At 33.1% G+C, this 105,575-nt stretch overlaps 11 protein-coding genes, 1 long non-coding RNA gene and 2 other non-coding genes across 16 annotated transcripts; 5 read left to right on the top strand and 9 right to left on the bottom strand.

Annotated features, from left to right (window-relative positions):
* Window positions 1–10,619: 10,619 nt before the first annotated feature.
* LOC106713702 (WW domain-binding protein 11) lies at window positions 10,620–16,575 on the bottom strand. The gene is made up of 10 exons (XM_045680248.1): window positions 16,316–16,575; window positions 16,104–16,229; window positions 15,673–15,770; window positions 15,165–15,311; window positions 14,660–14,770; window positions 13,588–13,743; window positions 12,927–13,171; window positions 12,314–12,465; window positions 11,308–11,637; window positions 10,620–10,867 (listed from the first exon to the last, which is right to left on the bottom strand). Exons 1-10 carry the CDS (start codon window positions 16,377–16,379, stop codon window positions 10,656–10,658), a joined length of 1,641 nt encoding a protein of 546 aa, XP_045536204.1. The 5' UTR covers window positions 16,380–16,575; the 3' UTR covers window positions 10,620–10,655.
* A 1,220-nt stretch (window positions 16,576–17,795) lies between these two features.
* LOC106713741 (arf-GAP with dual PH domain-containing protein 1) lies at window positions 17,796–30,856 on the top strand. Its single transcript, XM_014506589.2, has 7 exons — window positions 17,796–18,012; window positions 24,576–24,801; window positions 25,788–25,961; window positions 28,652–28,828; window positions 29,383–29,618; window positions 30,203–30,397; window positions 30,688–30,856. Exons 1-7 carry the CDS (start codon window positions 17,931–17,933, stop codon window positions 30,750–30,752), a joined length of 1,155 nt encoding a protein of 384 aa, XP_014362075.1. The 5' UTR covers window positions 17,796–17,930; the 3' UTR covers window positions 30,753–30,856.
* A 6,910-nt stretch (window positions 30,857–37,766) lies between these two features.
* LOC106713701 lies at window positions 37,767–42,143 on the bottom strand. Its single transcript, XM_045680290.1, has 4 exons — window positions 41,926–42,143; window positions 41,495–41,582; window positions 40,503–40,647; window positions 37,767–38,179 (listed from the first exon to the last, which is right to left on the bottom strand). The coding sequence occupies exons 1-4, from the start codon at window positions 42,023–42,025 to the stop codon at window positions 37,847–37,849; spliced, it is 666 nt and encodes a 221-aa protein (XP_045536246.1). The 5' UTR covers window positions 42,026–42,143; the 3' UTR covers window positions 37,767–37,846.
* Window positions 42,144–45,176: 3,033 nt separating this feature from the next.
* Window positions 45,177–46,678, top strand: LOC106713755 (glucose-fructose oxidoreductase domain-containing protein 1). Its single transcript, XM_014506605.2, has one exon. The coding sequence runs from the start codon at window positions 45,369–45,371 to the stop codon at window positions 46,569–46,571; it is 1,203 nt and encodes a 400-aa protein (XP_014362091.2). The 5' UTR covers window positions 45,177–45,368; the 3' UTR covers window positions 46,572–46,678.
* A 1,604-nt stretch (window positions 46,679–48,282) lies between these two features.
* On the bottom strand, window positions 48,283–48,899 carry LOC106713771 (10 kDa heat shock protein, mitochondrial). Its single transcript, XM_014506630.2, has one exon. It carries the CDS (start codon window positions 48,737–48,739, stop codon window positions 48,428–48,430), a length of 312 nt encoding a protein of 103 aa, XP_014362116.1. The 5' UTR covers window positions 48,740–48,899; the 3' UTR covers window positions 48,283–48,427.
* Window positions 48,900–51,301: 2,402 nt separating this feature from the next.
* LOC106713700 (juvenile hormone esterase) lies at window positions 51,302–54,097 on the bottom strand. Its single transcript, XM_045680340.1, has 4 exons — window positions 53,659–54,097; window positions 51,767–52,867; window positions 51,570–51,700; window positions 51,302–51,470 (listed from the first exon to the last, which is right to left on the bottom strand). Exons 1-4 carry the CDS (start codon window positions 53,785–53,787, stop codon window positions 51,302–51,304), a joined length of 1,530 nt encoding a protein of 509 aa, XP_045536296.1. The 5' UTR covers window positions 53,788–54,097.
* Window positions 54,098–54,996: 899 nt separating this feature from the next.
* On the top strand, window positions 54,997–57,638 carry LOC106713813 (esterase FE4). Of its 2 annotated transcripts, none has more exons than XM_014506686.2 (4): window positions 54,997–55,064; window positions 55,297–55,446; window positions 55,715–57,003; window positions 57,447–57,638. In XM_014506686.2, exons 2-4 carry the CDS (start codon window positions 55,312–55,314, stop codon window positions 57,604–57,606), a joined length of 1,584 nt encoding a protein of 527 aa, XP_014362172.2. In that variant the 5' UTR covers window positions 54,997–55,064; window positions 55,297–55,311; the 3' UTR covers window positions 57,607–57,638. The 2 variants fall into 2 exon arrangements, with proteins under 2 accessions (XP_014362172.2, XP_014362171.2); XM_014506685.2 differs by lacking the exon at window positions 54,997–55,064 and adding an exon at window positions 55,184–55,215 and having other exon boundaries at window positions 57,447–57,637.
* Window positions 57,639–59,605: 1,967 nt separating this feature from the next.
* On the bottom strand, window positions 59,606–65,199 carry LOC106713812 (esterase FE4). Its single transcript, XM_045680137.1, has 4 exons — window positions 65,025–65,199; window positions 60,994–62,300; window positions 60,474–60,654; window positions 59,606–59,937 (listed from the first exon to the last, which is right to left on the bottom strand). Exons 1-3 carry the CDS (start codon window positions 65,151–65,153, stop codon window positions 60,489–60,491), a joined length of 1,602 nt encoding a protein of 533 aa, XP_045536093.1. The 5' UTR covers window positions 65,154–65,199; the 3' UTR covers window positions 59,606–59,937; window positions 60,474–60,488.
* Window positions 65,200–65,882: 683 nt separating this feature from the next.
* LOC106713699 (esterase E4) lies at window positions 65,883–68,411 on the bottom strand. The gene is made up of 3 exons (XM_014506544.2): window positions 68,231–68,411; window positions 66,628–67,931; window positions 65,883–66,048 (listed from the first exon to the last, which is right to left on the bottom strand). Exons 1-3 carry the CDS (start codon window positions 68,357–68,359, stop codon window positions 65,883–65,885), a joined length of 1,599 nt encoding a protein of 532 aa, XP_014362030.2. The 5' UTR covers window positions 68,360–68,411.
* A 5,013-nt stretch (window positions 68,412–73,424) lies between these two features.
* LOC106713822 (cysteine synthase) lies at window positions 73,425–74,797 on the top strand. Its single transcript, XM_014506698.2, has one exon. It carries the CDS (start codon window positions 73,730–73,732, stop codon window positions 74,735–74,737), a length of 1,008 nt encoding a protein of 335 aa, XP_014362184.2. The 5' UTR covers window positions 73,425–73,729; the 3' UTR covers window positions 74,738–74,797.
* A 5,387-nt stretch (window positions 74,798–80,184) lies between these two features.
* Window positions 80,185–81,021, bottom strand: LOC106713698 (histidine-rich glycoprotein-like). The gene has a single exon (XM_014506543.2). It carries the CDS (start codon window positions 80,957–80,959, stop codon window positions 80,240–80,242), a length of 720 nt encoding a protein of 239 aa, XP_014362029.2. The 5' UTR covers window positions 80,960–81,021; the 3' UTR covers window positions 80,185–80,239.
* An 8,155-nt stretch (window positions 81,022–89,176) lies between these two features.
* Window positions 89,177–101,423, bottom strand: LOC123721486. 2 transcript variants are annotated; one of them, XR_006756251.1, is made up of 3 exons: window positions 101,312–101,423; window positions 100,580–100,661; window positions 89,177–89,238 (listed from the first exon to the last, which is right to left on the bottom strand). It is a non-coding gene; the product is annotated as an uncharacterized LOC123721486 (long non-coding RNA). The 2 variants fall into 2 exon arrangements; XR_006756252.1 differs by lacking the exon at window positions 89,177–89,238 and adding an exon at window positions 97,169–97,472.
* Trnat-ugu lies at window positions 92,736–92,808 on the bottom strand. The gene has a single exon. It is a non-coding gene; the product is annotated as a tRNA-Thr (tRNA).
* Trnat-ugu lies at window positions 95,314–95,386 on the top strand. The gene has a single exon. It is a non-coding gene; the product is annotated as a tRNA-Thr (tRNA).
* Window positions 101,424–105,575: the final 4,152 nt, after the last annotated feature.

Below are 105,575 nucleotides of genomic sequence, written 5' to 3' on the forward strand. Positions count from 1 at the left end.
GTGTTTTTTCTTATTCCTTTACCAACTCCATCGTATTACCGTTAGACCTTTTGTATGAAATTGTCGTGCTAAAGCGATCAAGTTGGTAAACAGTATGAGTAAAAACCCCCACTGGTTACTCAATTCTTATTTTACCTCAGCTATCTCGCCATCCGTCATTTATATACATATACTTACTCGTAAGTACTGTATTCTATCGTATTTCTTATGCGACTATAATCTTAGTGTTCGAGGGCTCCATCGCAACTAGACAACTCGCACTTACGAGTATTTATAGTTTGTAGACTAGGACTTGATATTCAAACCAGTAACCTCACAAAAGTCAATAATCCAAGCTATTGGCATTCATCTACTGTTCCTGGGAACCAAGACATCTCTGTAAATGATTCTGTTGGATAACATAGAATTCAAATATTTTAGCTCTCAGCACCTTTTAGCGTCTTTTTTACTACGGAGGGTGGGTATAGTATGTTTTATTCTTTCTTAAATCTCTATCAGTTGTCATCTGAATTCACTCCTTTCTTACGCATATCCATATTCACAAAATCCATTCATCCTCTACCTTTGTAGCCATCAACATACAATCTCATTTCTTTCTTATTCATGTGATCATCATCTCTACCAACGTTATTATATTTTTCTTGTCTACTACCGTCATTTCAGCTTAATACTCACCCTCTTCCGATCAACTGGATATATTAATTTTGCTTATCTTCATTCTTCAAATTTCAATATACTAAGATTTATTAAATCTGTAAGAATTCGTGTAAAAATACAATAATATATTTGATTTCTGACCGTGGCACACATGATCATATCAAAGATGTTGTAAACAATGGCCTTCGATTGATTACAATTATTTATCATATCAATCCCTTTTTGTTTGTATTATTTGCATTTCAATAAAAGCATTCAATTTACTTCGTCCCGCAATTTATATATAACTAGCTTTTACCCGCGACTCCGTCCGCGCGGATTAAAAAAAATGCACAAAAAATAAAAAAGTTCCTATGTCCGTCTCCTAGTTCTAAGCTACCTCCCCATCAATTTTCAGCTAAATCAGTTCGACCGATCTTGAGTTATACCTAAATAGTGTAACTAACACTACTTTATTTTATATATACAGATTTGTATATTGGAGACGTTTTCTTATCTCTATATAACCTCCACGCTACGACCACTCTACATTATTTTCGCAACATTACATATGCACATAACGGTACAATCTTACCATTTCAATGTTAGATAGCTTTTCAACAAATTAAACAGTGTTTTTTTTAGTTAATTTTATCTTAACCTTAATAAAAAACTGATTCGCTATTTAAATATACTGGTCTCTACCTACCTCAGAAATGTACATAATCTTGTTTCACTATCGTTTTTCGTGATAAACTATAAAACTACCAAATCAATCATGATAAAATATAATCAATGTGTATAATTTAATTCAGCTTAAGACATATGATAATTAATATCTCGAATAGTCCGCTGGAAGTCGCGTCGCCATGGTAACTGTAAAAGTAAATAACACATTTTAAAAGTCGTTTTATTTCAAACTCTATCAGCTAATAGTAAATCTTCAAGGTATCGATTTTGTAACCGATAATACCCAGGCTTTCACAAGCCACAAGCATGGTCAATAGAAACATTCGTCATCATTCAAAAACAAATAAGCGATAACATTGATTTTACACACTCATTGTATAATGATAGCTATTGATTGTTAATGAACACTATATTATACATATTCATCGTGTCACTTCAGTAGTGGAATAAAGTCAAAATATAATAATAATAATAATGGGATAGTCGTATCGGTGAATGGACTGATAGCGAAGAGCTTCGACCAACATCTTAAGAAGCTCTCGCTAAACAGTTGGATTAAGGGCCTGATACAAAAGGCAGTTATTTTAGAAACCGCACGCATAGTTAGGAGGTTCCTGTCTCTGTAGCCCTCACCACTGGTTGTTTGAGTAATGGGATTCCGCAGCCGGTGGTATACTATTTTTTATATAATATATTTTGTTAATTTTTTTTTATAAAATGTATTATATAAATAATAAGAGAATAAATGAATATGTATAATAATGGAATAAAAATGAAAAATGTTACGATCATTTTTATTCCAGTTCTTGCTCTATTATTTAAAATCTACTACGATTGAAATACAGTGTAAACTCTTTATAACGTTATCCTTTATAACAATAAACTCCCTGTAACGTTGAAGTGAGCCCAACTTGGTTGGTTTGCGTTAAAACCCACATATTGAAACACTCTGAATAGCGATACTCCATTCTCTATTACGAAGAAATGTGTTCATATTTGTAGATAGTAAATATTTATTATCGGTATTATTGTTTATGTTGTGTTATCTTGTTAATTTGGTTGTTTTTTTGTTCACTCCATATGACGATAACTCTCTATAACGACAAAAATGCTCGGACCCTTGAGTTTCGTTATAAAGAGTTTACATTGTATGGTAAAATGACGCATAACTCAAATAAGATACGTTTTAACATTGAAACACGTTATTATTTATGTAATTATTTCACTTGTATGTTCCCATTAAATAGTTTATTTAGTGTTGCATTAATTAAAGAAATCTGAATTGGTACCGAAGTTTTAAATCTTATTTTTGTTATATTTTATTTTAAAATTCTATACAAATAAACAGCCAACTAAAAGGTTAAAGACCAAAGAGGTGAGGAAACTGGGCTTCATTATAATGCACATACCTAATAACTTAGAAAAGGCGAAATTAAAAGCATTTTCCTTATTTATAAAATTCTTTCTATCTATATATTATTTAACCTCTACTTATAAGTGGTCAATCGCTTAGTTTGTTATAATAAATAAACCTGTACTTAACACTGATAGTGTTAAATCATAACAGTTTAGCCTAAACGAGGTCACAAATCACAATAAAACGACAAAAACTGGCATTGTCCGAAATGTACATCAACGAGTGTCCATTTAAAAAATCTTGAAAGCAAACAAAACAGGTGTGATTCAGATAACGACTGTTGAATAGATAATGTACGTTAAATTACGAACATAAATACGTACACCAAAATTACTGTTTTTGAATTCAAATAATCCGTTTTCCAAAAATCCACTAAATAAATACAGGTAAATGACAAAATAATACTCATTTATTTTCAGCCAACTGACAATATGGGACATATTTTTGGCGTGATTATTTCTTTCTTTCTGAGGTGAGGTTATTGTTCCGCGGGTATGCAAGCTTGTCTTTATGTATATGTGGGTTTGTATGTGTGTCTATTCCTTCGTGACCTTCTCAAAATCTCTTAGTCAAAATCTTCTACGGCCTGCGATTAGGAACATAGTCTGGAAGAACACATAGGCTACTCATTAAGTTTTTTAACCTCCGCAATCCACTTTTCGCCATTTCGGGAAACGGAACGTGACTGGTGGCGAGCCGCGTTGCGGCCTTTTTCTCCCGGAATTCACACAAATGTGAGGGTTACATCACGGTGCTTCCTTCAACGTAAGAACGTCGGATAAATGTATGTAAATTGAAAATAGAAAAACACATTGGTACATGGCAGGATTCGAACCCAGGACCTGCAGAATACAAGTCAAGTGCTTAACTCCTAAGCCACCGACGCTAGTTAAATAATTTAAATACATTTTGTATTTCTTCAATTTTTTCTTCTTGCGTAGATAATTTTTAAATTACAACAACATCTAAGTCAAGTTCTATCCTCCTTTTTTTAAACCAGTTTATAATTATGATTTATTACATTTCAGGATAGAGTTAATCTAATTTCCGTTTAAAAAAACATATCTATTTTTAGAGAATACTTGTTTCGCACTGTTAAAACTTATTTTGAGATCTACTAATTTATATGCAAAGACAACTTTAATATTTTGTACAGAAAAACTGTGTTATGTTATGTGACCTATGAGCAATCTCTATGAATAATTTATTTCTTAGTAAATCGATTAATACAGGAAATAATTTAAGGGATTTTCAGACAAGGAGCGACATTTCATTTTGACCCCAAACAGTCAATTGTCGCGTTACTTACTCATTACTCTACCAGGCCACCAGGGCTGCTAGCTATTCGGCTTTGACCCGAATTATATTTGACTGAGCCACGGATGTCTAATCAATGTTTTTCAGGTCATAGCGTTTGGTGTAAAAATAATCACTGGCTGTGTTTTTCTCCTCTTCTAAGGATAAAGGTAGGATGAGTGGTCAATGATCCACGTTTGTCGAAAGTTGACAACCCTAAATGTCAACTCAGGGCTTCAATGTTGAACTTCACGCGTAAGGTAGCGAATAAAAAAGTCAATTAGCGAAACTGCACTTTAAATTTGACTGTAATTGCTACGGAAAATGCACTTCGCTATAAAGGGTAGTACACACCACATTCTTTTTTAATTCTTGACATTAATACGCATTCTCTACAGGTCTGCTATATATAAATAATTTTTTTTATCATGAATTCTCAAAGCACTATGAGCGTTTCGATGAAGTTTGGATGAAATTTTACTAAACAATTGTTTTCAAGACAGAAAATAAATTGTGTTGTCAGATTTTCGATTAACTGAAACATTACTATTAGTCCAGTCATTTTAGTAAGTTCACCTCGGAATTCGAGATACCCAGCTGTAAGTCTGTAAATAGTTGTATATTGACACCCTAAAAGTTGTCTCAAAACCTACATATGGTAGGGTGTAAGCAACCATTAAATTTCAAGGTCAAAGTTCACAAAAATCGGTTTTTTGCGCTTTTTTTGGAAATATCTCATTTCCTATGAGTTTTTTGCTATTCGTATTTCGTATCAATATTGTAGAATACAAAATTCTCTACAAATTTTGTTTGAAATTTTTTTTTATACGGTTGACCGTTTTCGAGATAGAGGGCGGAGAGCGCGCGGTCACAGCATCACTTCAGCCTCCGGTCGAAAACGCGCCATATAGTTGATGAACTATCAATAAATCAATTATTATAAATATTTGTCAATTTTTTATTAACTATTATATTCTACTTTATCATTTTTTCCTAACTTATCCACTTTTTATTTAGTATTAATTTATTTAACAACACTTACCTGCCCATGTAATTGCAGAATTGTTAATGAAAATATAGGAATTATATGTCGCTCTGATATGGTAGAGCATTGAGACAAGCTTGCCCATTACATTGGCCACAAGTTACAGAGCATTGCAAGCCCGCTTTCCTGCATCCGCATCGCGAACCACAGCCACTCTTGCAGTTGCAGAAAATTGTATTTAGCAAATCTTCTGGAGCAGGTGGTAAAATTGTCATGATAGGCTCCAGAAAATCGTTTCGCATTGCTCAACCCCATACCTGGGGTTCCAAATCATGTCCTAACCAAGTTTGAACTTGATAATATACACGGTTGAAATGTTGATGAGTAGCTTGTTGGTGGAATATTTGAAAGATGCACAGGATTATTAAGTTTTGTAGACTTGACGTAATGCATGTAACGAAGATGATCGAGACTTTTCACAGATTTCGGAGCATTATAGACTGCCAATAAGGTTTGAGTTCCACTCTCTAATAATTTCTGGGCCGAACAATTTTCTTCCTCAAATGCTGCAGCTAGTTCATCCAAATTTGTCAGTAATTAATTAATTTGACAAATATTTATAATAATTGATTTATTGATAGTTCATCAACTATATGGCGCGTTTCGACCGGAGGCTGAAGTGATGCTGTGACCGCGCGCTCTCCGCCCTCTATCTCGAAAACGGTTCACCGTATAAAAAAAATTCTTCAACAAAATTTGTAGAGAATTTTGTATTCTACAATATTCATAAGAAATACAAATAGCAAAAAACCCATAGGAAATTAGATATTTCCAAAAAAAGCGCGAAAAACCGATTTTTGTGACCTTTGACCTTGAAATTTAATAGTTGCTTACACCGTACCATATGTAGGTTTTGAGACAACTTTTAGGGTGTCAATATACAGGTATTTACAGACTTACAGCTGGGTATCTCGAATTCCGAGATTCTTACCTAATTTAAGCTTAAATGACTGGACTATATTAACATGAATGGAACATTTTAATATCAACATTCTTTATGTGAATTCTGCTTTGATAATATTAAAAGGCATACAAAGAATTGTTTGTTGGAACTTGTTCATGATTCATTGGTCTGATTGTCCTTGATCTTTTAACGCTTTTAGGATGTAAATCGATACTTGTTAAAGGACTTTGGATTGAATTCCATAAACTAGTGATACCAGTATGCCAAAAAGGTAACTTTTTTTTAAAACAAACAGAGTTGCTGAATACGAAACACATTGCAATAGTAGTTTAATATCATATTGCTCACAAAAACGTTAGTTAAACACGAAACATTCTTATTTTCATTTGAATTTTTAAGAGCCCAAACCGCTAAAGCTACTGGAACAACCTACCTAAAGTTTTATTTTCTTTTTTTTTATATGAAAAGGTGGCAAACGAGCAAACGGTCATCTGAGTTCGCCGAAATAGCGGGGCTACCGTTGCCCATGGACATCCCCAAATGCAGATGCGTTGCCTACCTTTAATCAACGGAGGAGGGGACGCACAGAAAGAGGAAATTTCCCCTTCCCATGCGTCCCTCTTCCGTCAAATCCACTTCCCCTTCTTATCCTTTCCTAATAAGAAAAGATTGTGAAGGGAAGAGGACAAAAATTAGGCCGCCGGCACCACACTCATCAGACGAAACGCGGAATTGCTTCCACTTTACGCCTGTCTTCTGTGTAGTCGTGGTATTTCACCGGGCGAGCCGGCCAATTCGTGCAACTGATGTTGTTGTTGCTGGCGTCTACCACTGTAAAATTATTTACCATAGTTTTATGAAAATCTGTCCCGTGATTTAGGCGGTTTCATATTAAGATACAAACATGTTAACATCAATTTATTTTAGAGAAACGACTACCGACGTTACTATCCAGCTTGTTTTAGACCAGAAACTTAGGCTTAGTTGAACCCCTGCATTTCTTCTTCAACTTGTGAACTCGTAATTCCATTTCCCAACATTGTCTTCTGTGAGCTCCAGAGGATGTTGCCTACTTTAGTAATGACTGACTTACTGAGGGGTTTTAAGATCAAAATCCCCGTTTAAAAACATATTTTCATCTGTATTTTGTTAAAGATTACAGGGATTTAAATATGTTTTATATTAAGATTTTGCTCTAATTAAATAAAAAAAATAAAATTAATTAAATTTTACAACCTGGGTTACAACGCGAATCCAGAAGAGGGAATCAAGCAAAATCTAAGGTATAATTTAATTTTAAGTTATTTTTTGTAAGCAAGATCTAAGCAACATTATTTGTTAATTATGTTTAAAAGCCATTTAAAGTCACAAACAACTGATTGTATGTAAATATAGTAATTTTATAATGGAAATAAATTAAAGTTTTCGGTCAATTAAACAACCTTAATGGTAAGGTTTTTCTGATGCTTCCGGTAATGTCACTTGACTTCGACAAAAGTAAAGAAACATTGTTTACTGTGAAGTCGTTAACTGGCACATTTAAATAAACTATTTAAAATTTTGTAAAAACGCTTATAACCATTTTCGTATTGATTGAATGCTATATTGGGTTTAAAAAAAATTGTCCATTCTGCATACAGGTTTGGTTTCTTCGTAGTCAATATACCTATGTATATTATGTTAAAAAATAAGCCTATGCTACTCTAGGATACATTAACTATCTTCCATCAAAATTCTCCTCATGATCGGTCCAGCCGTTTCAGAGATTACTCGGAAAAAAACAGGAACTGTCATACCGACATGCTTCGTAGTAGTTATGAACATGTGGATGTGTCGCTGTCACATTGTATAATCCGCCGTATTACATTACGGCTAACTGTTATCAAAAACAGAGCTGTTTTGAAATGCGGCGGATCAACGAGTAGCCGGATTGAATACGGCTAAATAAAATAGTTTCGGAATGTGTTCAGCGCCACGAGACATTCAACACTAGGCTAGCCACCATGTAATAAATGTTAAGAAGACTGTCTAAGATCTCCATAAATTACCCTGTTTTTGATAACATCTAGCCGTAATGTCATACGGCGGACTATAAAATGTAACTGCGACAGATATACAAGACTACGCTTTGTTTACTCAGTAACTCTAAATTTATTGGAATAATTTACATAATGTGTGACAAAGTTTCCTAATATAATTTTAAAGAATTAACCCTTCAACCGCTTGCTATGGCTACTGCGACCGACAAATATATTTTATAAATATGTGAGGTGAACAAATGTGATGCCAATAAAAATTGAGGTCCTTATCTCGGATCAGTAATCACAGATAATATTCATTTCCGAATAATTTGAAAAAAATTAAATCATTGTAGATAATAGAACCCGAAACTGTTCTGAATTTTGATAATTACATTATTAACTTAACTTTCTTTATGTAACATATTTCGTGATTTTTTAAATAAAATGATTATAAAATTATATAGATAACTAACTGTCGCCCGCGACTCCGCGGGCGACAGTTAGTATCGCGCGGAATTAAAAGAAAACGTAATAAGTAGCCTATGTGTTCCTTTAGACTGTGATCTACAGCTGTGCTTTGAGATCCGTTGAGCCGTTCCGGAGATACCTTCAAACAAACATCCACCCATCAAAACAATCGCATTTATAATATTAGTAAGATAAGTTAATACATAAATAAAATAATATCAATTCTAACTTAATAAAAATAAATATATGGTAAAAAAATCGATGTACATGTTTGTCATCTAAATATGTATGTATTCAAGAGTAGTTTTCCTAAACGTCGTCAAAACTGAAATCACTATCGCCGCTGTTAACGCGGAAGATTTAATACCTTCTATGAACGACACATTTTAATCGAGTGTCGCTACTCGCGTGCCATTTGTATTATTTGTTTCTGTTAAAAGCGGCAGTTAAAAGGTACAACTTTTGGACATAATGTCAAAAATGTGGGATATACTTGTTTTATTAATGTATGTTTAATATAATAACCAGATAACTAAAAAAAAACAACTGGATACACCTGAATGTAAAGGTCACAGAAGGAATTTTTTTTTTGCGTTTTTTTATGTAAATGAAATTTTAACGGTAAAGGAAGTTTTAGTTATTGCATCATTTGGCTGATTTCCATTTAATGTACTATAGTGGAATATATAACTCGAATCTCCTTTAGACGAAATTATCGGACCACGATGATGATAATGATGATTGTGATAATGATGGTTTCCGCAGTGGAGTGAATACTGCCGAAACACGTTGAGAAGTAAAAAAAAATAAGTTTGCATATTTTGTCCCTTATGCGTTCACAAGCCATCTTACTGATATTAAAAATACGAATGTTTATATGGATGGGTGGATTGGTGGATTGATGAATGAATTAATGTTTGTTAGAAGGTATCTCTAGAACGGTGCAACAGATCTCACTGAAACTTGGCATAGACTAGACTACTAATTAAGTATTCTTTAATTCCGCGCGGACGGATTCGCGGGCGATAGCTAGTTTATCATAATCTTAACATTGAACCTTCGGTATTATATTCTAAGGACATAAAGGTTACTGACCTAATGTTTGCGGGTGAATTAAAAATAAAAGTGTTTTCAATAATAATTCATCTTTCTATAACCCGACTAACGTAGAGAGTAATGTTTTTCGAACAATGTTACTTTGTTTTATGTATGTGGGTTAGTATGTATGTAAACTAATTCCATTGTGACGGGCTAGAGCCTTAACGACTGAACCGATTTTGATGAGTGAGTTGTCATTCGATTTGTCTTTTTTTCCCGGAGTGTCATAGTGTTATTACATCGACGTAACACATTTATACTGGACGTGAGATGAAATACTAAAAAAAAAAAATTACGCAAATATTTTTTCTCACTCACTATAACTTTTTTTTTGCTTAATAGTTTTGCGATGTTTTCGAATATATACATTAAGTTTTAAATAAATATAACAACAGTTTATTAAACTAAAATTTTTACAATCTTTGTTTTATTTTTATTGTTGAGTTTTTTGGTTTATTTATACTAAGAGTAGGTTATTGACCTTAGTTTTAATCATAATTTATTTTATATTTTCTTCATTTTATGTACTCCTTGAATATATATGGTTAATTAGATATATACTGAGTACAATAACAATGTAAAATATGTATGCTGTATTTTACAGTACATTACTTTATAAGGTAATAGAAACGGCCGACCTCACGCAATGAAAGTCTGATGTAGGCTAACCAGTGAACGATGAAGCCAAGAAACATTTTTAATTAATTAGTGGCCAAGAAATCTTACTAATATTATAAATGCGTGTGTTTAGATGGATGGATGTTTGTTTGAAGGTATCTCCGGAACGGCTCAACGGATCTCAGTGAAATTTGGCACAGATGTAGATCATAGTCTGGAAGAACACATAGGCTACTTATTATGTTTTTTAACTCCGCGCGGACGGTGTCGCGGGCGACAGCTAGTTATTAATAATTTACACTGCAAGTCACTTAATTACCTTTACGAGTGATGTATATTTAGATTCTTTGGAAATAGATAACCCGATTTAGTTTACGTGTACGGCGAAACTGTTGAATAAAAATGGAAGTAAAAAAAACACATTGCGACTTATTCTAATATTTATTAAAACATATAAAAGAACTATAAAAGGCCCTCCATTTCTTTCATGAACTGCATATAGGCGTCGTCCTTGCTGGGGGCCTTGGGTACGTCGAGTTGTCGCTGCAGGGCCCCCGTCTTAGCATTGGGCCGGCTCTTCTTGTCCTCGCGCTTCACTCGCAACGCGGAGGGCACGAAGCGAGTTACGTCCGCTGATAAGTTGCGGATCTGAGGCTTCGCGCTTATCGTCGCACCTAAATACATAGTGATTATACATAATCTATTATCTTCATCGTGAGTTTCCACTGCTGAATAGCTATATAAAAATATAATTTCATCCCTTCACAATTTAAAAAATAATACAAAAATAAATTACGGCAATGGAATATCGTTGTTACACGAATGAAAATCCTAATAAAAAAAAAGTAAAAAGCAACATAATATTTTAAATGATGCCTTCTGAGAAAAGTGATAATTAGAAAATTGATATGAGTTTTTAAACTTAATCATGTAATAACATCAGAAAACGTCAATTTCAGCTAATCTTACTAAAATTATAAATGCAAAAGTTTAGATGGATGGATGTTTGTTTGAAGATAATTACGGAACGACTCAATGGATCTTGATGAAATTTGGTAAAGATATAGAGCGTTTGCGACAACTAGTAAGAAAATATTGTAAACAAAATTGTTACCTTGTGGTGCATCTTTCTTCTGTATGAGTTGTGGGGCCGCAGTGAGCACCGAGACTTGTGGTGGGGGCGGCACCAGCGGGCGCAGCAGGCGGGGCGGAGCGCCGGGCGGCGGGCCGGGCGGCCGCAGCGCAACACGCGGCGGCATGCCGGGCGGCGGGCCGGGCGGTGGTCCGGGCGGAGCGCCGGGCGGTGGTCCGGGCGGAGCGCCGGGCGGAGGTCCGGGCGGAGCGCCGGGCGGAGGGCCGGGCGGAGCACCCGCCAAGCCCAGCACCTGAACCCCGGCCGGTATCCCGGGCGGTGCACTCGACATTCTTATCGGCGCTCGTAAACCTATTACGGAGACACAAAATCTATAGAACTAATTAGCAGGCCTAATTTTAGTCCTACACCCTTTTCTTATTAGGAAAGGATGGGAATGGGAAGTGGATTTGGCGGAATAGGGGACGCAAAGGAAGGGCAAATATCCACTTTCTGTGCGTCCCCTTCTCTGTTGATTGAAGATAGGCAACGCATCTGTTTTTTTGGATGATATCTATGAGCAACGGTCGCCTCGCATTTCGGCGAATTCAGTGGCCGTTTAATCGTTTGACACTTTTTCATACAAAAAATTACTAAAAATGTTCTTTCTTGAACACTATGTATATGCTTAACTTATAAAGAAGAAAGAAAATGTTTATCTGTCTGTCCGAAAGTTCACGATTGGCCGAAGTTAACTAATCTATACAAGAAATTATAGATTTTTTGATTCCGAGCTAACAAAGTTGCAGAAGAGCGCTAGTTATTGCAACACAAAGTTAAAAGAAGCAAACTGCCTCACACAGATTGTAGGTTTCCCATACTAAAGTACACTACTAAATTCCGAGTGCAACACTAAGTGGTGATTAAGAACAATATGCTTATTAAAAAACTAGAAAAGCAAAAAAAACACAGAACTCTTAAAAATATTTCGATAACAGTTAAAATGAGAACTTTTCATTGACCAGTAGAATATTGTTTAACATATTACCAGGAGGCAGTAATGGCGGCGGCATCTGTCGTATCTCAGCGCCGGGCGGCTCGAGGGCGAAGTCCGCGTGATGCATCATGTGATGGTGGTTCTCTGTGTCGCTGTCGGAGTCGCTGTCCCTTCCCCCGCCGGTGCGCTTCAAAGCATTCAATCTGAAATTATATCCAATTACAAATTTAAACCCTGCCTCCTACCTACTTTACGAGGATGTGAATGCTAAATGATTGCATTTTTTTATTTCTATAGTACAGTACTATAACAAAAAGTAGATCATTATCGGACCCACATTATTGTTATAACCAGAAATCAAATAAGCTTTATTAAAAAAACAACTTTATTGGACAAATATTATTTTTGAAAACTGAAACCATCATAGTAAGTTTTTAAAAAAGACGGTGTTTTGTTGCAGTTCAATGTAAACATGACGGCTTACATCAAATTTAACAATTTTAAATGTTTTCGCGCCTCAGAAACCTTAAAAAACCTAAAAAAAAACACATCGATATATATGAACTTACTGAACAACAAAAAACAAAAACAATTTTTGTACAAAAAGTAAAGATCTTCATTTGCATTATTAAATTTGTTAAATCTACCGTCTACTATAAAATACCTCGTATTTAGATCAGCAGCTCTATCCCTTTCCCTCTTCTTATGGACCTCTTCCATTTCTTTCATGAAGTCGTCAATATTCTGTCCGGAGAGTGCCAACATCCTTTGCTGCAATGAAGTGGGTTTGTGCGCGTGCGCAGACGCGGGCGGCGACGCAGAGTGCTCCTCATCCATCGCCTCGCCGTCAAAGTCCTCGTGTGCAACTTTACTTGGCGCAGTTTTAGCTTCTAAAGTAACACCCATGAGCTAAAGAAAAAACTTTAATAAACTTTTAAGCTTGTAAAAAACACAGGAGTTCTGAAAAAATAAACTATTAAGATTTCAGTTTTGTAGACGCCTGCAGATAATGCAGCAGCAATTATACATGAAAATTATTTGCAATTAGTAATTAGTAAGTAAACAATGAAAAACTTTTTAATAGCAATAAGAGTCAGTAAATAAATAAACAAAAACCTGTGAAACAAAAAAAAACAATTGTCTTAAAATATGCCACTTTTAAAAGTTTTGAGAGGTTCGGCTGTGCATAATAAGTAACGAAACAAACAAAATAACTGACTCAAGTGTCTAAAAATACATCAATCATTTTTTTTGTAAAAAAAAAAAGGTAAAGGTATACACATTAAATTAAATCAAACAAACATAAAAAAATAATTTATACGTACAGATTCCCCAGGCGGTCCTTCATCGGGGAAATCAGAGAAACGTAAACTCTTCTTTTCCTTGTGTGATTCATGTTTCATTGCTTCGAATATTAAGACCGAGTAGTTAGGCGGAGGACCTGGCGGTACTCCTGGAGGTTCAATGCCCACTGGCCTTTCCTGAAAACATCTAATTACTCAACCCCAAAATAAAACCAAAAAAAAAAGTTGGTGACTACGTAATTGAAGGTGGAACTAATAAAAATAACGAATTCAAAATGCTTGAGTCTGTATTTAAAAAGATGGCGGTTTGTTCTGTAATTTGGGTAAACAACCATTTCAGTTATTTAATAAATGTAATTCCCTTCACACAACAAAGACAAACTTCGATACTAACTACTAGTTTCACTTTTGTACTCAAATTGTATTGACATCTTAACATAAGACAAATTTATATGAATGTAATTTATTATTAAAACTATGTGTATATGTACCAATACTACCAAAACTAATACCAAAAGTTGATGAAATAATAAAAAAATGTTCACATTTACCGATATTAATCAATAATCTAACCTTAAATAATAAAAACAAAAAACAAACTGTATAGGTTAGGTTAGGTTTAGAATATTACAATAAAATCGAAAAACTAGGTTAGGTTAGTTTTGGAACATTTTAAATCAAAAACAAATTACCAAGCGAAATTATCTATTTCCCTACTGTTATATTTTCTACTAATATAAAAATGTAATAATGACAAAAATGGTGAGTATTATCAAGTTTGTTAATAGGTAAAAGTACGAAAAAAATAAATACTATTAGTCTTACCAACGAGAATAATGAATTATTAATAGAAATGGCAAAAAGTGGTGAATTTCAATATTATATTCACATATGACAATTAATAATAATTATTCATTTATCAATTTACCATAACATATATTTAGAATGAAAATATATTTATTTCTGTCATTAGCATTTGGCCAGTCCAGTTTGTAAATGTACTAAATATACTAAATGGGGTAATAAAACTATTGTACGCAGTCTATGCCACTATATAAAAAGTATTAGTTACCAAATAAACAATAAAACTTACTCTGTAAACGGAATCCTTCTTCAAAATGGGCTTCGGCAATATTGGATGTACAGTATCCAATGGTAAAGGAATTTGTGATGGTACATTACCATATATTAAATTGTCAGGAACCTATGAAAAACAGATTACTACAGTTATATAGGTAAAGTATACTTAAAATTGAATTATAACAGACAACTTCTAAAAGCGAGAAACTCGCTAAGCGAGACAAATATCACAGTTTCTTAAACTCTCGCTTAATCAGCTTCAACTGTTTCCAATTCAAACTCTTAACCAACATAAGATAAATATCTTAAGTATTTTTGGTGAAACACTTTTCCTCACATAACTATATAAGATTAGATATATTACAATATAACACCATTTATTTCAGATTTTTCACAAAATAATAAAAAAACATATATTGTAATAGCCGAAATGTATGGAATTTGACAATCCTCTACTTAATTTTAGCTTTGTTTCAAACAGAAATATAGTAATAGTTATGATAGCTTAATTTGATTACTTGTAGTGTAGGTAATGGAATATCATCCACTTGCACAGACTGAGCGTGTTTCACAGATTCATAATAAGATATTAAATGTGCCCGTCTCTTTTCATACTCCATCTCTTGTCTTTTAAGTTCAACCCATTTTTCTGGATCATCTTTGTCCTGAAATAAAAAACAATTTTTATGAGTTCCAGTTTCACAAAAAAACAATGATGAAAATTCTACTGAACATTTCTATAGTTTGATGTAAGGCTGTTTTTGGTATCTCTTGTGTTAATGGCAGAGGTTTATAAGGTCTAAAATGTTTTTTTTTAAATGATTTTATATATTGTAGATGGCACTGGAAATCAACTACAGGCTAACCTTAAGTAATGTTTTTAATTATTAATACAATGGAACCTGAATAAGTGAAAGTCCAAGGGACCACAATATTTTTCTATCTTATCTTGATTTCTGCCTTTTCCAGTTCTTGCTTAGCCAGGTTCAACTGTATATGAATTAGATGAAAAGTTTTATTACTTACATACATCTTGAGAACTCTATCAAATGTTTCCTTTAATTTTTTTCTTTTCTCCTTTAAAACTTTTTCATTTAGAGGCGAAGGCTGCAGCACATTGTACTCTTAAAAATAATGGTAAATCAGTTAACAAACTATCTGTTATTTATTATTCATAAAACCTTGCTATTAGAAACAGACAAATCTCCAGACATCTTACAATTTAATTGAAGTAAGTTTTCCCCTTGCTTTATATTTTATTCATAGTTGAAAATTAACTACTGCATTTTTAACATAAAGAATCTTACTAGCAAGTAGCTACATAACTAACTTTATCATCTTCATAGATGTGGAAATTACAAGCACTGCCGCAATAGCTAAAGGTGATACAGGAAAGATTTTGCATCTTTTAAATATGGGATCAAAGAAGTGAAATGTAATAAATATTTTAAAATTACCCATTTCATCAATTTTCTGCAACTCTTCAAGAATTTGTGTTGGATCTTTCATTTTAAGCACAGCCGCTCTAACCAATTGCCTTTGCTTCTTATTTTTCTTTAACTCTTTCTTCCTGGCTTCCTTTCCTAGTTTTATAAATTCAAAGATTGTTATAAATAAATACAATAGATATTATTCAATTATAAAATAAATTTTTGTAACCAATACTTACGTGCTTGATCCGTAGGATTCATATATTTACCACTTTTAGTGGTATTTATTGACCGACGCCCCATTTTTACTTCTTTACTTTCTTAGTCTTACAATAAAAGTTTTTTTTGTAGTATTAATATAGTTTACATTCAAGTATTCTTAAATATCTTTAAAAAAGCATAGCATTTCATTGCTGCTACTTGTTTTATAATTGACAACTGACAACTTCTGACAGTGACAGATAAAACGGGTTTCAAACTTTCAAAGAGTAGGTAGGTATTTTGAAAGCCTATCATTTTGAGTACAGATTATATTTACGGTAGAACAGTAGGTATAGGTAGATATATATATATATATTTTTTTTTCGTAGTCTTTAGAGAATTCTACAATGCCATTAAATTAAAATAAAGACTGAGGGCGTTATGAATTACATTTTTCCTAAAGTACGCACTCTTGTAAGATTCCTCATCACAAACAAATAGAGCTGCAAAATGTGATTCTTTTGTGTATTATATTTTACTGCATATTAATCTGTCTACATGTAAAGTAGTAAAACAAAACGAATGTTACTATCACATTACAGATGAATCCGTTTATAATGACATCGAAAGGAATTAACAAGCAAAAGCAACACGTCAAATTAAAATCTTTGCTGTGTAATTACTACATAACAAGCGGAGTTATAAAACACGGAATCTACTGTACAAACAAAAGTAGTTTATGTTATTTAAATACTAGAAATAATCTTCTTATATATATAAAAGAAAGTAGTGTTAGTTACACTATTTATAACTCAAGATCGGTCGAACTGATTTAGCTGAAAATTGATGGGGAGGTAGCATAGAACTAGGAGACCGACTTTAGGAACGACGATAGGAACTTTTTTATCTTGTGTGCATTTTTTTTATTCCGCGCGGACGGAGTCGCGGGTAAAAGCTAATTAACAATATATATTCTATAATTACTACTTCTATAAATACTTCTTATAAAACTATTTTTTTAATTTAAACGTAGTAGTAACGTAATATTGCAATTGAAATACAAAAGTCTCAAATATATTATAACTAGAGATACATTAACGCACAATAAAGTTTAAGTTGCCTCTATCAGAATGTCCAGACAGTATCATTTATGTGTAGGTATGTATTCTTGAGATTTCATACATACATAAGTCTACTTAGTATTTACGCGAGACGGCGAAGTCCGACGCGACGACCGGGCGGCGGGTGGCGGGCGTTTGCATTACGTCGCTGCACGTACTACGCCATGCGCACACAAATAAAAGTTTTACGAGGCACCACTATACACTGCACAAATACTTATATCGTATATTTTACTACTCACAGATTTCATTCATGTACCGAAACTAGACCTCTCTTTCTATCTCATTCATCCTAATCGTTTTTGTGTACGAGTGGGTGAAACAGCGAAGTTGTCACGTATGGTCGGCGCTCGTCGAGTCGTCGGCTCGTTGTACCGAGAGTGCTTCGGGCGTCAGGTCGAAGTCGAAGTCTCGCTCGCTCCCTCGCCCGTACGCAGTAGAGATCGCTCGTCGCGTTCAAAGCGTGCGTTCGACTTTCGGGCGGCGACGTACGTTAGTAGCGTGTGTTCATTATTGATGCAAAAGTTCCACGATGGTAGATCATAACGAGAAATTGTTACAGGAGTTGCTTAAGAAAAGTGGAAATAATGTTTGTGCCGATTGTGGAAGCGAAGGTATGTTACAGTGTTTTTAACTAGTCATTAATCTTAACTCGTAAAACGTGGTATTTCTATGGGGTAGTGAACAGGCGGGGGGCGTAAGTGCGTCCATGCTCTGGAGTTCAGTGACCTCGACGTAAAATGCATTCAATCAAAACAAATAATCAAAATAGAGCGTAATAACATTGACATACAATTTCGTCATGTAGAGTCGTAGTTATCTTATAAATAAAATGCTTAAGGTCTCTGTTTACAGAGCCTAAATAGGTAGCAGCTAATTGAGGATTGATTTTCTTTGACCGAAAGCATGCCTCGAAGTTTATATTGAATCATCAGTGTTATTTTTTATATTATTTAATTTTGAAGTAAAGCTAACGTCCCTGAAACGTTGAAATTAAAAATGTTTTGTTCTTTGTTTTTATTACGATAATTGTTATTGATAACTAAAACTACTATATTTATGTATGTATGTTTTTATCGACATGCGTATTTTGGAGTAACATGTGAGTGTATCCAGTTATATCTAGATAACATAATATGATGTCTAAATGGTAACGGTACAATCAATTTCTGTACAACAGATGAGTCATATACGGCAAGTTCCTTCTCTTGCGTCCTTTAGCAATTCCAGGCGTTTGTAAACACTGCCATACATATTATGTAGCAGCTTCAAAGCTATAACCCTATGGGTTTTCTTATATCTTAAAATGACATGATGTAGGACCTACTAATACATTTAAGAAAAAATAAATGTATTTATAAAAACGCGCGAAAAAAAAATTGCTCTACAATTTATTGCGGAATAGTTTTTTAGTTTTACTCAAAATAGAAAATTGTTTTTTTATCCTAGAGTCATGGAAAATATGGTCGTAGTGTGGAATATTACGTTTAACATTTTTTTATTGAAAAGAAAAAAACTCTGTTCAACTGTTTTTTCCACTTTTAAAATTACCATTGCGTGATTAGTTTTCGTTTGGTTTAGTAAATTATAGTGTAACTATTTCAAAAATCCTTTCGCAAAGATAAAAAAATTTAAAGTATGCTACAATGCCTTTGTTTTTTCTTAAGGTATTTCAGTGGCTTTTAGTTAAGCGTCGGTGTTTACATAGAAATTACTACATTTTGACATTAATTTCACAATGCTGTTGGAGAAGTTTTTGTACGTAATTATTATGGGCGATTAAAAAAAAATAATAGATATCTATCAGAATAAATACTTTCAATAAGTAACAATCGCTTACAAAGCCACGTGTAACAGCTAGTTTTTATGTATGTATGTTACGATTTAACCCTGGATTTCTGAGACCAAAATCCCTACTTAATACATATTGTTATCTCTGTTTTGTCAAAGATATTGAGAACGGTGAAGATATGTTTTATACAGAGATTTTGAAACCCTCAGAAACCCACGATAAATCAGATTATGTCCACTTGTAACTTATTTCTCATTACATCGTTATAAAAAAGATGCTTTCCCGGAAAAGTGCCCATTTATGTCTTTCTAACGAAAAGTTACCGGCTTTGTTCGGTCGTTGACCTGGTAAGAAAAAAACCTCAAGTCTATTATTTATTATTATGATATTCGTTACGTATATTATAATACAAGCTGTCGCCCGCGACTCCTTCTGCGCAGAATTAAAAAAATATAATATAATAAATAGCCTATGTGTCCTTCCAGACTATGTTCTACATCTGTGCTAAATTTCATCAAGATCCGTTGAGCCGTTCCGGAGATACCTTCAAACAAACATCCATCCACCTAAACATTCGCATTTATAATATAAGATTATCATTTTCATTTAATTGCTATTTCAACGTGTACACTATACTGTGATAAACGGGATTAATTTTTGCTCTGTTGCTTCCGAAATACGATTTTTTTTATGATTGACGTTATATCTTGCGATCATCCGAACTGACTGACATTAATTATAATTTCACTTGTTTTTTTAACCGGCAATTATAAAATCCAATTAATAAAATATTTCAAAATTATAATTTCAAAACTTAACCGATATATTTGTTACTTAAATCGAACACCACCGTGTAAAAACCGCTTTACAGTTGAACCTGGTTAAGCAAAAGTCCAAAGAGCCGCAATTTTTTCTTACATATAGATATGGAATTTGACGTTTGCATGTTTGCAAGTCTATGAAGAAAATCGGTATTAACTATTTCGTTAGTATTTATAAATCTTACTAATATTATAAACGCGAAAGTTTAGATCATCAGCTCGCCAAATTAGGAATAACTAGGCCATAGTCAATCACGATGGCCCAGTGCGGGTTGCTTGACTTCACATCTTTGAATTTCTTTTCAGATATGTGCAGGTTGTATCACAATGTTTTCCTCCACCGTAAGAACGTCGGATAAATGTACATATGTTAATCGAAAAACACATTGGTACATGGCGGGTATCGAACCCAGGACTATGACATTGCAAGTCAAATGCTTAACCCCTGAGCAAGATAGTACGCTCTGTAATACCTATGTATTACATTGTGAATAATATGAACATTGTAGGCTCTTATTTTCGTTATATTCTCCGACGATATTTTAAACACATATTTATCGATAATACTTATCTAGTAATTTCTACTATGTTATGATATTTGTTATGCAATAAATTCTATGTTTATTTTATTACGATAATCGCGCGTAAAAGTTCAATGACCTTAAACACATTGGCCCTGCTATCATTGAATGTCGTCAATATACCATACATTGATAATTACTGCTTTTTATGTTAATTAGACATTATCACTAGTTTCAAGTTCCGATATACCTCTACATAAATATATAGTTATCTCTACTGTTCTCAATGAAAATAAGAGGGATGACATGTGTTTGTACAGCGCAAAATCACAATTAAGACAGAGTAAAAAGTATTAAGACAATGTTCGTATAATAATCATTCATTTATTAGTCCAGTGTTATATGTTTATTTATATTTATTACCGTGCATTTCTGAAACCAAAATCTCTATATAAAACATAACGTCGTCTCTTTTATTATTATTGACAAAACACTTATAAACAACATGTTTTAAACGGAGTTTGAGAAACCCACGATTAGAGATTCAAAATATTAATTTCTTATATTTATAATCTCAAAAGAGTCACAAGCGTGAATATGTATGTATTTATTTTAAAAAGACAACTATTACCTTATTAAGTAATTAGGTATTTCTGTTAAATTAAAAAATCATCTTATCTTATTAGGTAAAGTTAATTATTGACGTACCTACAATGAAGGTCGTTTGCAGAAGTATAATGACTGATAACAAAACGTCCAATGAATATTACGACAATTTATAGAACATACTTTGATAAATGTGTAAAATGCACTGAATCCAAATTAAAAACCAAAGGCTATGAAGATGAGGTGACGTCAACCAATCTTCACTGGACCTAATTGCTTGGCGAAGTCCAAGTTACCTTTGATTTAAGGTTCTTCTTCTTCTGTTTGGACGTACTGGTATTTTATGAGCTGACGACAATTTGCAATTCGGAAGCTCATCGTGAAGATGAATGCGATTTTTGTCATATAAAGGTTTATAATTTAATTTATTATACATAAATAGACTATTAGTAATTGTATTATTCATTTATTATGATGTGAAACCTCAGTAATGCCTAGCGCTTCTCAAACTTTCAATAAAAATCCATAGTTTTATCATTTTTATTTAACTTATTTTGTGTAGTTAACTAATTTTGTATCGAATATTCAGTGTCGGTGGCTCAGGGGTTAAGCACTTGACTTGCAATCTGCAGGTTCTGGGTTCGAATCCCGCCATGTGTACCAATGTGTTTTTCGATTTACATATGTACATTTATCTGACGTTGCAACCTGTACATGTCTGAGAAGAAATTCAATGATATGTGTGAAGTCAACCAACCCGCTTTGGGCCAGCGTGGTTGACTATGGCCTAGTCATCCCTAACTTAGGGTAGGCTCGGAGACCCTCAGTGGGAACGTACAGTGAGCTGATGATGATGTGTAGACATCGTTATAGGTTTGTTATTTATTCTCACTTATCCTTTTATGTCTTGTACTTATATTTATAACAATTGTTTACTACAATTTCTGTAGTTATCTTTAACAGAACAGAGCTGCACATTACATATGTAGGTACACACATTAGTTTATTGTCGATAACTCAAGCGATATTTCCAAGCCGATACGACTTAGCTTGTAAATTGTATTAGAAAATCCTCTGTTAAACGACGTCATCTGGGCACTTACAGCTTACTCTGGTATTTATTCTTGAGGTTAAAACATCAGCTGATCGGAAACTGGGCCCGTTTGCATCGTTAATACACAACAATAACCATCCGCCACGACAATCAAGTGGTTCAATAAATATGACGTTCAATGTATGAAAGCAGCTCACCGCAGCTATCAAAAGTGAGAATAGCTCACGGGTCATTTAGTTGTCCGGTCCTAACTAAGATTTGTTGCTTAAATGGATTTGATTGAAACGTTTCTCACCGAAACCTGTTTAGGAACATATGCGAAGATCCACCCGCAACTATTATGTCCGAAAACATACCGTGTGTGTTATTTACGAACGTCGAGAGGCCTCAGCGTGCATGTTGTCTCGTGACGTCGTGTCGGTGTGCACCCACACATACAAATGCTTGTAAACATGAAACGAAGTGATGCAAGCGCCTATATTTTGTTCAGGTATATTAAATGATCTTCAATCGACTTTTGACAGTGTAGTTTTTTTTTCTCTAAAATAATAGACAAACTATAGACCATTTGGTTAAGATGGTTAGCCAATACTGTTATGACTTATTTAATATTACTTTCGCGATATTTGTTATTCGGAACTTAGATATCATAAGAAATAAAGTAACATAGGTTGTTTTGATAAGATATGTTGTACTTGCGTCACGAGGTAGAGTGTGTACGCTTTGCTTTACCTTTCACAAGACGTTTGTGTGAATTCGACGATGAAATGTTAAAAGATTTTTTACGCAATTAAAAACTAAAGTATTTAAATGGTTTCCGTTTCTAATTAAAAACCTGATACATTATTATCCGGTACTGCGATACCCCGTATATTATTTTGTATACTATATTCAAAGTGGATTTACTCTGCAATTGGCAGACATATTCATTATACAAAGATTTTAATTTTTTTGTATCTTTCCAAAATCTTTTACACGCACAATTTTTTTGTTGCATTAATTAACGTAATGAACTTCTTCTCAGAATTATTTTTTTAACATCTTTAGGTTTCCTTATAGAAACTTCGCGGGAGCTAAGAGCTGCTTCTATTTTGATTCGGACCATCGCAACGAGTAGTTTTTATCTTTTCTTGCTCTAAGTTGGGCGTGTATATTTGATTCATATTTTACATATACGTACCCATATGAATATAAGTCGATTTGAGTGTTTTTTTCCTATATTGTTTATTTTAGACGCGTCATCTATTTGCGGAGTGACGTCATCAAAATTTCCTGCTCTGTTGACAAAATGCGACGCCGTTATCGCACTTAGATAAGCGTAGATAGATACACGTTCACAAACAAACTACTTGTTATCGTCAATTACTTTATGACTCTCAAATACTTAGCATATATTAACATTTAAAATAACAAATCTAATTAACATTAACACTGATACAATTATTTGGCTTATAACTAAATATTTATTTTTTTAATTTATTAAAAAAACTAATACCATATTTTAATATATCCGTCGAATTTGAATTGGCGACAGGCGGCCGGTCGTAAAAAATTAGGCCAAAACTTTAAGGTTTATAAAACTTTGTGCGCCGACCCCACGTGAGTAGGATAAGACCAGGGAGATGATGACAAAAATTACACTGATAAACCTGTCTTTGCCTAGTGCATAATGAACGACACATCCTTCGTTAGATTCAAAATAAAAAATAAAACCATGAAATTAATTTTCTCTTATCATTTTGAGTGTGAAATGATGTCATCGTTGCTTTAATAATTAGACTGGAATGTCACCGTAAATCATTAACCACTTTAATATACCTACACAAATAACTCACATTTTGATAAATAAGCGCTTGCAACTTTGGTTCTAAAGTTATTATTTTAATTTAGTACATTTTATTGTTAAATTACTAAAATTCATAGGTAATTTATAAATCAATATTTATTAGTCTGTGTGTCTGTCGTCAAATCTGTATTTGTTCCGGTTCATCTCCAAAACGGCTCGACGTATTTTGAAGGGACTTTTACTGTAATGTAGCTGATGTATGCAGGATTAACTTAGCATACCTACTTTTTTTTATTCTGCGTTGACGAAGTCGCGAGCAACAGCTGGTGTATAAATAAGATGAAATAAAATTCACTTTATTTTATTGTTCCTGTTAAGTATATAAGTTTTTAATATGTTCTCAAATCGTAACTTCGTTCAATCGTTAGGTTATTTAACAATTTCAGCATAGTTTAGTCACTATTTAGATTATTATGTAATATTTTTATGTAACAGATGAAAGATCCGTTAATTTGTCCTTTAATGTACTTTTCTCATCCTAAATCTCAAAAGTAGACCACATAACAACTCCGAATTATAATTTTTTTCTTCTTCCAGACCCGGACTGGGCGTCGTACAACTTGGGCATTTTCATCTGCATGCGATGTGCCAGTATCCACCGCAGTATGGGGGCGCACATCAGTAAAGTAAAGCATCTTGAACTCGACCGTTGGGAAGATTCACAGGTGCAGCGTATGAAGGAAGTAGGAAACACAGCCGCAAAGAACAAATACGAAGAGAGAGTCCCACCCTGTTATCGACGACCTACGAAGAATGACCCACAGTAAGTATAAAAACTCAAAATGGTCAGCATGTATTACACTTGGTCTTAATAATTTTTAAACAATAATTTGACACCAATCGAAATATGAATTTGTGTAATTTTAAGCGATTTCTTGTTATTATTAAGCTTTCTGACTTCCCTTTTTATATTAAACTGACAGTTGACAAAACTATTTAAGGCAATACGAATTAGCGACTTTAAAGAAAATTAATTGAACACAAACATTTACAATTGTCAAACAAATCATTAACGACTACTAGGAAATAATTATACTATTTATTACTACGATATGTATGTCCGTAACATGGATCGAAATGATATTAGAACCGGTTCGTCTGTCTTCAATTCTTTTAAACAGTTTTACACCTACTTGGACTACTTTTTTTTACTTTCTGAATGATTCATTCATGAACCACAAGAGAGAGCCATTGCTTTGAAGTGTTAAATATTGTTAAACTTTTATTTGGGAATATTTAGTGAATAATCTGAGAAAGAGGGAGATAAAAAGAGAAAGCGAGCGACATTTTCTATTATCTATTCAACAAATATCTATTGTTGAATAGATTAATTTATTTTCGTTGTAGATCGATAGATCGTTTATATGTTTTTTTGCAAAGATCAAAGACCACCTTCGTCTGTAGTGTCGAATTTCTGTAGCCGGCTTTGCTGAATTTCATGTTTTAGAATGGTCCTGAAATTAACGTAAAGCTTATAAAGTGTCGAAGTTTCTACACCCACACATATAGAAACTAGCAGATTTTATAATGAAAATGTTTGTGAAATATCATATCACGATGTATATTTTTTATAATCTATATGTAAATACTAAAGAGATACATTATCATTTTATAACTAACATATATCATATATCTTTTGTTTCATTACACATTTTTCTAAGTAATTTGCTTTGTAAACATGCTTTATTACATCGCTCAAATAAATTGCATAAAGTAAAAATTGTTTATGTATGAATAAAATAATTCCAGGGTATTAATCGAGCAATGGATACGTGCTAAATACGAGCGGGAAGAATTCTGTCATCCTGAGCGGCAGAACTATCTGTCAGGCTACATGGAGGGATTCCTGATGAAGCGGGGCAAAGAGGACAGCCGCTACCAGAGAAGGAAGTTTGTTTTAAATGAAAACGAGGATACTTTAAAGTAAGTATAGTTACTTTGGGAGAATAGCTGGTACCATATTTCGACCACAACATCACTTACTTCAGCAAAAAAAGTGTATGATACACGAAATGTATGAATTCCAATTGAGAACAGAAAGCCCACATTGGTGGCTTAAAGTTCGTAAAGTGAAAAGTGTAAAGGCGTTGGGATAGACGTTGACAATTGTTTTGCTGCCTTGTTATATATAGGAAGGATAGCAAAAAAATATGGCCATATTCATTCATCGATTACATCATTACTAAATAAAAAAAATCCAATGCTTTTATTACATTTTATCACCAAATAAAGCTTTTTATAACATTTGTAATGCTTTTATTATTAGGAGCTAACATTATGCTGGAGTTAACTGTAGGTACATTTGTTATTACAATTGATGCAAAATTATTTCTAACTTTAACTAATTTCTACATTAGAATTAAAAACCAAGTGCTAATTATTTCCGGTAATTAAATATAAAACTTTTTATGTATAAATTATTTACGCATTCATGTCGAGACAAAGTTAATTCGCATGTTTTTCTATCATCATTAAATTTAATTACACATAAATATGAATGTTTGTGAATGTTTTTGTAATGTTGTATAATCTGTACACCTGCCTCATTAAATATTGCAGAAGCATAATGTTTACCTTGATCGTTATTCGCGTCTGTTTTTAGCTTGTTACAAGAAATATTAATAAAAAAAAATAATCGCTCTGCATTTAAAAGAAGTACCTATCAAGCTATTTATAATCAGTGGATTAAACTTCTGTCAAAATATAAATGCCATTAAGAATTAAAAAAAAATGATTGACATTTTGGCGCGAAAATAAACGTCTATTCGGCGGGTGACGTATGCTCGACGAAAACTTCCACACCTTCGTATTTAAATGAAATACGTACTACGTCAAGGTCTTACAAATATTGACTTGCAACGTCATTTTAAAACTAACAAATCGTTTGACGCAAATATGAGACTATAAATAATTAACGAAATAAATCTTTATTTACATAAATTGGAATGACATTATTTTATTAATTAATATTTTTTTTTGCAATTTTAGGTTTCTTAGTTTTTCACGGATGTAAATGTACGTTTTTTCCCTTCCATTTCCACAGCCTGAACCGAAATTATGGGTTACGAAAAGTTATGTGTCATTGAAAACGTTTTCCTCCACGAAGTGACTCATAAGGGTAACTACAAATAGGGTTTTTCGTGGTTGTCTATATTCATTTAAAACTCAAATTTGACAAATGGAAACCATTACAAACTGTTACCATATAGTATATTAATTTTTCAACAAACAGTCCCAATAGCGCGTTAACGATTTCTCGTGAAAATCTGACGTACCAAAAAATTATGACTGACGCTTCATTAGATCAACAGTAACTTAAAAGTTGAACGGTTACTATGTCACGTTGTCTGACATCAAATATCGAATTATTTACGATCGAGTCATTTACGTGGACTTACAAGATCCAATAATATATCTAGCAGTTACCTGCGAGTTTGAGAGAGCAGAATTAAAAAAAAACTAGTTATAAATATAGTCTATGTCACCCACGGGTGGTGTAGCTTTCCAATGGGGAATAATTTTTTTTAATCGACTTAGTAATTTCAGAGCTTATTCAATGTAAAAAAACAAACAATATTGCCTGTTTATAATATTTATATGATACCATTTGCCTGGAAACTAAAAAAAAAATATCCTTACACCACCTCTTGCTAGGGACTTCGTCCGAGTGGAATAAAAAAAAACGAACTTGTTAAGTTTCTTTGTGTTCTCTATCTATACAAAATATCATCCAGATCAATTCTTCTGTAAATAACTTGCGATAAAAATTTTCGCAATAATAATATTCAATTATTATTAGCAACAAAGCTAAATTTAAAGGTCGTAGTGCCCTAAATAGGTTTAATGCGTGATTATATCGTATCAGTCGACGCGATTACAGAAATGTAAACTGAAGGTAAACAAAGTATCAAATAGATAATCTCCACCATAAATATATAAATATTATATTATATCAATATAAATAAATTCAAAGCGTAATAAAATATTCCCTTTCTATTTGTTATCTGCGTTATAACTCAAACAGACGGAAAATCAATTAATCTTGAGTATTCGCTTGTAAAAATTAATTGCAAACATATTTTACCGGATTTTTTTGTTCTTGTCAAAGTTTTGTCAAAATTGAAAAGTAAAAATTAAGTTCTTCTTAGTTTGGCTTAAATGTAATCGACCTGGTCCTTAGGTACCATCACCCTAGTGAGGACTGTGGTCGAGCCACGAGTTGTATCGGTCGCTTTTTCGATCGGCTCCATCTCAAAAACTTTGCTCGTTGGAGGTAAGAGCAAAATTCAAACTACGGATATAAAACTTTTGTCCAAATCTTCGTTCAAATATACATTTATGCATTCTGGCTCGATCCCCACAAAATAAACTGAACAGGTAATATTCTTATCGGTTTATATCTTGTTTTTGTCGCGTATTGAAGTAAACATGTTTTTTTATTCGCAAAGATATTTGACGAGTGCTGACGCATCATTACATTGACGCTTTTTAAATTCTAACAACGTTCATTGATCATTATCCTCATCTGACATCATCGATAATAAGTTAATGAACGTATACACAAAAATGTTAGTATATTCGAATATTTCATTCAATCGGATGTTTTTTCTCAGGTACCATGTTAAAGAGAACAAAGAACCTAAGGGTGTGCTCAGATTGTCGGAGTTAAACGTCGCTTTTGCACCAGCCAAGATCGGCCATATGAACTCCATGCAGCTGACCTTCATGAAAGACGGCTCAACGAGGCATATCTACGTGTATCATGAGGACCCTGAAGTTATTAACTATTGGTAAGTCTTACAATGTACAGAGAATTGTTAGGACCAAAGACTTACAATGCAGAGAGAGAACTGTTCAAACAAAATCGAAAGATATGCATATTTAAATCTTACTAATATTATAAATTCGAATGTTTAGATGGATGGATGGATGTTAGAAGGTATCTCCATAACGGCTCAACGAACCTTGATGAAATTAGGCACAGATGTAGAACATAGTCTGGAATAACAGACTGTTTATTACGTTTTCTATTAATTCCGCGCGTACGGAGTCGCGGGCGACAGCTACTTTTAAATAAAATTAAAGTAACTAAAGTACAAATTATAGTTAGAGTCTGCGTAAATGAATATTTATTTCAATATTTAGTGTTTTTCCGGTTTCATTTTTTCTAAAATTAACATTAAAATAATTATTCGTTCTTTTACTGCTCTTATTTGAGGTGAAGGTAAAACATACAAACATGTAATGGATTTTACCTTTACAAGCAAACATAATGACAAATGTAATAACAAAATGTTTGTAAAGAATTTTCTCATACGACTGACATCACATAATATTTCTCAAGGTACATGGCTATCCGTTGTGCTAAACTGCACCTACTTCAAGTTGCGTTCCCATCAACGCCCCAATCCGACCTCGTCCTGCGGCTACCAAAAGACTTCGCCCGGGAAGGCTGGCTGTGGAAGACGGGACCTCGGTCATCTGACGTGCACCGACGCCGGTGGTTCACCTTGGACAACAGAAAACTGATGTACCACGATGAACCGCTCGATGCTTACCCTAAAGGAGAGATATTTATTGGTAGGTACACTCTATCTTTCATCTAGTTGACATGCACAGCAATGAAAAATGCGTTTGCCAACTCTAAATTGAACAAAATAGTGTCAACAAGGGAACACGTAATAAAACCACGACCTTCAGATGCAGACTGATTTATTTTCACTTTACTTATGACTACCCTAAGTATACGTTTACAAAAACCGACAACCCCCTTTTAAACAAAAACGAAAAAAAGTACATCAATATAAAAAAATAGGAAAAAAAAAACCATTATATATTATATAAATTAGACTAACACATGCCTTATAAAACATTGTATGTAATTTGTGTAACAATGCTCTTGGGTATCAATTAAAACAATGAAAACCTCTTTGTTTTTCAAAGAAATATTTTGTTTGTAACATGTAAATTATATAGGTAATTAATAGCGCGTTTTAATAATTGTCTTTGTCTAAGTTTGAGGACTTAGAGAATTTAATTAATTCATTTTAATTTAATTATCTTGTATTTCTTTTCTTTTTAATCCACTTTGTTTCTTTCTACAACTAAACCAATCCAGGTGTCTTCAACTTCAGTCAGTTTTAGACATTTTTGTCGGTTTCCAGGTCACGAATCCAATGGTTACTGCATCAAAGTATCCAACACGGGCAACGGTTGCAAAGAGGCTCGCTTCCCCTTCCACGTGGTGACTCCCGAGCGCACGTACTCTCTGGCCGCCACCACGCACGAGGACCGCGCCTGCTGGCTCGCCGTCATACAGCAGACCATCAAGAGACCGCTCACTCCTCAGGACTCCACCAGTAAGTTGTCTTTTACTTTCCGACTCAAACAATACAAGCTTTACAATATTTAGCATATTCATATAGATGTCTCATGGCCTCAAAATTTCCTTCCCTTCTTGTATACAATAGTTTGAAAGATATTTTCAGTCATTTTATAAAAAGTGAGCGAACAAAATCTAATTTAAAAAATTATGAAAATAACTTTATATTAATTTTTTTTTTTTACTAAAATTATTATTTTTAATATTTAATTTTAAAATTTCTATCCGCATTAGAAGGCAAATTAAAAAAGGATTTCTTTTTTTCAGTCGAAGCTACCCTCGTTCGTAAAAGAACGTCATCGAATTCCATCAGCATATTCTCTGGGAGGTAGTTCTGAGGAACCGATGTATTTAAGCTCCGGAATGGTTGTTCCTTATTCTGTATACAACGCCTCACAACATCATCGAATCTTTTCGAATGCATAAACAGTACTAACATCCCGTTCGGCAAGAAGATAGCATAAAGTTCTCTTAATGTTAACATTATTCAAGATCTGATATCAGAAATGATAACCAAAAAATCAACATAAAGTTAACATAAAGCTCTCTTATGAGCCATCTAGCGCCATCTTTTAGAGATCATTAAAAAGATATCAGAAAGATAACATTTTCTAGATATCATAAAGTTAACGTTTTTATGTTAAAATTAAGAGGCTAGTGTAAAATTAAAATTGACATGGAAAATAGGTTTAATTATTGTTTATTTGATAACACAATGAATAATAACGATATGACATACCAATATAAATAATCTTATTATTAAAATTATAAATACTTTTACGGCTCAAGTAATGATATAGGAGTTTTAAATGGTGGTGGTTGCTGATCCTTTTGGCTCACGTACGTGGCAGGTGGCATTGGTATATTATTTATTCCGCTATCTGAAAATAAAGTGTTTTATTAATAAGGAACAAAATAATTATATATAATTGAACAACTTTATTTGTTACATAACCTCATTATCAGAAGAACTTGACGATGATATTATCCTCTTTCTACTTTTAGTTTCTTACTTTTACATCTTGTGTTGAATCCTAAAAAAATATCAAATTAGAAATTGAAAATATTCATTAAATTTTAGCGCATTCTAAATTTTATCAGACACTTTTACAAAGACGATGCTGATAAGTTTTTTTTTTATTATGTATGAATTAAATGAACAAAATTGTATACAAATGTTTAAAGTTAGAAATATTTTAAAAAGTAAAATATTTAAACTGCATTTAATTAAAATAGCGACGAGCATCGTCTTACAACAATTTTAAATAATTTAATTAGTTATAAAATATAAAAAAAATGTGTTTATAACCTATATTCATACTTACAAGTTTATTTGTTCGGCAATTAAATTCTTGATAACTAACTGAATAATAAGAATCACAAATACTATTAATTATAGTTTCAACCAGTATGTTAAGTCAAAAATATTACGTTTATGTTGTAATAATTGAATAAAACCACTTAGCAATGCCGAACGAATTACGATGCAATTCACGCTTGTCAACAATCACTCTTTAATGGATGAGTGAGAGGTCCGTATAGAACAAAATGGCCGCTGTTGTCGCGAAAAGTACTAACAATTCAATTTTTCGTATATTTCAATTTCGAATTATTTTTGAATTGAACACCAAATTTATTTTTGAAAAAGTAACTAGAATTGTTTTTTAAAAATGATTATTAAGGAAATTCAATAAATCTGAAATTTTTTTAAAGTTTTATTAACAAAAAAATATGTTCTCGAAAAGTCATCATTTAGTTATCATTGAGATTGCTTTAAAATGACATCGACAAAAAGTTATCGAAAAGACAACATTTTGCTGAGCTCTAAAAGTCAACATGTTTCAGACAACATTATGTCATCTTTCTGACTTTTATGCCGAACGGGATCCTATAGGGAATATGCATGGGTTTTTTTTTTACTATTTTTTAAACGTTTCTACTAGTTATAACATAAGCAGAAAAAATATAACGCATGAAAAATACAAACTATAAAGCTAAAAAAAATATTAAAATCAAAATCATTTTCGTGTCGCTTAAATGCGGCCATACTTGTGACTATAATTATTTTTAATTTTAAAACTCGGTAACATACAGATGAAACACTTTAAAAATGAATTTCTCTAAAGAAATCAATTAATTACTGTAAATTTTCTGTACATTGGCAGCACTGCGTTAACTTCCACCAATAGAGTATCGTTTTGTAATTTAAAAACAGCCACTTTATAACAATTAAATTTAACTATTAAATTGTATTAAAAAATATTTTATACATATGTTTTTATAGCAATAAGGTATATAAAAAAATCATTCATTTTGCTGTCACGTGCATATTCCCTAATTTAAGGATATTTTTATAAACCATTAGTTGTAACTGCTAAAGATTTAATCCTCTCTAATTATTCTTTCCGCTTCTATCATGAATTAAATGTTACATATAAAGCTTTTTTATTCATATGTTTTTTTCGAAATGATTCGATGATGCTGACTTAATTTAATTTTGTTTTTTAATTATACCAGACAGAAAAAAAGAAAAACATTTTTTTTTTACAAAAGGGAGTTTAATAGGACTTTAATATTTAAATTATTTAAAATATTTTCTTTAACTTATACAAAAGTAGTGTTATAGTGAAAGGGACTGAATCTATAATTTATGTAAGGTCAATTTTTTTTTATCGAATTGTTCGTATGCTAGTGGTATGATCTTGCTGATTTATTATCTATATAATATATGTAGAGAAGTTTTGCTACATTACTATATACGACTGAACGATTGAACCCAATAATCGATCTATCCGAAGATTTAATAGAGATAGATTTTAATCAATTTGTATTGGAGACAGTACAAGAATGTGAGCGTTTCAGTGACTAGTACGATCAGTTTAATCAAGAAATTTAAAAGCAACTTGATTTAAAATACTTTCGATAAGCGAAAATGGTTCAAGATGGATGTATTATTGGGTTCTGATGCTGTCAATATGCACAAATTTTAAACTGTTCGATAATTTACAAACAATGGACAAAACTTCGTTTTTCCGCTGTAAATTAAAAACATTTGTGATTGAAAAAATGTAATCAAATTCTTCTAATAAATAAATAAATAAATCATATTTATAAATTAGAACAAAACAAATTACGAAACATATTTTTTACAGTTTTAATAGTATTTTGTACGCTCGACGTTTTAGCCATTGTTATGTAAAATTGTGTTTTTTATACCGTACTCGGTAATATTTATGAGTAATCATAGAAATTATGGCGTTTTTATAATAAAAAAAATACTTACGCTCTCTCATTTATATAAAAAGACATTCTACAGGGAATTCTCATATTCATAATTAGACTTGAATGTAAATTAAAAAGTTAATGACGTTCAGTATAAAAATAGTGACGGAAACAAATTATACAAAAGCAGTTAAATAGGGATGTCCATTTTTACTTATCGATGTAAAATTATTAATAAATCGATAAATTTTTACTAACATTGAATTAAACAACAAAACAAAATCAATGTAATAAAGAATTCAATTTCTTCTTGCAACAAAATTTTAAATTTTTGCGTATAAACATTTACTAAGTTGGTACATCCTTGTTTTCAAAACCTTTTTAAATGAGTCTTATAATATGATAACCAACATAATTTTAGTGTTAAAGACATGTAATTGTCTTATGATGTTATACATTTTATATATTAATACAATTTAGTGAATACTTTGTAATTTTGTATTACGTAAAAAACGTAACTTTTTAAATTATCTCGCTATGACAAGCCCAGTCTATATTTATTCAAGTAGCAATTTAACGGTATTGTAGCTTTATATTTAAGTTAAACAGGCTGAGTTAGTCAATGAGTGGATGGATAAAAAGTAATAAATTAATGCTTTTTAAAATAAGAGAATGTAAATAATTAACGCAATAATTTAGCTCATTATAATATAAATGTGAATGTTCACATTATAGTTTTTTAGAATGAATGAATGACTGTCGCATTTAAATTAACAGGGCGTTTGTAATTGTAACATAACCTATATTAAATCAATCCATTTTGAATGGTTTGAATACAGATTGAAAAAATTCTACCTGTTTTGAGTATAACAGCATATCTTGCTAGTAAAGATATCTAAATATCAAAAAATATACCAGTTTAATAGGTACAAAAGCGTTTAGACTGTGCGGTCTAGATTTATTAATCACAATATTCCTCGAGAAGAATCACAATAGTATAATTTCGATGAGCTATTTGGTATACATTCGCTGTTTCAGCAACACTCTAAAACACTCAATGGTTTGACGCAATGACATGACATTTCTATGTTTCTTTATCATAGACAAAATTTTATAATATCTGACTTAACAGATAAAAAAAAGAAAAGAAAAATCGTAGTAAAAATAATTGAATTCATCATTTTCCATGTAATGGACTATTATCTTAGCTGCCAAATATATTTTGTAATGTTATTTGCGATAATATTGTATTTATACAAGTAGTTTTTCTTACACAATGCTATTGTAGTTTAATGTAGGTCCTTACGATTTGTGAGCAATGATTATTCGCAAAGTATGTATGTATTTATGTATCATTTGAATTGGTTATTATTTAAAAGATACAGGGATGGTTGCTAAATATCAATAAATAAAACTGAATAATACATTGACAACACTTAAATTGAAAAATCTATCGATATATTGAAACATGAAACACATCATTTCATGTATCGATATTTGATATTAACATTTAGCAACAAAAAACATCCCTAATAAGTCATGTAATGGCGCCAAAATAATGGTTAATTTGTATGAAGAAGAGAGGATCACATTTTTATTGTGTTTTTATTGCTATTCTGTATAAATAAAATCATGCTATTTAATACAAGTAGATGATGAGCTTTAATTTTTAATATTTATTATGTAATTGTTTTTTTAATATGAAAAAAAAAAGATTTTCTTAGATTAGCAACATATGTATATCACTTTCATATCCCTTTAAAATAAAATTATTCAAGATTAAAAAAAATACTGAGCTATTAACTAATTCCAATGCATTTGCATTTCCCGTGGTCGAAACATTATTTTTTTTTATAAATCTCAAACGTATTATTTTCGCATCTTTCCCATTTTTTTTCTTTTACACAAGTCAATGAACTTAGGAAATTCAAAAAATGAACACGAATGTTATTTCATTTAACAAGAATTGAATATAAGTAATAAGTATCTAAATTATTATATTATTTAACAATGTATTAAACAATTACAAATATGAAGTTAATTATTTGTGAGGTAATTTTAGATCAACAATACTTGTTCTTGATCAAAAGAGGAAATGCTTTATATGTGAGTCACAAAACATCAAACAATAACAAACCATGTCAAACATAAGTACTGGGGGGGGGGGGTACTCGCTATATTTGACATTTTATTTGTATTTTTTTTTCTTATCGATGGTAACGGTAAACTATACTCATATCATAAAAAGGAAAGTTTTGACTGTTTGTTTGCATTGTATAAACTCCGAAAGTACTGATTCGATTTGAGAAATTCTTTTACTGTCCGGAAGCCGGAAGCGGAAGGGTGCCATAGGCTATATTTATTCCCAGATTTTATGAATTCTACGCGTATGAAGTCGCAGACAACTGCTATAACTTATATTTAACAATTTAATTCAAGTTAAACATCACATGTCGATTTTTTTATTGCTGCAATTTTTTTTTTTTTTCTGATACTTGTATTATTGTTGATCGAAGATTATTTTGTGGAACACGAATGAATGAATCATTGTAGTAAAGCTTAAATATAAGTTATGTTATAAGAAGCTAGGAAACTACCAAAAATATGGTAGATAATATTTTACTATAATGTAATCTATTGCATATTAAAATACAGGACTTAGCAAATTTGTATTAGATTGAACAATGACGTCTTTTCTTACGGGTGTAGGAGATAAATTAGTGTGACATTTATCACTACATAAAATGTATTTAACCAAAAAAATGAATTGAGTACTCTAAAAATTAAAATGATCAAAGTGTTTTAAACAAGCGCGATCTGTGTTTGTTCAATCCTATATTCATATTAAAAATATTAAAAAATCCAATCGGAATAAAATTATAACACGTTCAATTATTATTATTATTCCACAGCACAATAACCATGTTTTTTTTTACGTTGTCTTATCGATTTTATTCCATTTATTACAAAAATCGACTTCTCATATTATCACTCACGCGTAGGAAAATGTGTCATCTTGGCGGAATGAATTTGATTCGTCTGTCTGTATGAGTTGAAGTAAAGCGTAGTTTTTTGTTTATAATTTCGGTAATACAGATGCGAATACATTCTATGCTACTGTCCAAAACATGTACTGCAAATTTATTTAGCTATAATTTATTAGTTCACTAAGTTATAATAAAACGGATATTCACAAAAAGCTATTTATGTTTCCTAGGAACTGTACAAGTTTTTATTGTATATTTTTTTCAATTACAACTAAATATATTACTGCCACTACCCATATAAGCAAGTCAATAAAAATAAGTTATTTTTCACAATTATAATCACCATTGCTTTAGTAAATAATTTTAAGTGTAATTAATTATTTAAAACAAATTTTACCAAAATGTTGCCTCGCTTAAGTTTTATTATATTTTTTTTTTTGTAAATAATCGAAAGAATTACTTTCTAGTGTGCTCTGGCATAATACATACCAACAATTTAATATTTATATATGCGTAATAAAGTTTTCACCAGCTGCTTGTGTATTTTATTTAATTCTCTTAAATTAAATCCTCTAAATTCCATTTCAAAAGAAGACCTACCAAAATCACATGGTTCAAAATCTAAACGCACCAAGGCTAAAATTTCAATTTATTTAGTCAATTTCAATTTATATATTTTTAAAAGACAAACACTTTGTAGAATATGTAGTATTGTAAATTATTTTTTACATTCGAAAACCTTAAAAATTAATCATTTTAAGTGTTCTGGAGACTTTTAGCACGTTGTATTTTTTGTTGGCAGATTTGTGTTTGTTTTGTCAGATTCCGCGGAGTGTCAAAGCGGTTCTTGACAAAGTCGAGACAACTATCCGGTTACCGACACTCACTCTGAACGAACTTTAAAATCTTTCACATCTAATTTTACACGAACATATGAGATGCTACTTTCTTAAAACCAAATAGATCAAAGAAGCGCCTAACTTAAACTTGCGTGGCATATTACCGAATAGTATTTGCTCACACTATATTGTTAAGGATAGGCTATAAATTTAATTGCCCTAGGTCTCGTTATAAGCCCAGCCAAATCCCATCTGGCCATAACGTTCATTTTGACAGAAAAAATACAAATGAGTCAGTAAATATTTATTAATATATCATTTTGGAATTACAATAGCCGAGTTAGATAAAACATAAATCTAAATATACTCTGTTATCAATCACGCGTTATTCATAAGAACATCACAATTATGAGAGTTTCTCATTTCGTAATAACTTTCTTTATATCCATAATTACAATATTGCATTGTAGTCGTTGAAGGTGCGTTTACTTCGTCATAACCTCTTTCTTCGTAACATCTTTCATCGTAGTCCTCAGAGTAATCTTGATTATAGTTATCATCACAATTAATGTTACTAGGATTCTCCTGAACTTGTAGGTTATTATTCCGATGATTATCATTGACTCCGTCGTTCGATTGTGTATTCAAATTCCATCTTTGTGATATAGCACAACTTAAAGTGCCGCCATGTTGAAATGCAAATGGCCACGCCTGTGAAAAGAAATTGAAAATAACAAAAAAGTTAATAAAAATTATATTGCGGTGTTTTTGTTACTCTAAAATTGTATTTACTTAAATAATTTACTTCGCTTATATTTCTCCTTCTTAATTTTTCCAAATCTCAATCATTGAATTTAATTAATTTACAATATGCTAAAAATATTCCGAAGGATATTAATAAACGTTATTAAATAGATTATGTAATAATCAAAATGACCGAGAATTGAATGAAAATTGACCGAGAAGAGAATGTGATGTTATCGTATGTTAGAGGGCAGCCCATATTAAATTTTTTGCAAAGGTAAGTAACCTATGTAAGATATTATATAATGGAGCTCTTAAACTCTCCACCTTTTTCATTTTGTTTGTAAATAATTTGGATATCCCAATACTATGTTAAAACACATCATTCTAAAATTTATACAAATTGGATTTTAAAATCAATGCGTATAAATTAAACATAGCCCTTTAAGTAAGTTATCTTAAATAAATTACCTTTTATTTATTTTTTAATTTAAATGTCGTAGAATTTAATAAAATATTGAATATCTTATAGGAGTGATAATGTTTAAAATCTACATTTTAAACATTATCACTCCTATAAGATAAAATGACCGGTTTTACTTTTACAATGTTATTTCAATATTTATTAAATTCTACGACATTTAAATTAAAAAATAAATAAAAGGTAATTTAAACATTATACAGCCTACGCACAGAGCTCTCAATTTAACATTAAAACAAAGGAATCGTGGAAACAATAAACCGAAGCATCTCTTTTACGTCCGGGGATAAATTTTATTTATACACATACAACAGCTGCAAACTTTTGGTCAACGCGCGCTTCGACCGTAAAACCGGTGCTGTTTATTGTTGTAACCTTTTTGTTTCTATCGCTTTAGCGCACTGATGATGACTTTGGTTTGTTTATTATAAAGCACTGAAAACGCTTAGGCGAAGTATTGCCCTTGCATTAATAATTCCGACAAAAAAAGATTGCTTTTTTGCGAACGGTCATAGAACACACAAGACGACGGATAAAAAAATAACCAATTTTTTTTGCTGTTTACATTTGTTTAATTTTTTTTAAACAACATTTATGGAAATATGGACGTAGCCTTGATGTTATTTAAATTTTCAGTGAGGATCAGAAAGACTAGATGTTTCGGAACTGAAAATTCTGTTTTTCTACTCCCTTGCGACACTGAAATTACCTCTTTAATCTTTAACTGATTTTACAAGTGCTTTTAATTATTGATAAAGGACTTTTTTTAAATGTTACACATTTAAAATAAATAAAATCGTCTGTAGCCAGTTCAGGCCTATGTTGCCACTAATCCCATGCCATACATCACAGAGTCGGGCCTTCGTGGAACGTGGCTTCTAATCCGTCGACGACAGCATTTAGCCGCGGCGTTTGGCAAATGTCCTGAGCGGGCTCGTGCCTAACCCAAAGTATTAAGGGGATGACAAGCGTGACAGGTGATAAATTTGTCAGCAATTATCTTAACCGCGCTCGTGGGCGTCGCCTACAATGTGTCAGCGGTCTCATGTTTTTCTGTTTGTGTTAATAACTTCACGATTGATCTCTTATTTTTTTCTTCCACAACTATTTTAAGTCAGTAAGCGGTAAGTTCCATGTAGAAAACACAAATTTTATAAAATTAAATTCGTTAATTGATTTTAAAAATTAAAATTTAATGACGTTGGTTAGAATGCTATGCCATGATTTTCACTTTTTGCGTATCTATTGTCACATTAGTTTAAACATTTTTAACAGTGGTAGATGCCAGCAACAACAAATGGCCGGCTCGCCCGGTGAAATACCATGACCACACAGAAGAAAGGCGTGAAGTGGAAGTAATTCCGCGTTTCGTCTGATGAGTGTTGTGCCGGAGGCCTAATTTTAGTCATCTTTCCGCTTCCCACTCTTTTCTTATAAGGAAAGGATGGAAAGGAGAGGTGGATTTGATGGTGGAGGAGATGCTTAGGAAGGTTAAATATTCTCTTTTTGTGCGTCTCCTCCTTCGTCAATTGCGGGTAGGCAACGCATCTGCAATTGCTAATGTCTATCGGCAGCGGTCGCTTCGCCATTACGGCGAATTCATGTGGCCGCTTGCTCGTTCGCCACCTTGTAATAAAAAAAAGCCTAACTGCAATGTTAGCCGTTGTGTGCATGGATCGGCGTAAACATGCCCAGTTGTCAAAACACCTACAATGTCCTAATCTATCCCTACCTTAAATGTAAAAAAATCTGAGCAAATCAAGGGGCTTGGCCCTTCCCGTCGAATCGGCCAATTTGAGATATACTAACCAAGCTGAGCGGGTGTGGCGGCGCATGCGCCGAGCGTGGCGCGAGCAACGCCCGAAGGTGAGCTATGTATGAGGCCGCCAGACGCAGCGTGTCTAACTTAGACAGCTTCGTGTCCGCCGGCACCCACGGTAACGTTGTCTTTAACCTACAACAATAATTGATAATTGTATTCTTGCATAATGACATAAAAAAGAAAACAAATCGCATTCAAATCTACCTCAGTGGAAAGTCAATTCATTTGCTTGATTATGATTCTCGCTTTGCGGATTGATCGAGTTTCCATTCTAGGTTTATGTATTTGGAAAGAGGCGGATCGCATTTTTCTCACATCCACTAGTATAGATGTAGTTTGAATCCAAGGTTCATAGCAACTTCTACTTTCAATCATGCTTATTTCTCTCCGTAAAGAATTTGACAACTCGTTTTTTATACTATTCAAAAATTGTTTTCGAAAATAATAAGTAAGCTAAAGATAGATGACTAGCTCTTGTCCGGTATAACTTATAAAGCAACAGCTCTAGTTCTGTAATAACTGCGTCACAGCCGGACACGGTGCGTTTAAACCGACCTAGAATAACAAATCATAGACGGATATGGAAACAGATGTAAGATGTTTCTGTCAGAAGGCACTCAAATTTGTAAATGATTGTAAGATAAATACTTAGCAAAGCACATTGTTTCTTAACTATTACTGTTACCGCATAAGCCAATTGTGAGGGAAGTTATAACTGATAAGCATTTAATATTCTTTACTATTTACAAACTTTAACTAGTAAATGAAGGAATGAAGATAGTGACAACACACATCTATGTCGCAAAAGTATGTTTATTAATTAAATTGTGATCTCTTGGTACCCGTACGTAAGTGTTATACTATGGAGTTTCCTTGATGTTATTTGTAGAGCAAAAAGCCATTAATTCCCGGTTGCTAAAAATGATCACATCACATTAATTAACTAATAATAATTATGAATATGATATAACTATCATACCTGCAAAATGCTTTAGAGAGGACTCTCATCCTGGCCCGCTCCCGGGCGTTCGCCGCGTTCCTGTGCTGTGGCTCGTGTGAACTCCTTCCTGTTTTGTTTTAATCATCGAATATTAAATAGATAGAACTTTGCAGAATATTTTTAAGAGAACTTCGTATTGTTACATATAACTGGCCGGTAATAAAGACCGTAGTGTTGGGGTTCAACCAGTGGGGCTTATTAATTTTTAAATTATAATTGCTTCGTTATTAAGTCCGTATTATGCGTTAAGTTTTAAAATAACTCTAATAAAAATTTAATTTACGCTTTTAAAAACTTAATGTAATTAAATAATTACACTGAGTAATTACCCCCCCGCCCGTTTAAGATTATTTTATGTCAAATTAAATTAGATTATTGTTTGAAAAAAAAAAAATGAATTAAGAAAATACCCGAGCTAGATTGCGTATCATCGAATAAGAAATCATCATCATCTTGGTCGTCAGATCTTTTGTCGACGGGTGGTGATCTATTGACGCGTTTTCTCGGCATTGCACTGCACTTTAACTTTCCACTTCACTGTCCATATCTTAAACAGGCATTATATTACCGGAGGGTTGTTTGCCCTCTTGTCTGTCTGTACGACGTCTATCATTTGGGATGCGCGCGCGCAAGGCGGGCGGCATACGTTGGGCGGCGCTTCTAAACGCCCCACCCGGATTTTAGAATGATCCCTCCGCAAATGAGATTCGTGGTCATAATTTATTAAGCTACGTTCTTTTTGTTTCTTTAATATTTTTTTTATGTTATTGTTTAATGATTAATGTTTAATGAAACAAATACTATATAAGTACGTATTCAGGCAGATTTTTTTAAATAATATTCAGAGCTGCTTAATTGATTTTGTATGTACATTTTTTATTGAAGTAAACATCGTAACACTAACTTAATCTCCTTCCAAAAATAAAAATTTACTCGTAGAAATTATGTAATGAACCAAAGATATAAAAATATTTAATGAATATTATCACGCATTTAAGGAAGGGTCAAAAACTAAATTGGAAATTCGCTGATTGTGATGAAATGTTTTTTTGTAAATTGGCAGAATCGTTAAGCTGTTGGTTGTATCCACATCTATTTACCATAATTGATTTTTAAAAGATGAATTTGTATTTATGAAATCTTTAAAGTAATAAAAATATTTAGTAAAGATATCAAAGTGTTTTATTTGGATTTAGCGTAATTTCAAAAATACATGAAAAGTTTTTTATTGCAATAGATGAAGAAGCAATTAGGGATGTCAGGATGAAACAAAAAGATTGACAGGTCGGGTCGCGCTTCCGTTGTCATTTAATATCTTATTTATCTGTGGCTCTACACGTGCTATGCACTCACAAACTCACACTCACAGAATTATTATATAAGTAATTTAATAGATTGTGTAATATACTCTAAAATAAATGTTCGTGTAAGAAGGGGTAAAGTAAAGAAAGCGTATATTAGAGGAAGTTTGAAAGTAACGCCAGTGATGGAGAAATTAAGATATGATGATCACACAAACAAGAACGTAAATGTGGAAATGCAAAGGTAGAGTATAGAGTAAGGCATAAGAAAGATGGATGGGTTGTGTAAAAGAGGATATGTGTAAAAATAGGGTGAATTCAGATGTAATGAGGGCTGACAGAGATGTTGGAAAGAGTACTAAAAACTGTGCCAACCCTCCATAGGAAAAAAACAAGCTGATATTAACGATAATGATGATGCATATTATTTAATTATGTATATATAAACTTAGTAAGTTTAGAACTTATTAACTATTCCCTTATCATCATAATATTATTAAATGAATGTAGACATTTAATATGTTTTCCGCCGGCTAAACTTTTGTTTGAACTCGCTCGCGCCTAATTGTGGAAGTGATCAACTGCGGCGGCTCCCAACCGTGAGGTATCGGAGAGATTGCTGCAAATAGGATATTTCTAGGGTTGAGACAATTTCCATAAAATAAAATAAGTGTTTTTTATAAAAGTGACGTACAACATCTATATATATAAAAGAAAGTCGTGTTAGTTACACCATTTATAACTCAAGAACGGCTGAATCGATTTGACTGAAAATTGGTGGGCAGGTAGCTTAGAACCAGGAATAGGACATAGGATCATTTTTACCCCGTTTTTTTTTTTATTCCGCGCGGACGGAGTCGCGGGTAAAAGCTAGTACGTTATAAAAGTCTATAATTCCACGAGAAACTTTATATGAATATTTATTATCTTGGATCTTGTGTTAAAAAATGTTAGAACATATTATTTTGTCATTGACTATTTCAGTTATCCTATGCTATCCTAAGATGTCATTCGTTTTCGAAATAAATAAAAACACTTAGTTAATACTACCAAAAAACAGTCGCACCTTATATCGGTCATTTCATTGTAAAACGCAAATTAATTATTCCTGTATATTATTGGGACAGCCCTATCTCAACCAGGTGGCGAATATCACAGCGCGGCGTTCAGTTTAGCCGCTGACGAAGAGCTTCGTTTTAAGCGCCATCAAGTGTGACTTACGGCGCAGTGCCGGTTGTTTTCTCAACAAATATTATTCTTTTTCCCACTTACACGAATTCCATACAGAAAATAACTAATCGCCATGTAGGTGTAATTATATTTATTCTGGGCTATTCATTTTACGAGTGCATTTAGTGCAATTACCAATTACTTCAGTGCCTGCATGTACTTTAATGCCTTTCAGTGTGCACCATCTTCCATTAACAGAGGTTAAAGTTCACAAACAACGGCGATGAGTTATCATTGATGACTCATGATATGGTCACAAAACTAGATCCAGGAATACTTTTCGAAGCAGGAAATGTAACACAATTTAAAGACCTGCTTTATTTATTTAAAAAAATCGAAATGTTGAGCAATTGATAATATAAGTACAAGCATTAAAATATAAATGTTGAGGATTAACATGAGAATTCGATGATCCAGGTCCGAACAGACATAAATAATGTAACCAATAGCTATATTACTACTATAGGTTATTTGTCGTTCTTATAAGTTTTTTATGTAAAACTAAATAGGGAAAATCTTAATTTTTTAGTCAAAATTTGAAAAAGTAAAAAAAAATTACAACATTCTCTTTGCATTTGCATTAAAGTCCGACAACATTTTAGAGTTATAGACCGATAAGGCTATCTGAACCAGTGGGCATAAGTCAAACTAAATTATAACAGCTCACTAGCTCTGCGCCCCTCCCCTGTTAACGTCAAAAATGATACTAGATCCCCTTTGTACTGTAGTTGTCATGTTAATTTTTTGTTTTACATATCATAATTATAAGTAGAAAATTAATTGCTTGGAGTTGCAAAATGGACGACTACCCGAAAAAGTTACGAAAATTTTACCATTAAACTTGGTTATCGGTATTTAAATCGGTTGGTTATAAATATAATTTATTTGACATATTCCCACCGGTTCAGACAACTTTCTTGGTCTATTCTCTATACCGTTGGTTTGATCTCTCTCTCTCTTTCTCTCTGTCTCTAGAGTGGGTCCCTAAAGGCTGAGGATCATGGCAAGCATCAGGGTTATAGTTCTGGAGTAGATGATAAATTCTGTTGGTTTGATAATAAATTTTAAAACGACTATGCTGTCAGTGTCACTTGCCTTTCTTGCTGTCAGTGTCAGTGTCAGACAATAATTGTCCTATGAATGAAAATAAAATCGAAAAATTAATGTTCCTAATCAAACTTTGTTATGATTACATTCAAGTCAAGTAACTAACTTGTTTTGTAATGTTATTTAACAAACCAGCCTTCTTATACAGTCTCCAACACGCTTTTTAGGCCGTTATTTCATATCATTCCAATGATAAATTTACGTAAATAGCCAATATGCTTCCCGGAATAGGTGTATTTGGAACAGGATCAGTTGCTAAAGTACTGGTCCCATTCTTGAGGGAAAAAGGATTTTCAGTGGAAGCCATATGGGGCACAACACTGCAAGAAGCCGAAGCAACTGCGAAGGAGCTAAAGATACCGTTTTTTACTAATAAAATTGATGACGTTTTGTTAAAGAAAAATGTCAACTTAGTTTTTATAGTTTGTGCGCCAAATCTTCATGCTCAGATCTCAGTGAAGGCTCTTGGTATTGGTAAGCATGTTGTGTGTGACAAGCCTGCAGGGCTGTGCCAAGCGGAAGCTCTTAAAATGGTGCGAGCTGCACAATATTATCCAACACTTATTTCAATAATAAACCATTCATTACGATTCTTACCGGCCTTCAGCTATATGAGAAAGTCTATTGTAGATGGTTACTTGGGCAATCCTGAAGAGTTAACCTTAATTGATGTCCGTGTTCAAATGGGCTCTTTACTTGGTAACACTTACAACTGGTTATGTGATGACACAATGGGTGGAGGAACATTGACACTTGTTGGAAGTCATGTCATTGATCTGGTGACATTTTTAACAGGACAGAAAGTTGTGAAAGTACATGGTGTCCTAAGGACATTTGTAGAAGAGACTGATAAAGTTAATGGTATAAGAAAGATCACAGCTCCAGATTTTTGTACATTTCAGTTGCAAATGGATAAAGGATTGTTAGTGACAGCAACATTAAACAATCATTTACCTGGCCCATGCTTTAACCAAGAAATATATGTTTGCAGTAAAAAGGGTTATTTAGTTGTAAGAGGTGGAGATTTACATGGGAAACTACATAAAGTTAGTAAGAATATTCCAGAAGAAGAAAATAAGAGGGCACATGACAAAGAAGATGTGATATATGTTGATGTTGAAGATTTGAGTTGTACATCCAGTATTATTCCTAAACCATACATAAAAGGTTTGTGTAAAATGATTAGTGCTCTTAAAGAGGCATTTCTCCCTGTGAAGGAGCAAATGGATTGGATTAAAGAGCCAGTCAGAGCAGCAGCTACATTTGAAGATGGTCAGAGAGTGCAAGCCACTATGGAAGCATTAAGAAAATCAAGTGAGGATGGTTGTTGGACCACAGTGCAACTTCTGACGGAACCACCGGATCCTAATCCTGCATTATCCGCAGCTGTCCGACGCACAGCTATATCTTTGCAGTAAATTTGCACAAATTATAAGTTGAGCAAAAATTGAAATAAACTTCACTTACAGCACCTAAATTGCATTTCCTGGTTATGATTTTGTGGCTTATGTATTTTACATTTTTTTACAATCTTTAAGTTTCCTCTATGTACTTACTGAGATTATATTATTGATGACAGTTTAAAAAAATCATAATATTTTTTAATGCTAATGATAGTTTTTTTCAAACATTTACTTTTTTTACTATCAAGTATTTGAACACAGTATTAATTAATCAATATGTACCTATAATTTGCCATAAACGATTTTGTTTTTTGAATTGTATTATTTTTGATCATAAAATGTATATCAAGTATTATTGTAAGATGCAAAGTGAATAAAATGCAATATTTTTCAGTTCAATTTAATATGGTAAACAGCTATGTTTATACTAGAACAAATATGATTGCTAGATTTTATATATTAATGATCTGTTAAGTAAGGGGATAAATATAAGTCTAGATAAGTACTAAATTGTGGTTTTCAGACCAAAGTCTCTGTATAAAACATATCTCAGTTGTTATCATTGACAAAACAAAGATAACTATGTTGTAAATGGAGATTTTGGTCTTAAAAACCCACAGTTAATGATACATATAAATATGTGCTATCAATATATGTATATATTGCTTGCTTTATGTTATAAATAAAAAATCTTTTAGAAAATATGCTTGCCATACAATTTGAAAGTTACAGATGAAACATATTTAAACAATCTGTGCACTACATACTTATTGAGATGATTTAACAATAAAATAATGTGATGCTTTCAGTTTATTCAGTTTTATTAATGTATAGACTAAATAAAAATATTATGTTGTAACTCTCAGTTTATTACATCTCACAAAATTCAGATCATAAAGATTTTTAATGTTAACCTTAATTTCTTTGAAACATATTTATTGCAATGAGACCATTTACAGTAACAGAATACAGGGAACAAAGAAGGGAAACAACAAAACTCCCAATTTGTGATGTTTTTGCTCGAGTAGGACTCTTTAAGATTAGTCTTAAGCATCTCCATTTAATTATGATCTTTATGTGTATATTGTGGCTTCATCAAACTAACCATCAGAATTTTTTTTACTAAATAGAGTTATGAATGACTAGCTGAATTCAAAAAAAAACTTAATTAGTAGCCTATATGTTCTTCCAGAAAGTGTTCTACATCTATACCAAATTTCATCGAGATCCATGCAGCCATTCTGGAGATTTCTGGAGACCTTCTCACAAACTTTCATCCATCCATCTAAGCATTAACATTTACAATATTAGTAAAATAATAACAACCATGTATGAAGAAGGTATGTATTTCAGTTTCTTGTTATTCAAAATATATTTATGTAATAAATTGCTTTAAATGATAAATATGTAAATGCCAAGTCCAAACTAACGGCAGGTATAATTTATTATCCTAATGTGTCGCTAGACATCTAAGTGAATTCAAGACATATGTAATTAATAAAACATACAGATTGAGCAACTTTTTTTAGTCCATGTAAATGTAAAATAAAAAATAGCTTATTCTTTCAAGTTTTGTCTGAAGATAGTATTGAAATGATGTTATTATAAATTCCAATTGCAAAAAAAGTATATTTTACGTAACAAAGTAGGATATACGAATTTTGAGGTTATGTTCACTTTGATAAATTAATCAAAAGTAATTTCAGGGACAGAAAATAATACACAATTTTTATAACAATATTATAATAAATGGAAATAACATAACATTATACCCCACAGCAGTGGCAATTACACAATCACATTGACATACAGGACTACATCTAAAGTCTGAACCAATTCGAAATCCCGCAAAACTAAAACTAGCACTAATATTAATTCTCAATCTTGGCTAAAATATCCGATTCTCTGAAGAGGTGATACTCCTTCTCATCATTGTCAAGGGAGACTTTGGTACCGCCGTATTCCGGTAGAAGAACTTTATCGCCAACCTTCACTAGTACGGGAATAAATTCGCCATTTTCCTTTCTTGCTCCAGGACCTACTGCAATTACTTCACCATGAAGCACTTTGGATTGGGCCTTTTCTGGAATAACGATTCCTCCAGCAGTTCTGGTTATAGCTTCAGCTCTTTTTATTAAAACTCTATCGAGCAGAGGAATGAGGGTTTTCACAGCGTTTGCCATTATTTTCTCTTTCTAGTTAAACAACGGCGTAACGACAAAATTGAAAATGAATCGCTATTCAAGAAACTCCTTTCGTAAAGTCTAGAATATTCGTAATTCAAATTCCGATAATGCCGGGAGATGAACTTCGCGAACAAAATCCATGCGTTATCTGTGTTGCCTGTTTTAAACTACTCATGAGTAAAATCTATCAATTTGAGTTATTTCCATAATATTTTGTTGTAGCTTAATAAAACATTAATTCTCAATAAATATAACTTATTACATAAAATTATTTTCCTCACAAAGATTATTTAATAAATTATTTACTGGACGAATTAAATCAAACTAAGGTGAAATTTTATTGACATCTAGCGTCGAATAGCTTTAACTTCAAAGTGGAGTAGACGATAATAGATGGCGCTTCAGGTACATTAAAAGTTTAATCGATCAAATCGATTGAAAAAATTTATTATCGAGCAAGAGGAGAAATGAATGGGTTGATGTTGATAGTATTGTGGTGGATGTAAACCTCTAACTTAATAATTTTAATAACTTTAACCTGGAACTCTAAAGTTCGATGATTTTAATACTCTTTCAAAATATCTACGAACTACTGAGCATATTTTGAAAAGAATAGTTAATGTTACACAATTAATTTATAAATACTTTAAATTTTTATTAATTGGTACAATATCTTGGCACATATATGGCATTCCTTGTAGGATTGTCTGCAGCTAGCACGCGAAATCTTCGACGCCGTGACCGCCGCAGGAATGCGATTGGCGCCGGCCAGTCTCGGGCACACCTGCGTCTGCGCACCGCGAACAATGCGAAGTGGGAACACGCACGGCGCCCGCTAGCGCCAAATCACGTATTTACGTTATGTTACTAGCGGGTAAGTCATAAAGATTTTAAAGAAGCCATTTTATCAGGCTAAATTTTATAAATTAGGTAAAAATATATACCAGAAATCTATAGCACAGATCTAGTATTCTAAATTGTTCACATTCGCGACTCGAATCTCAGTCCCCGTATCACAGAAACAACAGTGGTAGTCGGTTTACTTCATAGTAAAGTTTCTTGTGAAAAGTAATACATTCGACATTCACTGAGTAACAGTTAATATTTTATTACATTACATATAATTGATACATGGAATTATTATTTTTACTTAAAGGACCACTTTTTTGTTACGTATAAAAACGTTTAAATACTTATAAAAAGAGTTGAACAATAAGGCGGAAAAATGCAAGAGGAATCCCAGCACAGAGGTTCACACGAACAAATCCGAAACGAATTTTGCAAACGACTCACGTGTGTTTTAGTGTGACCGTAGTTTTAATGTATTAGCGGATTAAGTTTCTAGATATTTCGAGATTACAAGAAAAAAACTCAAGGTGCTTCAATCGAAACAACCTCTTTATAAGTATTTTAGTATAGTAAGTAACAAATAAAAAATAATCAGTTAGAGAACATTTAAAATAATTATGTTAGTCATTTATAAGATATTTACGTACGAATTATCGTAATTATACGAGTATTTAATAATCTAAAGAAAAAGTTGTTTTGAAGGATTTATTAAAGAATAATCTACAATTGCACCGAATGAAAACCTCTTTTTGGATAGGAGAGGTGGATATGGCGATGGAGGGGATGCATATGAAAGCAATCGAAATGGCAAAGTATCGGCAAATTCGATTGTCGAATGGCGAAATTAGTTGGCTGCATTGCAAAAAAATGTAAGACTTCAAATTAAAGCCTTCAAGTCTAACCTTACAAGCTAATTAAAAATCTATGCATTGATTTGTTTATAATATAGAAATAAAGAGTTCAAATTATCCTAAATATATTATCGTTTATGGTTACATTTGGGTAATAACAAAAAGTTGCGGTAATAGTCTGACGCGGATGTTCAAAGCGTACAAAATAACACAACAAACAGACCAACATAGTTTGTATAGCTTTATAACACACTGGCAATACAAATTTGCTGTAAAATAATTTATAGTATACCTTATACCTTTGTGTTAAAGTCGACTATTGCATGAATTATTTACTTGTGAGTGAATTAGATGGTTGTATATCACTTCCAGATTATAAATTTCGTCTGTTTAAGCTTTTACTAGACCCATATTTTTTCATTATACTAATCATTGACAATTTGACATGTAATTTTTGAGAATATTGTTGAGTATTGTATACTGATTTTTACTTGCGATATACATTAGATTAGTTTTTATTTAGATTTTGTCAACTTGTCAATAGTTCATTTGTTTTTCTCAATTTTCCGTTAGTTACAAAAATTAATTAGCGAGATAAAAAGCCGACGGTATTTGCGATCTGATGGTGACGCAGAGAGACTGTCAGAGATGTCGGTTCTCACGGCATTGCGGCGCGCACAGGTGCGCATCCGGCTATCTCATTTTGCCGTGAATTTGAATCCGTTTAGAACTTGGAACGTTCTAATTGAGACTCCAAAAACAGCGAAAATAATTAAAAACAATATAATACGATTAGCTATTATTTTAATAATAATAATAAACTTTATTTATTGCAATTAAAAATATGCAGATTATTTAATTAACATGAGTAATGTTTGTCATAAATTTCTTCAAAAATCTTCATCCTCTTCGGTTCGTAATTAGTCAATAGTTTAATTTCTCTGTCAATTCTTAAGGAAACAGGATTGTTTTCTGTGAACGCGGGCCATTCAGTCAACGTTTCCAATCTATCTTCCGGGGTAGGGGAACTAAAAATACAAAAAATATTAGGTACTACTGATGTTAATAGTTGCAAGGCACCAAGTTGACCGAGAAAGCTTCATTATTTCTATACAACATGTACATACCTATATTTAGCAAAATTAGTCCACATTTTTGTCATTAAATTTCGTATAATTAAATCTTGTCCGATAGCTCTTCTCATTAATTTGTGACACAACACATAACTTTGATCGTCAGTGTGAGCCGCACCTCTACCCTTAATACAACAAAGGCGTTTGAAATAGTTGATATTTCCATCATAGCAAAACTCATAGAAACGTACAGGCACACCGTGACCAGCCATCATCTTTCCACTGATCCAAATTCCAGACACCATTTCAGAATCTGTTATGAAGTCAACTGCAAGCGCATCATACTCATCTCCTGGTTTAATGTCTTCTGTATAAGCCTGAGCCAACTGAGCATCGTATTTACATCTTTCTGTTGCGTCAAAATCAAACGACCATCGATCTGTAAATATTTTCATTTCCAGAATGTGTGATATTGTTTTTGGTTTCGCAATACGCATCAAATAACCCTCTTTGTTGCAAAAACCTTTAATAACAGGTACATGATTGAAATTACCCATCTTCAATAATTCATATGGCTTTTCTGTTAAAAAAGCTTCCCCATTCCCGAAATCTTTTTCAATACAAGGAACAAATCCAAAGAAAAATCCATCAACTTTCCAATTTTCGGCAATTTGTGTAGCCGATGCGGTCAACGCTGTTCCGGGAATATTTAAAAAAAACTCATTAAGACAAATTTTATTTTCTAATGATCCCTTATATCCTAAACTTGCGGCAAGTAGACTAACTACTTTCATTGACTCATTATTAACTGCCCAATGATTAAGACAAGAGCCCGATTGAAGTATAGCTTTATGAAATAGACCCTTGGATCTTGGTGAAACAATGTGATACTCAACACAAGCAGAGCCTGCACTCAGCCCAAATAAAGTGATGTTATTTTTGTCCCCACCAAAATGTTTAATGTTGTTTTGGACCCACTCAAGAGCTTTGACTTGATCTTTCAAGCCCATGTTGCCTGCTACTTCTGGTATGTCCAAAGATAAAAATCCTAAGACGGAGAGCCTGTAATTGATTGTGACTATAACTACATTGTGCTCGATGAGAAAATCTGGTCCATGTTCATTTTCTAATATTCCGTTTCCACGAATGAAACCACCGCCGTGTATGTAGATCATTACAGGTAATGTTTCAGATTTCTCAGCTGGTATCTTGGGAGTATAGACGTTTAAATAAAGGCAGTCTTCGCTTCCCACAACTCGACCACTTATTACGTCTGTTTGTAATGACACGTTGTTCTTATTCGCAACAGTTGCATCTCTCACGCCATACCATTTTTCTGGAGGTTGAGGACTCTGCAATGGCAATATGTATTTAATTTAAAATATCAACTGGTCTATAAAGTATGTTAAAATAAAGAGGATAATTTAACAAAGGTAGTTCCCGCAACAACAATAGTTCTTGGGTGCACGAATGGGTCAGGTTGGTCGGTGAAATACCACAAGGCCTTAAATCATTTTAATCCACGTTCCCTTCCCACCCTTTTCTTGTAAGAAAATGATGGGAAGGGGAAGTGGATTTGGCGGAGGAAGGTATGCATAGGAAGGGGAAATATCCTCTTTCTTTGTGTCCCCTCGTCCGATGATTGATGATAGGCAACGCATTTGCAAACGTAGATGTTCACAGGCAGTGCTCGCTTCGCTATTTCGGTGAATTCTGGTGGCCGCTTGGTCGTTTTCTAACTTATAATATATAAAAAACTATGATTTTTACTGAACAAGATTATAATAAAAGACTTGCAGGATGTTATGTGCTAATTAAAACGATATAAGAAATAAACGTACATTTTCATAGAAAATAATTTGAATTTAATATACTTAACCTTTTTATAAATGCGAATGTATAGATGGATGGATGGATGATTCTTTGAAGTTATCTCCGTAACGGCTGAACGGATCTTGATAAAATTTGGTACAGAACATAGTCTGGAAGAACACATATTAAGTTTTCTTTTAATTCAGCGCGGATGGAGTCGCGGGCGACAGCTAGCTAAAAACAGAGATGATAGATCAAGGGATACAAATATTTCGGCACAGTACAAATAAAAACAAATAATATACAAATAACATTTTAAAGCCTATCATACCTTGAACCTTAGTTGTCCCACCGGGGGTTTGGCATATGGAATACCCACAAACTCGTAGAACACAAATCTATTATCAGTTTGTGATTTTCTCCCTTGCAGCATGCCTTGCTCTATTGATACCGTGGCCATCGTCCAATTTTTTGCGATTTGATCAGTGATAAACTTTACGCTTTATTGAAAGTGTTCTCGGGTATCATTTAAGACTGTCTTGAAAACTGTGACACCGTTAATATATATGTCAGTGTAATGTAATTAAACGTTGTTGGTTCTCATATGATAAATAAGATCCATCTTTTTTTTACCCCGGACATAATTGTGTGAAAATTTCGACAAATATTCTAAGCAAAAAGCGCGTCTCTTGTGAGAATTTACTTTATCAAAAATCAGAGTTCACTTATTGTAAAAAAAGCCTTCCTAATTTCGCGCTGTATCGACAAAAGGTATTTGTTGATACTGACTGAATCGGAAAAATTCTGACTTGACTGACTGACTGACGTGACTTGTAAAGACTGCAATTATAAATTGTTGTTTGAATAACATAATTTAATATGGGTTCAGCTTAGCTAAGACACACGTGTCAAGTATCTGTGTAACAGTGGGTTTCGACTGCCGGCCGTGACACTTGAGTTGACACATATCCTTGTCTCTATTTTTTTTAAAGAATGTTAGGGATGACAATACTATTTATCAATCAGTCAAGTGCAGTCGGAATGAGTATGAAGAGGTACACAAGTAGAGGAAGAGATAGACTGATTGAGTAAAAATAGGGCATGAATTTAATTGATGTTTTTAAAGAAAACATGCATAATTATATGCTATCGCGGATTTTTATTTAGCACATTTAAAGGGCAACAATTCTTCCATATATCATTTTTATGGAGGTCCTATAGTTTAGCCTACGTAAGCGCCTAAAGCAATCTACTAGTCTTCTAGTTATTTAAAAAAAAAATGGGACCCATCTGCAAGCACTTCCTTTCGATTAAAATAATTTTTATCAAAATCGGAATACCAAGGGCGGAGATTCGCAGTAACACACATAAAAAAAAAATACAGTCGAAAAAAAACATGTTCATTTAACTTTATCTTATCAATAGATGGCGATGTTTGTTTTAAACATGTAAATTGGACGTTACCTATTTTACTTCGAAAAACTTTTTTGAACGCTATTTTATTTGGAAAGGAACGTAATTTAATTTTAATTTTAAAGAATTGATAGAGATAAATACAAATAATCTATAAAATTACGAATAATCCGTATAATTTAATAATTCATATATTTATATTAATTATTTTATTCAATTCAATTTAATTTCCAAGCAGTGGCTTTTAGGTGTGCCAAGGAAAGGAACGTAAACAGCCAATCACAGATTGACACTTGACAAAACAGTGATAGCATAGCATGACAGGTACAGAGGCAGGCATTCCATTTCAAGATTTCCAGTTATTTCCTGGCATTTTAACTGCTATTTCAAATATTAAAAGCCAATTTTATGACAATAAATTAAATTAACATTTTCATTCTTATCATATTATTTTTGTTACATCCTAGGAGGAAAGGTAAAACAATTATTGTAAATCAACCACCAATAACAACTCTTCTAGAAACGATAATCATTAATCGTCAATCATTTTTTACAGAAAATTAATTTTAAAATGTCTGCACCAGAAGTGACTATTACTGATGGTAAATTGCGGGGTAAAATTTGTCAAAGTTTAAATGGAGTAAAGTTCTATACGTTCAAAGGAATCCCGTATGCCAAACCACCAGTAGGCGATTTAAGGTTTTCTGTAAGTATATAGTTTTATGCACATAGTGCATTAAGCTTTTCTTGAAAATGAATGGATTTTCTCTTAAAGCCAAGGTGCTAATTATAGTTGGTGACAATGGCAGGCACAATTTTTATCTATATGTTAATATTTTACATGCAGGCATAGCACAAAATAAGTGAAGCACTTTTTAAACAATAATATTTTTTAAATTTCTAGAATACTTATTCTTATACATTCTATAATTAATATTGTACTATTAATTAAAATATTAAATAATATGTTTTAGATACCCGAACCACCAGAGCCCTGGGAAGGTGTGAAAGATACCACAAAGAATTGCAACATATGTGCACAATATGATAGAGCAACGGGTACAGTAATTGGTGATGAAGATTGTCTTTACTTAAATGTATATACACCACGTCTTCCTCATGAAGGGCCACAGCTACCTGTTATGGTTTTTATACATGGAGGGGGATTCTTATTTGGAAATGGAACTGATGATACCTTACACGGTCCAGACTATCTCATTGAAAAAGAAGTTGTTATAGTTAGTTTGAATTATAGATTAGGCATACTGGGATTTTTATCCTTAGGCCAAAAAGGTGCTAGTGGCAATATGGGCTTAAAGGATCAACTACTTGCACTAAAATGGGTACAACAAAATATAGCTCAGTTTGGTGGTGATCCTAAGAATGTAACTATTTTTGGTGTGAGTGCCGGTGGAGCATCCGTTGAATATCTACTTCTGTCTCCAACAACCAAAGGTTTATTTCACAAAGCTATTGCCCAATCTGGCTCATCTCTTTTACATTGGGCACAAAATAATGAAATAGAAAAATTGGCTTATAAAATACCACTTATTAAGAAAAAGTTTCCAGGAAACAATGATGAACTATTGAAAATTTTAAAGGAAATGCCTGTAAAAGAACTAATACAAGCTTCTATGATAGCTCTTGCGATGGGTACTCACCGTGGAGGCATTACCTTTGGCTTTGTTCCAACTGTAGAAAAGTCCGGAGACTGGGAACAGTTTATAAATAAATCCACTTATGATATGTTATCAAATGGCGAGTTTACTAAAGTGCCGTTTATGAGTGGCTTTTGTACACGTGAGGGTCTTTTAATGATTCCCTTTAATCCCCAAAAAATAGAAAACATTTCAAGTACAAAGTCATTTGTATCAGAACTGCCTTTCAACTTTGATATCACAGAAAAAGATGAACTTGATAAAAAGCTGAAATTGGTGTATTTAGAAGGTGAAAAAACACACAAGGATGATGATTATTATGCTATTGATTTCTTGACTGATGTAGATTTTCTTGGGGGTGTGTATGTTGCTACTTCACTGATTGCTAAGAAGAATTCCCCTGTGTATTTCTATGAGTTTTCATATGATGGTAATTTAAATTACTTTAAAAAAACAAGAAACATCGATAGAGGTGGAGCTTGTCATGGTGATGATGGCGGTTATTTGATTAAATGTGATATTTTTAAAGAAGCTGAAATCTCTGAAACGGATAAATTGGTACGCGAAAGGATGTCTACGATGTGGACGAATTTCGCTAAATTTGGGTAAGTTTAGATATGTCAGTCATAATCCTTTATTGAGTAATAAATGCTCTGATTGTCTTGCTCATTAGCCAATTAAATTATTAACATTTTTTATTTACAGTGATATATATTTTTCCTTATTGATTTTTCTCTTTTTAATTACTTAATTATACTTTTTATATATACACGCCATTTTATATATCACTCAAATTGAAAGTAGATAGTGTAACACAGTTTATTAATTTGCATCTCGGAGTTAAAAAAAATATTAAAATTTTATAATCTACTTTTCTAGTGGCTTTTGAAAAATCGATATCAGTGAGACGCACTTTCTTATTTGATACGTAAAATATATTAAGTCCTCTGTAAGTGTGCTGAATCCATTAGTTGATAAACAATTAAGTATAATTTGCTTTGTTGGCATGCTTTTTACTTTATTTCTAATAGTTTGTTTTTTATTTTAGTAACCCAACACCAACAGTCGACGATATTATAACTACTAAGTGGGAACCTGTTACGGATATAATGTCGTATTTATTCATTGACGATAAACTGACAATGAAGGAAAATCCATACCCCAACAGAACTAAATTGTATGAAGAATTGTACAAGAAGTATTATTAAACATTACTAAATTTGTTATTTTCTAAAGAAATTCTAAAGAAAAATTTATGTGGTACAATGAATATTTGAATGAAAAGGGAATATACACATGTTATAAAATTTTAATTTATAAAAGTGTTTTAGATTTTTTTTGTAATATTATTTTAAACAATGAATGGTGGTCGAGCGTCATTGTCAAGGCTCAGGGGTTAAGCATGAATTGTAATTTGCGGGACCAGGGTTTGAATTCTGCCATGCACCAATGTGTTTTTCCATTTTTGATTTACATATGTACATTTATCCGACGTTCTTACGGAAAAAGAAAACGTCGTTAAACAACCCGTACTTGGCCAATGTAAATATATCATGTGAATTTTTTTTATATACATATGTGAGTCTTTGTCCATCTTAGGACGTTCCTGTAAGAGTCGCCCACCAACCACCATTATATATGTAACTCTGTCCTCCTTAGGATTCTCCTTAAGAGTCTCCCACCGACCACCATTATATATGTGGCTCTTTGTCCGTCTAAGGATGTTTTTTTAGAGTTTCCCACCAATCACCATTATATATGTGACTCTTTGTCCTCATTTAGACGTTCCTGTAAGAGTCTCCCACAAATCACCATTATATGTGTGACTCTTTGTCCATGTTAGGACGTTTCTAAAGAGTCTCCCACCAACCCCCATTATATATGTAACTCTTTGTCCTTTTTAGGACGTTTCTTAAGAGTCTCCCACCAACCACCATTATATCGAGGCTGGAAAGCGTAAACGCTGTAACCCCGAAAGTATGAACTTTACAGGAGAGCCAAAAAATCATAACTCGTGAGCTGATACGCCTACAAGTATGCGGTATTAAGCAATCATTATCGTTTGATAATGGTTGAAATTATTAACGTGTGAAAAACATATTCGCGATTTCAAGGGTTACAGCGTTTATGCTTTCCAGCGTCGATATGAACAATTCACATATAAACAATTTAACAGATTTATTATACTACGTACAACCAAAAACGTTTGAAATTTATAAGAATCAAGGCGGTCTGTCGCCGGCCATGTGGACGTGTGCACGCACCCAGTGTCGCACTATCACACAGTGTTGGGGCAGTCCCGCACTCTGCGTAAAAGTCAATCTATCCGTTTGCGCAGCACGGCGTTAAAGCCGTCAGTGTGCGCTTGCGCAAACATCCCGGATGCTCTACAGTGGCGGGGTGTTCGGTACAGATGTACTATAGTTCGTCATCTTCAATGACGAACTATATGTTTGAATTTCGCGGTTGACCTACACAGGTTTTATGTAGGTAGATCGACTCATTTTTATTCTCCCGCACAAGCGGGTAGTTAGAAATCCCTCTCCGCTACGTTCGGGCGCAGGGCCTGCGGGGGGGTTGTGCGGGGAAAGAGTGAGTCGAGAGAGCTCATCGTGTCAGCATCGGGAGTGGTCGGCAATTTGATAGCACATCGGACGTGTTTATTATATAGCGTACAGGGTCGCTAAGTTTACGGTTCCGCGTTCGGTTCGATAAAGGACGCGTCTATAGGGCGCTTACGGGAAGCGGTGCATCGGGTGCATCAGGAGTGCAGCATTGCTGGCGCCTTTAGACTGTATGACAGTGACTTATTTGACTCGACTGACACCGTCAGAGTGACCAGGCACCTGCAGGCGGTGAACGGGGCATCGAATTGGTAATTGCCACTTCATATAATTACAATAATACGCCAGGCCTTGTGAGACGTAGTCTTAGGCAGGTTGTGCCGCGGGACCCGACCCGTCGTGTACGGCACACGGGGGAACCCCAGCAGCATCCTAAGGCTATTGCTGTATTGTACACGAAGGGCGCTGAGAGCCCGCTGCGTATAGCTGACCCACAGATTTCACGTGTACAACTTAATGACATACAAAAAATCTTGATTATAATAAAGACAGATTTATTCGTGTTTACATTTAAATGGTAACTGAGTTGTATTTTGAAAAAACACAAACAAACAAACGGACTTAATTAAAATATTTATTGCATAACAAAACTTAAGTGACTTCAAAAAAAATATATGACCCGGTGGGCATACATATAAGTCATATGGGATAATGCTCTGGCGGCTAGACAAAGTAAAGTTCGATAAGCGAAGTCATTAATCGAAAAGTCAAAAGGCATCAATCAGCTAGTGAGCTATAACAATTTAGTTAACTTATGTCCACCGGGACAAATAAGTTCTTCGGTCTATATCTTTTTTGTCATATTTTTAGTGTGATTTTCTATGTCTATGTAGGTTTTAGTTTTCTTTTTTCTGACAGATCTAACCGCGACCACAGAGTTTCTCACCGGTACAGATAAGTCGATCCGCTATAAATTTATTTTATTTATTTAAACTTTGTACATACACATGAAGTATTGTACTGGAAAGCTTAACTCTAAAAGAGTTCTCTTACAGCTTACCATTATATAGAGAGAGGTTGTTTAATGGGTAATTTATTTATTTATTTATTTAATAAGTAAATGTGTGTACAAGTCGTCATAAATAACGTCTTAAATAATAAACTTAATAAATATTACATATATACATAACACATATACATAAATAATTATATACATACATACAATATATATAAATATATATATATATATATATATATATATATATATATATATATATATATATATATATATACATATATATTTTGTTTAATAGCAAAACTCAAAGTGATATAAAGTGTTCCTTTAGACCTTTTTTGAAGGATGGCAGCGATGTACTTTCTCGTATGGACGACGGAAGAGAGTTCCACAGCGTAACGGCACGGACAGTAAAAGAGTTGGCAAAGCGAGAGGAAGTGTGTGAGGGATATTTTAAAAGAGAAATTTTTTTAGACCTGGATGGTTGGATTTAAATGTTACGTCATCCAATTTATTTTTCATATTTATTGTAAATTTCTTCAAAAATTGCCATTCTTTGTGGTTCGTAGTTACTTAATATATTGATTTTTTTATCAATACTTAAATACACGGGATTATTTTCCGCATACACAGGCCATTCTACCAAATTATCCGAACTGCATTTAGGTGTCGGGCAACTGAAAAAGAAAACATTGGTTTTATATTATAATCTTTGGTTATGTAAATAGTAATAGTTGCTTGGTCACTAAGGAAGACCCTCAGTCAGCAAAACAATCGGCAATGAATGTAACACATACATTAAGTATCTCATTAAAATTAGATTTTTACTTGTATAAGTGTATATTATTATATTTGTCTTTTGTTATATTTATTGGTGAGGTTAGTTTTAAAAATATTTTGTAAAATAAATGTGTAAAGTAAATGATTTACAATTTTATATTTAATGCTGTGGACAAGTAAGCTGGGATTGCATATTCTTTTAAAACTCGCTGTTATTTCCAAAAAAAGACACATACCTCGTTTTAGCAAAATTGGTCCACATTTGACACATTGTATTGCGTATGATAATGTCATGGCCGTGTGCCTTTTTTGTTAGATCATGGCACATGATGTAAGAATGATCGTCGGCGTGACCTGCTCCATTTCTTTTGACACCAAATAACAATTTGAAGTAGTTTATTTTACCATCATAAGAAAACTCATAAAAGCGTACAGGCACTCCTTTTCCAGCCATTAGTTTTCCACTGCTCCAAATGCCTGCTACAAAGTCTAAGTCGCTAAAAAAGTCTACTGCTATTTTATCATGGTCATCACTAGGTTGTATGTTCCTCGAGTAAGCAAGTAACATCTTCGTTTTCTTGCTGTATTTGACTTTATCATCTGCATCAAGTTCAAATGGCCAATGTTCAACAAAGTTTTTATTATGTAAGACATCTAATACTCCCTTAGGGTTTATCGCATTCATTAAGTAACCCTCTTTGTTACAAAAACCTTTAATGACGGGCACTTGGTTGAAAAGACCTTGCTTCAGCAAGCGATACGGGTGGTCGGTTAGGAAAGCTTCCCCGTTACCGAAATCTTTTTCAATTGTTGGAACAAATCCAAATAAAATATATTTGTCCGTATATTTTTGACAAATTTTTAAGGCCGTCGCTGTTAGATCCGATCCAGGAGTATTCAATAGAAATTCTTTTAAGGAGTTTACATCTTCTAAAGATTCATTATAACCTAAACTTTCGGCAACTTTATATGCTAGTTTTTTCGGTTCATAGTTAACTGCCCAATGATTTAGACAAGATCCTGAATGAAGAATGGCTTTATGAAAAAGTCCTTTCGCTTTTGGAGAAACGAGAAGGTAGTCTACGGATGCAGCGCCGGCGCTCGTGCCGAATATTGTAACATTATTTTTATCACCACCAAAATGTGCTATATTGTTTTGCACCCACTCAAGAGCTTTGACTTGATCTTTCAAGCCCATGTTTCCTGCTACTTCTGGGATGTCCAAAGATAAAAATCCCAAAATGGATAATCTGTAATTTATTACCACTAAAACGATGTTGTGTTCGATAAGAAAATCTGGAGCATGTTCTTTCTTTAGAATCCCATTTCCATGTACAAAACCACCTCCATGTATGAAGAACATCACTGGAAGTAATTCAGATTCGTTTTCAGTTATCTTTGGAGTATAAACGTTGAGGTAGAGACAGTCTTCACTTCCTACAATGTCTAGACTCTCAAGCATATCCATTTGTAATGCTATGTTTTCTTTGCTAGCGACCGTGGCATCTCTTTCACCGTCCCACTTTTCTGCCGGTTGAGGACTCTGAAAGGTTTGAAAAAATATCATTTGACAAGGTTAAGAAGTCAATTTAATTAAATACAAACTGTATAGCTAAAAAAATACTAAACGTTGAACAAAACACAACGTCGCTAACTGTATTTTTGGAGCAATACTGTATAGCAACGTTGTGTTTTGTTAAACGCTTGTTTTAATCCTTTGACCACTGGTCGCTATGTCATAATGGACGTCATCGTTGTAAAGCCCTCCTAAGGGGTCATGTGTACCTGTCTGCATAGGCACAGAAAATAAATACAAGAGTTATAGGTGGACAAGGATCTTGTGGCAGTCGGAAAATATGTGAATAACAATTAGTCCAGTCATTTAAGCTTAAATTAGGTAAGAATCTCGGAATTCGAGATACCCAGCTGTAAGTCTGTAAATACTTGTATATTGACACCCTAAAAGTTGTCTCAAAACCTACATATGGTAGGGTGTAAGCAACTATTAAATTTCGAGGTCAAAGGTCACAAAAATCGGTTTTTTGCGCTTTTTTTGGAAATATCTCATTTCCTATGGGTTTTTTGCTATTTCTATTTCTTATCAATATTGTAGAATACAAAATTCTCTACAAATTTTGTTTAAAATTTTTTTTTATACGGTGAACCGTTTTCGAGATAGAGGGCGGAGAGCGCGCGGTAACAGCATCACTTCAGCCTCCGGTCGAAAACGCGCCATATAGCTGATGAACTATCGATAAATCAATGATTATAAATATTTGTCAAATTAATTAATTACTGACAAATTTGGATGAACTAGCTGCAGCATTAGAGGAAGAAAATTGTTCGGCCCAGAAATTATTAGAGAGTGGAACTCAAACCTTATTGGCACTCTATAATGCTTCGAAATCTGTGAAAAGTCTCGATCATCTTCGTTATATGCATTACGTTAAGTCTACAAAACTTAATAAACCTGTGCAGCTTTCAAATATTGCACCAACAAGTGAAGCTGCTCATCAACATTTCAACCGTGTATATTATCAAGTTCAAACTTGGTTAAGACATGATTTGGAACCCCAGGTATGGGGTTGGGCAATGCGAAACGATTTTCTGGAGCCTATCATGACAATTTTACCACCTGCTCCAGAAGATTTGCTAAATACAATTTTCTGCAACTGCAAGAGTGGTTGTGTTTCGCGATGCGGATGCAGGAAAGCGGGCTTGCAATGCTCTATAATTTGTGGCCAATGTAATGGGCAAGCTTGTCTCTATGCTCTACCATATCAGAGCGATATTAACGAAGATGGAACCTTTGACCCAGAAATCATGGAAGAACTTGAGACAAATGTCGTTGAAGACGATAATGAAGATCAGTTTGAAATTTACCAGCAGCCAGAAGACGACGATGAAGAGGAAGAAGATGATTAAAATTATAAATTGTACTTTTTTGTACCCTTTATTCCATTTTGTTTACTTTCAATAAAATTAATGTATTCAATGATATTTTTAAATAAAAAGATTAATTCATAATTTATTTGTTTTTTTTTCATCATGTAAGAAGTTACTAATATTAATTAGGTTAAAATTCAAATATAGTTCCTATATTTTCATTAACAATTCTGCAATTACATGGGCAGGTAAGTGCTGTTAAATAAATGAATACTGAATTAAAAGTGGATAAGTTAGGAAAAAAATGATAAAATATAATATAATAGTTAATAAAAATTGACAAATATTTATAATCATTGATTTAGCGATAGTTCATCGACTTTATGGCGCGTTTTCAACCGGAGGCTGAATTGATGCTGTTACCGCGCGATCTCCGCCCTCTATCTCGAAAACGGTTCACCGTATAAAAAAAATTTTTGAACAAAATTTGTAGAGAATTTTGTATTCTACAATATTGATTAGGAATTATAAATAGCAAAAAAACCATAGGAAATGAGATATTTAAAAAAAAAGCGCAAAAAAACGATTTTTGTGACCTTTGACCTCGAAATTTAATAGTTGCTTACACCCTACCATATGTAGGTTTTGAGACAACTTTTAGGGTGTCAATATACAAGTATTTACAGACTTACAGCTGGGTATCTCGAATTCCGAGGTGAACTTACTAAAATGACTGGACTAAATGTCAACTTAGCAACGTCATATTTTGAATAAGGAGAGATCAGCAGCTACACGGTTTAAAGTTGACATTTTCATTATTTCGATAATCTATAAAAATATTACTTGTAGATTATATGTGACTAGAATATACGTTATTTTTTTTTTTCAATCAGAAATGAACGAAAACGCAATCTGGTCAATATGGCACTTATTTAGTTTTCCATCTACAGGGACGATATAGGTTAATTTGTTAATGTGTTCGGATATATCAATTTAAATAGTAAGGAGTTACTACGTCAACTCGATTCATAAGTTGTAAATCAATTGTTTGGAGTTGTAACATGGACGATTTTCTGTAGAAGTTATGAGATTTTTGCTCACTGGTAACCATTAAAACTTGTAGGCTTTGTCAATGTTAAAGGCTACCTTAAGTACCATGTGAGACCATAACTTTGTCGGGTTAAAAGTTGATATTACAATTAATTACTAGATCAAATAGCCAAGTAGCCTTAGATATATTATGATTACGATAACCCAATGTTGGCAGTCGTATTAAATTGCGATTTAATTTGAATATTTGGTATTTAAACCGTAATTAATGATTGACTAATAGTGATAAATAGATAAAGTATTGAAATAAAAAAAACTGAATCGTACCTACCTTAAATCTTAAGTTTCCAACAGGTGGTTTGGCATATGGTATTCCCAAAAATTCGTAATACTCAAATCCATTGTCGGTTTGTGATTTGCCGCCTCTCAGTTTACCTTGTTCTATGGACAATGTGGCCATCTTCAATGAGTTTCGTTAACAGACTGACACCGCGCTTTTTATCGAGTTATTTTTGTACTTCGATAAATGAATCTAAGTTTGTTTTTTTATGTCAATGTTAAGTATCTTAAATATAATGTTTTTATTATCACTTCTGAATTAGATACCACCTAAACCCGATATTCGTTACCATATCATTTAAAAATAAAAAAAATCTGTATATTTTTTACTAGAAAATATTTCAAAGAGATTAGAAGTAAAAACAAGATATAAAAGAATAGTTTTATAGGTATAGTTTTTTGGGTCAAAACTCTCACCGTAATATCAATAATGGAGAAACATACCTACAAGCGTTGCTTGTTTTTTTATATTAATATTATACTTTATCAGTTCCTCAATCGTACATATAACCGTGAGTCTCAACTTTGTAATTAGTTAAAAAACCTTATCATAGTATTTTCAAGTACAATGACTGTACTATTTTTATATTGAATTTTTATATTGTACGATTGCTAAATCAAATTTTAATTTTAATAGCTTATAGAGATGTATGGAATAGTAGAATACCTGTGCAGACTCCGACTCCGTAGGGGAAAGGGTAGGCTGATAGATAAGATGTGCATTGGAAAAAAAAACAATTTTTAAATACGAAAACATCCTACATATTTATTTAATAAACATATGTTTTTCTAAACCTTCACCATAATATAATACGAGTAAGTGAGAAGAAATATTTAGAAACAGATTAAATCATTTTTCGTATTTTTCATAAATTTCTTCATATATAGACATTCTATTTGGTTCGTAGTCACTTAGTACTTCGATGTTTTTGTCAATTCTCAGATATACAGGATTATCTTCTGTGTACACGGGCCACTCGATTAGCTCTCCCATACTGTCTGGCGGTGTAGGACAACTGAAAATCGAAAATTTTAATATGAGATATTTAAATCTTACTAATATTATAAATGCGAATGTTTGGATGGATTGATAGATGTTTGTTTTTTTTTAATTTCGCGCAGACTGGTCGAGGGCGACAGTTAGTTTCGAATAAATACAAATATTTAAAGCATCCTTAGAACTGTTGAAGTATTTAAAATAGTAATCTTCTTCTGCACTTTTTCTCACTATTTTGAATTAGTCCTGGATTACATGTACAATATGGACTATACTCATAAAAATAAATGATATGGTAAACTACAAGAATGTAAGCAACACAGATACGATTGACGTAACTCAGTTGACTGTATTAATTGTAATGAATTTTACTTTGTCGTAGCATTAAAGTTATGTATCAATACGACAATCTATAATTTTGTTATCCTATATCATAGTAATAATATAAATGCGAAAGTTTTGATGGATGTTACTACGTATCTCCAAAACGTCTTAACGAATCTTGATAAAATTTGGAAGACAGGTAGACTATAGTATGAAATAATACATAGGCTACTCTATACAACTCTGTTTTTTTCTTTTTAATAAACAACATTACCTTGATTTAGCGAAATTAGTCCACATTAGGCACATAGTGTTTCTTATGATTAAATCATGACCCTGTGCCTCCTTTGCGACCTTATTGTACAAAATGTAAGTGTGGTCATCGCCGTGGGCGGTTCCAGTTCTTTTTATACCAAAAGCTACTTTGAAAAAGTTGATTTTTCCTTCATAAGAAAAGTCATAAAATCGCACAGGTACCCCTTTTCGAGCTATTAACTTGCCACTGGTCCAAATTCCGGATACAAAATCAAAATCACTGAAGAAATCTACTCCAACTTTGTCCTCGTCGTCTCCAGGTTTTATGTTCATCGAATAAGCCTCCTTCATTTCTTCTCTATATTTAATTTTGTCATCTGAATCTAGTTCAAATGACCAATAAGAAGTGAAGTTTTTATTCTCTTGGACGTCTAATATTGCTTTAGGCTTAAGCACATACGTTAAATAACCCTCTCTATTACAGAATCCTTTGATAATAGGAACGTGGTAAAAAAGACCTTGCTTTAGTAAGCGATACGGAAGGTCTCTAAGAAATGCATCGCCGTTCGAAAAATCTTTTTCTACAGTTGGTACGAAACCAAAGAAAATTCTGGCTTTTTCTGTTGTATAATTTTCGCATATTTGAGAAGAAGCCGCTATTAGATCTGTTCCAGGGATATTCAACAGAAATTCTTTTAAAGCGTATACATCTTCTGAAGAGTTATTGTAACCTAACTTTGTGGCCAGTTGATATGCTAGCTTCTTTGGTTCGTAATTAACTGCCCAATGATTAAGACAGGAGCCAGAATGCAGAATCGCTTTATGGAATAGACCTTTGGATTTGGGTGATAATAAATGATATTCAACAGATGCAGCACCAGCGCTTATTCCAAATATAGTAACGTTGTCTTTGTCGCCACTAAAATGTACTATGTTATTTTGCACCCACTCAAGAGCTTTGACCTGATCTTTCAAACCCATATTACCAGCTGCTTCAGGTATATCTAAGCACAAAAAACCTAAAACGGAAAGTCTGTAGTTGATGGTAACTATGACTACATTGTGTTCTATAAGAAAATTTGGTCCATGTTCATTTTCTAATATTCCATTTCCAACTACGAAACCCCCGCCGTGTATGAATACCATTACGGGAAGTAATTTGGATTCTCCATCAGGTATCTTGGGAGTATATACATTAAGATACAGACAGTCTTCACTCCCGATAATCTGACTGCTGAACATATCAAATTGCAATCCTACGTTGTTTGGGTTGACCACTGTAGCATCTCTTACTCCGGCCCATTTATCAGGCGGTTGGGGACTCTGAAAGTATGTTATTAGTAATTAATATTTATGAAATTTTATAGTAATTTTATTTTATTTATTTACAGAACGATTTAAAAAATTAAGCATGCTTGAATTAAATTATACAGCTATTTTAACCATATAAACAAAACAAACAACCATGTAAACACGATCTCTAAATACGATTTAATACCGATATTTTGTGGTACATTTTTAAAGTTCTCAAGTCATTCGAAATTAACAAAAACATATCATCATAAGCGTTGATACGAATATCTAGATGTTAATAAACTAAAATAATGCAATATTTTCATTACCTTAAACCTAAGTTGTCCCACCGGTTGTTTGGCGTAAGGTATTCCCAAAAACTCATTGTACTCAAATCCATTGGTGTTCTGCGATTTTTTGCCTTGAAGTTTTCCATGCTGTATTACAACTGTTGCCATCTTTAATGACAATAAAGTTTTATTAAATACGTGACTACTCGTAAATATTTCCAATCTGAAATGACAGTGCAAAGATATAGTAGTTAATGAGTAATATATATCTAATCATACGATATCAATCATTCGACTCAGAATTTTGCCTCGAATCACGATTTTATAACAATAAGTTAATTAGCCCATCGTTTATGAGCATAATTAGTAATCTATAATTATACTAGCTGTCGCCCGCAACTCCGTCCGCGCGCACTTAAAAAAAAACTAAATGGGGGGGGGGTATGAAAAATAGATGTTGGCCGATTCTCAGACCTACTGAATATGCTCACAAAATTTCATGAGAATCGGTCAAGCCGTTTCGGAGGAGTTCAAGTTCGAACCCCGTGACACGAGAATTTTATATATCAGATTTCCAGTAGAAATCGGTGTAAAGATATCATTATATATCAAATTTATCATGCATATTTATTTCTATGTCATGTTTATGAGATCTCGAGGTCTGTGGGCGACTTGGGGTCACAGACTAGGGCGCGCGGCGCCGGCCAGTCGCTTCGTGAAATACTCAGGTGCATCCCGACCTGCCCACGTATTTTATACAGTGTGTGCCATTATACGATTGGAAATGTTTTGTTTTGTGGAATGTATGTTAAATTTATTACAATGTAATAACAGAACTAGAACCATTCACTTTGTATTATTATTTGTGTAATAAATTACTATAGTAATCGCACTGCCTATTTAAAAATAAATTTGAGATGAGATGTACGTTATTTACTTTATGAATTATTTCACAGGTCTGTTAATAATATTATCAATACGTTTGTAATTACATACTTATATGTGAACATAAACTATCAAGCAGATCCATTGTCCGTCCATTTGAAAAGGAAGTTACAAGATATGAAATAATAGGGTTCCCCAAGTTATAAATTGATTTAATTTAGAACAATCACGTGACACAGGAATACGCTCGTTTGGATAAATTGACTGAGCAACTGACGACAAATGGGTTTCCGGTACTATCCTGCTATTTTATATTATTTCAGTTTACCAATAGTGAATAACTTTTAAGTTGTACTTGTAATTTTGAGTTTTATGAACAATTATGTACGACTATGAATCGAACTATTTAGAATACAAATCGAATTAAACCTTAGGTATACGAAAATCGGCCGAAAAAAATAGTAAACGATGTAAATAGTAATTTGATTATTCTGATTTTAGTTTGTAGAATTTAATGACTTCAAGATTATTGAATTAAGTATTCTGGAGATTAAACTAGTTAGACATAGAATGTAGAACTTCTGGTATTTGTATTTTTTGGATGAATTGATTTCTGCTTTTATATTCAGTACTCCTTTTTAAAAATAATGGCAAAGATAATTTGCGTAAAAGCGTAAATTTTCCAGGCGCTTAACACTCGCAATGCGTGCTCAAAATAGTTATAAAAAGTAAACGTTCTATCGTATAAATATCGACTCTATATTTTTTCTTCATTTCAATTTCATTAGGTAAAAATTATCTTTATTTACGGGAAGATTCAGTAATTTGACTATTTCAATAAATTTTGTAATAGTATAGTTTTACTGAAATTTGAGTTAGAATATTTCTTGCTATATTTTATATCAAGTAAGGAGCAATTGTTTGGTATAGTTTATTAAGAGATAAATAGACAATTTGGCTATGGCCTATCGCGAAGCTATCATACGTTGTCGTACCCCCGACACGCCGCTTCGCGCTTCTTACTGAGTTGCCCGCGTCTCAGGCTTGAACACAATAATGCATGAAAGGAGTTCATCTCTTTTCAGCATAATTCATATTCACTTTGGCAAAAAAGTCGTGAGAAGTTTAGTCTTAGCTTAATGAAAACGTTGCCCAAATTACGTCGGCGTTCCAAAGCAAGTGATTGTGTGGCGTGAGATCCGATGCTGAATGCCCCACCACAGGGCTCATCTGACGCTGTGAAGGCGACGAGGAATGCGGGCTTAAACTACGATGACCAACATACATTTTGGAATTGTAGGACTCTGTTCCCGTTAATTACCATGACCACTGCAGAAACAATATTAACATCAATTTTTTATCAAGTTCCCTTTTAATTATGATAATATGTTTTGTACCACGTGTTTTGAGATGGGAAAACACACGGTTGCATAATTTAATAGACAGTTCCACTTACGTGATTGAGACAGGTGGTTTTTATGGTTCAGCGTTTAAATAATGATGTAACATGACTTGTAATTTTTATAATATAATGTAGATTCTCTGTGACGTAATAGATCTTTTTTAATAGTAATTAATAAATTTAGGTTCATACTTAAACACAAGTCTCGATATTTTGTAGAGCATGGTCGCCCTACAGTGTATCGGTGTATTGTAAGATGTGTCCGCGCAGGTGCGTGCCCGTGGGAATGGAGCTCGGATTGTCTGTTGTTTGTTCCGTACGAGGTAACGGCTCGCATATCAACAAATTTTTTACCTATGAATAATTTGGCATTATAAATGTACGACATGGAATACAACTTACATGTAAAGATATATGGTTAACCTATTAGTTAACTTTTCGTTTTTTTTTTAATGTCAGTTTAAATAAAGAATAATTGAACGTTTATTTTATTGTTCTGTAAACGGCGACATGGATTTAACCACTAGCTATAAAATGAGATAAAATGTTAAACATATAAATAAACATAAATATACAATATAACAACAAAAAAAATAATCCAAAGCTTCTAAAAATTTGGAGCACCAGGATTCCGCAAAGCTTTTCTGGGAGGTTCTAAAAGTAATAATCGTAATAAAAAAATTACTAAAGAGTTACTTTAAGTTTCTAGGGAAAAATCAGTCAAAAGTTTAATAATACGTAACCATAAAAAGTTAGGATGCGTATCGAACGAGGGACGCGAGAAAAGAATTACATATTCTAGGGCCTAGAATAATTGGTCCTAGATTCAATTTCCAAAATGGTTTCGTAGTCAACAAAGTTTGAGAACCGCTGCAATAAATATTGAGCAATAAGATTTGAAAAAAATACTGGCGTGAATTTACGTACACTGCTTTTTATACAAGCGAAGCTGGGACAAATCACTAGTGTTAAATACATTAAGATATTAGCAAACTTAGAGCTATATTACTTCAAATAGACATATTTGCCGAGTATGTTGATTTTGCACACGTTCTCTAAGAACCTTGTTAATTTTTAAAACATCTCCATATTTATTTGTAACTAGCTGTCGCCCGCGATTCTGTCCGCGTGAATTAAAAAAAATATAATAAGTAGCCTATATGTTCCTCCAGACTATGTTCAACATCTGTGCCAAATTTCATCAAGATACGTTGTGCCGTTCCGGAGATACCTGTTATCAAACATCCATCCATCCATACAAACATTCGCATTTATAATATTAGTACGACATAGGAAGTAAATATATATAAACAATATATATAAGTTATTATCAATAACTGAAGATGTTATTTAATTAATACTAATCAAGACTTCAAATAAAAATTGCAAAATCATTCTGTGGAGTGTTTATTATATATATTGTATATTGTTTATTTAGCCACTTCATTTTATCATTGTTTATATCATACTACTACTAGAACATAGTCTGGAAGGACACATAGACTACATATTATGTTTTTTAATTCCGCGCGGACAGAGTCACGGGCGACATCTAGTTAATAATAATTTGAAAACTCTGTATGGAAAAACATAAATTGGTACTATCAACTATATTGGATTGTAAACTTTTGTAAAATTAAATTTACGTAATTGTATGTTCTTTAGGTTAGGTAGTTGATAACAGAATGATTGACAACTTGACATTAGTAGATAAAGCGTTGCTTGTTTTGACTAGATTAGATGAGTGAGAACAGCTTGCTATTGAATGGTTGATACCACACGTAAGTCCACTAGACCTAGGAACCTCGATATAATTGTTCTTCATACACTTATAGGGGGTAATTTTTTTTTCTTTACTAAGAGCTATGTGTAGAAAGATGTTACGAGGTAAAAATTCATGGTGGATGTACAAAGATGCTCCTTCTGTACGTCCCCTCCTCCGTCGATTAAAGGTAGGCAACGCATCTGCAATTACATCTATGCATTATGTCTATGGACAGAGGTACCTTAGCGATTTCGACGAATTCAGGTTTCCGCCTGCCGACTTATTATATATAAAAAGTATAAGTAGTGTGTGTATATACAAATATCTTACTAATATTATAAACGCGAAAGTTTAGATGGATGGATGTTTGTTTGAAGGTATCTCCCGAACGGTTCAACGGACCTTGATGAAATTTGATAAAAATGTAGAACATAGTCTGGAAGAACATATAGGCTACTTATTACGTTTATTTTTTTTAACTCCGCGCGGACGTAGTCGCGTGCGACAGCTAGTTTGTTATAGTTTGAAAGAGGCAAAAATGGCATATAGTTGAAATTTGTATGCTAACATCATATTTTAAACACCATATTGGACCTGTTCACTATTAGACAACCCAATTATGAAATGGGAACATTTGGCTCATTCAGCCTCTTCACCGTCGCTAAATACAATAATGTAAAGCATTGTGCACAATTGTACCCATATTTGTTAACAATGGACCAGCTTCGTATTGACATCTGGTGGGTCTTCAACGCACATTAACAAGGCTACTAGATACAGATCTATGTGTCCAATTCTTACAAATCGAACCCTAATTCAACTACAGAGAGTTTATTATCATTTAGGTTTATAAGACTTTACATTTTGATACCGATATGAATAAAAATAAACCATATATAAGTTGTAATAAAACATAATTTAGCTATTTCAATGTACATGAACGTGTGAATCAAAATAGCAGAATGTCAAACATCTCCGAATTGCCACTTGTGACATAATCGCCCCGCTGTCGAAGGGTGGCCGGCCATTTGTACTTTTTGTGTGTTTTGCCAGTTGGCGCAAACATAATGTAATTTGTTGACATGTATATTTGGCTTTAGTCAGATAATAGAAATGAGACGCGGAATATAATTAGCGGCGCTTGACACAGCGACCATAAGTCGGTCATGTCGCACACGAACGTAATGACGACGCGATTTTTTTTAATATTTAAATTAACAAATCGTTTTGTCTCGATGTAATCGCCAGTATTCTTATCGGAGTCATAAAACATATCCATTGTACACTCCGCATAAAATTGGATCAGCCTTGCTTCAGCTTATTGTGCACCCGAGAGTGATTACGACTCCACCGAACCGTGTGCAGTCTCGTCGACCTTCGTGGCCCGCAATGATTTAAAGAAACACGTGTGTAATCAAGTATCAGTTTGATTTGAGCTACGTCCGAGCAATTTACTATTTAAAAAGTATAATAAAATTTACATACGATGGCAGCTGTTAACGGTGTCAATGGAGTGATCAGTGAAAACGGTGTCTCAAACGAAATCAAAGCATCAGCCTTAGACCTCATCGGCGAAACTCCGATCGTCGCCCTTGACAGATTGTACTCGGGGCCGGGCCGTATTCTGGCGAAATGCGAGTTCATGAATCCAGGCGCGTCAATTAAATGCCGCTCATCATTATACATGATACAGAATGCGCTTGAGAGTGGAGAACTGAAACCAGGCGGACCTGTCGTAGAAGTGACTTCTGGCAACCAAGGCTGCGGTCTCGCGGTAGTCTGCGCTGTGCTCGGTCATCGCCTTACACTTACCATGTCCAAAGGTAACAGTGCTCAACGGGCGATACATATGGAAGCCCTAGGCGCTAAATGTATCAGGGTTCCTCAAGTGGAAGGCACATACGGTAACGTTACTTTAGCTGATGTCAAGCAAGCCGAAGCGGAAGGCATGCGGCTTGTCGATGAGCTGGGAGCTTACTATGTAAATCAGTTCAATAATGAAGCAAACGCGGAGGCACATTACAAGACAACGGGCCCGGAAATTTGGCGGCAAACAGGCCACCACGTGGATGTTTTCGTCGCGACCGTAGGCACGGCCGGTACGTTCATGGGCACATCAAAATATTTAAAGGAAAAGAATCCAAATTTACTATCTTTTGTTGTTGAACCGGCCGGCTCGGAGCCTATCAAAGGAAAAGAGGTCACAAAACCATTGCATTTACTCCAAGGATCTGGTTACGGGTGTGTACCGAATCTATTCAAATTTGATTATATGGACGGTACAGTTAGCGTCACAGACGAAGAGGTCATAAAGTATAAAAAGCTAATCGGTGAGAAAGAAGGATTGTTTGTGGGGTACACAAGTGGCGCTAACGTGGCCGCCGCGGTCCATCTTCTGCAATCAGGCAAGGTACCGAAAGACGCATGGGTGGTGACTACATTAAACGACACGGGATTAAAATACACCCCTGTTCCAGATGAATGTGACAGATAGATTAACCTATTAATACATTTTATAGTTTATTAATATAATTACAATTTTATTTATTATTATTCCGATATCAAAGTTTACTAATTTTTTTCTTGATAACTTTATTACTGTTTATTAAAACGTTACGTAAAATTATTTTTATTATACTTTTATTCCTGTTATTATCCTTATTATATATTTAGGCAAAGTGCAGTAGTTTATTAGTTACTACAAAAGCACTACGAAAAAGAGTAAATAACAATATGCGCATTCAATGAACTCATGGTGAATGTGTTTTGAAAATATTGGAATGTCGAGGCTTACATGTCCTAAAGTGTCACATTATGTTAATTGTATAAAACGATAACAAGTTCTGTTTTAAAATCCAACGGTCAAGCTGCAAACTAGAAATAAATGACCACCTACATCAAAAGGCAATTTGAAAAGTTTTGTTGGGTAAAAAAACGTTCTAAGGTTCTAATGCTTTTCGCAGAAATCTAATTAAGAAAACATCCTACACCTGCTTTAAAGTTGCGATCTCATCGTGTCAGTCAATTCCCGCCATAAAAAAGATTTCACGACCGAATGTTTAAATGGGATAAAATGAAGCCAATTACGACACTGTGATTCTGAACATGTAATTATTTTCAAATTTAGAACATAACAAATAATTGACAGGCGATGAATCCATCGCCAAACATTTGTATGTAATGATTATTGTAATTTCTATTGGAATTATATTTTTGTGTCCAGTTATCAACAGTGGAACGGCTAAGTAAACTTTGAACCACTATGTTCGGAACTAATTTTTTTAGCGCGACAAAAAACTTGCGGATCGACAGGTTTATCTGTGCCACGGTTATTGAAAATGACCTTGGCCTAGCAATATAGTAGTGGTTAAATTAATCAATCAGAGAATATACATTTGGTGTGTTAGGTTTGCCGTGTTTAAAATTAATTTATTCATTTATCGAAAAGGAGAAATGCTTGGACATTTTTTAATTTATTTTATCTGTACCATTAGCGTGACAACCCTATGAATAAGATATAAATGAGTTTAGAACAAAACAAATACATAAAATATAGATTGTTTTAGAAATAATTAACATGGCCAAAAGAATAACCTCTAAACACAATGTGGACGAGCCGGCCATTTAAAAGGATTCCGACAAAGACTAACTCTGTTCCGATCTGTAATTTAGCGCCATTGATTTCACAACATGCCATTAGAGATGTCCATGCGGATTCGTAAAAAAACGGATCTATCCGCAGCTGTCCACTAAACGATCTCTTCTTGTTAGTTGGGCGTTCCTTTAAAATCTTACGATCTAAAGATGTTTTAGTAAACGGTGCCAATTTTCGCCAATTTTTATTATGCGCTCTAGGCTAGGAATGAGTTTGTTTTTACATGTTCAGAATGTTTATCATTCACAAAACATTTACATGTAAATTTGTGGACAAGATTACAGGTATTTTATTTATTAATGAGGTACTAGGTTACTTTTCTTAATACACACAATCCGTTAGATCGTAGTTATTAGATTTTGTAAATATGGCGTATAGCATACGGATAACCTAATCACGATAATACCCTGACTATTCAGTTCGTCCTTTCACTGAATGTTTGCCTGCTCGTGCCTCGAGACTCTTTGGGGAGTTTATTGAAACCAATCAGAACAAATATACACATATATATTTGTTCTTCTGCTTAAGATTATTGACGTTCATACTTATACGGTTTAGTTACAAAGCTTAATTAAGATTGTTTCGATAATGTAATTTGCTGAAATCACAGATGAACATTAATTTTATTTATAACTAATCTGCTACGTTACAAAAAATAAATACCTTACCCTGTACTATAACATTATCGAAATTTAAGAAACATATTTTTTTTTTACTAAAACGCAATGTCATTATTCCGATTTGTCGTATCCTGTATATCAAATAATCTAAATGTAAAATAAACTTTTTGTATTAAAACGCATCCAATACTGGAAAATAACGGAATTTTAGAGTACACGAGCACGTACGAGAGAAGAAATAAAACACCATCGGATTAATGGTAATTTCCTTAGTACACACGCTAGTCTTCTTTATGATCATGATGCTTTCATGAGCTATATCAAACATTTCATTAAAAAACTTAATAAGTAGCCTATGTGTTCCTCCAGACTATGTTCTACATCTGTGCCAAATATCATCAAGATCTGTTATTCATCTCATACATCTAAATATTCGCATATATAATATTAGTAAGATGTAATTAATCATTTTCGTTTCAATAAGGAAAATAAAGAAAAATAATTGAAATCTATATTTTTAACCTACTATTAGTAATTTTTTTATTGTTTTATGAATCGTAATATTCTTTAAGCGCAAATAGCAATAAAAATTGGGGCTATAAAGTATTATCAATATCATCTATTTTACTATTTACGTAAACAATATTTTTTTATAGTTTAAAGCGTATAAAACGCTATCTGTATACGACAAAGCATATCAGTAATTACCTATGGCATAAAATTTATTTTCGCACTACTTCAACGAATTATGTTTAATTTAATCAGAGTTTTAAAAAACAGGACCTGGCCAAAAGTTACAAGCGAACTTTTCCAGATTAGTATTTCGTAGGTAGTAAAGTGATAGGGAAAATGGTGTACTATGGTTAATATTGCGCGTGACCATTGTCTAAGCTTCAAACATGTTCGTGGAGACTAATGGGTGATGAATAAGTTCATTGTTTATGTTGTTTAATTTATTTAAAAAAGACATACAGATGAATCGACGACCGTCTTGTGAACCTTACTTTTGAAGTCCGTTAAAAAAGCTTTTTTTAGTACAGAGGTAAGAATGACATAATGGACACCTGTGCCTTATTTTTTTTTTTGTTTGTTCTTTGATAATCTGTGCGTAGGCGCGTTAACGGTGTGCTTCCTCCTCGGACAGGTCTGTAACGTGAGATAGCGAGCATCCATGGAATTGATTTAATCTGTGTCAATATTGACGCGGAGGCGTTGTGGGAATCACAAAGTGTGCACAGGTGGCCCCTGACTTCTTCTCATATATAGCATGTTCCTTTATTCTTTTGTTTTTTTAATTGAAAAATAAAAACCTATTAATTATCTGCTTACTGTTTTTTTAGCCTCTTAACGTATAAAATGTTTTAAATAATGTTTTATCGTTAGTTTTGTAAACAAAGCGGTCACGGCCATTTATTATTAGTGAAATTAGTTACCTCCACGTGATTTGACGCAAGTTGACCTCGTCAATGAATCGACAGAAATAATTGGCAGTTATCCAGCACTATTAATAAATCGATTTACCGCGTGTCAATAAACTTAGACAATTACGGACGTATATGATGTATCTATATATTTTATACAGTATATACTTCCATAGTACTAAAAATAAAAATACCTATGTAAAGAAAAGAGGTCCTCTTTTTACTGATTTTCTTTCCTTGTCAAAATGACAGATTTAAATGTATTAATTTTAGACATTTTATAAATATTGTTAATTTTATTATTTGTTTTTTAGTCAAAGTAAAAACGTTTTATGTTGTTTCTTTTTGTTATCAGGTATGTAATTTTTTTCTTTAATTTTATAATGTAAATGTGAATAATGTAGTAAATAAAAACTTTTTGCTATCAAAAACGCAGATACGTTTTTAATTGAAGGTTTTCTTTATATCTATTGCAACAATTTCTTTTTACAAAACGATGTCAATAAATATTGAACATCCCGTGTACACGGTGGTCGTTTAAAAGTTTAAAACTAAAATAAATATGGAACGTACACGAAAGTTTATTGGCCACTTACAAGGAACACCTGCAAACACTTGCACCTATAATGTGTTTTTGACATCTCCTATTAATCTGACGGATTATTGTTAGATTTATTGTCCCGGAACGCGAAAACTCTAAGTTTTGCGCGTAACATAGTATTGGCCTAGTTCTGATTACCCTACTCATAATTGCTCTTAGTTTATGAGTGGGGTAATCAGTCGTCAAGAGATGTGCTCCTAGTATTCTATTATATTATTAAGTGGCTTTCAAATAAAGATTGAACCCAATAGACTTAACGCGTCATTTCCTACCTACTTTCTTTAAGGATGGCAAAGCATCCGTGTTGTAACACTACAGAACTTATAGCCCTTGGCTATGAGGCTTTAATTATGGATACCATTTAACAATTTCTTCATTGTAATCCCACGCGTACAAACTACGGTACTTTACTTTGTAATTTATAATTCAACTAGTTACGCCCCGCGGCGCCACGCGTGTCACTCCTCCGCATTTTGTAATCGAGCGTCGATCTGTATCAATCTCTCCAACTTTCATTGTTAGTGGTCACGTAGCGCCTGCGGCATTTAATATCTCACGTTGCGCCGCTATCGTATTATTTTAATGTATGCAACTTGCATACCCCATGGTAATTGAAGCCGCGAGCTTTGACTTCATACAATTTAACGCTTTTATCGATGTTTCAACTTCATTTCTTCATGTAATTATTTTTATATTGCTATAAACTATTTTTTAAGTAGTAAGATGAACATGTGTTGATCTGATAGATGAGGTGAGCGGCTCACCAAATGATCACATAAAAATCACCGCTATCAATAATAACTAGTTATAGGAAAGCTCGAGCTATATTAGACAAAACGAAGATAAAATAACAACTACATATTTCTGATATTATCGTCAACTAGATCTAGTCTTAAGTCCTATATTTCAAATTACTTTCAAAGAAATTGGTATATTACTTAGTTTTACAGTGTATCGATCATAAGCTATAAATCTTTCCTCGTTACACTGATATTCACGTAGGTATTAACGCGTCAGTCACCCTTGAGTTATATTTCTTCCGATCTACGCCGCAGGCTTGCGCTGTGCGATTTCTCGGCACTGAGAAAATTGTCATTTTCCTGACAAGGGCAGGTGTTCGGTGGGTTTTCTACATGTAATAGGAACAGCTGTCGACCACGTCGGACGTATTGCGATCATTTTGCATCAGTTTTTGCAATGCCATTAAAGGATTTCCTGCTTTGAAAACCAAGCTCATTTAACATCTTGCTTGCGTTCCTAATATGTCAAATGCTATGATTTTAATGCATAAAAAATGTAATAGAAACACGAGATTTGTGATGGATACGACAAAAATTGATTATGCCTATGTGATAAAAGAAATTCGACATGTAACACAACATTTTAACAGTCGTATATTTTATATAAAAACAGTAAAAAATCTATAACAAAACAATTTTTACATTTAGTCACAATGTAAAATTTATAAAATTTTAATTACAATATTCGAGCGGTCTTCTTTGAGAAGGACATATAATTGTAGCATAAGAAAACATTCTTGGTTTCACCACAAATGCAATGATGCTTACCAATTTTCATGCATGTCCCGTTTGTTTTGCTAAAAATTGCTTCAGACGACAGAAATTACCTTCACCTCTGATGGGGTAGCCCATTACATATATATGATTGTGAAAGGTTTTAATGTATAAAATTATGATAATTAATGTTTACCATGGTGGAATCCCCAGTGCTTATGGTCCTCATGACCACCTTTCTTGCCATGACCTTTATGATGGTGTCCATGACTTTCATGTCCGTGATGGCCCTTATGCTCATGATGATCTTCATCGTAATGATGCTTATCGTGATGTCCATGTTTGCCATGGTGACCCTCGTGATGTCCGGAGTGATGGTGACCACCCTTCTTGTGGTGACCGCCATGATCTTCGTGGTGGCCGTGATGGTGGCCATGCTTATGGTGTTTGCCTTCGTCGTGGTGTCCGTCATGGAAGTGGTGGTCCTTGTGGAAGTGGTCCTTGTGGTACTTCTTGTGGTAGCCGTCAATGTGCTCGCCCTTATCGTGGTGTTCATGGTGACCGTGTTTGCCGCCCTTGTGGTGGTGTCCGTGCTCGTGGTGCTCGCCGTGGTGGTCGTGTTCATCCCAGTGCTTCTTGTGGCCGCCACCGTGTTCGTGATGGTGTCCGCCGTGGTGGTGTTTACCGTAGTGACCGGCATCTCCTTTATGATGGTGGTGATGACCGTGGTGGCCTTTGCCACCTTTGCCGCCGTGCTCGTGGTGATGATGCGCATGGTGATGATGACCACCACCCTCCTCGTGGTGGTGACCCTTAGTCTCGGCCACGGCCATGTCAGACTCGGCTTGCTCAGCATAGCAAGCCGCCACGAGGCAGAATACTCCTAACACCAGCAAACCCCTCATTTTGCGAGTTGACTTCCTTTGTTGTTTACAATCGGAAGTCCGGCTGTGACTGATCTTAGCTTGTAAATTGTCTAATTTATATTAGTTAGTTGATAGATTTTTCAGCCGGTGTAGAAATATAATGCCGCAACAGACGCCTGCACCAGTTCACGGACATTTAACAAAAAGTCTCAGTATCGTTGCATTACAAGTAGATGTTTCCAAAATGTTTCACTTTTTCTTTGTTGTACTCGTTTGTAATGATTAGTATCGTTAGAACAGCTTACACATAAGTTTATTAGGCTTATTGACTTTTATTCCTAACTAACTTTATGCGTACCTACATATAATTGGTTTTATTTAACTATTGTTAAAAAATATCTCTCCATAATTATCTCCGCCAACATCTTTCATAAAATAAATTACTTAAGACTTAATTCAAATCAAATTGTTAATAGACAATATTTTCTACTGAGAAAGTAACTTAAAAAACATCAATTATTTCTTCTTAGGTATATTTTTTCTTCGTTACATTGTAACGTAAGTTGGTACAAGGTTTAATAATAAATTCGTTAGTGACAGTTGAACAATGGAGCTTCATTTAAACTGTAGGTGTTGTATTAGAGACGTTCCGTGATTGGAGAAGGTGGGCAGGTGGTGTGCACCGCGCGTTTCCTATTAGAATCGTGTTAGAGAGTCCATTCCGTGATCATTAGAGGCTGGCAGGTGCGAGGCGCCCACGTATAAGTACATTTATCTATTGACATGCAACTAACGGGCCAAGAACGCTTTGTACCACCGAATGTTTCGAGATAGGGAATTTGTATACGTTTGTTGTGTTAAATACACCATCCAACGGAATGCACATTGTGATTTTAAATTAAGAATGTATTTGGGCATGTTTATAACATTAGAAAAGTCCATTTTTTTGTCAACGAAAATTAGTGATGGTATTTTATATCGCTGTAGTATTTTGTGATGCTGTGAAGAGATTTTTAAGTAAAGGACCCTATCTAGTTGATGGACATTTTAATGTGTACTTGTAGGAAGCTTTAGAAATTTAATGTAATTAAATAATTTCATTATGAATAGTGTTGAATAAATCGGTGAGATGAAGTAGATTTAAACAGATAATATAAAAAGAAATATTCGTATCTCAAACAAATGGTCGAATAAGGATATTAATATGGATGTATTTAAAAAAAATTGGGTCCAAAGTCCATAATACGATTTAGGGCGTGTTCAAAAGGAGACTAAAGCGGTGTTCTTTAGTGCATTAGTTTAATTATGTGATCACAAATGATAACTTTAACAAGAAACGAACAATTTACCTATTGGGTTCAATTATAAATTAACGCTGGATCGAATAAAACGCAAACCAAAGGTCATCAAAATCATTACAAAGTTCATTGACATGTAAACCTTCGGAGCAACTCAATATACATAGAAAATAATATAACAGTAATTAAAAAAGATATTATAGGTGTCGATAGTACTACTTAGTAAACTTAAACATCTTAAACTCAATATAATAGTTATTATCCATTATTTCTGAACGCGTACAAATGGTTTCTAATTCAATACAAATCCTAGAGCGAGGCAAGAGAAGCCTGTTCGCTAAGCCTAACGCTTTTCTAACAGCCGGCCACCTGTCGCGGTACTTTTTAATCGTCTTACTTACCATACCATATACGTAGCCGTCTAGAATTACACTGAACAACATAGACTATAGCATACCATAGACACGCACAGTAAATTTATTTTATTCATAGGCAGAAACTATTATTTATGCGCTCGCGGCTGTAGAACAGAAGGCAGATTATTACATTGCATTTAGGATGTCATTTATTTTAAATTGTTATGATCATTTAAATATATGAGTGTCTGCATTATTTGCAATGCTTTAATGTTACACTTACCTAATAAATAATCTTCTTTAACGTTCTCTTTGATAAACCAAAGGTTTGTTTAACACAAACACAGTTTAAATACAATCGTGATCAATTACAAAAGGTTTGTTTATTTATAATATGTTTATTGTGAAATACTTTTTTCATTTCTTCACAGTCCTTTGTATATTGTGAAGTGCTACATATGTCTTATCAGGGATGGCATTATCGATCCTTTACACAATCATCATAACATATTGAACTAGTTTATAAACATTCCATTTCACTTAGTGACAGCATGTTAGTTATATTAGGCAGTACATAAAGACCGACAAAGATATCTGACCCGGTGAGCATAAGATAAACTAAATTATAATAGCTCACTAGCGTCCTCTTGTCAATATCAAAAAAGTGTCACACGGTCTTTTTCGTACTGTAGCTGTCATATTTTTTTTTCTTTTATACCATTTTATATGGCCAAGTATGTTTCACATATTTTCTTACAAAACTAACCGCGATTGCAGCGCCTCTCTCATCGGGCCGGATGTCCTTGTTTGACTAGAATTATAATATAATTAATTAGTAATTGTGACCGTTTTCATTTTTCTTTCAGCTTTAATCTTACCTAATGTAGGTTTTGACTACTGTGACTATGATATTGTCATTTCATTCTCTTTGAAAATAACCGAGACAGTAATATGTGTCAACATATTTATTTTTGTTAATGCATAGCTGACCATGAGAGAAAGAAAATTGCGGGCGTCAGCTAGTTTTTAATGACAAGCATCCTAAGTTACCAACTTAGCAATGTCAAGTCAATAACTTCGCAATGTGTCCTTCAGAAACGTTACATTTAAACTTTCACTTTTTTATCCATTCGTTGATCGATTTCAGACTCGCTTTTTATTTGAAAATAAATACATATTGATGCAATAAAAATAAAAAATAAATGAAGAAAAATGTAAGAATCATAGTTTGATTCTCAACAGGTCATCAACATGTCAATAAACAATTTTATTTAAACTGGGGTCGATGTATAACGTTTTTGCCTACTCAATTTTACATCTATTATTCATTTGTTATTTTTTCAATATCTGCTATCTTTCACACAATCTTATCTTTTCTTAGGCGTATTCATATTTTATATTGGCAGTACGCATTCATACTTTACTGGTATGTTCTGTAGCACCAAAGTTGATTTACGGCTTAAATTACATATTGTCTTCCAACATTGAGTTTATACAAAAAAAAAAATACAAACTTCACTGAAATAAAAGACAAAACATGTTTCTAAAAAAAATAACTGATGGTCATTCGCAAACTTCATAAGTCTATGGTCGTTCATAGTCCTGCGGTTAGAAGTGATTTGAACGTTCTAAGGCAGAGCTTGTTCCTGCCTCACCTGCTGCATTCCTGACCGTGATTGCCGCACCTGTGCAGGATCTCCTGCTATCGCTCCGAGGATGTAATAGATGTTTGCTACGACTTTTATCGAAGTGAAAGCACGCCGCGTTATAAATTTTATTACATATCATCATTAATTACATTTCGGTTTATGTAAATTAAAGTTTAATTTATAAATTATGTACCGGATGTATTCTTTAGTAGAGAAGACGGAGAAAGGGGTAATAATTATTATATCAACAATATTTTTATCTTTCAGGATTAAATAAGGGTAAATTCTGAGTAAATCACTCATTGAAAAAGTGTTTTTTTTTATTCAGTAAGCATGGGGAAAATGCGATACAATATTACTGGATTTGGATACAGTCAAATTTGGTTTGATACTACTAAAAAACTGAACTTAAATTTATGAAATTTAGCAATGTAACATGTCCTTTAGATTACTTGGGAGGCAAAGATGTCAATGGATCATTACTTTAAAAAAGTACCATTTGTGTTTCATTTTTTATGAATATTTAAAAAAATATATAGATAATATGATAACAATAAAAATGTATCGAATCTTCAGTGAGTTATTTATTTATGTAAAAATTTTCACAATGTACAAAAATATAAAAGTATTCATTTATTTGTACAAATAAATAAATAAATATAATAACTCATTGAAGATGGGCTATATTTTTATTGTTATCGTGTTATCTATAATTTTTATAAATACTCGTAAAAAACCAAAGACAAATGGTGATAAGCATTCTATGGACTACATAATATCAACAGCCGCGATCAGATACGAATTTGCGTCATTCAAATTGTATCTAAAAATTTCACGAACCATCTTGATTTGACTGATATCCGATAAACAGTAGTTACAAATTATTTAAAACAAAGATTTATACTTTGTATACTTACAAATTAAAGTAACAGGTACAAGTTGTACTATTTTTATACATTTATCGTAAATTATATGAAATTTCATACAATGCAGATAGATGAGGTTTTTTTGGTTTAAGCGAATTGGGTACATATATATATATATTGTATATTCACATTTCCTGATGTTTCCGTAAATCTTACTAATATTATAAATGCGAATGTTTAGATTGATGTTTGTTTAAAGGTATCTTCACAAAGGCCCAATGGATCTTAATGCAATTTGACAAAGATGTAGAATATAGTCTGGAAGAACACTTAGGCTACTAATTAAGTTTCTTTTTAATTCCGCGCGGACGACAGCTAGTCTAAACATATTTATAAAACGTAAGATATAAATTTAGTAAGTATCTATATATAATAATAAATTTAGAGTATCTGTATGTAATAGCGAAAAAAAATCATATTTCATACATGATGTATGCGGTCTTGATAACGAAAAACCAATTTTTAAAATTTATGTTTCTCTGTATGTATGTCTGTCCATATGGCCGCGTTTGTTACGAGTAATCTCTAGGGTAGCTCTATCTAATCTCGAAGGTAGGTGATGTACATGGGCATATTGTAAGCTACTTTTTTATCCTGCGCTGACGAAGTCACGGAATACTGCTAGTGTGTGATAAAATTCTTACGATAGTGACATCTTTATGCAACACATGACAATAGTTTTATTATGGAGACAATAATGTTTGTATCTAACCGACAAACACTAAACCAATTGTAACTTTTCATTGCTTTGCACGATAACATTTTACCCTTTACTAATCGATAATCTTTAACCTATAAAAACGCACGAACTACGTGTTATTGACCGATAAAAGATCTTTTTGTTGGGAGAACTTTTTTGAGACTAAGATATCGTGTCATCGAATGCAATGGTTACAATGGCTACAAATGGTTTGTCGGTATTTTGATTATACAAAGGTAGGGTAAAAAGAGATGAAGCTGTAACGTAATGGTCTGGCCATAAACAATACTTTATTTCACGCCAGTCTTCTGTTGTACTATTGTAATTCAGTTCTGGTGTAATTAAAAAGAGTGTCAAAATAAATAAATTATTTATTTTCCATATTCGCATTACCGGTTGAATTGATAGATTTGTATGTAAGTTGTTGTAATGATTGCACAATCTATGATTTGTCATTACAGAGTTGTTGCGCTGCTTGCTGTGGTAGCGATTGTTACTGCTGAGTGGCACTCGACTGCGCCACATCCTGGCGCCGATTGACGCGCTATCGTTGAAACGGAATTTCAAACGAACTCTTTATGGTTTGAAACAGTATAAGAGTTGATATTTCATCATTGACTAATACTGTTTAAGAAGACCGTTGAGCCGTGGAATGCTCATTTAGCGAACTGAATAGCACGATAAGAAATATCAAATCTTGCTAATATTATAAATGCGAATGTTTTGATAGATGGATGGATGTTTGTTTGAAGGTATCTCCGGATCGGCTCAACTGATCTTGATGAAATTTGGCATAGATATAGAACATCGTCTGGAAGAACACATAGGCTACTTACGTGTATTTTTTTAATTCCGCGCGAAAGGAGTCGTGGGCGACAGCTAGCTAGCGATATGTAAGAAATAAAAAAGTTAAAATTCATTTAGATAAAGTAAACGCTTCTATAGGTTGGGATCCACCGAACAGAAAATATATGTTTGGTATTTCGTGGACTAATAACGACTTGCCTACTGACGTAAATTTGCAAAATCATGTCTCGATATCGACTTACATGAAAAGATAAAATTAGAGACATATCACTATTATCTGTGGTTGTTACAACTCTATAGATTTCACTAGAGTTATTTTATGTAAAACGTAATTATACCTTGATTTGAATATGCATCATGACGATGTCAACAGTGTTCGCGCTAAACATCGACATCCGCGCTCTCCAGTTCTATGTTTAATTGAAACTAGTCTGTGGCAATCCGCTATTACAATCCGGTGAGGCCTGTTGCCACCGACTATAGCATTAAGACGTTATTTATGTACCGCTTAGTTGCTTCCAGGAGACATATTTTTTAACTTAATCACTGTTTACACATTCCAAGATGGCCGCCCACGTATTTTTTTGGATTCGTAGTGTCAAAGGGCAAAGGCCCTGTCGAGGCAAACGCTTATGGAAATGTAACTTTATTGCCGTGTTATTTCTGATTATCAATTTGGTTTATGTAATTTACAACTTATAAAGTAAATAATATATAAATTGAACAAATTGTGAATAATTAATTTTATTTAATTACAGTTATTTATCGCACTACAATTAGTTTGAAATCGTTTTGCACACAATTATTATACCAATGATTTCAGTTTGCATTAATTTTGATAAACATGAAAGTAAATATGGAAATGCATTTCAGATGCACAATAAATACGTATTTACCAGATTAACGACTATTTATTTATTTATTTAATGTTACAATATATGACAAGTACCTACATATGTAAGTGTAAACTGTATTGACATATATAATCTAAAGAAATAATTTTATTGGAACGCATCTAAATGTGTAGAGGCATTTTAATTCGGAAGTCCTTATTTGATTGATAATTGAACTGCTTCTACGTAATTTTTTTATCTTACCTTTTAATACACTTTATTTGGCATGAAAAATCACCTCACTTCTGATCAACTACAAACGTTGGCTAGAAGTATGTATTTTTGTATTTTATCTCCTTTTATCATAAAAGTAAAGTGGTGTCTCTGTTTAAAAGTTATCTTAAAAAAAACTTATCTTAAAGATCTGTTTTGTTTGTGACATTACTGACTTTTAATAATGTAAGTTGCAAACTCTAAAATTTAAAATCTAGAAAATCTATTCGCTATGATCGCTCTACCGTAAACATAGCAACTATGAAGTCATTATGCTTCAATACCGGTCCGCGTCTTCCAATAATGACGTGTTACATTCTACATACCATCATTAAAATGGTTCAAACATTTTGTCGATTTCAAAATGAAGAACAACAACTTAACAATTATGGAAGTATGTTCAATTATAAAAATGCTAAATTAATATGGATGTTCTTTTATTAAGTCACCAACTGTCGCCCGCGACTCCATACGCGCGAAATTAAAAAATAACATAACAAGTAACCTATGTATTCTACATCTATGCCAAATTTCATCGAGATCCGTTGAGCCGGTCTGGAGATACCTTCAAACAAACATCCATCCATTCAAAAATTCGCATTTATAATATTAGTAAGGTGTAAATGCACATTCCGGTCATTATAGCAAAACTTAAACATTGAAAACTAGAAGTAAACTCGTTTAAGAAGGTGCGAATTTGTAATGTCTTCCTTTTACACGTAATATTGCTCCAAACGTAAATGTATGTCTAGTTATAAAATAGTGATTTTTAAATAGTTTTATTATTTATTTATTTTCATAGATTAAAAACAATATAGATATAATGTTTTCTGAAGTCTGATATAAGTTTTTCCGAAGGCATTCCATTGTACCCTTTTATCGTCTAAAGTCCAAAATATAAGACAGTTTTCAAGTCAATTGAAACATATTCTTTTTAAAATTAAGTAAAATATTACTATAGGTAATAAAAATGACTAGTTTAAATATGTAGTATTTGTATTTTATTTAGGTTTTTCCATTTCGACTGGTTCGCAAAACATCCGCAAGAATTCGGCGAGCGGAGTCAACGAGCGGCGCGAGTCCCGGAATGCAGACAGCCTAGTCTTTGTTTATACTTGATGTCAAAAGTATAGGTACGAAATATTATTTTAAATTTAGCTATTTTTTACTTTATCTTAATAAAATATAGCATTTATAAGCTGTATCTAATTGTACGTGTGTATCGTTAAAAGGATTTTTTTATTAATTTGATGATTGAAATAAAATAAAAAACTACGACTTCTTACAGCTAAAGGATTAGACAGTATTTAATTTATGCATAAGATGTCATCGATCAATATTCATGTCTAAATATAAATAAGATAATGACGTACCGAAGACTTGGACAGCAAAAATGACGAACGCCATAGACAGGGCCGGCGTTAAGCTAGGGCGCGGTTGGGTCCTGGTCGCTGGACAGAAAGGGGCGCCACAGGTCTGCAAATTATACAGTCTCATATAACCCGAAGGCACTGTAAAAAAGTGGGCGCCATAGAAATCTCGCCCTGGGCGCTAGTAGAGTTTAAACCGTTACTGGTCATAGACTTGTTAAATAAGGCTTATAGGCATATGACGACCATATTGCTCTTGAATGAAATTTTATGATACCACTGTAAAGTTTGCGTTATTTGCGTTTATCACGGACTATCAGTTGACAAGATATAATAGATTTATCTCTTATCTGATTGTTATATAACAGTATTTATATATTTGTATATAGGTATATTGCTACGACTGTAAAATGAAAATAAAAAATAAAATAGTAAAATATTATCTCATTTTCTTTCAAGACAATGGAAGGAAAAACAATATTTTTTTACACAATATGTTGTTAGCAGTGAAAATTCAACCGGAAAATCGTTAGTAAGCACAAAAAGAACAAAATAACTTGGAGAGCTTAATATTCAGGATGTCATTCACTTATCCTTAACTTAATGTTATTTAAAAGTGAGGCAATCTCATCTGCAACGTGGGTGGTCTCAAAATGTCTGAACAAAACAAAATGAAGCTGGAAGGTTTGTCGTTCATCGAATGATAATTTTAATGCTCTGCGCTATTCGAGACATTTTATCTCTCTATAATATTTTAATGAACCATTATTTCGTCAGATATTTATGTTAACTGGATCAAAGCGATATCTTTTATAAACCTAATAGTTTAATCATGGTATGGAATATTCCACATTTTAGTAATAAATAAATTGGTGCACATTAGATTACATATTATTTCAAAGGTAAGGTAAGGTAAGCTTGTTTGAAACATTGGAATAGATTCTGTATAACCGAAGTTAAAAATCAAATTTTTAATTGATGCAACAATATTTTAACACTTTTATATTAAAAGAAAGCTATGTCAATACCTAGTATAGACCTTTTTTTAACCAGACCTTGTTTTTGAATTTATTACATCACTATACTATTTCACTATTACTACGATGTTATTTTACGTGAATTTCTGAAACGCCTGTCCCAAATGAATAGCAATAATTTAATCAAGAAAAAAACACTTTAAGCTAGCTTTAAAACATTACAAGTTATTCTTGGCTAGCTGTAAAACATCTTGTCTTAATCTTACTAATGTTATAAATGCAAAAGTTTAAATGTATGGATGTTTGTTTGAAGGTGTCTTCGGAAAGGCTCAACGGATCTTGAAATTTGGCACAAATGTAGAACATAGTTTGGAAGAACACATAGGCTACTTATTTCGTTTTTTTTTAATTCACCGCGGAAGGAGTCGCGGGCAACAGCATGTTAAAATATATATAAAAAGTTCTGATATATGAAACAATTGTGACACTGTCCGTAATCTGTATATAATTTTAACTGTAATTAAAATTTGTATAAACTCTTTGTTGGTTTACATTTGTGACCGTTGGGTGGCGCTGTTGTCGGCTGTTTTATTTTTAATTCTGTAACTGTAAACGAAGACGAGAAACGGAAAAAATTAAGTTGAACTTCTCAATAGCAGGCGAGGTAACGCTCACGCTCTTCAAACATCTACGATGGAGAGCTTTGATGAATAAAGATACGTTGACTGCTAATATAATTTACAATATGTACAGTAAGTATTATCCATGTTATAAAACTAAAGTTTTAAGTAAATACCAAAAAATAATAGAAATAAGATAATCAGTTCCGCGACTCTTTCGCCTTTCACCGCACGCAATGACGCGAATGCGAAAGATTTGCACCGATATTGGTCCTCGGCCTCGCGCGGATAGCGGTGTCTCGCTCGGCGCAAGCAAATTAATAAATGAATACCATATTCGAGAGTAGAGCTGCGGCGACGATCTGGCGGCCGAACACCTGCGTCTGCGCATCTCGACGCAAGCAAGCAAATATATACTTTGTGTCAAAGTGTAACAGTTGTAAATCGCTTGTGTTGTAAGTAACATTCTCATTACTGATCACGGATGTAACAAACAAACTATTCAAAACTCTGTACCTTGAACAGCAAAGTTGGGTTTTACGCTTGTCACGGCCGCTGAGATTCCTTAGACGGGAGAGTTATGGCCTTTATTGTTACTTTTTATGTTTTTTTATTCGTCAGGTAAAAGCAAATAAGAAATTGTATAAAATAAACACAAGAAGGTTTCACTGTTGTTTTTTTTTTCCAACTTTTATTTATTGTGACCAATGACCTTAAGATAAAGTTAAAGTAACATGACAACTGCATTCAAATGTAGAGCTTTATTTTGATTGAGCTCAAGACCTTAACAAAGATAAAAAATATATTACCGTGATAATAAAGTAATTTACTTAGCTAAAACTAGTTTATTTAATTTTTTTCTTATAATTTCATTTCAAAATGTATGTCAGAATAAAATAAACATTTAAATTAATCCACTTCCAAAAAAATATATTTAAATCGCAATTTTTGTTATTTTTTTAAAATACGTGTAAATAACTGCATATTAAATTAAAATAATAAAATATAGTTTTATGTTGTATGTTTGGTTCAATGTAAAAACTTAGATATTTTCTTAGGTCACTAAATTTACCATGGTTCTCATTAATAACATGTGTAAAGTGTCCTTTTTTGTTAATGTAATATCTTCATATTTCTCCAAAATTTCAAACCTTTCATTTCATTCAATTTCAAAGTAAATAACCAAGCAATTTCTCGTCTTAAACGTTTCAGTGATGCATCCAGAGATGGCGCTGTAATATCCTGATTCAAAACACTTCTAAAAGTATTACATAAAATAAAAACACTACAAGTCGAATTTGGTGACAGTTATTCGACATTAGAATTATTAAGTTGAATAATATTTTAAATGATTTTTTGCAACAAAATTGAATCAAGATTAAAAATTTGATTTAAGTTCTAAAACACGATATTGAAGTTTTTCTAGTAGCTTAATATATATACAAAGTAACGATTTAAAAGGTTCGAGGTTCCGATCAGTTCAATTATCGGGATTACATGCTGAACCTTTATGGTTCCTTCATCCTGTGGAAAGTCCCCGGAGACAGGACGGAAAGCGTCGTATTGTAGTGGATTCAGGCCGGGTTCGGTGCCATAGGGAGGGAATTTACGACCCGTTTGGTTATCGACCCGTAGCGTTGCTCAGAGCAAAGATAATGTTGTTAGAGATTTAAAAATCTCAACAAAATGGGGCTTACTCGGTTGGAACCTTTCTTTTGTTGCATTTTAGAACCTGGTTTTGATCGGTAACTTTATTAGTATTAAATGTTAGCGACAGACAATTCACGTTCACGTACTATTCGATTTTAATAGAATAACTTTCATTGTTATTAATATTCAATTGTTTTAAGTATTAAAATGTGAAACTGTACCACAAAATTTTTAACAAGTAAAAAGGAATGAGTTTATTGTACAGCATTTTTTTATTATTATTTGCTGATAATTTCCATAAAAAATTTGATGTAATAAAACTCAACTAAAAAAAGAACAAAAACATAAATTGTTATTGCCCCCAGAGAGATTTGAACTCTCGACCCCTGGTTTACAAGACCAGTGCTCTAACCCCTGAGCTATGGAGGCTACGATCGGCGATGTCAGAAAATATATATGTTAACTTGGATTATCATACTGTGACTAATAGATACACTTGACTAAGCTACTATGAAGATGATGCCGAATAATTATGCGATAATAAACTTTCAAGTACATATTGAACGTGAATTATAAATTACAAAATATTTAGATAAGTATTATTCGAGTACATTAGTATAGGTACGCCATAATTGTTTACGGTTGGGTCTACGTTGTACAAGGTCGAAAAAAGGGAGAAAAGGTGACGAATAAGTGTTTAATTTTTAAGCCAGAAAGATGAATTTTCGACATCTGGATTACCAGACCAATGCTCTAACCTCTGAGCTATGGAGGTCATGATGTATTTGAATAATTGATAAGCGTTATCACTCAGAAATTTTGTTTATTACATCTATGCTAATAAGTCTGCGATATTCAAGTTTGAATACAAATATTCTGCGAGGTGACGACATCTTGGGGAAACCCATATCTGACATGAATGTATAATACGAATAATTTTCTTTTAAAACTAGTTTTATTGTCACCAAGGACAGAAATGTATTCTTTCTTATCTTACTAATTTATGCGAAAGTTTGAATGGACGGATATTTGTTACTATGTAATACCAGAACGACTGAAAGGTACAGTTAAATAATAGGCTGGAATAACGCACAGGCTACAATTATTTTTTAATTACAATCGGACGTAGTCATGTATGACATCTATAAGCGTAATGAGACTTTAGCTTGTCTTTGTAAGTTTATTATGTAAACTAATAAACCTTAAATTCAGAAACCATAACTACGGAATTAATATTCTTCTCACGGCGGGTGTTGGTGATAAATATAGTACAACGTAATCCCGATGCACTTACGCAACTTGGCCAGATGTGCACAGCTCCTTCTGTAAAATACGCACGTAATGTTGACTAACAAGATGCTGTACAAAATGCTAATGTCTACAAGTGACAACATCTCCGATATATCTTGCAATCTACTTTAAACTGAGGCGCTATGACTGAACGACTAATTTAAATACAATAATTCGTCAAACATTTTTCGGATTTTCAGTTTCGTATTTCAATTTAGTGTGGATGCTGGTATGATTTAAAATTGCTGTAGACATTGGTAGAGTCAGCAAAATCAATTTTTGCAAATGGGAAACGAGTCATTTGTTATATAGGCGCTTAAACCCATAACTATTTTCCATACTCTGACGTTGCGGTGTTATACTTGAGATTTGGTTTGAAGCCTTAACTTATGTTCATGTGATTCGGAATACTAACATGAATTAACAAATTCTTAATAAAAAAATCTTTTATTGATTTTGCTTCTATTAATTTGTCGGTAGTTTTCGTCGTTGATAAGAGAACCTGACATTAAGTTTATCCAAAATAATATTATTAAAACAAGTTTGAATTATGTTACGATTAAGTCTTGGGATATTAAGTTACGTGGCGCATAACAAGGTGCATGGGCGCATGGGCCAAGACAGATGTCGACCGGACACGGCCCAAAAGCGGCGTCGACTGACGTTATTTTGCATGCCTCAGCCCAAAACGGGAACCGAACGCAAAACCTAAACCCAGCTATATAGGGTGCTCGTGGGTTGACTTAATCGATATTGAGAAAGTTCGATACGGGCAATGACTGTGTGAACACTTCGAAATTGTTATGTTTGTTTCAAAAATTGTCAGCGGACCAGCGGATTTAGATTATTTTCTTTTAATATTATATCAACCAGGGGCCGAGACTTCAAATCTATCTGAGGGCGTACCTACATGTCATTTTGATGTCATAGAAAAGTTCAAATAAACTTGAAAGAATTTTTTTCTACGACTCAAAATTTATTACTTTAACAGAACTTCTTATACGATAAATAAACATTTAAACACAGTTTGTAATAAAAATAAATGTATGATTATCTATTAGTTTTAAAAGTAATGTTTGAATGATGAATTACATTTAAAAGTTAACGGTAGCAATTAAAATCATGAGCGCAATCGTAAATAAACTATAAAATAGAAATAATTGTAATAGATTTAATTCAGTTACCAGCAATTACGAACCGCCTACCGTTATCTAATTGAATATTTTGTATTCTGTATTTACATCCGATTTCGAACACGCAATAACCATTTTTTTTTATTAAAATGATTTTGTTCGAGTGAAGTTTTGTTAAGTACTTAAACTATTTAACTATACATGTCACTGGCTAGTTTTCGTTAATATTTTTATATAATTGGTCTGACACAAAAGAGAAAAAGTAAGAAGGGTAGTTATAGAAAATAGATTGAGAACTCCATTCGTGCTTCTTTTGTTTGCCATCGCTTTCCATGTAGCGACAAATCTTACTAATATTATAAACGCGAATGTTTAGATGGATGGATAAATGTTTATTTGAAGGTTTCTCCGGAATGGTTCAACGGATCTTGATGAAATTTGGCACAGATGTAGAACATAGTTTGGAAGAACACATTTTTGGTTAATCGGAATATTTTTAATATACTACACAGCCTCCATAGCTCAGGGGTTAGAGCACTGGTCTTGTAAACCAGGGGTCGAGAGTTCAAATCTCTCTGGGGGCAAATTGATTCTTAACTGTTTATTTAATTTTGCATATCAACAAATTAGCTTCACTGACTAATTTGTAGCGAAAAGAAAATGCTATACAGTTTTTAAACTAATCTAATTCTAGTTAGTAGTTAATAAACAACGCAATGAAAAGAATTAAACTGATAACAACATCCATGCACAATGCTATAGATCTGGTACGAAATTGTCGAAGATTATTGGTACAGTCTCCATCAGTTACAGCGCCGGTACAGCGCCGCCGGCTATTCGTACCGCAAACCGATAATTTAACTTACCGGTAATGTTCTTGTTACCTTTTTACATTTATTTTAAGGCTGATCGACCGGCCTTAATTGGTACAGCATGTGGGCGACTGGCACGTCACGCGCCACCCGCATACGAATAACTATATCCAGTTATTTTTAATTTACCTAGCTGTTTCGCGGCTTCGTAAATACGAATACCGATAATAAATATCACAATCATAAAATTATACTGGCTAGTATTATTTTTTTATTCAAATACTTTGAATAAGACTATCTGTTAGGTTTTATGGAACCGCTCTTCATAGATTTGTATTGGACAAATTAGTGACCACTTTGCAAGTGACATAAATTACTGCGGTTTACTTGACAATTTTGTTGATAAATCATCCTATATATCGTAATATACGATTAGTTATGGTTTTATATCAGATAAGACTAATGTAATGTCTATCCCAAATACATGGAAAGATTACAATAATTATTATTATTTCATTTGTTCCATTAAAAAGGAATAATAAAATACTTGTTTTTGGTGTATATATTATATATATATATGTGCTCATTTATTGTCTTAAGAGAGGAGATTAACACATTTTAAATGAAATAATAGTTTTATCAAACGTTTTATAAAGCAAGTTGTAGCACCTAATTACAGTGGTCATTGCGGTGTCACAGGAAGAACGGAGTCCAGTTAATGAGGAAGCAATTAGTAACGTTTTGTCTGCTGTCGGTACTTGATACAGACGAGTGGGTTTCAATAAACGACTCATGTCCACATTGCATAGTATATTTTCTTTTGTTTATTTATCATGATTAATTTAGTTTTATTTATAATAGGAGTCTGATAACTGATATCATAAATAGGAATGTCCCCTAAATGAAAATAGTTAATACAAAAACTGACATCGCACATAAATAATATTATGATTGGATGTCATTGCTTGTTCCCTTTAAAAACAATGCAAAAATTTCAGTAATGTGAACTTCGCTTTATATTATTTTAACGTGAACTAGATTCAAAACTTCGATAAAATAGCATGACGATTCCTTCGTCTGTTGAACTTTTTTTTTTGTTCAACTTACTTCACATACCATAGATGTGATTCACAAGTGCGTAGGCCCGAAGGTACATTTAAATAGCTAGGACATATTTCACGCAACAATATCCACATAACGCAGGCTGTCCCACGCTAATCTTCCAGTCATAAAGTATGGTGCACACAACGCTCCAGTTGCAGCGCCGCTATATCGGTGCGGGTAACTGACGGGCCCGATAGCCAGTTCTGACTTGCAATTAATTTAACTCGACTTTGACCATACCTCATTTTGCTACCGGTCCATGCTATCTATCGATACAGATAATAAAGGCTTTCGCATTATAAAAAGTATGGGCGATTGGGATCGCTTTTGTCTTTTTTTTGCTAGTGATGTTTATCGGGTTAAGCCGGTGCGGCCAGTATTATGGCGTATATTACATATACATTTATTACGGTAAGTGTTTTTCTAATTTTTTTATTGTCTGTTATTAATATTTATGTGGGAACAGAAGCTTTTTTCTTATTAAGTTTCGGCTTATTATATCGTATAGATAGGAAAATCACTTTCCTAGCTGGAACGATAACAAAATCTTTTTCCATGTGTCAGATGGACTTGTCACGAGCTCGGCATGTGCTCAACCAAGCGCAGCCAGTGCGTCGTGAGCGAGACCACGCGGGACTCAGCTGACGCCGTATCCGATGTCCACGCCTCGCATATGACTGATCAAAGAGCGGCATCTCGCGTGTGTACATGTCCTTATTTCATCCTTCATTTCTTCCGGCGGTTTAACACAAATCTGCTTTGTTTATTTAAAAAATAAAAGTGCTTTAGTTGAAAATAAAGTTAAATACATTTTGGAGGTCGGTAAAAGTATCGAATGTAGTCAACGTTATCAAAATCAGGAAAGGTCTTTCGCTTCCACCCGTTAGAGTAAGGTATTATTTTAAACCAGTCGGCGGTAAAGGTTCAGATAGACAAATAGGCTAATAGGCACAGGTGGGCACAGTTAATCGAAAAGTTAACTTCGTTAATCGTTAATTCGTTAATAAAAAAATTAACTTCGTTAATCGTTAAAGCGTTAAATTCTCGCAAATTTAACGCAAGTTAAAGTTAATCGTTAACAGTTAACCATACCGAAATTTTACATACTAATTTCAAACTTATTGTGGCGACACTTGTTTAAAATAGTAATTTGACTATACATTCTATAACACATAAGTATTAGAGACAAGTATGAATGCATTATAGTATATTTCATTACGAGTGCAGAAAGCCTCTCATTGCAAAGAGTTCCGACAAATGTCTAACTGAGCCGAGGCACAGCCGAAGGTGAGGGTTGACAGTTGGAACAAGTTGTAATGACAGTTCCGCACGTGTACTAAACAACTATTTTTAATACAGTTGCGAAAAAATTAAGCAATATAATAGAATAATAAAAATACAATAAACTAAACTAATTAAAATGTTTGAAAAATGGCGCCAACCGTAAAAGAATACAAACAGAGATTTTTTTGTTGTCTTCATCCATTCTGGGTAGGCAAAGGGAACTATGCCAAAACGGCCAAGTCTTCAGTAGATTATTTTTACTGATATGAAATGAAAATGAAATTTAATGAGATGAAATTAAATGAAACCTAACCTAATTCATTGAATAAAATCATTAAATCTTATATTGTAACAAATTAGGAGCTTCTTTTTAGAAATATTTGCATGAAGCATAAAAACTTCAATGATTTTCTTTTTGTAAAAACTTCGTGGTTGGTTTTTTCTTAGACATTATTTTGACAATTGGGAAAGAAAACGCACGAGTTTGGAAAAGCTAAAGAAAAAAAAACTTGTGAGCCGTCATGGGACGCCTGGCAGATGTGAAACATCGTGTGTGTGCTAGTAATATGCATAAAATATTAAATATTATAATTAAATAAAAAATAATGATAATGATAGTAATGATAATAATTATAATAATAAAATTAAGAAAAATGTATTAAATCAGAAAATTAATAAATATGTGGAATAATAATAATAATAGTAATAATAATAAATAATATTAAATATTCAATATTATTAAACTAAACACATAAAATATATATATGTATACCTTAGTATAGCTTGGCGACCCGTCGCCACGGCAAACGTCGCCACTCCAACAATTCGGTTTACAAGTGATCCTATGTTTCACATCAAAAGCACGAGTAAAAAAGTGTTTTAATACAGTTGCTCAAAAAGTGGCGTATTGCAGGGACGAAGAGCGTTCGGGATGTGGGCTATTACATACTCTTGCTTTTAATGAAATACACTATTTAGAACCTTATTTTGATTTTGTCCTGTTGGTCACGTCTTTCCCGGACGCTCTGATGCATCACACTTGCACGCGAACTTCACATATATCAATTATCAACTCGTTCGTTTATCATTCGAGTCGCCGACAGTCGCCCAACAAAGTTGAACTTACGAGCGTGGCGTGGCGCGTAATTTAAACAAAATGACAGCACGTCTCCAAGTTTCTAATTTAACGATTAACGGACTTTTATTAACGGAAGTTGAGTTTAACGGAAGTTAACAAAAGCGTTAACACTTTTTGAAGTTAACTTAAAAGTTAATCCGTTAAGCAAAATGTTAACTTCGTTAATTAACGATTAACGGATTAACGAGTTAATGCCCAGCTCTGCTAATAGGCAATATGGGTTTATGTAAAAATGTAAAAAGACAGATTAATTCTTGTATTTAAAGTACATAATTGACTTTATGTATTAACAATGTACAACGAAATTCATAGCAAATGTACGTCCTTCGAATGTTGCAATCAATTCTCATGAATCATGGCAGCATTGTTGTTTATATAAGTTGTAATTGTCACACTAATTGCATCTTACGGTCACGAGTGACACTGCGCCGCCGCGCCACCTAGCGGTCATTAGTTATGTTAATGATTAATGAATTATTTATGTTGTTATAATTATAAAAAAAAATATCATTATTCTTTGAGTAATAAAAATTGCCATACACGTATACGGGGTAATCTATGTTAGCAATTATTATAATTGTTGTCAACTATGGAATATTGTAAAAGTATTATTCTGAAAATATTTTCTTAGGAAATAAATCAAGATAGCCATTGAAGTCGCTAAAAACTCATTATAATTCAGCCAGGATTATGTTACCAAAAAATCTGATTTAATAAACGTTAAGATCCTAGACTTTTCACTGAAAAATTTCTGTATATCGATTAAAACCTCTTCAAATGACAGATATTGGATTTTTATCAAATTTGTACCTATAGAATTTATGTTATACTAGCTGTCGCCCGCGATTCCGTCCGCGCGGAATTAAAAAACATATTAAGTAGCTTATGTGTTCTTCCAGACTATGATCTACATTTATACATAATTTCATCGAGATCCGTTAAACCGTTCAGGATATACCTTCTAATTCATCCAGACTATCTAAGGAATATCTAAGGAATTCATCCATCCAGACATTCGCATGTATAATATTAGTAAGATTAATAATTAATAATAATAACTGACACCGATTAACACTACTTGCGTCAAAGTTAGAATACATTACACGCTTCACTGACACTTCCGTGGGTACGCCGACAGAGGGCACCCCCGCTTATGGCGAGTCATGGGACTGATTTTATGGTAATTTATAAATCAGGGTGAATTTGATTCATAATAAAATTTAATTTGATCGTATTGTTTGTGTGTATGTAACAATAAAGCACAAGTTTCCGTTTAAAAAAAATCCGTGGGAGTTGTAATGATGTTTTATATTGAAATTGAGAGACAGATTTAGTTGTAGAGTTAATTTGGTTCAGAAACGATAAAAATTATAATTGCGTTGTTATATTAAAATGTTAGTCTTCAGTTAGCTGAATCATTGAATAGAAAATGTACTGACCTGTATCCAACGAGCAAGATTTTCTAATAGCATTAGTTATGATAAATGACTCCTGACATCGACTGACCGATGGAGATGTTACCTAAGAATTAAAAAATGAATTATAAATTAAATCAATTAGATATAAGTAAATGCTTCATTGTAAAGTTTATAAAATTTAAAACAGAGGCTAAGCTTCGCGATCATCTATGAATCGTAATTAGATCTTTTTTCATGTAATCTCTACTACTACATCCGGTGTTTGAAGTGTTGTCAGATGGCGCCTGATAGAAATCAATATGGACGGCATCAATCGCTTTCAATTTGTATTTATCATAGTTTGTGCAATTGCACCAGTTGGATTTAAACCAGTTTAGATGTCTGTGTACTTTTTATTCAGACTTGTAGCATTAACGGCATTTACACGAACGATCTGTTGATTGGAAACTGGTTTGCGATTGTCGTGGAGGCGTGAGAAGGGTGACTGTTGGGATATTCTCATGAGTGACGTCAACATGCACCTGCACCAAAACATACAAAAGGACAAAGTCGCCGAAGTGGCCGTCCACTGCGGTTTACCTATACATGTCCGGACAAGTTTCAATCTCAAGGTTTCTCCTTTTACCGCATATGAAGACGAATATAAACTGCTCATCCGTTAAACTATTTCTTGCAAAATAATGTGTCAATTGTCATTCCAGTAAGCAGTAACGCTTCATTTTAGTACAAAAAAATTGTAGCAGTTTTACTTACCACACCACAGGTTATAAAACCTTCTTTCTCAATCGATATGCCGTTCCTGGGCTTGAATTGAAGATTTTCGACAATAATTTGATTTGTTTTAAGTACTCACACTGTTTATTGACACCTGTAGCATCCGCTGAAAAATAAGCGTAAAATAATTTCGAATATTATCAATTATTATTTTGTTGTATGCGTAATTTGATCTTATTTGTATACTAGCCACCGCCCGCGACTTCGTTAGTACAGATATAAAATTAAAAGTATAATATGCCCGCGTGCATCAGCTAATTTCCCGCCAAAATCGATCTAGCCGGAGATTACCCGGAACGAACGCGGCCTTGCAGACAGATACAGACACAGATACAAAAGACAGCCAAATTTATTAAAATAGGGTTATCGTTATCACCTACACAAGTACATCATGATGTGTTTCGTACACATTATAATTTTTTTTTCGATATTCCTACAAACACTTATTAGGTAAGACGATACCCAGAGAAAAAAAAAGTTGGTTAAAATGTAGATTACGTAACGTCGATTTGGCGATTACAACTTATATGGCGAATAGGGTTATATCTAAGCACTTATTACCCAAAGTTAAAAGTTGCGGAACCAGGCAGATTTTTAGTTATTGAATAAATAAAATTCTTATTTTAGGTTACATTTTCCACTACTTTTGACGTTCTCCTTAGCATTACATTTTCTCTAATGTTAAAGATGTTATTATCAACGATAACTTAATAAAAGACTTAATGTACTAATTAATTTACGAAAGAAATAACCTGATTGAGCTTTCTTTATCTCATTAATCTTTTGTGTAGATACTTTGTTGCAAGTTCAAGTAAGAGCAAATTACACGGCACCGAGAGTAATCATGAACACTTTTGTAAAACATAACCTTACTTAGTAACTTTTCTTCAAGCGTATCATTACATCAGTTGTTATCCGAAATACCTTATAAACTCATTTTCGGACCACACAAGGAACTAATTGCAGGAAATGAAGGAACACAACACAACACTCGAACAGTTAACTACCATAGTTGTAAGAAAATTACATTAAATTAAAATAATATATTAGATAGACGTGTGCCAATGTTAGTTATGCTAAACGTCACAATTACTTTTTCTAGGTTAATTTGTTAAAAAGTTCTAGACAACAGATGATAAATTGAATATGGCGAAACCTACATTTCGAAGGAGTTTTTGATATTCCAGATTAAAAAGTTTTTAAAAGCTCTCTTTTGTCAATCTAAATATATTAATTTAATATTTTCGGTAGAAATTATTTTTGTTTTTAAAGCTGAAACAGTTCTTTTCTACTTTCATCCGATCTGACCAAAAGTTTTGCCTTTTTCACTTATTGTCCTTAAAAAATATGTTTACAGCAACATGTAAAACGTGGTAGCTAATTACCCTTATTTAAAAAATATATAAATACTCGATAAACCAGTCCGCGATTACGGTACAAGTTAACGGATACGAGAGAACAAAAAAAAATAGTATTGAAGTACGTGTATGCAAAATAATTGAAAAACACGTCTTGCGCTTGTTTTTGTGTAATTCTTTTTCTGAAGCGTAAATTCCAATGCGACGATAATGCCGTATAAGCCAGTAATTGATATTGTAGCCTTAATTGTTCGTTTATTTATTTGAAAGCAATACTGGAGTGAGGAAAAATATATTTTTATTAGTTTTGATTATTTGTTTTGTGCTTATCGAATACTTTAAGGGGGCTTTTTACTTAACTACTGATTGCTCGAGTTATTAAGTTGTTAAATTATTCGACATCTGATTTATTTTATGCCAACGGTTATCTAATGTTTATTGACTTAATAAACATTTCCTTACATCAGAGAAATTGTGAATGCATAGATCCCTGACCGTTTATATTTTACAGTCATAAAGTGATAAATGGTATACTTTCTTCTTACATTAACGTTTAATGTTTATGTATGAGGTATGTAATAAACGGAGTTGGAAAATTAAAATGCAAAGTAATCAAATTTGGCAGGATCAAATTAATATATCTGTCAACTAACTAGTTAAAATTAAGTAAAACTAATTAAACATGCTGGCATATTAAAAAAAGATTGTGTTCACATATCCGAAATGAAGTACAATGTCATTGAAATGTTTACTTGTTACGACGCGTTCTTCAATGAAGGCCGCTAATAAAAAAACAATTTCAAACAAAATGCACTCAAAAGTAACCTAAAAAAAACAATTTCAAACAAAATGCATTCAAAAGTAACATAAAAAAACAATTTCAAACAAAATGCACTCAAAAGTAACCTAAAAAAAACCAATTTCAAACAAAATGCACTCAAAAGTAACATAAAAAAACAATTTCAAACAAAATGCACTAAAAAGAAACAAAATAATGTCATGAAAACTCTCTAAACTCTAGTAGTTAGAAGTAGGGGCTCAGTTTTCCGCAACTCCACGATAAGCGCGTATTTTGCGTGTCTCTAAACTCTAAAGAAAGTTCTCTTCTTTCTTGTAACATGTCTATATTGTATAATTATTGTTATTTCGCAGTCGGTGTCGGCCGAAGTAAATAGGTGACATTTTATATTTGAGATGTATTAGACATACTTACGTTTATGTCCCTACTTAGGCCGAAACCGACTCCAAAATAACAATAATTATACAATATAGACATGTTACAAGAAAGAAGAGAACTTTCTTTAGAGTTTAGAGACACGCAAAATACGCGCTTATCGTGGAGTTGCGGAAAACTGAGCCCCTACTTCTAACTACTAGAGTTTAGAGAGTTTTCATGACATTATTTTGTTTCTTTTTAGTGCATTTTGTTTGAAATTGTTTTTTTATGTTACTTTTGAGTGCATTTTGTTTGAAATTGGTTTTTTTTAGGTTACTTTTGAGTGCATTTTGTTTGAAATTGTTTTTTTATGTTACTTTTGAATGCATTTTGTTTGAAATTGTTTTTTTTAGGTTACTTTTGAGTGCATTTTGTTTGAAATTGTTTTTTTTTGAAGTCGACTATTTTTTTTTCTTAAAATTTTTGTTTTATTTCACAATTTTTAGTGAATTTGAAGTTCAATTACAAATTTCCTTAATACATATAAAGACATAAATAAGACAAATAAAGAAAAGGACTTTCCTATTTGATATGTGTGTACTTCAATTCAAAAACTAATTTAGAATGCAGCAGATAACCACTTATCCTTTAAACAATGAAATAATTATCAAAATCGGTATACAAATTGAAAATTACCGAACTAATACATCGTAGCGTGCCTTTAATTTTGTCCAGCCGCGCGCCGCACTAGCATTTTTCGAATGCGCGTAGTTTTTAATTATTTAATATCTCCCAAACTATTGATCAGAATTACATAGTTTAAAGGCTAATGTAATCTGCATTTAATACTCTAGCCATAAAACATATTTATTTGGATAAGGATTCATATCGAATATAATATAATAGCGCCGTAAGCTTACGACGCTGTTTTTCGTGAGCATTTTAATCGAAGTTTGTTCACAATAACATTGTTTTTGTGAGACATCCATAGATGATAGATATATGTCACCTAAGACTTTTATTTAGCAAATTTAAGGATTTATAATTACTCCATACATCATTTTTATGTAAGTCATATAGTTTGACCTACGTAAGCCCAGAAAGCAAAATTGTGCTTTTCGTGTAGCATTTTTCGTTTCCGCGTAATTTTATTCTTACGATATCTCCTAAACTATTAGACAGAATGATATAGTTTCAATTCCAAATATAATCTACATTAAATTCTCTTGATAATGAACATGTTTATTTACATAAGGGTTAATACTGAACTCGAATAATAGCGTCGGAAATAGGGCATGAATTTAATTGATGTTTCTGAAGAAAAAAATGGTTATTGTGAGAAAACTATAAAAGATAGATATATGCTATCGCGGACTTTTATTTAGCACATTTAAAGAGCTACAATTCGCCATACATCATTTTTATGTAGGTCCTATAGTTTAGCCTACGTAAGCGCTGAAAACAAAAATGTCCCTAATTTTCGCAACAAATTTTGAAGCTATATTCAAAATCTACTAGTCTTCTAGTTATTTAAAAAAAAAAACAAAAAAATGGGACCCACCTGCAAGCACTTCCTTTCGATTAAAATATTTTTCATCAAAATCGGACCACCAGGGGCGGAGTTTCGCGGTAACACACATAAAAAAAAAAAAAATACAGTGGAATTGATAACCTCCTTCTTTTTGAAGTCGGCTAAAAACATCAAAAACTAACCAAAGAATGGAACGCG

The sequence above is a fragment of the Papilio machaon genome, chromosome 12, assembly GCF_912999745.1.
Source record: "Papilio machaon chromosome 12, ilPapMach1.1, whole genome shotgun sequence".
Lineage (NCBI taxonomy): Eukaryota > Metazoa > Arthropoda > Insecta > Lepidoptera > Papilionidae > Papilio > Papilio machaon.

Coding starts and splice junctions, on each gene's coding strand:
- LOC106713755 (XM_014506605.2), top strand. CDS start 45,369: ATGCTTCCCGGAATAGGTGTATTTGGAACAGGATCAGTTGCTAAAGTA.
- LOC106713700 (XM_045680340.1), bottom strand. CDS start 53,787: ATGGCCACGGTATCAATAGAGCAAGGCATGCTGCAAGGGAGAAAATCA. Junction 52,868..53,658: donor TGGGACAACTAAGGTTCAAG/GTATGATAGGCT, acceptor TTGCCATTGCAG/AGTCCTCAACCTCCAGAAAA. Junction 51,701..51,766: donor TGGCTGGTCACGGTGTGCCT/GTACGTTTCTAT, acceptor TGTTGTATTAAG/GGTAGAGGTGCGGCTCACAC.
- LOC106713701 (XM_045680290.1), bottom strand. CDS start 42,025: ATGCCGAGAAAACGCGTCAATAGATCACCACCCGTCGACAAAAGATCT. Junction 40,648..41,494: donor CTCTCTAAAGCATTTTGCAG/GTATGATAGTTA, acceptor TTATTGTTGTAG/GTTAAAGACAACGTTACCGT. Junction 38,180..40,502: donor CGCCACACCCGCTCAGCTTG/GTTAGTATATCT, acceptor TTCTTTTCACAG/GCGTGGCCATTTGCATTTCA.
- LOC106713741 (XM_014506589.2), top strand. CDS start 17,931: ATGGTAGATCATAACGAGAAATTGTTACAGGAGTTGCTTAAGAAAAGT. Junction 18,013..24,575: donor TGCCGATTGTGGAAGCGAAG/GTATGTTACAGT, acceptor TTCTTCTTCCAG/ACCCGGACTGGGCGTCGTAC. Junction 29,619..30,202: donor TAAAGGAGAGATATTTATTG/GTAGGTACACTC, acceptor GTCGGTTTCCAG/GTCACGAATCCAATGGTTAC.
- LOC106713812 (XM_045680137.1), bottom strand. CDS start 65,153: ATGGCCACATTGTCCATAGAACAAGGTAAACTGAGAGGCGGCAAATCA. Junction 62,301..65,024: donor TTGGAAACTTAAGATTTAAG/GTAGGTACGATT, acceptor CAAACCTTTCAG/AGTCCTCAACCGGCAGAAAA. Junction 60,655..60,993: donor ACCAATTTTGCTAAAACGAG/GTATGTGTCTTT, acceptor TTTCTTTTTCAG/TTGCCCGACACCTAAATGCA.
- LOC106713702 (XM_045680248.1), bottom strand. CDS start 16,379: ATGGGGCGTCGGTCAATAAATACCACTAAAAGTGGTAAATATATGAAT. Junction 12,466..12,926: donor GCTGCTGATCTAAATACGAG/GTATTTTATAGT, acceptor ATATAATTTCAG/ATTGAATGCTTTGAAGCGCA. Junction 11,638..12,313: donor GCCGCCATTACTGCCTCCTG/GTAATATGTTAA, acceptor TCTCCGTAATAG/GTTTACGAGCGCCGATAAGA.
- LOC106713822 (XM_014506698.2), top strand. CDS start 73,730: ATGGCAGCTGTTAACGGTGTCAATGGAGTGATCAGTGAAAACGGTGTC.
- LOC106713771 (XM_014506630.2), bottom strand. CDS start 48,739: ATGGCAAACGCTGTGAAAACCCTCATTCCTCTGCTCGATAGAGTTTTA.
- LOC106713698 (XM_014506543.2), bottom strand. CDS start 80,959: ATGAGGGGTTTGCTGGTGTTAGGAGTATTCTGCCTCGTGGCGGCTTGC.
- LOC106713699 (XM_014506544.2), bottom strand. CDS start 68,359: ATGGCAACAGTTGTAATACAGCATGGAAAACTTCAAGGCAAAAAATCG. Junction 67,932..68,230: donor TGGGACAACTTAGGTTTAAG/GTAATGAAAATA, acceptor ACATACTTTCAG/AGTCCCCAACCGCCTGATAA. Junction 66,049..66,627: donor ACTAATTTCGCTAAATCAAG/GTAATGTTGTTT, acceptor TTCGATTTTCAG/TTGTCCTACACCGCCAGACA.
- LOC106713813 (XM_014506686.2), top strand. CDS start 55,312: ATGTCTGCACCAGAAGTGACTATTACTGATGGTAAATTGCGGGGTAAA. Junction 55,447..55,714: donor TAGGCGATTTAAGGTTTTCT/GTAAGTATATAG, acceptor AATATGTTTTAG/ATACCCGAACCACCAGAGCC. Junction 57,004..57,446: donor ACGAATTTCGCTAAATTTGG/GTAAGTTTAGAT, acceptor TTTTTATTTTAG/TAACCCAACACCAACAGTCG.